The 105,075-nt window shown below is 41.4% G+C and overlaps 7 protein-coding genes and 3 non-coding genes across 11 annotated transcripts; 6 read left to right on the top strand and 4 right to left on the bottom strand.

Annotated features, from left to right (window-relative positions):
- The first annotated feature begins 681 nt into the window (after positions 1–681).
- gdpgp1 (GDP-D-glucose phosphorylase 1) lies at positions 682–3,885 on the top strand. Its single transcript, XM_030052742.1, has 2 exons — positions 682–842; positions 1,402–3,885. The coding sequence occupies exon 2, from the start codon at positions 1,528–1,530 to the stop codon at positions 2,623–2,625; it is 1,098 nt and encodes a 365-aa protein (XP_029908602.1). The 5' UTR covers positions 682–842; positions 1,402–1,527; the 3' UTR covers positions 2,626–3,885.
- A 2,192-nt stretch (positions 3,886–6,077) lies between these two features.
- rhcgb (Rh family, C glycoprotein b) lies at positions 6,078–15,947 on the top strand. Its single transcript, XM_030054469.1, has 11 exons — positions 6,078–6,380; positions 9,045–9,237; positions 10,247–10,397; positions 11,114–11,261; positions 11,461–11,627; positions 11,797–11,934; positions 12,276–12,412; positions 12,622–12,746; positions 12,965–13,038; positions 14,005–14,072; positions 14,807–15,947. Exons 1-11 carry the CDS (start codon positions 6,158–6,160, stop codon positions 14,838–14,840), a joined length of 1,458 nt encoding a protein of 485 aa, XP_029910329.1. The 5' UTR covers positions 6,078–6,157; the 3' UTR covers positions 14,841–15,947.
- A 24,402-nt stretch (positions 15,948–40,349) lies between these two features.
- On the bottom strand, positions 40,350–43,152 carry LOC115360842 (Golgi apparatus membrane protein TVP23 homolog A-like). Its single transcript, XM_030053997.1, has 7 exons — positions 43,095–43,152; positions 42,904–42,986; positions 42,198–42,342; positions 41,916–42,005; positions 41,680–41,808; positions 40,780–40,908; positions 40,350–40,646 (listed from the first exon to the last, which is right to left on the bottom strand). Exons 1-7 carry the CDS (start codon positions 43,101–43,103, stop codon positions 40,620–40,622), a joined length of 612 nt encoding a protein of 203 aa, XP_029909857.1. The 5' UTR covers positions 43,104–43,152; the 3' UTR covers positions 40,350–40,619.
- Positions 43,153–43,410: 258 nt separating this feature from the next.
- On the bottom strand, positions 43,411–43,483 carry trnar-ucg (transfer RNA arginine (anticodon UCG)). The gene has a single exon. It is a non-coding gene; the product is annotated as a tRNA-Arg (tRNA).
- A 210-nt stretch (positions 43,484–43,693) lies between these two features.
- Positions 43,694–53,140, top strand: polg (polymerase (DNA directed), gamma). Its single transcript, XM_030053858.1, has 23 exons — positions 43,694–43,787; positions 44,063–44,674; positions 44,912–45,107; positions 45,294–45,461; positions 45,615–45,761; positions 45,915–45,994; positions 46,122–46,304; positions 46,604–46,746; positions 46,883–47,006; positions 47,172–47,396; positions 47,521–47,638; positions 47,933–48,004; positions 48,280–48,372; positions 48,458–48,618; positions 48,728–48,781; positions 49,124–49,241; positions 49,387–49,522; positions 49,637–49,883; positions 50,021–50,143; positions 50,315–50,483; positions 51,591–51,799; positions 51,879–52,039; positions 52,707–53,140. The coding sequence occupies exons 2-23, from the start codon at positions 44,103–44,105 to the stop codon at positions 52,769–52,771; spliced, it is 3,564 nt and encodes a 1,187-aa protein (XP_029909718.1). The 5' UTR covers positions 43,694–43,787; positions 44,063–44,102; the 3' UTR covers positions 52,772–53,140.
- fanci (FA complementation group I) lies at positions 52,459–68,751 on the bottom strand. The gene is made up of 38 exons (XM_030053857.1): positions 68,616–68,751; positions 68,321–68,459; positions 68,150–68,222; positions 67,444–67,574; positions 64,891–65,044; positions 64,704–64,761; positions 64,464–64,505; positions 64,122–64,245; positions 63,786–63,871; positions 63,546–63,678; positions 63,359–63,436; positions 63,130–63,266; positions 62,840–63,020; positions 62,622–62,709; positions 62,076–62,206; positions 61,523–61,593; positions 61,263–61,377; positions 60,992–61,114; positions 60,709–60,777; positions 60,505–60,606; positions 60,196–60,387; positions 59,468–59,589; positions 59,192–59,350; positions 58,605–58,784; positions 57,888–58,054; positions 57,593–57,669; positions 57,157–57,273; positions 57,028–57,079; positions 56,802–56,929; positions 56,123–56,188; positions 55,884–55,980; positions 55,563–55,747; positions 55,414–55,470; positions 55,264–55,323; positions 53,955–54,032; positions 53,718–53,813; positions 53,361–53,462; positions 52,459–52,969 (listed from the first exon to the last, which is right to left on the bottom strand). The coding sequence occupies exons 2-38, from the start codon at positions 68,411–68,413 to the stop codon at positions 52,907–52,909; spliced, it is 3,987 nt and encodes a 1,328-aa protein (XP_029909717.1). The 5' UTR covers positions 68,414–68,459; positions 68,616–68,751; the 3' UTR covers positions 52,459–52,906.
- Positions 68,752–71,638: 2,887 nt separating this feature from the next.
- On the top strand, positions 71,639–71,711 carry trnar-acg (transfer RNA arginine (anticodon ACG)). The gene has a single exon. It is a non-coding gene; the product is annotated as a tRNA-Arg (tRNA).
- A 3,992-nt stretch (positions 71,712–75,703) lies between these two features.
- On the top strand, positions 75,704–84,968 carry fbxo31 (F-box protein 31). Of its 2 annotated transcripts, XM_030053759.1 has the most exons (10): positions 75,812–76,232; positions 77,057–77,128; positions 77,787–77,873; positions 78,585–78,661; positions 78,880–79,047; positions 79,297–79,371; positions 79,514–79,623; positions 79,878–80,031; positions 80,686–81,056; positions 82,971–84,968. In XM_030053759.1, exons 1-10 carry the CDS (start codon positions 75,815–75,817, stop codon positions 83,191–83,193), a joined length of 1,755 nt encoding a protein of 584 aa, XP_029909619.1. In that variant the 5' UTR covers positions 75,812–75,814; the 3' UTR covers positions 83,194–84,968. The 2 variants fall into 2 exon arrangements, with proteins under 2 accessions (XP_029909618.1, XP_029909619.1); XM_030053758.1 differs by lacking the exon at positions 77,787–77,873 and having other exon boundaries at positions 75,704–76,232.
- Positions 84,969–85,905: 937 nt separating this feature from the next.
- On the bottom strand, positions 85,906–101,038 carry ces2b (carboxylesterase 2b). Its single transcript, XM_030054315.1, has 37 exons — positions 100,800–101,038; positions 100,067–100,256; positions 99,809–99,947; positions 99,467–99,600; positions 99,209–99,362; positions 98,429–98,533; positions 98,241–98,342; positions 97,840–97,983; positions 97,008–97,088; positions 96,379–96,526; positions 95,680–95,829; positions 95,524–95,596; positions 94,038–94,208; positions 93,481–93,675; positions 93,252–93,393; positions 92,771–92,904; positions 92,526–92,679; positions 92,293–92,397; positions 92,059–92,157; positions 91,766–91,909; positions 91,572–91,649; positions 91,337–91,475; positions 91,088–91,237; positions 90,865–90,937; positions 90,616–90,786; positions 89,468–89,662; positions 89,237–89,378; positions 88,758–88,891; positions 88,513–88,666; positions 88,280–88,384; positions 88,046–88,144; positions 87,753–87,896; positions 87,559–87,636; positions 87,324–87,462; positions 87,075–87,224; positions 86,872–86,944; positions 85,906–86,789 (listed from the first exon to the last, which is right to left on the bottom strand). The coding sequence occupies exons 1-37, from the start codon at positions 100,876–100,878 to the stop codon at positions 86,606–86,608; spliced, it is 4,851 nt and encodes a 1,616-aa protein (XP_029910175.1). The 5' UTR covers positions 100,879–101,038; the 3' UTR covers positions 85,906–86,605.
- Positions 101,039–104,303: 3,265 nt separating this feature from the next.
- On the top strand, positions 104,304–104,376 carry trnar-acg (transfer RNA arginine (anticodon ACG)). The gene has a single exon. It is a non-coding gene; the product is annotated as a tRNA-Arg (tRNA).
- Positions 104,377–105,075: the final 699 nt, after the last annotated feature.

The raw sequence follows: 105,075 nt of genomic DNA, 5'->3' as shown, positions 1-105,075 counted from the left end.
CCAGTTGTCAGCGGCAAAGCAGACATACACAGCCCTGCCAGTCACTGCCTGCTTTATCCTGAGAGGCATGTGGTGACTAAAATAACCATGACACCTGATTGGCCAGCTGCTCACTCTTCCAAAGTTAGCTTATATTATACTAGGTCAGGCTGGTGAAACTAGGGGGTCACTCAACCCACTGTTGCACATTGTACTCATAGCACATCACTTAATTCACAAATGACTCATTATATGACTTAATAATCTTGTTGTCCGCTAAATAACTTTTTTGATGTATGACACAAGATCTCTCTTATAACAACAACAATAATGATAATAATAACATAGCAAAAATAGCAATAATAATAATACAAAAAAGTTGTTGAAAGGAGAAAACAATATAGTAAGTTACCCTTAAAAAAGTAGACTATTGAGAACAGTGATAAAACTGACATTCACCTCCCATAAATCCCTTATTATATTTAGAGTTGACAAATGTGTAAAAAAAGAAAGAAAGAAAGAAAGAAAGAAAGAAAGAAAGAAAAGAAAAGAAAAGAAAAGAAAAAAATGAGGTGCATCTTCAACCCACTCACTTTGTAAGGTAACATTTTAATTTGAAATTCTAGAGGCTTTAACGAGAACGTGATGGTTTTATTTTGAAATGAAGGTGAATCGGAAGTCTTTCTTTGACTTCCAGGGTGAACCGGAGATCCGGGCAGCCGGTAGAATGAATGACGATCACGTTCAATCCGCTGTTGGAAAAAAAACGAGCATGAATGGAAATCTGTTGTGCCTTTTTCTTGGAGGCGCTTATTGGTTGCAGATACCTGCTTTCTGTCAGTGATGTCGGGGTGAAGGTAAAGGTAGGTAAGCTGTCACTTGGGGTCGATGACAGGGTAAAACCCAACATGATAAAATCTAAAATCCAAAAATCTGAATTTTAGGTGTTGCACTAACTCAAGTCTCTATTTTAACTGTGTTTTGGCACATTTTGGTATTGATCATGCTGTAACCAAACTACAAAAACCCCCAACATGGAACAAAAACCCACTAATGCAAACTGTGCTGTCTGGTCAGACTTTATTAACACCTAGCTACTGTGTGATTATTTATTTATTGCCAGTATGGATGTCAAGTGACATTCAGAATGGTCTGGAAAGGGTCTTGAAAATACTTAAATTTAGTTTGTTGAAATCTGAAGAAATCTTTGGTGGTTATGTGACAAACCGCCACAAATAAAACAAATATTAGGCTAATATGATATTTTCATTAAAAAATGCAATTCCATTTTCTTTATGTGACTTGTACCAGTTTGTATGCAAGTTTCTGCCATAAACATTTGTCTGCCTAAAAATCGTGGTTTAGATATGGTGTAACCTGTGCTACACACCCTCTGATTTCAGTGCTGTTTTCTGCTCACAGGCTTCTCAGGTTACCGGTGTGGCTGCCTGGAGGCTCAGCAGGAAGACGCCACGTTGACAAGCTGCTCTGAGCTCTCCTGTCAATGCTCACGGCTCTCCACTTCACCTCCCACTGAGAAAGCCAACCATGACTCTGCAGTTTACATACAGCAACCAGGATTTTGTCACAGATTTGTGTCGGACCAGTGAGAGTGGATCCGGCTTGGCATCGGCGCCGACGAAATTTGACACGACTCTTAAAGCTGCGTGGACAGACAGGATGCGGAGAGGACTCTTCCGCTACCACCTGGGTGATTTGCAAACTCGTATCCTACCTGGCCCACATGGCTACGTTTCCCAGCTGAACATCCAAAGAGGCACAGAGCGAAGAAAGCCTCAGGAGATACTGAGCGTCCAGCAAGAGTTCAATGCCAAGCAGTTCAATTTCAGCAAAATCAACCCAGAGGAGATCATGTTTGAGATGATAAGGCGCCCCGGACGTGGTGCGGCATCACATGAAAATGAGTGCTCGCTCCAACCCTGCAGGATGATTGTGATGATCAATGTCAGCCCTCTGGAGTTTGGCCACTGCCTGTTTGTGCCGGATCCCTCACGCTGTTTTCCACAGATCCTGACCCCGTTTGCCATCCAGGTTGGGATTGAATCTGTGCTTCTGAGCTCTGACCCTGGCTTTCGTGTGGGTTTCAACAGCCTCGGAGCATTTGCATCTGTCAACCATTTACACCTACATGGATATTACCTGGACCACGAGCTAAAGATAGAGTCTATGCCGGTTAAACCGTTATTGCCTGAAAAAGGATTTTATCGCCTGATGGACTTCCCTGCAGGCTTTTTGTTTTACACAGAAGCAAAAGGTCTGGAGAAAGTTGCCCAGGCTGTTTGTCAAGTCACAGACTTTCTGGTGGATGGTAACAAAGCTCACAATGTGTTCTTGACCAGGGGATGTCTGCCCTCTGATTGCATAGATAATGGAGTGCAGCGCAGTTCAAGAAAAGGTGTGCGGATTGTGGTGTGGCCTAGAATATCCTGCTTCGGTGCCAAAGAGGAATCTGCTTTTAATGTCGCTCTTTGTGAACTAGCTGGACATTTACCTCTCAAGAACAAGCAGGACTATGATCGCATCACGGAAAAGGACGTGATGCATATCATTCAGAGGTATCTTCTGTCCGATGAGGAGTTTCTCAAGTTGGAACAGCAGCTCACTGCTCATTTAATGAATTTATAACCTTCAGCCAGCATCACAAATTGACTAGTTTGTGGTGATTCATTAGATATACACTATTTTTCATTTCAGTGATTCAATTCTGAAATGTGGTGTGGATGTTTGATGAAATGTGAATAAAAAAACAAACTGTCCAGTGGTATTAAAGCCTTCCCTCAAAGATGAAGAGACACCCAAATAAGTGTATTGATAATCAGCTTAACTGTAATAGACTGATGAATAGCGATGGGTTATGGAAAATGAAATGTGTTACCTTCAAAATGTAACTACATATTGTAACAGAAGCAGAGGGAGTCAGCAGGACTGGGGTCATCCGTCAATAGGGAAAGTGAAAGCGACCTGCGATGAGGCTTACAAAGTGAAAAACTCTGATGATGCTGACAGCAGTATATTTGAGAGTGAACAAATAAAAAAGGCCCTTGTTCTGGAAAATGTGTCATTTTTAAAGGGCAAAAGAACTTAATGTTATTTGTCATTTAGTTACAAACTCATCAAAATCTGTCAAGTGCTTTTACATGCATGTGTTTTTGCTGAGTTATTGTACTCGGCTACATTTTAAATCACATTCATAACAGTATAATTTTTTTTAGCCACTCCATAAACATCGGACACTGGACTGTCAATAGGCCAATTCTGGAGCCATTCAGATTGAACGGTCAGTCAGCGAAGAAAAAAAAAAGATTCACCTGACTTTACCTTGTGCATTTTATTTTCAAATGAATAATTAGCATTAATAAGCAATTCATAGCATAATAAGCATTGTCTGAAAAATACATAATTTGTTCAGAATGGTTGAGGATCTACTGGCCAGGAACCTGAACACAAGGGTGAGATTTTTTTTTTTTTCCCTAAGAAGTAGTCCTGCAGTATTTTCCCCAAAACCTGGTCTCTGCACACAGAGCCCACAGAGTGAATTTAAAGTTAGTTGTTTCCCCATTCACAGATCAGTTTTGGATGTTGTCAGATATTTATTATCACACTGCTGAGCAGCATGATGATGAAATCACATGTAAATCTATTGCAGCTTTAATCAGATTTGAATGTGAAAGCACAAAACGATTATTGACAAACCTGACAGTGATTGTCAGGGCACGGTCATTATTATTACACATCATCCAAGGAAATCACAGAGGAGCACATCATCTGCCACGAATGCATCACCACGGTAACAATGTTAAGCCAAGCAGTGCAAGCAATGAGCATGGCTACCTGCCCACTCGCTCTAATGAGGTTCCTTTGGGTGAGCGGACGGCAGAGCAGTGGCTTTCTGTGATCACCTGCTAACAGACTCACTCACTCGTTCTCAAATAAAACAGTAAAAAACTATTTTCTCCAGTGATTTTGATTTACCGTAGACTTGTTTGGCTTTTCTGTTTTGGAAGGTTGTGTTGAGTTTTATGGCTTTGGTTTTATTTTGTTGCTGCTCCCAGAATTGAATGCTATGGTTTTATCTCATACTGTATAAGCTTAGCACTGAACATGGCCCCACAGAGATTTGCATACTACTAGGTACATGGATACATGAAGTATTTGCATGTGTGTGTGTAAAATACTGTCTCACGTGTGGCAGGGTGTGTGTGTCAGCGATCACACAAGTTGCCCACAGTTTTTTTTTCCTCTGTTTTCCACCAAACAGAGACATGTATTTGCCTAGCCAATCACAAGAGACTTTTGAAGTAGATCACCCCCCCCACCACCCTCACCCACACACACATACACACACATGTATTTCATTAAATAAATCTTAAATACCGAAAGCACCAAAGCACACCAAAAACATAAAACCATTTTTATGATTGGTCTATATTTAAATACTTTATATTATAGTTAGCAGGAGTGGACTAATATTTACACAATATTCAGTTAGAGATATTGATGCATTTAGGTTAACATCAAACTGACTTTTTGGACAACAATAAAACTGGCACAGTGGTGGCAGTGAAAATAAAATTAAATAGAATATTTAGAAAGTTTCTGTTCCACACATCAGGTTTTTTGTGCCTTGGCCACCGCTCTCCTTCAGCAGCAGAAAAAGCATTTATGAAACAAGCGATGTTGTTGGCTGTTACTTGTTCCACAGAAGGGTGTGTGTGCCTGTGCGTGCCTGTGTGTGTGTGTGGGTGGGGATTCCTGTTGCATAGGGCTTCAAAAGGCTAGGGCTTCACATGCTCCTGCGAGTGCGTCATCTTGGCACTCTAGTTCGGGACATCACTGTTATGAGTGCTTAAAAACAACAAAAATATATACAGTATATATATAATTTTTAAATATGTCCTAAATCACTGTTTGAATTTGGTTATTCAATCTCAGCATATAGGTTAGCTACTATTATTCATTATAATTTGCTATTGAAAATGTCTGAGGAAGTATAATCCTTACTAAAATGGGACTGTTGCCGCAGCCCTGCATGTTAGAGCGGTAAATGCATGACTGAGTAAAACCTGTCATGCATCTTCCTAATGCCTTGGGAGGCCCAGCATAGATACACATTATTTACAGTTGATGCTTGACAGGATCAGCATGGCACAGATGAGATGACAGCATGTCCATCTCTCCTACTCCACATGAAAAATTAATGGGAACCAGAGTTGTAGTACTGCCTGTATTATATGTGTGTGTGTGTGTGTGTGTGTGTTTAGAGATGAGCTTCCAGCTGTGAAATGACAAGTTGCTTGTCAACGGTCTGCAAAGTTGTTTGCAGTGGGAGTCTGAGCTTCCTTCCCTCAGGACGTAGGTACAGCTCTCCTCCTCAGAAAAATGTGAAAAATCTTTTATCTGCACAGCAAATTAGTTGCCTGTATTTTCACACATGACCTTTGCACCTAAGCACTTTAAGCATTTGGCATTTAGCAGTTTCCTTCACTGTCTCCTTTGGAATTATTTCACATTTGTACTGTGATCTGTCTCGAAATGTGTTGCATTATGTCAGTATGTGATGTGTTTTTTCATGCCCTATATACAGTACACCTGTCTGCAACCTGATTTCCACCTATGGAACAATGAAGTTTGACTTGACTTGACTTCTTTTATCATGCATATCATACATTAGTGTGCATTAGTTGGTGGTTGTTTTCCACCAACTTCTGTAACCTAACCGGACTGTAATATAACCTAAAGCAGTAGTGCTGTGTGTCCTTGAGATGATTATCTTCCTCCACTTGAATCAGAATATGAGACATATTCTGTCTGTGCACCTGTCACTACAACTGTCAGTAGCTGCAGAAATACAAGTTCAGACGCATCTTCAAGTAGAATTAAAAGGAATTAAGAAACATTAATAATGAGATGGATGTTAACTGAAGATATTATCACCACCAGAGCAGATTGTGGTATGTTTTAAGTCCCATATGGGAGGAGGGAGCGACTGGGGGAGTGTCTTCATATTAATGCAAACACTCCTACATGATGAGCCTCCCCTACTCTTATAGGCTCTCATGTGCAGACAACAGTAAAGTTGAAGAGTTCAGCTCTCCCAGCTGCCATTTACTCCCTCTCGTCCTCTTTTTTTTTTTAAATATATAAAATAAATGCCACAATGGGCTGTGTTCAAAGCTTCAGGGAATTTTGTGACCGTCCAAAAAACAGCAATGTCCGGCTCAGCCTTCCAGCAGTGTGCATTGTATGGCAAACGGCCATGATCATCTTGTTTGGTGTCTTTATTCGATATGATGAGGAGTCTGATACTCACTGGATAGAGCACAGAAAAACTAAAAATATATCAAGTGACATCGAGAACGACTTCTATTTCCGATATCCAAGTAAGTGACCTGCTGTGAGCTCCTTTTTTATTTTTAAATATGTATTTTATTTTAATATGTATGTCTGTTTTAAATATATATATATATATATATATATATATATATTTATTTATTTATTTTTATTTTTTTTATTTATTTATTTTTTTTAATCTCAAATGGCACTGTAACTCAGACCACATTTTTCATTTTACTTTGTATTTGTTAGTATAGCAACCTTATGTATACCTTTTATCTCTACACTTTTATACCTTTTTCATTATACCTTTTATCATATATATGTTGTTTGAATACTATATCTGATACATATATTTGACCTGTTTCACTCTGAATTACTCGGTTGATTTTAATTCTCAAATTCTGTCCATGTAATATGTTATGTGGAGCAGGTATTATACTACTGACAAAGATCTGACACACAGATACATATTTCCCACAGGAGTTTTGAATCTATTTTCTTCTTCTTCTCTCAAACAGCTTAACTGTTTGAATAGCTTAACTATATAAACCCCACATGTCAGCCCTTATCCTACATGAACAAATTTTATGACTATTTGTTTGCAAATTTTGTCGTAATGCTTGGTGTATGTGTGAGTGCGTGCATATGTGTGTGCGTTCATGTGTGTGTGTGTGTGTGTGTGCGTGTGTGTGTGCGTGTGTGTGTGCGCACACGCACGTTTGTATGGGTGTGGTTGAACTCCACACTCCCCATCAGCACATGGTGTCAATGTCATGCTATCAGGATGCCATCTCTGACAAAGTGTTAGATGTCAGATAATGTGTTTAATGATACTGTTTGTTGTCTGGATACTACTAAATAGCTCCATCATAAGGTCATCAGATATTGCTTCTTTGGCTGCGACTGTGGCACCTCTACGAGTACATCACCGGACTTACCTCTATCTGTTTAGACGGCGGGACACTGTGAAATCAGTGCACTGTTACGTCCAAAGTGTAGTTTTGTTTGTGTGGTTATGAAACCTTAGCTGAACCTGATGCGATCTAACTCATTTATTAAAGCAGGCTGTTGTTCAAAATTCTACTACACAAGCTAGTGTTTCAGTGCACAGTGGGAACAGTACACCTATTGTGCCCTGAGAAATCAGACGGTTATACTATTATGATTGCTTCGTGTTGTTATTGATACTGGCTGACTGATGCTGGTATCCACGTACACTGTCCTTTGTGTATTTTTAGTCCTGCCTGTCTGTTTTTGATATTTTATCCTTCTCTCTCTTTCTCTCTCTTGGTTTCTCTCTTGCTCTCTCCCCATGCCATTTAGTCTTATCACCTGTGCCTTGTTGGTTTAGTTTATCCAATGTGTTTTCCCCCAGTATTTGTCCCTGCATCCTCACAAGCTGTGTCTTGTCTTCGTGATTAGTATCGTCTGTATCTATACCTGTAGTCTTGTCTTTGTTCTCTAGGTCATTGTCATCTATTACTGACCTGTTCTCCAAGTATTTGCCACTGAGTTTGCCCTGAGCCCTTTGGAGTGACTTTTTTTTATATATTATTTATTACAGATACAAATCTGTAATATATGCAAGTTTTTCTATAACTCTTTGAAGGCACAAGATCAGATGAGATGTGTACAGTATTTCCACCTGACTCCATAAAGTATTGTTGCCAGATGCTGTGCTGTCATATTATGTTGTTTGAAAATAAAACAGCAGCACTTAATCATCAAGCAATACTATTAGAGCATACAGTGCATTATTACTACATGATGTCGTTGAGTCATGTTTATGTGATTTGCTTCTTTCCATCCCTCATTCCTGCATGTTACCCAACACTGCCGCGTTATGTTGTGAGGCCAAACTTTATCCTTCCACCAGCATTTCCATTCACTGACAGTATGTTCTTTAAATTTAGTCCTTATTCACAAAGTAATTCATTTTTGTGTTTGGTTCTTGTGCCCTGATTTGATATCAAACAAAACCCCAGCCAACCAATATTTGGTGTAAGTGGCAGTTTGGTGTGGCCAAGATTTTTATGATTCACCACCTTAGTTTACTTTTAATCTATAGTTTTAAGTTCTTGTCTCTTAAGCAACAATGTCTTGATCATGCAGTAAAATCACATCATCACATCATGCCCCATTGACATCAAATGTCAACAGAATATGACGATTTTTTATGTTAAATTTTAAAAGAACTCCACAATATTGAAAGAAAGAAGACAAGAGGCTACAAGAGGTGAACATATAATGGAAGTCTTTTTATGTATCCAGTAAAACTACATTCAATATTCTGCTGACACTGAGTAACTGAGGGCCTCTTTTATATGATTTGTAATTTCTATATTCTTTAGTCACAGCTGTACATTTTATTTCTATAATTCATTGCCTCCAGTTTAATTGGACCTGAACAGACATAAGCTCCTCATCACTTTTCAGAAAACTCCTTTCTCATGACTCACTCACCTTCCCCTCTCCCACTGCTCACATTTATTGATTCATTAGTTTTATATGTTAAGATGTGGGAGAAAACACATGCGCCCTCAGGAAACACATGCAGTGAGGCAACAGGTCTGACCACTGAGCCACCATTCCCCCCTTTGCTTGCCCTTACCTCCTTTCTCTTTCCCTTTTCTACCTTATGTCCCATGTGTCTCGTCTCAATTCCTGTCACTCTCCCCCCTCCTCTCCCTCCCTCTGTTTTCTCCTAGGTTTCCAGGATGTTCATGTGATGATTTTTGTGGGATTTGGCTTCCTGATGACGTTCCTTAAACGTTACAGCTTCGGTGCTGTGGGCTTCAACTTCTTGATTGCAGCCTTTGGCCTCCAATGGGCTTTGCTGATGCAAGGCTGGTTCCACTCCCTGGACTACAGTGACGGAAAGATCAAGATTGGGGTTGAAAGGTAAATGTGTTAAAACAATCCCCTCTTATTTTTCTGCTTCATTTCATCATGAATGGTGCATAAGGTCAAAGTAACATTTGGAGGAGAGTGCTCAAATTAATACAGCATACAAAAACAGTAAAGTGAAGAAGAAGAGACATTTCACCTGTAATGTTAATGAATAAGTTACTGAAGTCCATTCATACACATTATCATGTGTAAACTATGAAAATAGACAGATTGGAATTGGAATTGATTATATGGCAACATTTTTATTGGCAGACAAGACATTTTAAAAATAATGTGTTGGTATAGACAGGAGGTGGAGAAACCAGTCTGTCTGACATTATCCTGCATAGATATTTCCAGACACGTGAGATTTACTGTCTGTGGACACGGCAATGAAAAGGTAAACAGAAACTTACCATGTGTCTGGGAAGCACTGTAATATTGTTGAAACACAGCCAAGTTATATGTCAGCAGATACATGTGTTTTATGTCTGTGCACGTGTGTATGTGTGTGTGTGTGTGTGTGTGTGTGTGTGTGTGTGTGTGTGTGTGTGTGCGTGTGTGTGCGTGTGTGCGTGCGTGTGTGTGGGTGGGTGGGCGGGTGAAGTGGGGGGTGGGGGTGGGGGGGTATGTGTGGGTGGTGACACTAGAGGGCGACACTAGACTAAAGACCAGTTAATTGGAGACAGCTTGGTCAATTGAGGACAAAAGTCGTGCCCCCATTTGGAAAAAGCAGCTTTTTTGGTCAGTGGGTTAGGTTAAGGTTAAGGTTAGGGTTAGGGTGAGGTTAGGCACGTACTTGTTATGTTTGAGGTTAGGGGTTAGGGGTTAGGGTAAGTCTCCAGTTAGGGTAAGTCTCCAGGAAATTAATGTCTACGTAATGTCTCCCAAAGTGACCTAAGTAAATGTGTGTGTGTGTGTGTGTGTGTGTGTGCATGTGTGTAGACTGTGTTAACTTTGCCTCTTGGTAATGTTGATAACATGTATATTACATCCAGGCTTGTATTTATTTTGCTTCCAGTCTGATCAATGCAGATTTCTGTGTGGCGGGCTGCTTAATTGCCTATGGGGCAGTGCTGGGTAAGGTCAGTCCAGTCCAGCTGATGGTTCTCACCCTGTTTGGGATTACCTTGTTTGCTGTGGAGGAGTATATCATCCTCAGTCTCATACATGTAAGTTAGAACAACAGTTTTGCCATTGTTTGTTGTAGTCATTGCATAGTTAAGATTTGCACAACTTATCAGACACACTCACTAGGAGGTACTAGATGGTGATAGCAACCAACTAGTACCTCTATAGCTACTATTTAGTAACCCCCTAGCAACCACCAATAATTACATTGGAACCACCCAGTAACCCCAAGCAACCACAGCAATCACTTAGCAACCACCTAATACACCCTCACAACTTCCAGTAATGATCTTGCAACCACCAAATAAGCCCCTAGCAACCACTGAGTAAGCCCCTAGCAATCACAATAATCACTTAGCAACCACCTAGTAAACCTGCACAACTTCCAGTAATGATCTTGCAACCACCAAATTAGCCCCCAGCAACCACTTGTAATCACATAGCAACCACCTGGTAAACCCCAGCAATCATTTAGTAACCCCCGTGAAAACACAGTAAGCACCTCACAACCACCTGGTAACAACCTAGCAGACACTTAAAAACCCCTTAGTCACCACCAGTAATCACTTAGCAACCACCTAGTACCTCCCTAGCAACCACTTAGTAACCACTTAGCAATTTCTAGTACTGGCACTACTACCACTATATCTACTACTTCTGCTACTACTGCTGCCTTTTCTCTTGTACTTTACAGCTGACACATGCATTTTCTACAGGAAAAAACAGCTTTCTAGTTTTGTATCTTCTCTCTTAAAAGGCCAGAGATGCAGGAGGCTCCATGGTGATTCACACATTTGGAGGTTATTATGGACTTGCCATCTCGTGGATGCTCTATCGGCCCAATCTGAACCAGAGCAGTCGTCTACAAGGCTCCGTCTACCACTCAGATGTCTTTGCTATGATTGGTGGGTGTGATTTAACAATGGTTATTCAAAGCACATGGTATTATCTTTGATAATGTCATTCTTGGTTCTCATTAAAATCCTAGTGATTCCCATTATTCCAGTGATATTCTGCTTTTACAGTCAAAACTGACATTGTGTCATTATGAAATTATGTTCACGAAGTGCTTTTCCCACTTCCTCCACCCGCCTTTCTGTTTAGGGACTCTCTTCCTGTGGATGTTCTGGCCAAGCTTCAACTCAGCCATCACAGACCACGGGGACGGGCAGCACAGGGCAGCCATCAACACCTACCTGGCTTTGGCCTCCACTGTGCTCACCACTGTGGCCGTCTCTAGCCTCTTCCAGAAACATGGCAAACTAGACATGGTACTTGACACTGTTGTTCAACTCTCTTAGCTGAGAGACAATACTGTTCATTATCTAATTGACATCAGTATACCTGAACAGATCCTTCACCAAATAGCTGTTTCAGAAATATCAAGCTGACACACTGGATTTCTTGTCTTATTAGCAAACGGTATTTTGTGTTTCTCAGGTTCACATCCAGAACTCCACTCTGGCTGGAGGTGTTGCGGTGGGAACTGCAGCAGAGTTCATGCTGATGCCATATGGCTCTCTGATTGTAGGGTTCTGCTGCGGTATTGTGTCCACGCTGGGCTATATCTACCTCACAGTACGGTAGCACTTTCCTCATCTGTAACGTTCCAGCTGATTCGTGATAACTTTCTCTTTTGTGTTAAATTGTTGCATTCAGCCATAAACTGTAATGCCTCCTCTTATCTCTAATTGTGTATTAATCAACTTGGTAACCCAGCTGTAAAAGATGTATGTTGTTAACGAACCATTCTCTGGTGGAGTGGAATTGGTTACCTATATCTTAGTAACTTATGTTACTCATTACTTTTATCCCGGTTCTATTGATTATCTGATTATGAACTAAATCAAACTGAAGTAAGCTACACAGTTAAGATTGCATTATAAGAGGAGCTCGTCCTAATGTCTCTCTTCCCTTAGCCATTCATGGAGAAGTACATGAAGATCCAGGACACTTGTGGCATCCACAACCTCCATGCAATGCCTGGAGTCATAGGTGGCATCGTGGGAGCCATCACGGCCGCAGCTGCCTCTGAATCAGTTTATGGCCGGGAGGGGTGAGTGCTCCTTGCTTAAAAAAAAATAAATAAATAAAATGTGACAACTGTTGCAGAGGTCATGAGCTGACTATTGGTAAATAATCTGCAAGCGTTCTCATTGAATTAAGCTGAAATTACTGTTAATGCTATTCCTGTGGCCAAATGTAGACTTTTATTCAACTATAATGCACTTAAAAAAAGTCAAGAGCGAAACCTTTATTTTGAAGGCTAATCAACACCTATGACTTTGAGGGTGACTTCAAAGACATGGTACCCACTCGTCAGGGTGGGCACCAGGCTGCTGGCATCTGTGTGGCTATCTGCTTTGGTGTAGGCGGAGGCATCTTTGTCGGTAAGAAACACAAAAAGCTCAGCCAGATTGATAACACACACACTCCTCAGCTTGCTCATGTACATCATCAAAATGTATATATGTAAATAAGAGTGAAAGCTGCAGTGGTTTGGGTTATAGCGGAAATGTGCTTGAATAAGATGGATGTGTTTACTTACAGTATATGTGGGACTCTATTTGTAGGGCTGAGTTTTATGACCTGTTTGTATTCTCCTCAGGTTGTATCCTAAGATTGCCTATCTGGGGAGATGTTGCTGATGACAATTGCTTTGATGATGAGCCCTACTGGGAGGTGAGAGACTAATCTTTAAAGTCAAGAGGAGGTTTTTTCATTTTTGAAAGAGGAATTTCGATAGTAATTCACTCTTCATTCAGTATTTCATTCCACAAAAATTCTGAAGCTGTATTAATGCTAGATTGGAAAAGGGTCCCGTGTTATTGTTTTCCAGATTTTATTTTCAAATATACAGTGGCTCAGGATAAGAGAAAAAAATCTTCATGATTTCTTGCAAACACATACAGTTTAGTTACTGACTGAATATAAAGACTAAATCCTCAAAAGGGTTACAATACTGGACACTGTTTAACTGACAGTGGCAGCTCCTCTAATTAAATTGAAATAAACCCTCTACGCAGAGGATTTCCAGTTCAAATGCTACAAACTGGCCTGATTGCCGCATGGTGGACATTGTTCAGTGAGTGCAGCCAATCAAGACCAAGTACAACAGTGGACTTCTAAAAATAAATTACTTTAAATGTCATAAGTGAAACAAAATCTGATTTTTAGTGTTATATATGCTGGACATCTTTGATCATATGTGTGTAAAGTGATTAGAAAATTTTGAATCTCACAATAGGACCCCTTATTTATTTTCAAATCTGGAAATACAGGCCAGAATTTGACTAATAATGCAGACATATTTTTAGGTTTATATGACAATGGTATTCTTATTCTGAAAGTGTGAGACAATGTTGTCTTGAAGTTTGGCCTCCCTTAACCTGAGGCTGTCTTTCACCCACGCCTGACTAAATGATGCACACCGCCTGCCTCCACTATTTACACAGAAACAGTTCATGGTTTTCCAGTCTTGGATGGTGGCACTTTATGGTTTACTAGGATAAATAAATGCACAAGGACACACAACCTATATACACAGTGAATTTTAACACATACTTTGTTTCCATTTTGTTGTCCATTTCTTTGTTGCTGTTTTTATTCCCTCCTGAATCAAAATGCTTGAATTTTAATTATTCACAGCTACCTGAGGATGAAGAGAGCATTCCACCTATCCTGGAGTATAATAACCACATGAGGAATAAAGACATGTAAGTGTCCATTTTGCTTTTCTGGCCGACTAACAACAGGATTTCTGGTCATGGTGATATATGCTGCTCTCATGCCATGCAGCTGATTCGAGTTCCTTTGTTGTTATGAAGTGCACTGTGTTAAATGTCCTCAAGGTGGCAGCAGATCTCAATTTGCAGTGACTGCATGGGTCTCATTGTAATTCTTGTCCTTGGTTGGGAATATGCATCCGTCGTGTTGAATACAGTGTGAACAGGCTGTGAGGATGAGGTTGTAGGCAGCATGGCACCCGTGTCACACAGGCCCGCGCTGCTGCTCTGAGCCTCTGAGTGTCGATGGTGAAACGCTGACCTGGCCGCCGTGTTCTGGGAAGCTCACCTGTGCTGTTGATAGGGGTTTTTCTGAGCTCTGCACGTGTGGCTGTTCAAAGTGACCTTGAAGTTGAGCAGCACAAGTCATGCTTAAATGGAAATGGAAATGATATTATGACAGAAAGGGAAATTCATAGCTGCACTGTGGGATTTCTTAAGATTTTTGGTAAAACAGCAAATGGTAAAATGTGTTCAGAGTCATCTGCCTATTCTTTTGATATCGCATTATCAATGAGACTGCTGTAACCCACATTTGAATGAGTAAAAAATGATTTTCTTCATGTATAGAACGAAAAATAATTTGGCCAAAAAGATATTTCACTGTATATTAAGACATATTTGATATGATAATATTTAAATGTTTATATCCTCTTGTTTTCCAGTGTGGAGTCAAACTTCACAGTGGAGCAGAATTGATGCTGGAGCTCCTGATCCTGATGGCTCTCCTTCTTTAATCCCAAGGCCCACCTGTTCTCTATTTCATCCTGCTGGACAGAAACAAATCAGAATAGCTGCTATTCATGCACTAAAATAAATATCTCTGTTTGGTCTAGTATTGAATGTTAAAAATATATATATTTTTTCTTAACCCAGGTAAAAGAATATGACAATGTAATGAGATAATTTCCATATTTCTGCTGTAATTTAGCTTTTTTTGAGGCTTAGCTTGTGTATGATGTGATACGACAGATATTTTTGCAGTGTAGAATCACAGCTATTTTATACTCCTTAGTAATAAAGGCCAATTTCAAATGTTTTGCCAGGACAGTCAGTGTGACTTTAACTCACCAGAATTAAAACAAATGACTGTGGCATTTAGGAACATAAAGGGAACATATAGTAATGATTGTTGTAATTCTCAGAAAGGTGAACAGGATTCTTTTCAGTGGTTGTCACACAAAATATTTAAATCATGGTTGTGTATTACACAGGCTTTAGACTCACTTGTGTTCATTTCATTTCAGCTTGTTCAGATGGAGCTTTCATTTGTCATCTTTTAATAGCGTAATTTGTGTCTGTCAAATAACTGTATGTGTATGTGTGTGTGTGTGTGTGTGTGTGTGTGTGTGTGTGTTTGTGTGTGTGTGTGTGTGTGTGTGTGTGTGTGTGTAAAGTAATAAAAAAAAATCTGTAAGATCTAGGCAAGTATGATAATGTGTTGACTTCATTTGTGATATGTATGTTTGCATAGTTTTATTTGATTTATCATTTTTTTTCCTGTATCACAAAACTTTCAGGGAAAAACAGCTTCGGTGAATGAAGTGCATGATTTGTGTGTCTTTGTGGAAAAACATGGTTAAATTTTACGCTAAGATGTAATTACAGCCATCTTACAGAATCTGTGGGAAAAAAGTCTCTAATGTTTGTGCGTTGTTATGTTATGCAATAATTTTTTTTTTTCCGCTACAACATTATTAATTTGAAACTATGGATGTTTGTGCATTTCCAGTTAAATGGTTTCATGCTATTCTTTTGAAAAGTGATTTTGTTAAGTTAATTAATAATGTGGCAAATGTGAAAATAAATTGTGAAAATTATTTTAAAGAATTGTATTTGTTGCATTTTTAAAAAATTATTTTTGGGGATTTTTTTTTTAATTTGGATTCAACAAGTCTTTTTTTAAAGGTAGTGATGAAATACCTAATATTATCAATCTGTAAAGAAAGAATAAGAACTTGTGGGAAAAATGGATTACAATTATAAGACAGCATTTAAAGATAAGGTATCTACATTGTAGATTGTTAGTAATGTCTGCTGCCATCTTTCATGTAAGTCACCACAATGACTTTTTGTGTCTTTCCTTGATTTTTTTTTTTTTTTTTTTTTTTACAAGTATCCTTGATTATGTATTTGTTAAGTAACTTTTTTCAACTAACCAACTACTGAAATCAAAAGACGATGCAGTACAAAAGTCCTCAGGTTTGTCTCAGCAGAGGCCGTCCGCAGCGCTGTCTCCAGAGAGGTCAGACCAAGGGGAGAGGTCACACCCGCATTCCTCTCTTGGGACACCCGGGTGGTCAAAACAAAGTAGAGCCTGGCCTCATCATGGTGACCTCGGGTCAGAGGGGAGGAAAAGAGCAAGGTCACTGTCAGGGCTGCACACGTATGCTGGAGTCAATCATTGAAAAAAAAAAGACCCCCTGAGAGAGTCCTGTATGATAAATTCCTGTGCATTCATTCATTGAGCATGGGTGCTATTCTTCTTATTTTTATGGAGGCATGGACAGACATTTTGGAGGAGTAGATTTTTTAGGGAAACTTTTAACAGATAGGGTGACTTCATGCGGTTCCTAGTTTGTCCATATATGTGTCATCATGTAGTTTATTTCTGTACATCACTCTGTCCATCATGCTCTAATGACAGGTGCACCACATGAAATTTCCATGAACTCTGTATTCAGTTCACCTGGCTGTGGCATTTCATTGGTTTAGGAGAGCAGCTCATGGTGGGAGTGTGGATGATTCCCACACATGAGTAGCAGCGAGGAATCCATCTCCTCATCTAGTCTTCTTCCCAACAAAAGCAGGCTTAGTGCTGTTTTCTTTTGTCATCAGTAACGTGTTTGAGTAAAGGAGGTAATGGTGCCACAAGTGCTCCAATTAAACGAGATGCAGCCCTGCTGGGAAGAAAGGGCCTCCCTGCCCCCGACCCTCCCACCCCCCCAACACACACACACACACATACACACATACACACACACACCGGGCCCCTTCTGAACCCAACCCAACCCCCCAGTTCCCGCCCCAACTCTTCTCATGTTTATTCATCAGCCACTTAAAGGGCATATGCAGAGGCCTGTTAAAGCTAAATCAGACTTTTTTTGTGATGCTAGGCCTTCCCCTTTGAGGTCAAGGGAGGCAAGCCGTATGGGATCATGACACCCTGGATAAGATGGGGCTCAGGGGCGAGTGTTTGAACACCAAACTTTACCCTCCTTTGGGCAGATACTGACCAGAGATATGGCTTAGAGAAAGCGAGGAAGACTGAAAGAGCAGGGGAGGGCCGTCCAGAGTCCACAGTGAACAAGGGAAGGTGCGACGGAGAACCTGAGGAGGCAAGAGGGCATGAAAGAGGGAGGGACGGACACAGAATGAGGCCTCACTTTCACTGCTGATGACTGACTGCCTGCCATCCAGGCTCAATCAAGACCTTTGATTGACAGGTCCTGGGATGGAAAGGGTGGGAAAGAGGGTTCAGCATAAGAGCTCAGAATGGAAGCTATAGAAAACATACTCCCATACAGGGGGCCAGAAAGACGCTCATTAATGATAAAGAACATACCAGAAACTGTATGTTTTCTCTGCATGCCAGTGATGTTGGCTCTGAGATAAGATTAGTTTGTAATCGGCTATACGTGGCGAGGTAGTACATACACAGCACAACAAGGCCAACTGCTATGTGGGAGGTCGTGTTATGGCCCCTTTTTGTTAATCATATTGTGGGTATATGGCTTTTCGTCTCTGCTATTTAACTCGATTTAAGATGAAACCATTGTTCATAAGAAAAAAAAACATAATACTGTGCCTGAAGGTGATTATGGTGTAAGCCTCCTTACTCGTGAAACCTTTCTAATCCTGCAGTGTGCAAGATATTTGTCAGTCACTCTCTAATAAAACGCCATTGAGTTCACTTTACAATTATCAGAGAATGCTCGAGGATCTACAGGGGTAAGAGAAGTATTCAGTGACGTTATGTTCGCTCCCTTATAAAGAGACTTGTAAAAGCCACAGCTGAAAGCATCCACAAGTCCATAAAGCTGTTCATAAACTATTCAAGCCCATGCTCTTCTCCCTCTATACTTAATCTGCACACGTTTCATGCAGCCTCAGTGTCCCCTAAAGGTTATTTCTTAGCAGGTGCATCTGACCCCTGAGACATTTCAGATGGTTCCGGTCTGAACTGTAATTTTGGGAAATTATGGTCCAAACCTCACAGCCACAAGGGCCACAAAATCCATAATAAATTTCCCGCTGTCCATCCTGTCCTTTTTCTGTTCTGTTAACAACCCACTGATGAACTTCACTGCTCTGCCCACCCCAGGAATCCACGGGCCTCCCCACGCCACTAACTGTCCACAGAGGCTGCTTAAGTGTCCTTATCGGACCACAGTGGAGAGGAACAGCAGATTAGCCATGATCCTATCCGCTCACCGCTAGCCCCTTCATACGCTCCGTTACACCAGCATTTAAAAGTAGGAGGGAGCGCCATTCAGGCCCATGATATGAATCCCAGACGCAGGGACAAGAACAGGGCTTTCACCCGGTTCACAGAAAAGGCCCTTTCTGGCACTCTCTAATTCTGGTTGCTACGGGCTCCTGGGCTCAATGGTGGACTCCTGTTGTGAGGGGACAAAGCCTCTCAGTCATCCGACCATGGTTGCTAGGGGAGGCAGAATGTATGGGGAGGGACGGGCTGCCGTTGTCCCAGACGAAATGTCTCTCTTAAGGCAGGCGGGATCTGGTGATTGACAGGTGGCTACACGCTCCAGTGCGGATCACCCGGGAGGTCTGGGGGCCTTATATCTGTGACTGTGTGTGTGTGTGTGTGTGTGTGTGTATGTGTATGTGTGTGTGGAAGTGCAGAGCAAGAGTAGAGGCAGGTTATGTCGGTTGGCAGGATGAAAAGGGGTGGGGGGCATTGGGGGCATACAGTAGGTTCAAGACTATCAGCTGTCCAAGAGTGGCACCATTTATTACCTGTAGGGGGAGCTCCTCCTTCTTAACTTTTGCAGTTACACTTTGAATCTCCCTGTAATAATCTACTGCATGTGTTGATGTGTCTGCCTGTGTGCCTGGGCCCCACCAGGACATCCATCACTGCTCTGTGCTGCCCTAAAACCCAGTGCCCTCACAGAGCTGCGCGCAAAGCTCTCTGTGGGGCATTATCAGTGACTAATTTCAGAATGTCACTTTAATGTGCAGTACTTTCAAAATAAAGTGCAGTGGAGCAAAGACGGGGTTGTACATTTTGAATTAAAATGTAATTGTGGAATTTCGATCACAACTGGCCTCTTTTTTTGTGCCATGAGAGCTGTGTTGGTTAAAGCTTTAGGGTGAGCAAACCAGAGAGTGGGACATGAATTAAAGGGAATTTAAGGCGTTGGTTTCTTGTTTAGCTGCACTATTGTGTCTAGTGGATTTTGTGGTATTTCAGATTCTTTGTCTGACTCCTGTCTAACCCTCATGTCTGGGAACCATGGCGCTGCCAGTTTCTAGACACTAGCGCTCCCCAAGTCTCCCCCCCCCGGGCCACGGAGGTGAGCGGGGACAGACATGGGACGATGTGGGGATCTGTGGGCTGCATAACACACAGCACCGTGTCCCCTCAGATAGACGTCTGGGACTGTCTGGGTTCTGCACTCCCAGACAGGGAGCCCTTACAGCCCTCAGATGCGGCCCGCACCCATCCCCCATCGCCTTGACCTTGACTCTCTGTCACAGTGGCCCTCCAGACAGTCTGGGGTCAAAGGCTAACACAGCAGCCACACATCAGACACGGTTCGAGTCCCTTGTGTCTGTGTGAGTGCTGAATGGTAAATCACCCTGATATCAGCCTGTTGGAATGTGCCTTTGAATTCCTGCAGAGATGGACTCAAGGACCTCATGGGGGTTATTAGAAGTGATTGTAACTGGATCTGAGGATTTTTAAAACAAATGTTTAGATTTAACTGTATTTGCGTCCTTTCTTGCTTTTCCTTACAGAATAGGGATATAAAATAAAAATGGATTAAAAACCAGAAACAGCATATCAGTTTTTCAGAGGTTGACCTGACATATGAACACATTTGGTAGTATTTTGGGATTGTGTACTGCGTGCAATCTGGCAACAATCAGCTTTTATGTTTTCACGTTTAAAGCACAAATGCACAACACCTTTTCTTTTTAGCCATTTGAATCAATAAATGCCACTTATGAGCAGCCATGATAAAAATTTGACCTTTTACCTTTGACTGCTGATTCATGCCATCTGCAGCCAATCACAGCAACGCTGCCAGCATGTCGTGACAGATTTGTGAGAGAGGGGACTGGCTTTAGCTTCACATGGGTTTTTGAAAAATGCCAACCCGCAGAGTGTGCAGCTCTGATGAGCCGTTCAACGCCTGGCTGTGAGCATGCGCGTAGATTTGATTGTGTGTCTCAATATGTGTTCATCACTCCCTCTCTCTCTCTCTCTCTCTCTCTCTCTCTCTATCTCTCCCCCATTACTCTCTTTCTTTATTCTGTGCCTGCTTTCTTTTAACCCCTTTGTCTTTGTATCAGTACACAGACTGGCATCTGAGTCCTCAAAATAAGCACGACAAGGTCTTCTCACTGAGAGGCTTCGTCATTCTCTCTGAACAGATATGCACAACTGCAAATCAGCAAACGTCTGAATTAGACATTTTTCACGATAACAGACCTGTTCCCTTACTGTTTGCTGTGATTTTTCTGAATCTACACGGCACCCTGGACGAGGGAGGGCAAAGTGCTGCACCGCAGGAAGGGCTGGATGGACAAAGCCAGCAGTCGCAGCAGAATTAGAGGATTATTTCATTGTGCCCATTGTGCCCAGATACAGAGATGGACAGTGATGTGCAAGAACACAGTGTAACATGTAAGCACACTGGCAAACAGCACACAAGCCAAATCTCTCTCTCTCACTCTCTCTCTCTCTCTCTCACACACACACACACACACACACACACACACACAGAAAGTGCATCACTTTGGTTTTACACTGGCCACACACAAAAGCAGGATAACGGTGCCTCTACTAGTCCAGATAACAAGGTGCCTTCCCTGTGCCAACATTAAACCCTCCTTATATAAGCTGAACCTGCAGCTTATCATCCTTCACACAGACTTTTTATGCCTTTTAGCCTTTATGCTGCAAATGAAAAATGTCCTGGGATATTGTGTTAGATTTGTGTGTCATTTGTCTTTTTTTTTCTTGCTCAGGTTTTATTTTACTTGCTCAAATTCTTACTTGAAATGTCTTATTGAAATTAAGATTTTGTTTAAACTATAGACCTATTAATTAGGGCAAATCATTATACAGTAGTGCATTGCTTCATTTTACTTAAGCTGTTAGTTGTCTTTGCTCTATTTGAGAGGCAACCTAGTCAGATTTAAAAGAAAGAAAGAAAGAAAGAAAGAAAGAAAGAAAGAAAGAAAGAAAGAAAGAAAGAAAGAAAGAAAGAAAAGGGCTCTGTTCATTTCCATCAGATGTTTTAATAGCTTATACCGTCGTCCTTAATGTCAGGGCTGCCAGCAGTTTCCAGAGGTTTAATGATTGCCACAGCGGGCTGCCTCTAAAACTCAGAGCGCTCAAGTTTGCACCAGATTTTTTCGTTCACACATTTCTTGAAAACAAATTCAAACGCCGTGAATTCATCAGGAATCCGGCTTGCTGATTTTACCCAAAAGTGTCTCAACGAAATTCACAGGGAAAGAGTCTGAATCCCGCTAAATGTTGATTTGTGTAATAGCTCTCTCACACATATATGCAGGCCTGCCTTCTACACACCAAAGTTTCTCTTCATAGATATATGTTTTTTCTTTTTTTCTTTTTCTTTTTTTAAATTTAGCACGACTATCTGGGGCAGTTCATTCTATTATAAGGTACAAATGATCAATTCTTTTAATGTTAAAGGCAAGTTGTTAATAAGGCTGGCAATGACTTTCCTGCAGATGTCAAGCCTGCAAAATGAAACCTATTAAACACTAATTTCACCGTGCTCGAACATTTAGCATTTAACATCTTTATTTTCAATTCAGACTGCATTGCCTGCCTGTTAAAAATAAGAACCGACTATAATTTATATACGCGCGGTGTAACCTATATAACAGGTGATTTATAGGTGATGCAAAGCCGGTGACGCGCTCCTCGCTCCTGGGGAGAGCGCCAAAAGGTGGGCCCTCTGAGGACCCGCATCACACTGGCTGTCCATTAACTGTATTACAGCCCGGTTATCACGCCGGGAACGAGCTGCACGCAGGAGGCGGGGCACAGGCACGATTGGCTGCCCTGTTGGCACTACTCACCAATCAAGGGGGGGCTCTTATACCCCTGGTGTAAACAGTGATGTAGTGGTAAATAAAAAGGTGAGCACACGATGACCTCGATTCGGTGTTGAGCACAATGCAAAGAACCACAGATATAAACAAAATAATATCCATTATATTTTCAGAAATTAGGTGCACATCAGAAATTAACACAGTACTCCTATAGGCCTAATTATGGGGTTAGCATACAGATATCACAACAACACCTATATAACCAGTAGCTCTACAGGACAAAATAAGAATAACATATTATACTGATACAAGAGGAGATTAAAAGTACGGCTACTGCAAAATTCAGCAGCAGAAACACACAATAATTCCCTGAAGTAATATTATAGGGATGTTATTTAAGGGGAGAACCGATTTTCGTATTATTATTATTATTATTTTTTTTTTTTCAACCCCATGCTACCTAACAATTAAAGTCATAAAAATGCATGTCCCAAAAGGAGATTAAGCCTGATTTGAAAAAATAAAAAAGGTGTTAACTGAGTTTAGGTGTGTTTTGTCTGTCTGTCCCACGTGGCGCTGTCCTTTCAGCACTCGCTTTGTCCTGCTGCACTTCATTGTTGGACCTTAACTTTGCCACAGCCTTGTATGCCCCATAATGCACGTTAAACAATTCAGTTCATGTAGTTTCTTTGTCTTCATACATTTGTCTACATTTTTTTTTCCATATGCCGCCTCGTATTTAGGGGTCGTTTCAAGTTAGACTAGACCATTTTTACAGTAGATTATTTTTTCCTTCATCAGGTTACAAATAGACTATCTCAGAAATCTTCCCAAAAACCGTTTGGATTAACCATCAGCGCCTTAGAGGAGGAACCAATTGATTATGAAGAGACCCAGACTCTTTGGGGAGAGAAAGGGGGCCCTGTTGTTTCAGAGCAGCTCCTCTAACTTCCCCGGGCGCAGGGGCCCAGCGGCAGGGCTGTGGAGTGTGTGTGCCTTCAATAAATGGCTGAAGACCGACTCTGAGGCGGTGGGTGCTGAGGAGGGGCGAGCAGGATACATTAAATCAGCCTGATTAGGAATTTAGGCAAGGGCAAGGCTCAGGTCTAAGTGAAAGGCTGCCTTGAGTGATACTATTCACATCCTGGGAGAAAGGTCAGTGTCAGAGAAGTTCACAGGCCCCATCCCCATTCTTATGCTAAAGGTTCATATACACACACTAGTTCACTCGCTAGAAAGGCGTAAACAGCTCTTACTGACTTTCCCTCCAAAACATTTATTCCTCGGCTGAGTTGAGAGGCCCTGCCTCCGCGTTTCTCTCTCGGCCGCGAAATTGGCAATTTGTGTTGATGTGACTTTTTAGAAAGTCTGCTAACGCCAAGCTTGCAAAAAACAGCAACAAAAAACTTCCAGCAGTTTATATTATTATCTGTGCCCTTGCATCAGTGTCAAATAATGTCAAAAATGTCTGTTTTTATTCATTATTTTTAATCATATTAGGGTGTTGGGTGTTTTTTTTTTTTTTTTTTTTTTTTTTATAAAATTGCCTAGTGTCAGTCAGAGCTGCATTCTGTTTTCCAATCTCATTTTTAGAATAACTTGCTCTTGTAAAAAGTGCCTGCCTTACACTTGCTGTTGTATTTTCCCGCCATATCGTCTTGCTGTTTGTGTTAAGTACCCAGTCATTAATTGTAATTCTTATGAGTAACCAGGTATTGTTAACCTGCCATTAAACGAGCTCTCTGTGTGCTGTTGCCTGTCCATTTCTGAGTCCACTAGTCACTGGGGAATAGCAGGAAATAGCCACTTAATTAGTGGCCCTTGACCTCTGGCTCTGTCTTGGATGGCCCCTGACCTCAGCATCTCTCTGGCTCTGTTTATTGTCCTCTGGGGGACTGTCCAGACCATGACCCCTGAACCCTACTGACCTAGGGGCTAAACCCAACAGGTCCCTGACCAGCTGCCCCGCCTCATAAGACACTCATCAAAAAGCGCTCCTTAACCTAACTCACTGATTCAGGCCATTACTCCTGAAGAGGGACGAGAGGATACTGAATACATAAAGCCATTGTAGGTCCACTGACTGTGAGTTTACCATAGCTGAGTGGTTATGGCCATAATAAGTGGGGCTGGCACTGACATGAGCGGGGATATTTTTCTCTGACTTTGTTTTTGGAGGGAAAAAATGTAGATCACATCATACACACATTATACATCTCACAGAATATAATACATTTTTTTTAAATGCCACCATCAAAGCAGTGTATCTTCACTTTACATGGTCAGAATTTATTTAAAAAATATAATTTAAGTGTAAACAATAAATAATAATACGTAACAATAGGGTAATAATACTTAAAAAAAAAAAAAAAAAGAATAAATCAGTGGCCATGTGTCACTGTAGCCTAATAATATCCTACCAAACACTACAAGCTGGTTTCTCTTATTGGTTCCCATTCAGCAGAAAGGGAAGTAATCACGGAAATTAGCAAATGCATGCAGTGTTTGCATGGAGTGAAAACATGCAGGCTCCTGGGCCTCCATCATGACTGAGCCACTGCTACAGAATGTTTTTTTTTTTTTTCTGTTAAACGTAAATGTACAACCACAGTGTTTTTACACTCCATTCAACCTCAACTGAGTCATTTCTCCCTCTTAACGTCAAGCCTTTGCACCTCATTCAAACAAAACTGTTGTGAATTTTAACAAAGCAACATCACATCATTACTCATATGGATATTAAGAAAAATATTCCTTTTCATCTTTTCATGTTACCTTATGTACTTAAACCTTTTTATTTTTAGCAATCATACACCTTTATGCAATTATCCAGCACGAAGTTTGATTTTTTTTTATCTTATCATCAGATTTTTTTTTTTTTTTTTTTACATAATGTTATGTCTTTAAATAGTTTTCTCTAATTAAATAAAGAATTTCACAAAACAGTGAAAAGAAAGCATGACTCATCAATAGTTTAGTCGGTGATTCATAAAAAGTAATTAATTTTAAAAAGGGAAAGCACTGCTGGAGAGGCTGGACTCTTTCAAAGGTGATGGCCATCTTTTCCTGTCACTTTAAATGTTTCGATTGTGCCACTATAAAGAGTCGGAAATAATCCCCTCTTGACCTTGCTCGTGTCCATCTGTTGTTTGACTCCGGCCACGAGATCACACGGACACTGATTGAGGTCCGGGTCTGCTCCGCTCTGAGCCCACCGAGGGCTGTAATCCTCAGCCCTGATTAAATGTCACCAGCGGGCCCTCCTGCGCACCCTTCATTTGAAGTAAACAACCCAGTTTTAAAATAATAGTTCTCTCATTTTCTGTCTTATTTCTATTGTATCGTATTTTTTAATTATTATTTTTATAGGGTTATTGTATTGCTTTATTTTTGCAAAGCACAGCAAATAATGTGCATTAACCTTATCATGCAATAAAAAGAAGCCGCAGCGTCCCGTTCTCATTTCAGTCCTAATTAAAATATGAAGGCAAGGGACGAAACCATTCAGTTTTTTTTTTTTTTTTTTTTTTTTTTTTTTTTTTTTTTTTAAGTGAGCAGGGTCATTTTATTCGTAGTTGTGTGGACGATGAACTTTCCCACACTGATTCAACACACGTCCCTCCGTCTGCTCCGCCTAATTAAAACTTAATGCAGGGTCACCGATACACTTTCTCACAGATCCACGCACATTTCCATCTGAATCTATCAAAAAACCCAGACAAGGTCTGGCCTACAGGCTATGACTTCTAAACACACCGCCGGTTTGTCTCTTTCAACCAACACAGTCTAGTTTTAATTCCCTTTTTAAGGCCAAAGACAAAACGCTGGTGAGACCACATGTCCAAAATGACAATCCAAATGATAAAAATATTTGATATCGTTATTAAAAAAGTAACCAAGGCCTAAGTCAAGGCTTTTTTAGCATGTGTCCAAGGCACTGATGCAGCCCAACATGGCCAGTGTACCTACTAATCAGATGCCTAATAATTATTAAATTAAAAACTAAAATAGCCAGTGTCTTCTATTGAAAATGGAAAACAAATAATACTGACAGAAATGAAAAAAGGTTATTTTTATTCAAATGAAAGTGAGAAATAACATGTCTTTCATTTTGATAAATTACAAAATTTTAAAAATGTTCAATAAATTACAAAATTCACCAGCAAGGTTCATGTTCGCCAAAAGCCTCTTTTAGTTTAGAGCCTTGAGGTTCTAGGATACTGTTAAAACACAACTATTACAATGAGAATTAATGAAGTAAAGTATAGCGTAAAAAAAAAAAAAAAGTAAATTAAGTAAATTAAGTCATACATTTGCTTTTATTTCAGCAGAATATCTGAAAACACACATACACACACATACAGTATTTAGTGAACGGCTAATAGAAACAATGAATCCTCATTTACAGCAATTTTTTTCAAAGCTTTCAGATAGAGCCACTTATGAATATAGATCACAATTTGGGTAAAATGGCCTTACTCTGAATGCTCATGCTTCATCAATAATACTTAAAATCTTAAAATAAAAGAGACTGTATTTTCTGTATTTTCACAGATAATGGACATATCTTTCCACATACATCTTAAAAATAAATAATATATATATACTGTCTCGTTTTGCAGTAGACAAAGCCTTCTCGATGGGTCAGCACCCTGGAGTCTCACTGGAGTTGTTTGATGGTGGCATTTTGTTGGGTTTGGTCCATGCACTCCTGGTGCCAAGGAGGCTCCTAAAGATTGTAGATGTACTTGCAGATCCTGTCCCGTCCAGACCTGAGAATAAACGATGGGAGGCAATCATTAGCATGAGAATTAGACTTGGCTCCATAAACTCTTCCAGTCAGGACAGTGGTAAAATTTAACATTTTTGAAAGGAAAAAAGAAAGAAAGAAAGAATGAAAGACCTCTAACATACGTAGACTAACATCCTTATCCTCTGTAAACTTTCATAGATCATTTACTGTTACCGCACTGGGCAGGACAAGTCGTAACAAATTTATTGTGAGGATATTTTAATAATTTTGTATGTACTGAATATTTGAATTTAATTTCTTTGAGACACAGGAGGGAGACTATCCACGGGATGGTGCAAGAGCAAATTAGTTTTGTCAAAAAGTACACAAAAACATTCCTGCAATGCCGATGAGTACAATGAGAATATTGAGTGTGGTGGTGAATGCACGAATGCACAAAAATATAGAAATAAAAAAAAATTGTGTGCATTAAGTTTCAGTATTATGCATTAAAAATTGTAGACACTGTTGCAGAAATACAAACTTCCTTTTTATGCTCAGTAGCGATAGGCCCCTATGCTCTGCATGTTGTTCTTCTCTCCCATTTTCAGGCTGTATGCATGGAGGGATCTTAAGGCTTTTATCCCCACAGGGAACCAGCCCAAACTCTTTCTCTGTCAATTTTCACCCACTCCCCAATTCAGACAACCCCTTTCTCCCACCAACCCCACAATGAAGGATTTGTCCTCGTTCTCTTTGTCCACCTCTGATATCTTTTTTTGACTGCTCCCTCTCTGCAGACAGCATGCAGCGTATGCAAATACACACTCTTTTATTCTTAAGACCCCTCCCCTGAATGAATGCAACCTTAAATGAGGCCACACTTGCACACATTTAGAGAGGGGCATGGAAACATGCACATATTACAATCAGTGGATTTGCATGCCCACTCTGACACACAATGATGCAAACATCGAACACTGACACGTATACAATGAACAGACACACACAAACACAAACTATATGGTGTAACTCCGGTGCTGGCTGCTCGATTTAACAAATTTGACAATATTTATCATTTTATGAATAGAGATTCGTGTAACAGCAGAGGAGAGCAGAATATAAAGAGAGGGTGTGGGCTGAAGAGGCTGGGGGTTCAGATGTGTAGGATGAGACTGTAGACTTGGGTTGAGAAGGAGTCTAGACATGCCCAAAAGGACAGAGGGGGTGTAGAGGGGCCGACTGAGGGAGGGGCTGTATTGAAGAGGTGGTGCAGACTAAAGTACGGCTGGGATGGAGCGGTGGAACAAGAAACAAGAGTCATAGTAAATAGTTGTCTGATGAACATAAAGCACTTTCTCACTGCTAGCATTCCCAAGCTGGCCCGTGCCATCTGCGAGTATGTGTGTGTGTGTGAGAGTGTGTGTGGTGGGGGGTTGACGTCTGTTGGACAGCTCTGACAGTTCGGCCTTTTCAATCGTACATTACTGAGCCTGCTGGCCTCCTTCCCCTAGCAACCCTAACAGAGGTCAAAGGCTACACACCCCCCCTGTACACCAGGGTGGTCACAGACACTCTCAACTCTCCGAACGGCCACAGACAGAGCGGCTGTAGCCATGAACTTGAACTTGACTGGTTCCTGACATTGACGAGGTCCATCCGATAGCAGGAGAGCAAGATGAGGATGAGCTAAAAGTAAATTCTGAACTTTAAGCTTTTTTTTTTTGTTAAACATATCTTGTACTCGCTTTCAGTTTCTGCTCTATTCACTCTTTCTCATCTTAGCCGGCTGTTGTGCAAGCACAGTAATCACAAACTGTATAGAACACTGAAACACAGAAAAAAAAGAGGTCACGCCAAGGATTCCCCCCTAATTCTCTTCACCCTAAAACCTCATCTCCTCCTGATATGATTACAAAGGACTGCTGTATTAAAGGCTCAGTCACCTAATTCTCCTCTACTTTCATTGGAGCACACAGGACCCCTACTCAGGGACGCCATAGCCAACAGACATAATCTGAAAAGCCTGGGATGTAGAAACTTCTCTCCATCTTCCTCTAAGATACTTAACGTTGGGCTTTGTACTAGATTAGTCTCGGCCAAAGTTGCATTAAAGAGCTCTGATGAGGCTTGCTTGACCCACATTGGACCTCATCCAAGACTATGGGCGGCCCGTGAGCTGGGCTTTATATATCACAGTAGAGCCGTTAAAACATTAATAGTGTCCACACAGAGTGAGGAGAATCCAAAGAGGTAACCCAGGAGCTATATTGTATTAACATTTTATCGCTACTATGGCTACGCTGCTTCACTCACACAGAATGGGAACTGAACAGAGGCGACTGTCACTTCATCATGTCACACACTGGAATTTCCGTGCACTGAAAATATCCCATTTCACTAAGCCAAAGCAATATATAGTTAATAATGAATAACAATCCTGCAAACTACTGCAGCCCAGAGGGAAGAAGCATCATGCTAATTGTCAATATTTTGCTATCTTCTTAGGAGGATGTGCATTTTTCTGTTAAAGGCGTGCACGAGTACAAGGAAGTAATGAATAAATGTTCAAGTTCATCCTTAAACAAAGTCAGCAACCCCATCAGAGGTAAATACATGGTGTGCTGAGGAGCAATCTGCACACATTAAGATCCAAAATCCACCTGACAGCGTCTCATTGTCCAGCCAGTTTCAACCCACACAATCTTGATGGAAACCTCTCTTTGTTTCGGAGCAGATTAAGCTCCTATGTTTATGACACCATATAATGTCAACATTATGATGAGCTCACTTTGATAACGCATTTTAATTCTGTGTTGAATCCCTCTCACTCGTTTGTGGTCTTATTATCTCCTCCATGTACTGCAATTAGTGAGAATGACAGCTGTAAGTCCCGGCAATCATTAGACGACGCGATATTCTGTGCGTAATTGTGTATGCATGAGTGTCGTTCATTTCTATATCTTCTAAATGCTGGCGAATGGCATTCCTCTTCCAGCAGGTATACTGAGTATGAATACATTTAGGTGCCTGATGAATTTGCTTCGGTCATCGCCTGTCTTTGACCACACCGCCTCTGTCGACTGCCGCAGCTATCACACGCAGTTGCATACTGACCTCCCCCATACTCTTTTCCAACATGCACACACATAGACACTCACACAGACACACTCACACACACACACCAGTCCTCCATCCCTGGCTCTTCACATCTGCAATTTGCGTAAGCATGGCACTACACGAGCTCACACTCGTCGGACTCCAACTTCACCAGCGATTGCAGAGGTAGCACAAGGGGCTCAAACTCAAACATGGCTGCCCATGTGCTTCTGTGTGCCACATCCCTCCTCTCCCTTTGCAGATCTGCCTCCCTTGTCTCCTCTCCATACGTGCACGTTTCCACTATCTATCTTTAACCCCTTCTTGATAACCAGCAATTTTCACTCTGGGTGTAGTTTTACTTTACTTTACTTTACAAAAGGAGTCATTATGTTTCCCTTTCCTCCTCTGTTTTCTCCAACAGAGAGACATACCATGGAGCAAGCTATCTTCAAGATTAATTCCTCGCCTTCACCTTGCTTTCTCTCTTCTATCAAATCTGCCTGAAGCAATGTGCTGTATATCACAGATGAGCAGCACAAATGCAATTATAAAGACAGCTCCAAGTCTTTTATATGAATAAAGAGAGGGAATAGTCTTTTGACATGTGGGCTGCACATGCCTTACATATCATTGTAGAGGTGCACGTACAGTATGAGGCTCATTAATAATCATTATCCGCTGGTTACATCATTCAGCTTGTTAGGCACACCCATCGCCTTAGCTGAGTCATTCACAGTGATATACTGTACTACCAACTGTCTTATAACATGGTCATGAGGTCTGTCTTTTTACAACCTACCAGCAATAGAAATGGCCAGTTTATGTTTGCACTAACAAGTCCACCAATGTGTCTAGCTGGTAAATTGAAAAAAACGGTAAAGGGGTGCATGCCAGATGACAGGCGTTCTGCAAAAGTTTAAATGTCCAGTGAAATCAGATTCTCTATGCAAAAAAAAGTTTAAATGTGCTCCATGCAGTGTTAGGGTATATTTTTATATCGCTGATACAGTATGATGCCAAACCGCAGTCGACTGCATGGCATGCTATATGCCTGAGTATACGCTTCCATATGCACATCATGTATGAATGCATCTTTAATGCCTGTAAAATCCCTCTCATTTAGCAGAAATCAGCATCTCCATGCCTTTCAGACATGCAGAGGAGGCTGAATAGACTAATGAACAGTCAGGTGGCACTCTAGGGCCTGAAGTAAACCCCCCCATCACACACACATATCAAACACACATACATTCGCACACACATTAAAACTCAGCGGCTCACCCGACCCTGGTGATCTGCGCGACAGTCTAATGTCTCAGGCATCTGCTCATGTCTAGTCTGGAGGGTCTTTCCCACCCTGCCCCCCGGCCCAGGCCCGCCGCAGCACCAGCTCCCACAATGGTGGGAAAGCAGGCTTTTTCGGAGGGCGGGGGTGGAGACTAAACAGCTATTGAGGGGGGAGAGAGAGTGGGTCTGAATGATAATGTGAAAACGCAGGGCACTGTTCATTAATACACGAGGACTGCAGCTGCACATGTTGGCCCTGAACACACATGCTCACGTGTCTCTCTTCTCTGCTTCAGGTTGCTGCTAGAGCCGCCAGGGGTACAGAGCGGCATTATGCCATACTAAAGCTTGCTCTCAATGTGTGTGTGTGTGTGTGTGTGTGTGTGTGTGTGTGTAAGGATGGAAATGAAAAGATTTGCGCCTTTGATTTTTGGCGGTCAACTTCATACTGTCTCCGTTTACCCCACTCAGGCCGTAGCTAGAGGTGACAATTTTGCGTTAGCTACATTATGTATGAAATATTTGACTGTGTGTGTCTCACATAAAGGGCCTAACCATGTGTGCTTCACTGTTCAAGCGGAGTTTGATTTGATGTCACTGGCTGGCTATTAGTGCAATTTGCAAATAGGCTACATTAAAAGCAAAGAGCTGTACTCAACGTTAATGTCGGAGACTAAAATCATGAGAGGATATTTGAAATCCAACTTGTGACAAATCCAGTTTAGCCCTGCCCCTTTTTTATATGCAATTAAGACGCTCTAGTAATTGTATATTGCAAGAAAAAATTATTACAGCACCTCCCATCCACTGCACACACACAAATAGAGAGGCATGTACACACGTGTGCACGTATACACCCAATCATCGACTGTAATCTATAACAATAAAGACAGAGACAGGGAATTACTAGCCACGCATTCAATGATAATTTACTTCAATGGCAAGAAAACCAAAACAATATTCAATTTTGACATTATTTCACAAAGCGAATCATCAAGATGGATAAAGAAAACACCTTTTGTTCATATAGACAATTAAATGTGAGATCGTAATTGTTCCAGCGGTAATAACAACATTGCCATTTCCCATATTCAAATTAGCTCTGCATCCCCTATCATCCCCCAGCAAAAATTCACCTAACCGCCTTACCGTGTTGTACTAAACGTCCCGGTCTGAATTTCATAACGAAGCTGTGTCGTGTTAATTAATCAAACGATTATGTCGAGTGGCAGCACGTTATATAGAGTGAATATGCCCACCTTACACCTCTCTGCGCTGCCCAGTGTACATTGAGGAGCAAAAGAAGCACCATGACAAGAGAGGATGGCAGGTTTCCTTCAACCAGTGCCAGCTCATTAATTTTGTTTGCTACCCAGCCCCCTCCTCGACCACCATCCCCCTCACATCACCCCTTAACTGCTAATTAGCAGAAGCAGAAGATAGAAGAGAGAAGGGAGAGGCCATGTGTGACTGGGGAGGAAATGGGAAACTCTTCTTTCCCCTTACCCTCCCGTCCCCCCTACCTTCTGCCCACTGCTCACACCTCCCCCCACCACTGGTACCCTACAGAGAACCATGATGCAACTCACCTCGTGTGCCAGCCCAGCCATCTTAGGTGCCGCGGCAACATCTCCCAAGATGGCTCCTCTCAGCGCGCCCATAGTCCAGGGATCTGGCAGGGTCTTTGTCTGCCTCCTGGCATGGGCAAAGTGTCTCCCGTTGGCGGTACAGATGGCATTAGGTGCTCCTGGGCAAAAAGGGTGGGGGTGAGGAGGAGGTGGCGATTCCGGACCGCTCCCCCCTCCCTTCTCGTTTTCTTTTAATGATGGTTCTACCCCCTTTTCAGGGATCCTTGATCACTCAATGTTGTGAATAGGAAGTCTGTAACAAGAGCAGATGGAGGAGACAAAACAGAGGAATAAAACACCAAAAGCGCATTTTTGCACGGCAGCTATCACTGCAGTTGAACCGAAATAATCAAAGTATGCTCTTCAAAACAGTGTGGTCTTTGAATCCTGGAGTTTATCAATTATACAACTGGTTCTGTTTTTGTTTTTCCACAAACAAACACAGATGCACGCGCACTTGCATAAAACAGAGCAGTGGTTGATATATTTTGATAAACCAGCTGGTAATCAGGTTTGTTCAAATCTCTGGCTCGCTTTTCTCATTCAAGAAACAATACCCTGATGATGGTGGTGAATTTTTGTCTGTGTGTGAGTGTGTGTGTGTATATGTGTGTAATGTACGATTATTTTCATTATGGAATAATGTGTGGATCATTTTTTCGATTAATTCATAAGTTGCTTGGTCCACAAAATGTGTGAAAATTGTAAAAAACATGGATCACAATTTCCCACAGCCCAAGGTGACATCCTAAAATGCCTTGTTTTGTCCCAACCAGCACTTCCACACCCGAAAAATATTTAGTTTACTGACACAGAGGACTAAAGAAACGAGAAAATATTAATATTTGAGAATCTGGAATCAGAGCATGTGGACAATTTCCTCTTAAAAATGACTTAAAAAAAATCAAAATAGTCGCCGATTAATTTAACAGTTGACAACTTGATTATGTGACTAAACAACAGCTTTATGTGTGTGTATGTGTATGTGTTTGTGTGTGTGTGTGTGTGTGTGTGTGTGTGTGTGTGTGCTACATAACAGTAATCAGGGGAAAAAAGAATCATTCACATTATAGGTGAAACAGGATGAGAAAAACAGGGATGCTTCTGACCATCCTATAAATAAACACTCTCAAATGTTTTTATTCCCATTCAATAGGAGGGCATGCCATATTCACACACCACCTATACCAGGGAAAGCTTGGGAAAGGACTGGGAGAACTGCCCTTTCACATATCCAATATCTCCCTCTGAAACGAAGCAATTAGCCCGGTTTGACAGTGAGCTCTACTGCAATAGGTAGTTAACTGAGTGAATGAAAACTCATCTCACTTTAGTGCTCTTTAGGCTTTACAATCAGGGTGGCATTCTCTAGCCGGAGCGTATGCACGGCGCTGAAGTACCAAGTTGAAAAGTTCAGATCCTGTCTTCAGGATGGCCTTGCCCTTCTCATTGAAGCAGGACACAATGTATCCCAGAGGCCCTGAGACTCGCTACAGCTTTAAATACAGTCGCCAAGTGTTTTTCTTAACCCTGTGTGTGTAGGGTACTACACCACTCAACTTCATTATCAACAGTCCTGTGGACAGTAGTGCCTGCACAAAGCAGTAGTTACGCCTTTCTTTCACTTATAAATGAGGCCTCAGTGTTATAGACTTGATTATTTTCTAAATAAAAAAGAGAGATAGATGGTTTTTCTTGCGAATAAATGGAAAAACATACTCTCAAAAGAAGAGAAAAGAAATTCCTTCATATAAAAATGAACAATAATAATCAAAAAAATGTATATAAATCTGGATGATCTACTTTAGTAGGATGTGCTGTATCTGAGAAACAGTTTTGGCTGGAGCAGCACAGCTTCAGGCCAGTGGTTTCCGAAAAGTGGGTCTGAGGACCTCCAGGGATACTTGAAGGGGTTCCTGAAGGTTCTCAGCAAAAGCAGCAGTTTAATTTCCACTGCATTTCACTCACTAGAAGTCTAGCACAACTCAAGATTGTATAATTATGTAAAAATGACTACTAATGATTACAGCCTTCATTGTTCCCACTGGTGCCTCCTAAACGTTTGGGGGCTGCTGAACTGGAAAAAGTTTGGGATTCCCTGCTTTGGGCTTTAGGCTGGGTCCCTCCGTGGTGGCCAGGCGGTGAGTTTTGGGCTCTTTCCCCCCAGTGGGTGACCTGTTTAACATTCAGCACCATGTTGTAGAGGGCCTGAATGGACAGCTCCCAGCATGGGCAGCCTCAAAGGACAACTGCCCCAAAAAAGGCAAATTGCATGTGGACTGTAGGCCTTATTGAATTATAGCACAGCTCATACACTGAGTCAGGAATGATGTGACACCTCAAAATAAACTGGAGTGAGATCAAAGAGTGGTCTGCAGGTCCAAGCAATGATACAGTGGTAAATGAAAAGGTGGGTAAAACTATTTTACTGTTTAATAGAGCATTATCTCACTATTATTATTATTTTTTAAGACACAATCTGACTTACCTGACATCAGGATGATACTACTAACTATGATGTATACCTTAATTTACTGCTTAATGATTTACCTCAGCTTGAAAAGGCTGGTTAACAGTATTTTGCAAGTAAAAAGGTCTAGCCACTGCATGCGGGTTATGTTTCAACTCATAATAACAGGCAAAATCACTTAGAATATTTGAAGTTTTATAATTTAAGCCTTTATGCAATACTGTATTTCTGAATCAACTTTGTAAGACCTCTGGGGGCGGGAACAGTAGAAAAGATGATGCAAATCAAATGTTTTTCTTACCTTTTTGGGGTTAAAGTCAAAAAGCATCCCGGTGATCTTAAATCTGGCGGAGCTCATTTGTGCACAACGTCATGGAAGTCATTTCTACTTTCGGTTATCTAGCTTTATGACAGGTATTTAACACTCATACAGCTAGATAACCAAAGACAAAAACCGACCCCCTTTTCACACTGTCACGCTGTAGCCTACTGTGCTGCTGGCGAGCCCCATCACACATCTACAAGACGTAAAAAACGGATTAGCAGATTAGTGGGCATATTTCATCAGCTCATTTTACAGCATTTTTACAGTTAGCGCTAAAAGAGAGAGAGAGAGAGAGAGAGAGAGAGAGAGAGAGAGAGAGAGAGAGAGAGAGAGAGAGAGAGAGAGGCCGTGGAGAATAACATTATTGTGGGAGGCACAACTCATGAGACAGGGCTTGCAGAATGGGTCACATGGATTATATCTTCTGTCTCACTGATTGGATGTGTTGCATTTGAATCGGGAAATATTTTGATGTTAAACGTCACCAAACACGACACAGCTTCAAACCCTCAGAAAAACATTATTATAATAACCTACAGGGCCTCACAACGTGGCTATAAGTGCCTCAGCAGGTCTGCTAAATAGCAAGTTTTTCGTGACCTTACCGCACTTTACAGGCCTAATTCCTATAATGCAATGAAATTTGCACTGTATCCTTAAAAAAAAAACTGCTGGTATATTATACAGTCCTTTGTGAGGAAGCCAATTATTTAGTTTCTCCATGCACATACGTGTATTAGGCCTACAAGCCTGCTGGAGATCAGGGCTCTGCTAAAAAGTCGAGACACATCATTTATCATTTATCATTTATCATCATCAGCCGATTATATTCTTTCTAAAGGAAAATGGGAAGTAATCTGTCATTTACAATGCTCAAAGAATAAAGCAGTTATTTATCTCAACTCCTTGGACTACTTAAAAAAAAAAAAATAGTTTTAAACTGACTATGTCCTCTTTGAAAATTATGTAAAAACCAGCAGGTTATGATAAATTATAGCCACCTGCCCACTGGAATATAACCTATTTACCACTTTAGAGAGAAATTATCATTTTTGTAGGCAATATTTTAGGACTGTATTTTGGTGTAAATATTAGGATAAAATGTTCTATCCACCGCCTGCTTTTGCAAAATAAATGGCACTTAAACGACATCTTTAGAAATGATAATGAATGATAGAAACACCGGCCTTAGATCATGTTGAGAACATTTTACATATAGCTGACAAAGCCCGTTTACAAAGCATACAAAAATAGCCTTAATACACACAGCAGAACTTGGCAATCTTAAGCAATAAAATTCTCATTTAATAGATTGATAGGCCTAAATGTTGAAGCCATTACACCCGAAAGCTGCACAGACAAACCAGAGGTGATCATGCAACGTTAAAGTCCAAGGAGTAAATTGGGATGGCCTGGAGACATGGCCATGAACCACAGGCAGCACCGAGGAGGTAAAGAAATGCTGCAGCAGGTAAATGATAACAGCCTATCCCAAGATCAACAGCTGACTCTGTTGAAAACCCACTCAAACTAGAATGAACTGGGTTTTAGGAGGCTGATTATACGCCTTTAATTTGCTTTTGGCTTTTTAATGCCCCTGGGGGCAATGTATCCCTACTTTTAATGAGAGTTGCAAATGGCCTATTTCCAAAACTAGGCTGTTTCACATCGCAAGGATAGCCCCCATTAGCTATTTCAGAATCCAATTTGTTACTGATCGAAATAAAAGGCCGAGCAGCCTGTTATATTGTTATGGCACTTCAGAGAACATGGGCTTTTGTCCGTTTGGGGACACAAGTAGCTATTCCTTCATCTTAAAATACATGCACACAGATTTCTCACCATTAAATAACCAGATCCCTCGCTTTTAATTAAAAATAAAATAAAATAAAAACTATCACTTAGCAAGCATGATCTGTCTCCCTGTATAGATTATATATCGTCATTAGACACATGGACATGGCATGGGAACAGATTTCCTGCTGGTACATTTTAATGCATTTGGTGCAAATGCTGTCCACACATTCAGTCCCTACGCCCTTACCTGCTCTGAGAGCCCGCGCACAATGTGCAGAGAAATGTCCTCAAGTGTGTGTCTCAATTAATTTTCCAGATGAAGATTTCAGCGCTCTCACCGGGCCCCTGTGCGCTGCCGCGCTGCTCCCAGTTAAGTCCGCTCCGCTCCCCAGTCTCCCAGGTTCTGCCGCTCCTCCAGCCTGCGCGGCGCGCTTCCTCTGCCGACAACTCGCTCCTGCACTGACGTCATGCCAAGAGCAGGTTGTCAGACTGACCAATCACAGCATCCGGCAGCAGCAGTGAGCATCCCGGCCAAGCAAGAGCTCTCACTCCTGCCTTTTTCCATCAATCGCTTTACGTGAACTGGACTTTTTTTTTTTTTTTTTTTTTTTAATTATAGGAGACGCTTATTTTATTGAGTGTTTACAGGTTTATCAAGATAAAATGTTTCGAGATATCGACTCAGGCAGAAAAACAGATTAGTTTCCTTTGCATATTCATATTATAGCGGCTGATGATGAATAATAGAGGTTTTTGCATTAATTAGCTGCCGAGCCTCTATAGGCCAGACGTGCGTAAAGTGATTCGCGCTCCTACGCTACTCTTGTGCTGCACGCAAAAGTTTTCCTCAAACTAGAGGAAGATGTGAGCTATCTTGATTGTTAAAGGATCTTTGACGTTTGTAAACGTGCAAATGGTAGAGTAGCAGAGGCCACACAGTCAGGAGTTTGGGGGTCTTTCTTAGAAATAACCTACAACAGTTTGAGCACTGATGTGTCGGTTTTCCTCATTTTCCCGAGTTCCCTCCAAATCTGTGAACGTGTAGGCCATCTGGAAAACTAACATGGGAAGAGGCCAGTTTTTCCTTTTTTGCAGGGTATCACGAAACTGAGTCAACAAAGATGACAAAATATTAGGATGATAGGTCTCAGTATTCTCGTCTTTAACGCAATAAGCGCAGAAGTTGATAATGATCGCAGAGTAGAAGATAAGGCGGGCTAAAGAGTTGAGATAAACCAATGCATTACATGCATATTAAAGAAAAACACACCTTTGTTGGGATGCGTTTTGAAAAATAACCAAAAAACCTGAGAGACTCCAGGTTGCAGCAGATCACACGCTGCTATCAGTCCTGCAAAAGTGGGCTCCGGTTCATCCATGTTAACATTTCTGCCAGAAAGTATTTGGAAACGTTGAATTTTGTTTATTCATTTTGAGCCAGACTTTTTTTAACCTCTGAAGATGGATTGGCTTGTGTTGACCGGTGAAAAGAGCTCATTTATTCAGGCCTATTTTATTTATTTGGTTTATCTGACAAGGACAGTACTCTTGAGAAAAAAAAATCGCATTATAAATGTACCAAAGTTAGGCAGACCCTAGTATTCGTCCAGTCCTTGGCCAAAGTCAACCAAAAAACCTTTAGATTCAGACTGCAGCCCATTTATTCACAGCTTCATTCTCATGATGCACAAGGGAAAATGGGGGGAAAAAAAGACATTCCCAGTCTTCCTGTGAATATGACCTGATGATGTGAGAATCAGTATTTTTTAACTACTGCCTCACAGATTGCACAAATATTTGATATTAAATAACTAATAATCATGTTTTCAGGTTGCAGTATATAGTGTGGTGTAATTCCCACACTTCATTTAATTAATTTTGACTTCCATAAATTATTCCCTAGATAACACCGGCTTCTTCCTCATGTCCATAAAAACATGAAAAATATACACTGCAGAATACAAATACTGACAAATTATTATGATGATAAACATGTTCAGTTATTAATAATATTTGGCAGACTCTTGAGTAATTGAGGCTCCTGGAGGTGCAGTAGACTTTGTTCAATAAAGCATCGGGCGCAGGAAGGGACACCTTTATGACTTGAATGAATCAAGTCCGGTCAGGTTTCTGCACCGACACTCGCTTTATTTTAATAACACAGTGGACGGTTACATCACATACAGTGCTGCTTATGAAGAGTCAAGTTTTAGAGCAATTACCAGGTTTGTTGCCGAAGTGCTTTACTGAAATTAAGAGATAGACCAAGTACATCACACTCTCTGAGAAAAGGGGCCAGGGCTTGTGTGTGTGTGTGTATATGTGTGTGTGTGTGTGTGTGTGTGTGTGTGTGTGAGAGAGAGAGAGAGAGAGAGAGAGAGAGAGAGAGAGAGAGAGAGAAGTGTGTGAGAGGAAATGTGCCAAAAATACAAGAAAATACTGTGTTGCGTCTTTTGTTCCTTCCTACAAAAATGCAGAAATGTGGAATGCATCAAACTACTGTGATACTACACATGAATATTCACCCACCAACTAGGAAATTATAAAATGCACTCATCTTTTATTGACATCAGAGAGAAAGGCAATGACAACAGAGGATTAATAGCTCGACCAATCCATGGGCAACATGTGAGTACAGTCAGCAGCATCAAACAAAGGCATGCACAAGGCACAAAGCAATTCAAGTAGATGCAGTATGTTGAAACTTTGGAGATGTCCCAGCCCCTCACTCTCTCTTTCTCTCTTGCTCTTATGCACACACACACACACACACACACACACACACACACACACACACACACACACACACACACACACACACACGGACGAGGGGCTGTTTAGGTACAGGAAGTCTTCCTCACAGTATTCCAAAGATGATGTCTGGCTGGAAGAAGAGAAATGATCAGTGAGTCAGTGTTACATAGCATGTAGTAATGAACACACACACACACACACACACACACACACACACACGTTATGTTATGTGCTCGTGCTAAAAGCTGCGCCCGCTCACTCACACGCTGCAGGAAGTGCTGGCCCATGAATGAGTGTGTGTCTGCAGGCTGGCCTTCCTGCCCCCCCGCCTTGCAGCGTAGGTAACCATAGAGATTAGCCACTTGAAGAGAGATGCTGGCTACCACCAGCGCCTGAGAAAGACAGGAGGAGAAACAGACAGACAGGCTGATGATGGGTACAGATGGGTACAGTGTCTAAGTAAGGTGTTGGGCAGCCAGGACAGCTTCAGCGCTCCCTCTCTGCAACTCCACTGGAGACATGGAGCTCCATTTCTCCAAAAGATATTGTACATAGGGAGGGATATTATCATAGGGCTGCAGAGTATTAAAGCCCTCATTACAAAGACAAAGATACATTTGGACCTTTGGACATGGCGTCCACTAAGAGAACGCTACAGGCCTGAATGTTGGCTCTGTTACAATATGGGGGGCATTTTAGAAGGAATTCAAATCAATACAAAGCTATTCTGAGTGATTTATGCTATGGTGAAACATTTCCCTCCTGATGGGAGTGGTCTCTTGCAGGATGACAACGCCCCCATCCACAGGGAGGATGAAAAACATGTAAATCATATGCCGTAGCCTTCACAATGCCAGATCTAAACCCAGTCGAATACCTATGGGAAATTTTGAACTGACGTCATCAAAATCCCAAATGGGACAGTATCCTTTGGAGGCCTGGTTTTCCATCATTCCAGTGGAGTTCCTGAGAATCTGTGCCAAGACACGCTGAAGCTGTTCTGGTGGCTCATGGTGCCCCAACACATCACTAAGACACTTTAGGTTATTTTTTTTTCTCTTTAATTCATCACCTATCTGTAGATATGCATGTGAAAGAGAAAGAGAGGCAGTTACAGATTGCGTATGCTGAGTTCATGCATGTACCGCAGCGTGTTTCCTCACCAGCCATTTGATCTTTAGGGAGAAGAGGGAGGTGAAGAAGAAGAAGGTCCAGATGAGAGGGCAGACGATCAGACCCAGCCAGAAAATCCTGGCCTCAGCTTCAGTGCCAATGCTGCGGCCCTGGGAGTTCTACACACACAAACACACACACACTAACTTTGGTACAACAAGGAGTAGTCTAAATTAGATTAATTTGGTAGCATCACACACAAATCAGCTATATGATGGTGCCTCACTTTCTTAGCCTCAAACACCCAGAGACTCTTTCCATCCTCGTCGATCTGATTCCACCAGCGCAGCCCCACCAGCAACCTGCCAGTCACATTCTGAAACACAGCATGAATAATGCCAATCAGGGGTGAAGAGGTGATAATAAAAAAAAGTTGATGTAATGTGTGTGAGCGCACAAATACGAGCGAGGGAGAGAAAGAGAGAAAGAGAGAGACAGTCTAACAGAGAGGAAATACAGAGGCAGGAAGGGGAGGAGAAACAGTAGTGAAGCTTTTCTGACCTCTCACCTTGACAGACCAAAAGTCAAAAGAGAGCAGAGTGATGATCAGGACAAAACACGATGCAAAGTTCTTGCTGATCCAGTCACACAGCAGATAGACTACAATGGCAACCACGCGGAAGAACAGGTGGAAAAAGGAGGCTAGGGGGTGTCTGTAAGCAAACGCACATGATTAGACATGACGAATGAGGAGCCTTTCAGCCCTGCTTGCATCTACTTTAGATATGAGGATTCAATACACCACATAAGGAATATACCACACAGGGAATTTATGGTCAGAGAAGACGACAGTTAAACAGTGTCACATAAAAATGGCTGTGAATTAGATGAGGTTAGTGCAGACAGATACCACAGTGCAGAAATACACCAGGAGGAAACTTGTGAGGATTTCCTTGGTGTCATCTTATCTTAAATTCTTTTTTTGCCTAAAACAAATGCAACCTTCTGACAACTGATGAACTGGAATTTCACTTCTTCCATGTTCAAGTTACTGTATTCTGCAGAAATAAGCCTTAACATCCTTAAACGAGGCAGAATAAGGCAGAACATGTAATTTAAGAGACAAAACGTGCTCATGTCTATCTTGACACATGTCCACTCACACTGGAAACAAGTCAAATTATTTTCCCCGGACTGACACTTGTTTTTAATCAAGATTTTAAGACCTAGAAATACAGTAAATGACATGTAACGATGTGTATTTTGCAGTGTACCGTATCACTGCGTTTCTCCGCGCTCTCTCCTCCTCATCAGCAGTAAAGTCCAACTCAACATCCTCGGTGTCATCCGCCATCGCCTGGAATAAAGCAAGGACAAAACACAGCGACCGAATGAACCAGCCGGTCCTGTGACACTCTCAACATAGCCAGTCACAATAAAAATCAAAGATGCAAAGATTTCCCACCCGTTTCATTTTTGACGATTTTAGACGTGTAAGGCAAAGCGGGGTACCATTGATGCGTCGCGGTGCTGCTACAATAAACCAGGTGTTGCAATGAAATACGCCCGACACCGACAGTGTCCCTCATATTCACTAGCTATGCACTGATTTTATGGGTACGCTTATTTTTGCGGCTACATGAACGTCTATCGTCTGGCCACAATCTAAGGCAAATTTGGTGAGAGGAAAATAAATGTGGGGGTTGCATATTCTGCTGTAATGTGGAAAGCTTGCGTTGATTGTGATACTCACATTATAGTCATTGCATTTTCAAAAGGAGCGACCGCGGCAGGACTCGAACCTGCAATCTTCTGATCCGAAGTCAGACGCCTTATCCATTAGGCCACGCGGCCCACGTTATCAAGTCATTAACTAGTGGTATTTAACATAAAATACAATGGCATATGTAGGTGGTAGTGTTGTGATATTGACTCTGTATTATCTACCATGATGTAAACTTTAAGTCATACCCTTTTAATCATTTGCTTTTAATCGTTATGCTCAAACCAAATCGGAAGCCTCCGTGCCGCCTGGGGGCGCTAACACTTTAACTTGCTGGGTCTTATGACGCCATGGCTAAGCGCAGATAACTGTCACATTGTGGCACAGAGTGCTGTATTTTGACTGAAAATGAATATTTCAGTTAAGACCAATCAGGTGAAATGTCTCTCTTTTACTCCCATTGCCTCTGTGGTCGTGCCTTAGCTTTATTTCTTATTCTGTCCTCACACCTTGGGCTTTGTTATTATCGTTAGCTTGTGCAGCCAGTATCTCTGGGTAACCGAGTCAAAGTGGTAGTAAATGCTCACTTGAAAGTGTTTAGTTGTGGCATCATGTTTAACAGTAACTTAGTTACGTTTTGCTGTGTATGCAACCACACCTGAACTACTTGATGTTTGGGTAAGCTTGTTAAATGCTGTGTTGTGTTTCAGTGAGTGCTGTCCGTGTCCTGTGACAAGTCCCTGTGAGGTGATGATGCACATGTTGCGCTGTCCCCTGCGGTGTCCTCCCACTTCAGTCCAATGGCTGCGGCTGCGCTCCCTCTACTCCACCAAGCCCCACTCCCTGCAGGGCCAGGACTCTCCAGAGACCCGCATGAACCCCCTTAACATTCAGATGCTGTCCACTAATCTGCACAAACAGATCTTTAGAGGGCAGGAGCCACACTACAAAGAGGCTGATGTGGACCGCAGCATCAGGCACCTGCAGACGCACCAGCTGTGGGGTAAAGAGACCTCACTGTTACCTGATGTGGACTTGAAGCTTCCCCGAATGTATGGCAAAAACATTGATGAACATTTCCGGGTGCTGGCCAAGACACAGAGCCTTCCTTACCTTGAGGCTGCCATTCAGCTGCAGCAGGCCTCGCTGCCTCCCATGCCTCAGGAATGGGCCTGGGAGGTTGGCTGGACACGCTATGAGCCAGATGGGCAAAGCCGGAGAGTGGACTTCCCAGACGAGTCAGCACTGGTGTTTGATGTGGAGGTGTGCATAACGGAGGGACAGAGTCCCACGCTGGCCGTTGCCATGTCTCCCACCGCTTGGTGAGCAACAAGGAAGAAACATGATGAAAGAGAGTAAAACTTCATGGTGTTGTTAATTCTGTAAGATCAGGTGTTAAGCTTAATGGATAGAGGATGGCACTATTACCACCCACTCACCCACAACATTATCTCTGCTGAAAATGTCTGCAGCGTCCGCCAAATTGCATGTAGATATTAAGTGCTCAGCAGTTTGATTTGAAGTTTCTTTCCTCCCTTGTGTTTATCTCTTCTTGCAAGGTACTCCTGGTGCAGTAAGCGTCTGATTGAAGAGAGGTACTCCTGGTCGAGCAACTTGACCCTAACTGATCTCATCCCACTGGAGACGGCTGTCAACTCTCTCCGCCCTCTAGGGGGTCAGTGGAAGGAGAGGCTCATAGTGGGCCATAATGTCAGCTATGATCGAGCACATATTAAGGAGCAGTATCTGTTAAAGGTAAGTATTTATGGGGTGAAATTTGTCCTATCTACTTTTTACCATCATTATTTACTTTCATTCATTTTAGTGGCATCCTCGTTGATGATTCACATGATTTTGAAGCATTGCACAGCGGGTGTCTGTCCATGTCTTTCATTAGAATACATGCGTGCTTAAGCGAGAATATGCTTGTCTTTCCTTAAGGGTTCCAAGGTGCGCTTTCTGGACACCATGAGCCTTCACATGGCCATCTCTGGGCTGACCGGATTCCAGCGCACATTGTGGATGGCCAGTAAGCTGGGCAGGAGGCGGGGCATCCAGGAGGTCAAGGAGCACATGAAGAAAACAAGACAGAAAAGAGAGGGCCCGATGGTTTGTGTTTATTTTCTCAGCGTTTCTCAGCTACAGCAAACATGAGCTGTGGTAATCTTTCAAGTTTCCCTTTTGCTGGAAGTGTTAGGAGCTAGAAGTCGGGCTATTGTTTCACTCAGTGTAACCAGCGTAACATGGTGTTTGTGTGTTTAGATCGGCTCTTTGAACTGGGTGGATATTAGCAGCATTAATAACTTGGCTGATGTCCATGCCCTGTATGTGGGAGGGAAGCCGCTGCAGAAGGAGGCCAGAGAGACTTTTGTAAAGGGCAGCATGATGGATGTCAGGAACAACTTCCAGGTGAGAAGTTTCTGATAAGTCCTCTGTTTTATAGTCATCGTTTGCTAAATTTATTCATACTGACCAACTAGTACTTTTTGAGTCACAGTCATCCTCTAAGCATGTCTTTAAGTAGGATTTGGCCAGTAATTATGTCTTTGCTGCCACCTACAGGATCTAATGCAGTACTGTGCCCTGGATGTTCTGGCCACTCATCAAGTCTTCACAGAGCAGCTGCCCCTCTTCATGGAAAGGTCTGGAAATCCCTCACTCACCTTCCCCCAAATCCAAACTGAATCACTAACCCAACACATTATACTCCAGTGCTCAAAATACTGCATGAGCTTAGTGATACATTTTCTCCTCTCTGTCTTGTACAAGGTGTCCTCATCCGGTGACGTTTGCAGGAATGCTGGAGATGGGTGTGAGCTACCTTCCTGTTAATCAGAACTGGGAGCGCTACCTGGAGGATTCTCAGGACACATTCGAAGAGCTGCAAAGAGAGATGAAGAAGTCCCTGATGATTCTAGCAGACGATGCCTGCCAGCTCCTGCAGGATGACAGGTGAGACAAGCACCGTTTCAACATCCCATTTCCAGGAGTAGTTGTACGATAGCAAGGAAGAAGCCCAATGGTTATGGTTAGCACAAACCAATGAATGCAGCATATTAAGCGCTTTTTGATTATTTCAGCTGTTCATGTATGTCAGTGTATGCAAAAAAATATAATTCTAATTATGTAAGCAAGTCAATGTAATTATTATAGCCTAATGGTAAATCTGTAGTTCAGTAATACTAATGGAGCAGTTCTTAAAGGGTCTCCGGAAGACAACACTGGCCAATGACATGTTCCTTTTCTGTAAGGTACAAAGAGGACCCCTGGCTTTGGGATCTTGAGTGGGATGTGCAAGAGTTCAAACAGAAAAAAGTGACAGCCAGCAAAAAGAAACGCTCCAAACAAGAAGCTGAAACACAAGCCTCTACTCCTCTTCCAGAGTGGGAAGAAGGTAAGACCTCAAACCCTGGGACAAATACCTTTTCCTTCTTGATGTTACTTTGTAGATGAACGATTTTAACCTCCATGCACAAAGATGTCAAATGAGCAACAAATGTGGCCACTCAGCTGTGATATTGTGACATTAGACCCAGGTCCACCCTCTGAAGAGGAGATGGCGGGTCCCTGTCCCAGCAGGTTGGCTGTGGAGAAGCTGAAGGAGACGGTGAGCAAGCTGCCCAAGAGAAGGCAGCATCTGCCTGGGCATCCAGGGTGAGATCCCTCACAAGCACCACAGAGCCCTCCAGTGTTTGTAATCTTTTCTCCTGTCTTTGTACCTGGTTCATCTGTTCTTTTGTCCTCTCCTTTTCTCATCTTTCCATTTCTGCTTCACTAATTTCCATTTTCATTTTATTACTCCTTTTACTCTGTCATCAGGTGGTATCGCAAGCTGTGTGAGAAGATGTCTGAGGAGGACAGCTGGTCACCTGGAGCCAGCCTGATCAGTTTACAGATGAGAGTGACTCCTAAGCTGATGGGACTAACATGGGATGGCTTCCCCCTGCATTACGCTGAGAAGCATGGATGGGGCTACCTGGTACCCGGACGAAGGGATAATCTGGATTCCCAGGAGGAAAACGCAGGGCCGGTGTGCCCACACAGGTAATAAAACCACAGCTCACAGTGCAAGGGAGACCAGCTTGACATTTGTTTTAAGTTATTTACGCTCACACATAGATGACATATTTTGTATATACTTATATTACCCTGTGTTTGTGTCCCACAGAGCTATTGAGAGTGTGTACAGAGAGTATTGTGAGCAGAACAGCAAAGAGAAGCCTGAGTTTCCGGAGTACAGTGCCGCAGATGACCTCGAGTTGACAGACAGTACAGTGTGGCAGAAGGTGCATTAACTCATGGTGAACTAAAAGACACATATTGCAGTAATATTGCATTCACTCTGTTTTGTTGAGCCCCCTAGTGGTGGAGTAATTTTATTGCAATACAGGCAGCATCAGGCGTCTCAGTGACTTATTTCCTGCATCAAGGCCACATGTATAGTTTTTAGTTGGGTAAGAAATTAATATAGTAATTTATCATTTAAATGCAGTAATATAAACATAAATCTATATTATAGCGGAGAGCAGAATGATATATCCCATGTCCTGAGAGTGATGTGTTTCTTTAACCCATTTAAGATGGAGGAGTTGAGCCACCTGGAGAGCGTGACAGAGGAAAACGGAATCAGCATGAGAAAAAAGAAAAATGAGGTGGAGACAGTTATTACTCACAGGTCCTTTTTGACTTTGTACCTACATCTCAGATTCTTTTAATAGCATTGTCTACATAGATCAGTTTATACAATCACTATTAATACTGGCACTGTTTAGTGTTGCTTGCACATCCTTTGTATTTTTTTGTCCTGCCTTTGAATTTCATTTTACCGTGCAGTCACATGAATTGGTCGAATAGTTGGAAGAAGAAAAATTTGAAATGGATAACTTTTATTTGTTGTGTGATATGCTTATATATTCTTTTCTGTCAGCAACAATCCCAAGAGCCACATTATCACCATGGAAATGGCCCTTACAATGATGTTGATATCCCTGGGTGCTGGTTTTTCAAACTGCCTCATAAGGTGGGTTAATAACAAAATGCAGCCACATTTTGACTGCATAAATCCAGATTGACCTCCAGCTAAACTGTATGTGTTTGTGCTCCAGGATGGTAATGAAAACAATGTTGGGAGTCCTTTCTCAAAGGACTTCCTGTCCAAGATGGAGGATGGTACTCTTCGAGCAGGGAGGGGAGGAACCAACGCCACACGTGCTTTGGAGATCAACAAAATGATCTCCTTCTGGAGGAATGCCCATAAACGTATAAGGTAACCATCAGTTTCACCATAAAAATCTCTTTAATCTCTTCACAGTTATAGCTGTGGTCTTGGTATAGCCAGATGGTGATGTGTGAATTCTCATTTATTCTCTCGATAGCTCTCAGAAGGTGGTGTGGCTGCGAAAGGGAGAACTTCCTCGAACTGTCAGCAGGTTTGTCTACAATAATGTCCTGTCCTCAACTCTTGAGTACACACAAGTTTGTGTTTTTTATTTTTCCAGTATTTTTTAATAAATTCCACACTTAGACAAATCAGTCAGAGCAGTGGTTCTTAGTCCTGGTCCTCAGGAGCCAGAGACCCATTTTTATTTCACTTTAACTGATATTTAATTACATTGACCATGTGTAATCATCGGCTGAATGAGACCTGTGACTCCAGTTGAGTGTAATCAGCCTCCAGGTAAAATAGAAAACCAGCTGTGCTTTGGGTCCTGAGGAGCAGAATTGAGCCACCAGATCATCAGAGTAAAAGATTACAATCTTATCTCTTAAAGGCATGAAGAGTATGATGAGGAGGGGCGGTACGGTGCCATATTACCTCAGGTCGTCACTGCTGGGACGGTAACACGTAGGGCTGTGGAGCCGACATGGCTGACTGCCAGTAATGCAAGGGTAAGAAGAGGAGGCAACAAACACACACAAGAAGAATGTATCTTAGGATATCACAGGAAGTCTAATAGAGACTACTAAATTGATTTATGGTCTCTTTTTAAGAGAGATTAAGCTGAGTTTTGTGGATGGTGTTTTGTCCCCACAGCGGGACCGGGTGGGCAGTGAGCTGAAGGCCATGGTGCAGGTGCCCCCTGGCTACCACCTGGTAGGAGCAGATGTTGACTCTCAGGAGCTGTGGATTGCAGCTGTGCTTGGAGAGGCCCACTTTGCTGGCATGCATGGTGAGATGTGCCCCCTTCTTGCTGATTATTCTATTATGTGTACCAATTTGGCACGGTCCAAAGTCCCAGGATCTCATTCTAACCTCAGCCAGTGTTTGTTTCTGCTGGGTTCAGGTTGCACAGCCTTTGGCTGGATGACCCTGCAGGGAAAGAAGAGTCAGGGCACTGACCTGCACAGTCGCACTGCAGACACAGTGGGCATCAGCCGAGAGCATGCCAAAGTGTTCAATTATGGACGCATCTATGGTGCAGGACAGCCATTCGCCGAGAGGCTGCTGATGCAGTTCAACCACCGTCTGAGTCAGCCAGAGGCTGCCAGTAAGGCCAGACAGATGTACGCCCTAACTAAAGGCATACGCAGGTATGCATAATTTTGTATAATTAGACAGTGAGTGTTTTAAGCTGAACACAGAACACTGGATACTGCAGGTTTAGCTGTTTGCTCGATGGCCACAGCAAAGTTGAACCCCATTCATGCATGTTTGTGTGTTTTGTTAGATATAAACTCTCAGAGGAGGGTGAGCAGCTGGTCGATAACTTGGGTGTGGAGGTGCAGATGGAGGAAGATGAAAGTATCTCCCTACAGGAGTTACGCAGGGTCAGCAGGCTGGTTTCACAGAGGTGAGGGAGCAAGTGAAGCTTACATGAACGCCACACTTCCCAAATACCATCCACAACCTTATCAGTCCCATGTTTTGTATTTCAAGAACATAGTGATATTCTCCCACATCTTCTTCCTCTCAGTTACTGTTACCCTGAGATGTCGCCCATCCTTGTTTGTTTTTCCTACAGCTTTTCCCGGAAGAAATGGGATCTTGTTGGCCATCGTCTGTGGTCCGGAGGTACGGAGTCGGAGATGTTCAACAAGCTGGAGAGTATAGCCCATTCTGCTCAACCAGCCACTCCTGTTTTAGGCTGCAGGATTAGCAGAGCACTGGAGCCCTTGGCAGTTAAAGATGAGGTGAGATTGTTGACCACAAACTGCTTTCATTTAAGAGGCTTTGAAAATGCAACATCTTGATATTCTACTCGCAGTGGAACAAAGTCCACATCAAACAGGGCTTTGTTTTTCAAAAACCTAACATGCTGCATTAGTAGCACTGTTGGAGATCCATTGTTGTAAGAGCTGTTCCTGAAAATTACTCATAAGTGGCTTTTAGGAATGCTGATAAAGGCTCAGTAACGGGCAGCACTGACCATGAAACATTAACCACCATTTGTTAAATGGATTTCATGCTGTGCAGAATGGCCATTGTACTTGAAATCAGCTGTAGCCCCTTATTCCAGATGCCAGCTTTATGACTATAACTGTAAGCGCCAAACCAAAGAGGGATTTTCTACAATACCAAAAGAAGTGCACATAATATTCAATTTCCATGAGAAAACTATTAGGATATAAAATGTCTGTGTTGATATAAATAATGAATAACAAATGCTCCCTCTGTTTAGACCATATACCCTAATGTGCTGAGGATCTTATCAAACCTTAAACAAATCATTATACAGGCTATATTATGACCTGGGGGGGTGTCATCTCTAACACTGCCACCAACATTATCATCATCTTCATATGGTAATGTGCATATCAATTCAGTAACGAGATACATCCCCAACATGGGACTTGCTACTCATGTCACTCTTTCAGTTTAATGGGAATCAAAACAGTATAGGCCACATATGCATTGATAATGAGTTCTGGTATCTCTGCTTGCACAAAATACAACATCTACTGCCAGCATTAGATTTTCTCGGTTATAGTTGCATTTTTTATTTTTCAAGGCAAGCTGAACAAGCCTAAGAATCACAGCCAAAAAAGAGAGATTATAGCTTCAGTTTATTATAATTTTAAGGTCCAAATATAGTCTGCCATGGATGCAAACTAGCTGTGTATGGCAGGATCTTCTTGTACAGTGGATGACAGCACATATTTTGACAGCCATAACTGGACATGGTCTATTATTACTGAAAATCATGGCTCTGAAACACAGAATGACTACACTACATTCTCCATTTCATAACCAGTTTAAATCCAGATAAACAATTGAAGTTGCCATGTTATGTGCATTAGTTCATTACCAGCCGAGTGAACTGGGTGGTCCAGAGCTCAGCAGTGGACTACCTACACCTGATGCTGGTGGCCATGAGGTGGCTCTTTGAGGAGCACAATATCGATGGACGCTTCTGTATCAGCATCCACGATGAGGTGCGCTACCTGGTGCGCAGTGAAGACCGATACCGTGCAGCTCTGGCCCTTCAGATCACAAACCTGTTGACCAGGTCTGTATGCAGCGACTCAGTTATCCCACCCCCCTGCCAGAAATTGTACTGTGTAACCCTGTGCTCCTGTCTCCTGCAGATGTATGTTTGCTCATGCGTTAGACATGCAGGACCTCCCTCAGTCAGTCGCCTTCTTCAGTGCAGTTGACATTGACCAATGTCTGAGGAAGGAGGTCACCATGGACTGTGTAACTCCCTCTAACCCCACAGGCTTGGAGCGCAGATACAGCCTGCCACAGGGTAAGTCCTGTGCACCGTCAATCTTTAGTTATAGAGCAGGTTTTGTGCAATGAAATGCAATATGTCACATAAGAGAGATAGGGAAAAAAGCAAAGTGCATAAAGCAGACATAAAAATCAATAAAAAGATTTTTAAAAAAGCATAGGATAGTGCAGTTTCGATGATGAAGAAATGCTAAAAGGTTGGTCTTTAATTTGTGTCTCTGTGGTTTCAGCTACCCTCAGATCTATTACCTCTCATAGTGTAGACTGGGACTGATGTCAGTTTTCTCAACAGCTATACTTACTGCTTTGCTAAACCTTCTCATCCCACTGACTTATTTTATCAGTGGGTGACAGAGCAACAATTATAATGTCAGGAAAAGAATTTTCACTGTTGTATTATGAAAGATTTACTGCTTGACATAACATCTCACAGAGGGCAGAATATAAATTCAATTTGTGCTGCACATCATGAACAACTGAGCAACTTAACTGTACAATTCTAAACACAAGTGACAGCTGACACGTCCAAATACAACATAAATATTTATTACACTAACATGCTAAAAACAGAGTGTACAATTGGAACACATACATCCAGACTGTTTTGCATGCCTTTTCCTTCTAACAGATGTAGACAGAATTATGTTGAATTATATTAAACAAAGTTTCCAAACTTTCCACAGGTGAGGCCTTGGACATATACCAGATCATTGACATCACTAAAGGCTCTCTAGCTAAAGGACGATAGCATGGTATGGACCAAGCTACTATAACTCAAAGCAGCATTACATGCACACCATCATCAGGAGGCCATTCAGCAGCTGGTCAAGCTGAAGGTCAGAGAGGAACTTAAAGGATTTGATTCCTTTCCTTTCCTTTCCTTTCACTGTTTCCTCCTCTTGTGCTTGGGCTCCTGGGTCTCCTCTGCTTCCTGTGTCACTGGGGTCTGAAAGGACAAGTGGAAGGAGACACGGCACTGAGACCTCACCCTGCCAAACCCCACCAGTGTGGAGACTGTTCAGAGGAAATAAATGTTCCATCATTCCAGACCAAAGTGCCTTCAAACGTGAAATACTTATCTATACATGTTCTGAAACTCTCTGCTTTAAAAAAAAAATCTGTGGTGCAAATGCATACACCAACAAGGAAAAGTTAACATTAACACAACATGGACACATTTTTAACTGTTTAACATTATGGTAATATGTGACAAGTTGGTTTGACTAAAGTGGGAACACAAAAGACAAGCAAAGGCACCATTAACATGCGAGGTGAGAAGATGGTGAAATATGTGGGAGAGCCACATAGTCTGGAGCTGCAAGTTACAAGATGTTTACCTGCTGACTGCCATCCTGCTCCTGCAGGGCCGCGTCCAGAGAGGCAGCGTTGATGCGGAAATCTCTCGAGGTGCTGAGCTTCATGTACTGCATGAGATTCACCTGGACAATGAACACACACACACACACACACACACACACACACACACACACACACACACACACACACACACACACACACACACACACACACACACACACACAGAAATGTCTGTTTAAATATTTGTGACATAATGTATGACACCAATGACAGTGTCCAGGGAGCCTATTTTATTTTGCACAGTGTTACATATGTCTTGTTTGGAATTATGAAACCCATGTTTTATTGATGACCTCAAGCAGTGAGCTCATGCATACCTTTGATTTCTTGGAGAGCGTGATGAGGAACTTCTCATATTGTTCAATGCTGAAGATCAAGTTAGGAATAGCCTTTGTCTCACGAAGAAGTTTGGCCTTCAGTGAGGAACAAGCATAAAAGCATATTGTATTGGTTTACTTTCCCTGTCATAAAAACAAAAAAATGTAAATGTGTTCTTACATTTTAATCGGTCCTGTCACATGAATTATGCATTTACAGGAGGTAAATGTACTTACAGAGACTGCAGGGTTCACATCATCCCTTTTCTTTTTCTTCTTCTTGTCATCTGCACCTCCACCACTGAACTCTCCACTCTGGGAAAAAAACCCATCCATTGAAAACATTAGTACCGTAGGCGTTGTTTTCACAACTTGAGTGGTTTTTGAGACGTCCGGAACTGACAGCTTGTGATGAAGGCGGTAATGTCACTTGTGTCCAACCAATACAGTCGTAACTGGAGAATCTGACACACAGTAGTGTAAACAGAGTGGTGTTGAGATAATGTGTCCTTGGTTCAGTCTTCTGTGGCAAAGTCTTTATTATATATATGGAGGACAACATGTAAAGTGAACATCAAGGAAACATAATATTTAAGTTTTATCCAAAAAGAAAGACAAGGGTGGACATGTGGGTTAGGAAGGAACAGGAGGATAAGCCATAAAAACTAGTCAGTGTGTTTGTCTTTAAGTGTGTGTATGTGTGTGTACCAAATTAGGGTTGGACAGACAACTAATAAATGGGAACAGGGGCACTTTGAAAGCCACTTGAACACCGCACTCCATATACTGTCCTGCTTATTAACTTTAGATTGGTAGAAAGGCACTGAAGAACTGGAGAATTACTGAAACTACAATGAGTGTGCACAAAAGCTTTTTCTTTGTTATTCCTGTACACAAGGCCAGATCTCTGCTCCAAAAAATGCATTTAACTTTGCTTCACATAAGCATCTCAATTCCATGTTCCCAAACTATAATTTTGGACTGGAAAGCTGGAAAAGGATTTTGGTAGTTATTTGGTATGATGTATACGAGCTATTTTGGTCTTAATCACTTGGGTAGCCAAAGATTACTCTGTGTTGACATATCACTATTTAAGATAACAACAGCGCTACAGTCACTGAAATACTGGAATGAAATATAATTTTTCCAGAGCTGTAAGTTGTCCATATTTTCATTACACCATCTTATTCCTGTGCTGATGTGTGTTCTGAACATCCCATCCACCGCTACTCAAGATGAACACAAGGCAGGCACCTGAAATTCAACCAACCCTATGTGATACAAGTTGAGGCCACTCTTTCTTTTAAATAGACACATTTATCTATGACAGTAACTCAGTATTGTTTCAATGCATTATGATCCTACTGAAAGATGGTGAGGCTGACATGAGCAGACAGTTAAAAGTGGGTCTACATTTGAAGCATCTCCTTTAGTTTTAATCAAATCACAGGGCAACAGCTCCTTTTTTGACCTCCGAAAACATGAAGCTAAAATGTAGATTTCGTGATGTTCCTCATAGATGGCAGAGTTTGAAACTGAGCAGTACCTGGGCATATGTGATGAAGGAGTAGCACTGCGGTGTCAGGTGGGAGCCAGATAGTTTGACCTGAACAGATGACACAAGAAACAGTCAAATGAAAATGATCATGCCAAACATACAGGAAAATTCAACCAAGTAACCATCCCTCAGACTCACCAGCTTCTCAAAGCGTGCTGGAAGAACCCCTTGCTGGCCAGAACACAACTGAATACACTGAAATAAGGGGGGGAAAAATACATCACACCAGGGAAATTATATGAACTATCCATTTACTTAGAGACAGCAAACAGTTTATTAATACGTACATATTTGACCAGCGTGGTGAGGATGGTGTACGTGCGGGTTAATTCTCTCAGCAGTGTGTCAGTGCAGGTGCCGGGCAGCAGCGCTGTCTGGACCAGCTCGTTAAGTGCTGTCAGAAGGGTCCCAAGCTGCAGGGTCACGGCCTTCTCTACTGGATCCTGCTGGTCTGCTGTCTGGGTGGCCTCACCTACACACAAAAAAGCACAGAGTACCAAAAATAACAGTAATACCAACAACTGACAAAGGCTTTTCACATGTCTCCTCTCCACTCCCAGCAAAATCTATTAATCCAAGTTCTACCATTAGAGGCAATGGCTCCTTACCAGCGCTAGATTTCTCAAGGGCCTGTTGGGTTTTCTTTTTGGCAATCAGCCAGTCCACCTCATCAAGCACTCTGTCAACCTGAGACAGGACCAGCAGCTGGGAAAACAGATCAAAAGTGATGTAGATGGTGATGATACCGAGCAGGAAGGTTCAAAGGTATCTGTGCCATCACCATAAGACTGTATTGGTATTGCTTGACAATTCAGAAGCTTCTGTTTTTGGTAAAAGCAACACTCACTGCTGTTGTTGTCGCAGTCTTCATGTTGACAATGGCAAAGTGAGACTGTTTTTCCACCTCAACATCCTGTCCACACAGAGAGGGAAGGCAACAGAAAGTTAGTCTGTTGATTAAGTGACATGTTAACACTAGTAGTTCAATTAATCCTGGAGAGTTGTACTTAGCTCCTGAATTCAACAGTTCAAGCTCGTTAATATTTAATAATACTCATAGAGAAATAATTAAATTCCAACACAAGGGGGCGCAAAGTAACTGATGAAATAGGAGAAACTATGATGCACAAAGACAGCAATTATGGCAAAAGGAAAAAGGCGAGATGCTTTAAGTGATTCATTTTTATTTTAGTATGCTTTGTGTAAAAAGGCTGGAGTTTCAAGTGTTTACAGAATTTGTATTTTCAATTGTGTGTCATAAGATACATTTTCTGTTTGTTTTCTTGTTTTTGTTTTTTTCTTGGAAAAAGATTATTTCGATGATCAAGCAAATTTCTCAAATTACACACCCCTATTAGTAAGATGACATACAGAAATAACTGTCCAAGTCTTCTTGTTATCATGTTATCATTCCGGTTTGTGCAGGTCTTCTGCCAAGTACTGTAATGTAATCTGTTTTTAATGTCCTGTGCTAGACTACTGGTATGTTTTGCTCTGAATATTGTAAACTCAGTAACTGTGTGTACCTGATCAATATCTCCCAGCTGGCTGTGGATGTCTTGGCAGAGTTCTAGCAGCAGGCCAGCAGGGCTTTTATAGAGGACTTGCAGGCTGAAGAGAAGGGAGAGCAGGCCTTTGCAGAAAGCAGAGTCCTCTGGCAGAGAGAGAGAGAAAGAAAGAAACCTCAAAACTCACCTCTTCTTGATTTGGTATCAGGATCAATTAAACTGTGACTAAGAGAGTGTAACTCACCAAAACTGGTCTCCTTACAAATTTTCACGGTCCAGGTTATCATCTGAACAAACTGATAAGATGGAGACACGTTAGCAGGGCACCTTGACCTTCTTTGTACTATGAAACACAACACACCTAGACACCGACCTGTTGGGAGGAGGGCTTTAGCTGGCGTGACAACACGCTCAAGATGCTGACCAACAGCTGAGCCTCTTTGCTGTTGAATTCCTCCTCTCCTCCACTCAGCTGTGTGAACAGTGCCCTCTGGACGGGGTACAGATATATGTGGAGTAGAGAGACAATTGAGCTAAGTTTCAAGCAAAGAAACTAGATTTTCACATAGATGCCCAAATGCAATAATTAATGCTTGACCACTAGAAGTCACTCCTGTTACAACAAAAATCAGGTTTATTGTGACTGATATGTCTTACATGGGCGTTGACAAAGAGTTTTATTATTGGGGAAATAATATTTTAACCTGTCTCTGACCCAGTGGATGAATATACATAACTGACACTTAAAGGGTAGAAGAAAAAAAAAAAAATCAACAAACTAACCACAAATACATTTCACAGAGACACACCTGAAACTGTCGAATGTAAAAGAAGGTTATCTCTGTGACATTTCCATTGTCTGGCTCAGTATCATCGTCTGAGATGTCTGGAAGAAAAACACAAAATTGAATGGATTTAACACAATGTATCCATTTATAAAACCTCATGACTGCACAGATTTATTTTACTGCTTTTACAGGCCAAAATCCAGAACTTAGGTATGAGTATTTTATGAATGGAAACTAATAGGTAAGTTGAGCTGGCACAGTTAAAGTGTTCTGAAACTTTATATTTTTAGCGTGTGTGTGTGTGTGTGTGTCTAACCCATAGCAGAGAGCAGCTGGGCCATCTTGTCTGGGTAGCGCTGTTGGCAGGTTGTGAATATCCTGAGCAGGCCCTCCAGACACAGCAGTGACAGGCTGGAGCGCTTCTCCTTCCGCCCTGCCTCCTCGACCACACTGGGTATGTTGGTGTAACGCCACATCAGCACACTGGGGAAAACAGTGGAAAAAGAAGCAATCAATCACAAGGTAACATGCTAAATCTGATTTATTATAAAAGTACAATGCGACTGAGAACTGCTTTCTTTATGTTTATGGGATGCCTATTGTACTAGACACCAGGAAATGAAGAACAAGTCTAATGTCTTTTGTGAGCTCACACAATGATGTATATTATGATTGTTATTCCACAATTCCACATTGTTGAGTCACAATGTAGTGGAAAATCAATGATGTGATAAGAAAAAGAACACTGGAGTGTCAACCTGACAAGGCCATAATGCCCATATACATTGAGAGGTACAAGTCCCCCCCAATGTTCAGGCACTCCAAAAATGTCCCCTCCCAAAATATTGCTGGAATATATTAGCAATTCAATGTTCAGGATATCTGTCCCCCCAATGCTGAAATGGTGGTTTCGGAACCTGAATTTGTCAATGATGTCACAGAGAATCTGTGAAAACAATCTCATAAGTGTCTATTTAAATACTGCCGAATACATATGACATTATGATATCACAGACAGTAGAGTGATTCCAACCTCGTCATGTCACAGAGGAAGCGGAAAGTCTTCTCTGCGTTTTGTCCGTCTGGGCCGTCTGTGTGTCCGGTCTCCTCCAGCTGCTGGATCTTCTGCAGGGCCACGCTAACTGAGTAGCGCAGGAACTCTCCACTGGAGCGCAGCACTGAGAGAGCCTCCTCTCTGCTCAGAGTACTGTCTCTGGAAAAAAAGATGACCATGTAGAATGATCACCGTTCAGTTCATATGCATGCCATAATTGCATCTGAGGCAAAAAAAATTATGTTCTATTTTATGTTTTATTGATGATGATGCTATAGGGCTGCTATAGCCGGTGATTCGTGTTTCGGTGCAAATTTAATTATCAAATCATCAGCATGCATTAGGATGCAACAGCTCTGGGGACATACAAGCCATGTTAACACATGGAGAGGGAGAATAGATGCAAGTAATGTAAACAAATTTTAATTCACTGTTACATCCAAAATGTGGATATAAAAGTGTGAAACTTGATTAAAACTCAAACTTCCGATGGAAATGGTAAATTTAACAGTATAATTAGCAGTATATGCATAACCTATATAAACAGAGCTGTCCATAGCATGTACCTGAAGAGCATGGTGAGTAGTGTTGATACGAAGCCCATGGTGAGCAGACTGCGAGGAGTCTTTGAAAGCACTCGACCCTTTCCGCTTTTCTCCTTCAGGATGTCAGCCAGCTTATGGTAGCGGTTAAACAGTTCCATGAGCTCTTCAAACCGGCTTTTACTGAAAATACCACATGAAAATGCACAAACTGTAATATTCTTAAATGGTCAAATACACCGCTGTATTAAGATTTATAATGCACAACAACCTTATCAGTGAAGGACAGGTGGCTGTTACCTGTAGTTGCCTTTCATGAAGTTATACTCAATGAGCACCTCATACACTCCCATGACCAACACAGCATAGATGTTATTCTTCACCCCAACACTGGATCCCAAGGAGAACTCTGCCGATTTGTCCTGATTGACACACACAGATAACTTATTCAAAGCTAGGCTTAGGCAACATCCAAAATGTAACATCATGACACTCTCATGTCAAAATATTGTGATATTTGTTATTTTTAAGATTCTAACATTTTTTTTAAACTGCCTATGGCTTCAAATATCATTATATTTGATATTGTTGTTGGATATCTGCCCAGGCCTATTTAAGACCATTACTACAAAAATAATAATTAGCAAGAAGGACAAGCATGGTGGGAAACACTGGCAGTTTACATTTGATTCAGCTCAACCAGAAAACATTCTCAAGTGCATTTTTTGTGGAAACACAATCAGCTATAACTACTGTGCTTTGCATTTGCACATTTCATAAGGAATCACACATTTCCCATTTCTCCCAGCCACCACAAATGACTCTTTTTGAGAAAATTAAGATTTTTCTGGTGTTTCTCCACTTTATAGCCTCATACAGCCCACTACTACATATGTTACTAAGGCTGTTCCATGGGTGGACACAAAGCTACTAATGTTAGTCTATGGGAAGACAAATCCAGAGAGTGGGGGGATTAAAGGCAGACTACATTACAAAGCCACTGAGTGTGCCTGTCCACTGAGGCATACCAATTCAAAATCCTCAAGTTCACTCTTGATCATCCGTCTTGTCATGCTCTCTAGGATAGTTTGTAGTTCAGACTGGTAGCCCTCCTCCTCTTCATCTTGATCATCATCACTGTCATCAGTGTTTCGTAGCGCTGATGGCCGTGAGCTCTGAAGCCACAACAGGCAATGTACAGTGCAGCTCACCAGGTGGGCCTGACAGGGAACAGACGTTACTTAAAGCAGACATCGCTACAGTAAAATTTGCATGTTCACAACTGGATAAGCAGGCACGCACACACTTGCATAACTGCTGCAATGCAGACAAAGTACCAGGGGCTCCTGTAGAAAGACTTGGTCTCCCTGAGCAGTGATGCATGGCTCCAACTTAACTGGGGGCAGGAGGTCTTGTTCAGGCTCGTAGTACCGCTTCAGCTAGGGAACACACAGATATGACAGACAGCTCTTCATGCATGTGGTTAACATGGTAAGCAGGTCATTATTAAAAACTGATGCATGCACAGTACACACACTTACTTGTGAGAGGAGGGTCTGCATGATGGAGCTTGCAAGTTGCGAGTTGCGACGGAGAACATCATGGAAGCCCTAAAACAATCAATCAACAATTTGCTTAATCAACATGAATATTGCCTTTCCATGCACCCAATAAAATAATTAAGATATAACTAAGGCATTGGAATAAAAAAAAAAAAAAGTTCCTCATTTGTGGTTAATAATTGTGATCACAATATACCACTAAATGATTCTTTTAGCCATAATGATGTAGTCCTGTGAATGTCACAGTCACCAGCGGTCTGACCTCGTAGAGCATGAGGCGAACATCAGCCTGCTGGCCCAGGCAGCGACGAAGGCTGCTGAGAATCTCCAGACAGAAGGCCTCATTGGCAGCAGAGTTGTAACGGGAGTGAACGTCCACTTGGATCTGTTCAGGGGTACATAAGGATAGTTAATGCAACACAGAACATCCACAATTGCACATATTGTCACAGACATTAATATCTCGTGAGCACCCACAAAGCAAATGCACAGATGCACACTCATCTATGGACAGACCACACATATACATTTACCTGACTGGATGAGATGGTCTGGCTACACTGGCTTGACGCCAAGCTGCCCAACACTTTGAAGTTCTTCAGCAGTAGCAGGAAGCCAGTCACTGCAGACTTCCTTCCATCCAGTTGGCTAGTAGAGCGTGTTGTTAGGGGCAGACAGGTGCAAGAATTGGTCATTATTTTGAAGGGTAAATAACCTTTTATTTTGCCTAACTATAATACAACTGTGTATAAACAATAATTAGAGTAGAAGTGATGCAAAAGAGAGTTCACACCTGGAGAACATGGCCTTACGCAGAACTAGAATCAAAGCATCTTTCAAGGACATGCTGACCTTCAGAAGGGGCTGGAGATCAAAGACAGAGGAAAGGTTAAGACTACAATAGGTAACTTTTACATACAAATAAACATTCATTATGTTTAACCTATTGCCAAATGAGCCTACACAATGATGATGAAGCATATCACCCACCAATAAAACTCCATCATTTTGCATTATTGCCAACACTGCAGAACTGGTGCACAGTTGACATTTGGTGACATATTTTAGGTCACCCACACTAAACCATTTCTACTGGAGTTGTACGTACAGCTTGGCTAATTACCTCTTCTGACGATTCCTTGACTTGCACAAATTCTTGTTTTGTTTTTTTGTTTTGTTTTTTTGCACATGAAGACTGAAAGCAACCCAGATGTGTATTTTTCAAGCAGCATTTAATTTATTGGCACAAGAGGGATACTGATACAGAACTGTGCAGTTTAGTATTGCAGATTTAAAAAGCAAAAATAGAAAAGCTTCTATATTGTGCATGTCTGTGTGCTGGGTACCTGGACAGCTTTCAGCAGGCCTTGCACAGTAGCCAAAGGCAGGTATGACAGATGGTCAAATGTCTCTGTCACCTTGGAGGATGACTCCAGAAGGATCATGGGAGCTGAGACCACAATATCTGAGAACAGCTCTAAAAACACAGAAGATGCAGGAAAAAAAAATTAGTCAAGTTGAAAACATTGTCTGCTTTCCAGCTAAGATGATTATAAACATGAAGCTTCTATACACCTTGTTGGGGGAAACATGTGTATAGAAGAAAACTACAGTCCTGAAAAGAATAAAGCTTCTGTACATTGTCTTCTAAGCTTGTATAGGGAACTTTATTATACATGCTTTGGTCCCCAAGACCTTCATCACGTTATTCCTAACCTCATGAACCCGACAAAGGTCTTGTGGACTGACACATAGTTTCTAATAGAGTTCATTGTGTGCAATCTCAAGTGTAGAAGACAGAGTGCACAAGCTTTTTTCTTCTTTAATGACTAAAATTATAAGAAACTGCAGCACACTTGGAAACTGTCATGAATCTGTAGAGGTTGTATTACCAATGAAATGGTTGACAGGTGAAGCTGTCTTGGTGACTAATCGATTCAGGACTTGCTCCAGTATCTCTCCTCTGATAGGCTCATGCACCTGTGTTTAATAAACAAGCACTGGTAAGCACATCCTCCATTGACAGAACAGGATATGTACACTAGAAATCAATATTGGTAATTTTAGGTTATAATCATTTTGTGAAGTAAAAAAAACTAATCTGCTTTACCTTGAAGCCCTCCAGCAGGATCCGGCCACCCAGCTTACATGCCTGCTGAGTGGGGCTCTTGGCTATGGTAGCAGACCCTTCTGATGCCTTGCCAAATGGCCCAGGTCGGGGCCCGAACGTGTCCAACAAGAAGAAGCCCAACTGAACCAGCCCCTGGGTCACATGATCCCAACCAAACACACTGCATGGGTAGAAGTGTAGCCTTCATTAACAAACTGTTAACTGTGTGGAAGATTTCCTAAAAACTCTAGATGTTGGATATTTGAAAAAGGCAAATTTAACGCTCTGACCTGTTCTTGACTGTGTCCAGGATCATATGTGCCACACTGCAGTGCTCGGGCAGGAGGTCCTGAAGGAACTTTGACCCCTGCTGAAGCTGCTCATCTTTGTAGCTCTTAATGATCGCCCCCTTCAAAAGGTCAAACACCTGCCCAAACCAGGGAAACGAAATGTGTGAATATAGTAGGACAGTAAAACTCCCAAGAAAGTAGGACTACAGGATGTAGACAGAGTTTTCACCTGCTCCTCGTAGCGCTGGATACGTGCCACAGAGAGCAACAGGGCAATGCTGAAAGGACACAGTTCCCCATAAGATGTCTGCAGAAAAACAATTTGAGATTTAGTGTGCCGTATGTCATGCTGTGTATAGACGTTTCTGTGGAATTACGTAGCTCCATGTCAGTGATGGAGGTAAATCATCAGTAACCTTGAAACTTTTAAGGAATTCTCTCCCGAGCTCATGATCCAGTCGAATAGCAAAGACTATGTGCAGGATGGTAGTGCCCTCCACATGCCTTAACTGGTCCTGTGGAATGGACTGAACCTCTAGATCCATGCTTCTGAGGGAGAAACCATGAAAAATATGAAGAAATAAATAAGAGACAGAGACAACGTGCATGTGTAATACATGGCACCATCCCTAAAACGCAATTTATGTGTCACTTACTCTCCATCTTTCCGTTCTTCCTCCTGACGAAGGTCTTGCTCCTTAAAATAACTGATGATTCCATCCAGGATCTGTTTCTTACAGCCCTAACACACACACAATGCATTAGGCTGTTAGTTCACACAGCAAACTATAGCTCCATGTTGTGGACTACGTGACAAACCAATGAAAAACATGAACTGGATTTGCACCATCATTTGAAATGTTCCATATGCATTTGGTGACATAGCAAGTGTAAAAATTTACAACAACCTCTGTATCATCTGCCTAACACACACACACACACACACACACACACACACACACACACACACACACACACACACACACACACACCTTTGCTGATAGAAGCAGCAGCTGGTAGACCAGTGGTGGAATCTCCTGCAGCTCCAGTTTGAGGAACATCCTCAGCACCTTTTCCACCACAAACTGCAACTCCTCTGGTGCCAAGGGTACATCTCTGAAATGAGGCAGATGTAGTATCACCTTTATTTATAGAAGCTGTGATTTTAATGGAAACTGATGACAAATTTTGGGGGCAGCACACAAAACACACAATTGGGGTGATAACAACATGAAGCAATTTAAAAACTGTAATTGAGAAGATTTAGGCAAAGAAACTCTGAGGGGAACTGAATACTGTTTGAAACATGATGCTCTGACAGTCAAAGATCTTACCTGAACATGGTTGTCAGGTGGATCACACACTGTGGATCCCATCTGCATGAAAACATAAAATAATACAACCATAATTCACAAACAATTGCTCAAACCTCTGCTGAAGATCTGGGCTCAGGGAGTAATGTTTTAAGTATACATGTTTCATCTCAGAGTAGACAGCTGATGTGCTGTGATGACTAAAGAGGTTTCTGTGTAGTACAGTCAAGTCAAAACTCCCCGTGCATATGACGTCCTCACCTGCTAGAGCAGAGGCTGTTGATCAGCTGTTTTTTGTATTCTTCACCGCTGAGTTCGCCTGAATTTATGATGACAAAATCAGGAAGATGACACACTGATGACACACAAAGTCGTTTGCACTTTATGGATAATACCAGGAGATTGAGCATAAATTAACAAGGCACCAAAGCTAAGTATTTGTTGATACCTTTGCCATAAGACACGGCTTCACAGGCGGCAAGTGCTGTAAGGACAGTGGGAAAAAGTTCCAGGGATTTTCCACTGCCCATCATTCCACCTTTAATGGCTTCAACAAAAAGAGATGCCAGTTGTGCAAGAGATGGTCCAGGCAAATTGTGAGTCTACAACAAAAAAAATAAAAAGGTATAATGGGACAATTTTAGTTTTGTCCCACCATCTTCAAACATAAGAACAAGGTCTTAAAGGAACAAAGGCTCAGACATCATGCACACAAAAATGCTATGGCCCCACTTTTACTATTAGAACATGGAAAAATGCCTGTGGAATAATTGTGCATGTGGATTTCCAGGATTAACTTTTATCTTCATCCCCCATAGATCAGACAGACATTCAGAAGGTTTTGGGAGTCAACAAACTAACAGCTAACAAGAGCAGAGCAATGTCTTAAAAAATGTCCAAAGTGTTCCTGGTAACACATGTGAGTAGGTCTGTTAACAGCTCATCCAAATAGGACCCAGACACTGGGATTTGAAAAAGCAGACTGAGGAGTCATATTTACAAAAAATATTCGATGTTATATTGCTGTAATAGGTGCAAAAAATGCAAATGCAGGAGGTGCAAACATTTTAGTCCATGTAGACTATCCTCAGTGCAAAGTGTTTTAATTAAACATCAAGTACTTTTATGAATAAGTATGCTCGGTCTGCATTTTCAGATTCCAGTGTGTGGGTCCTACCTGGCTGAACCTCAAACAGCTGAAAAGATTGATTTTTTTCCCACACTGAATCTTAAATTCTTTCCTGTAATGTTCCTACCACTCAACCGATTTCTGCAATGTATTCTGTGACCTGCTGTTCAAACCCATGGTTGATATCCAGGGCCACTGGTCAGTGACATGTGAGCCAAATTACAGGACAGGGCCATATGCTGTTTCCCACTCACAGCCTTTAGAAGAAGAGCAAGTCTGCACACACTCACACATAACTGTGACGCAAAAATGTGTATTTTTTTTTAGATATTAACATTTTGGCACATATTGCCTTCTTCAGGACCTCATTAATTAAGGTACACTATATTACCAAAAGTTTTCGCTCACCCATTCAAATGATCAGAATCAGGTGTCCTAATCACTTGGCCTGGCCACAGGTGTATAAAATCAAGCACTCAGGCATGCAGACTGTGAAACAAGACATTTGTGAAAGAATGGGCCGCTCTCAGGAGCTCAGTGAATTCCAGCGTGGAACTGTCATAGGATGCCACCTGTGCAACAAATCCAGTCGTGAAATTTCCTCGCTCCTAAATATTCCACAGTCAACTGTCAGCTCTATTATAACAAAATGGAGGCGTTTGGGAACACCAGCAACTCAGCCACGAAGTGGTAGGCCACGTAAAGTGACGGAGAGGGGTCAGCGGATGCTGAAGCGCATAGTGCAAAGAGGTCGCCGACTTTCTGCACAGTCAATTGCTACAGAGCTACAAACTTCATGTGACCTTCAGATTAGCCCAAGTACAGTACGCAGAGAGCTTCATGGAATGGGTTTCCATGGCCGAGCAGCTGCAGCCAAGCCACACATCACCAAGTGCAATGCAAAGCGTCGGATGCAATGGTGTAAAGCACGCCGCCACTGGCCTCTAGAGCAGTGGAGACGCGTTCTCTGGAGTGATGAATCACGCTTTTCCATCTGGCAATCTGATGGACGAGTCTGGGTTTGGAGGTTGCCAGGAGAACGGTACATTTCAGACTGCATTGTGCCGACTGTGAAATTTGGTGGAGGAGGAATTATGGTGTGGGGTTGTTTTTCAGGAGCTGGGCTTGGCCCCTTAGTTCCACTGAAAGGAACTTTGAATGCTTCAGGATACCAAAACATTTTGGACAATTCCATGCTCCCAACCTTGTGGGAACAGTTTGGAGCGGGCCCCTTCCTCTTCCAACATGACTGTGCACCAGTGCACAAAGCAAGGTCCATAAAGACATGGATGACAGAGTCTGGTGTGGATGAACTTGACTGGCCTGCACAGAGTCCTGACCTGAACCCGATAGAACACCTTTGGGATGAATTAGAGCGGAGACTGAGAGCCAGGCCTTCTCGACCAACATCAGTGTGTGACCTCACCAATGCGCTTTTGGAAGAATGGTCAAAAATTCCTATAAACACTCTCCTCAACCTTGTGGACAGTCTTCCCAGAAGAGTTGAAGCTGTAATAGCTGCAAAAGGTGGACCGACATCATATTGAACTCTATGGGTTAGGAATGGGATGGCACTTCAGTTCATAGTATGAGTAAAGGCAGGTGAGCGAATACTTTTGGTAATATAGTGTATATGTTTCTCCTTTTCTCCATTCACAGGCTAGCAGATGCACCGTGATGCCTGCAAAACACATCCCCAACAGGGACAGCAACTGACTGGTTTATTCGCCTGATATAACGGGTTACTGTCCACTGGATGGTGAGCCATCATTATCATTGAAAGCCACTTCGATTAGTCTCCTCTGCAGAAGACATTAGAAACAATCTTGATAGACATGATGAAACCTATGTAGTTTAATCAAGCTTTTTCACCTCGAGCATCAGCAGTCCGATGATATCTGCTGCCACGTCAGCCTGGAGGTCGCCAGACTCACACAGGGGGATGCAGTGCTGATACAGGAGCAGTCTGCGGCTGCAGCCCTCAGGAGCGCTGGGCGGAGAGCCTGAGAGATACCACACTTTTAATATACAGCTCCTCCGCCTCCTGTTTCCTTCAAATTTACTGACATTTTTTATCAACTGTGGTAAATTTTACCTCAGTGATTTAAACCTCCATGAAATATTATAATAAAATTATTACCCAAATTTATGTGTCAGGTACTTCATGTGTCTTGCTGACTGTCTTAATAGCCCTTTAAATACAACTTAACCTCCCCCACTTTTCTTGTGGGAATCATGTTCTCCCTCCCAAATGTCACATGAACTATCAGTGGCTGTGGCACAGTGTGGTTATGTTAGGTGAGGGCCCAAAAGCAGAGGGAAGTTTTTTTGAAAATGATAAATGGAATGCTATAGTTCCTCAGTGCCATCCACAACAACTAAAACAAGTTGGTGTACAATTTTTATATTTCCTATATGTTTTATACATCTAAAAAAACTGTTCTCAAATCAATTTTATGTTTACCGAGTTGTTAAGAGATCATGTTAACTTTTGCAAACCTGGCTAGTAACACAGTGAGAGGACGAGGACATGAGCCCACAATATGTAAAAACCAATTACTAAAATACCTCAACATACCTTTAAAAATGCCTTTGATCACTGTACCGATCTTTTTACGCTTCAGTGCGCTGGTAGTGATCACAGTTATTAACTAAGGGGACAGAAAACAAACTGATTAGCCATCAAACTGGAAATTCAAACAGCGAAAATATGCTAACGTTAGATATTTAAGCTGAGTTTATAAAGTACCTGATCATCTGTCAGCGAGGAGAGGTACTCCTGAAGCTCGGCTGTACTGTCTCCATCTGACAGCGACACAATTTTCTCCATCTCAGCCTTCATTTTCAACCAAATACAGGCTGTAGGCGCAACTGTGCCGACGTATTAGCTAGAAATTAACAAGAGTACAACCACATTTGCTGTTAGCCCTGGCAAGCTGCCTGCAAAATGTTCTATCTTTGTTTATATTTATTACGTTTCGCTATTGTGAGCCATCTTTTTGAGAAGCTACCAAACTAAAACTACAACAAAAACACCATTTTACCTGTGTTGGTGGATTGTTTAGCTAAGTTTAAAGTTAGTCATCCAGTTTGACGATGACAACAGCCACGGAGAAAAAACATGTCATAACACTTCACCCAGGCAGGCTTCACACTTCCCGCCAGTGAGCGCTTCCGCTTATGTCATGGTTGCCAAGTCCTGCACACAGCATCCCGCAATCGCAGTATTTCAATAAATAACTTTGCCATTTTAAATATCAAAAATATTATGTTGTATGTAGCCAGATCGACAAAATAACATCATTTTAATGGTCGGATCTGAAAATACTGACGCAATATCTATGTCAATGTCAGTCAGAGTCTGGCTTTTAAAAGCGGCTTTTCTATAAACCTGTCAACCCTCTTTTTTTGAGAGAGAGAGAGAGAGAGAGAGAGAGAGAGAGAGAGAGAGAGAGAGAGAGAGAGAGAGAGAGAGAGAGAGAGAGAGAGAGAGAGAGAGAGAGAGAAACGCTGTGAACACTTTTCCATGTAATGCGCCTTTCAGCCGCGGGGGCGCTGTAACCTCTTCAACTCTGTCTCTCCGCCTCTGCTCCTTTCTCCCTCATTCACTGACGGGCGCACAGCAACGGCACAGGGAGGTTGCGGGTTCGATTCCCAGCACACAGCATCCCGCAATCGCAGTATTTCAATAAATAACTTTGCCATTTTAAATATCAAAAATATTATGTTGTATGTAGCCAGATCGACAAAATAACATCATTTTAATGGTCGGATCTGAAAATACTGACGCAATATCTATGTCAATGTCAGTCAGAGTCTGGCTTTTAAAAGCGGCTTTTCTATAAACCTGTCAACCCTCTTTTTTTGAGAGAGAGAGAGAGAGAGAGAGAGAGAGAGACGCCGTGAACACTTTTCCATGTAATGCGCCTTTCAGCCGCGGGGGCGCTGTAACCTCGGGCGACGGGCGCACAGAAACGGCACAGGGAGGTTGCGGGTTCGATTCCCGGCCAGGGCGTCAAGTTTTTCCTTTGCCATAAGACCCTCTTTCCTTTCACAGGCTGCAGGTGAAGTGAGGACAGGAGGAGACAGTTCCAGGGATCTGTCCATCTTTCCACCTTTGATGGCTTCAACAAAAACAGTTGCCAGCTGTGCAAGACATTGTCCAGGCAAATGATGAGTCTACAACAAAAACAATGAAAAGGCATAATGGGACAATTTTAGTTTTGTGTCATCTTAAAACATAAGAACAAGGTCTTTAAATGAACAAGGGCTCAGACATTATGTACACAAAAATCCTATGGCACAACTTTTACAAGTCCAGTTACCTGAAGAACATGTAAAAATGTCTGTGGAACTGAGGAATTGTGCATTTTGATTTCCAGGATTAACTTTTATCTTCATTCACCATAGATCACACAGACCATATGAAGGTTTGCATGTCAACAGACACCAAAATAGACCAGCGCCTTGACAAAAATGTCAGAAGTATCAATTGGAATATAAGGAACATGGACAAGGACCAAACAGAAGCTTGTCTAAGAGCTCAAACAGGTTGTATTCAGGGATGAATGACTGTACAACGGTGCCACAAATTAGTTTTCTGTGAGACTGGCATTCCACTAATGATGTGTTTGCATGCTGGTGTTCCTACTAACCAATAGGATTCATTAATTTATTCCCTCACCAATGAGGGTAAGTATATTTTTTCTTCTTCTGTTTTTTTTTTAATGTAAAATGGAAAAATCACACATTGCTTCCCATTTATCTGACAACTCTGTGTTATCAGACCCTGGGGCTTTGTCTGTTTTGTTTTGTCTCTTGTGGTGTGAGTGTTTTTTTGGGTTATTGTCAGTGATGATGGGTGTTTGTGCTGGCATGTATTGTCCTGGTTTCTCCCTCAATCTCCTTCCTGCTCACTCTCTTTATCCTTTCTCTCACTTGACCTCTTGCTTGGCATTTACATGTGAGGCAACAGCCAAGAGCAGTCCAGCCTAGCGTCAATGTCCACAGCTCACAGCCCGGGTCACCGTATCTGCAGGTGTTGAACATCAACTTGAGTGCAGAGAGCGGGACAGAGCCTCACATGCAGGCAAGACTCTACTTTTGGTGTCACATGGAGCCTCTCCTTATACAAAGATAGAGTTATGGCGAAAGAGTTGAAGTTCATTTCATAAGCCTCCTCCAATGACACTGAGAAGGAGAGGAGGGCAGAAGAAAGATCAGTCTTGAGTTATGCATACACTTGTTACACCTATTTTCGTGTCACCTTTGTTACATAATCATACTTCAATCAGCATTGTTCTCATGACTTTAACATTATAATATAAATTATTTTGTTTCTTTTCTATAAGATCTGCATACTAGAGCTGACAGATATTACTTCATATTATAAACTTTTTTTTATTATTCCTGTTTGTTGTCACATTTGTCCTGCTGTTGTTCTATTATGTATATGCATAAACTGAGATTTAATAAAACACTGAATTTAAGTCAGGAGCTTGATTTCACTTGACATCATCTTGAAAGCTTTGGCCAACTTATTTTTAATGAGCACAGTGTTAGTTTGAATATGTTTAATTTGATTACTGTTTGTGTTTAATGCCATTAAATGTCGATATCACAGATGTGCTTTGCATATTACACACTTGTAGTCTAATACTGCACATTGCATTGATTATCACAACCTATACTTTTTCCTTTTCTCTTTATACATTTAATCTTTTGCCATTGTGAAAGATTTGACCGACATTAGGTATAATTTTATCAAAGAAATACAACACTTTGCAGGAAGGCGGAGGCTACACGTGTCGGCTAGCTAGGCGTCAGGCAGGTGTAGCTGCGGTGCGGACCGCTAGCAGCTAGCTAACAAAGTACTGTTATCGTTGAGCTAATCGTAAAAAGATAGCTAGCGTTCACAGATAAAAGCAATGGTTTGCCAAAGATAGCAGGAATGAGTCGGAAGTGATAACGAACAAAATATACACATTTAATATCCCAAATTTGAGGGGTGACAATTTTTTCATAACTATCACGGACTTATAGGAGCCGTGTACATTAGCTTAGCACAGGGCCAGTGGCGCAATGGATAACGCGTCTGACTACGGATCAGAAGATTCTAGGTTCGACTCCTGGCTGGCTCGATTCCTTTTCCGCTTTTTCAACTTAAATTTCGGAGATACTGAATTGATTAGCCCAAACCGATTCCAATCACTCAAGAGTCGATTCTTTATGACTCAGCGAATAAACACGCACGTTTTTTGTTTTGGTTGCGTGCCCCTGGGAATATGACGCTGTTAGTTGACTTTTATCGGTGAGGTAGAAACTTTGTTGTAAATTTGGAGCTCTGACGACACACAAATGTAAATGGGGCTGTGTGAAATGTTTAATGTGTGAATTATTTAACTTAATAGAGTCGCTCATGTTTTTATGACGTATTTCTTATTAGATTTTCCTCTTTATTTTGCCGTGTTTTATCATACTGGTGATTCCGTTTACACCAGTAACTTAATAATAATTATAAAAATTGTGATTATAAAAACTAATGTTAACTTAGTTAGGCCTAACCTATTTCAGTTGTTCTGTAGTTAGGCATGAATTTGTGTAATTTGTAACTTTGGTCTAAATGCCAGTTACTGTTTAGCTCTGTCCTGTGGTGAGCTTTTTTTAGAATGCAAATTCAAAGCAATTTGACAGCGCAGCCGTAAAATTTAAATGGCCGTTTCTTTCATGTGATTTCCATTAAAAAAGACACTTTTGTAAGATTTTAAAAAACTACTTTAATTAATTAATTAATTAGTTTCTTGCTTTTTTTTTTTTTTTTTTTTTTTATACACCTGATCACGTAGAGGGTGTCTATTAACTGCATCCAAGTAAATTCCTATGAAATCTTGGCAATGTATAGCCTATTTTGGTTTTCATCATTTTTTTTTTCACAAGTAGTTAGACCAGATAACCACTGTGGAGGCTGAGATAAATGCAACGATTACATATCATTTATCAGCAAGACTTGATAAGACTAGTTTGCTTTTGCTGCAGCCCTAGTCTCTTCCAAACCACTGCTCAGGAACAGTTTTGTAACCCCATGTATTGTTCTGCTGCTATTGTGCTGAAATTTATCACCTTGTTAAGCACTTTGTTCTTATTGCTTGAAAAGTGCTCTTTAAATAAGATGTATTATTATGATTATATTATTATTGTATGCACTGACAGTCAGGCAGCCAGTAAAAAGTGGCCTAGATGTGATTTTTTCCTCAAATGTGACACAGATCTGATTTATTATGCCAGTGTGGTTAGTTAAAAAATAAATAAATAAATAAAAATCACACTGAATCTCTCATTTTCAACTCCAATTTGGTTCCCTTTGGTCCTAAATCATATGCATATGTGATTCCTGTGGATGTGACGGCTGTGAGAATACTGAGATCAGAATTCATGTGTTTTTTTCGCAGAGCATGTGCACATCAAAGTCAAATTGTCATTATTCATTCAGTGGTGGGAGAAAAAATACTGAGGATCGCATCAACAACGACGGAGAGACAGGAGGTTACAGTTTTAATAGATATAGGAGGATACTTCAGTCCAACAATGTTTTTGCCCTCTTGCTCTCAGCCTGAATAGCTGACAGTCTTACCACAGCAAACAATTCAAGAAAATGAATGTCAGCACCACAGTTTAATTCACTGTAATGATGGACTGTCATGCAAATGATCTTTTTGGTTGTTCAGCAGCCTGCTTGTTGTAAATGTGGAGTCATGATACATGTGTGCGCACTGGTGTGAGATACAGGTCACATACAAAGATGAATGTGAACAGTCAAGGCAAAAAGATCAGATCTGAGGGGAAAAAAAGAGAATTGGGTCACTCTCAGCTGCTGTGTGAATCTCTGTTTATTCTCTCATGTGAGGGATGAGATCATTTGAAGGATAACAGGAAATGAAGTGTGTGATCTCTGCCAGATTCATTAAGTCTCTGTTACATTAAATGCCTTCACACACTTTTTTCCCCCTCAGATCTGATGCTTTTGCCTTGACTGTTCACATTCATCTTTGTACGTGACATCAGTGTGAATAGATCTGTACCATGACCCCACATTTACAAGAAGCACGCTGCTGAACAACAAAAAAAGACATGTGGATTTTATTAACCGTGATAATGGACAATAGTCCATTATCACGGTTAATAAAATTGCTGTGAAGGCATTCATTTCTTGAATTGTTTGCTGTGAGAACAGTGGTGTGGTGGCAGTGCAGCTGTTCAGATTGAGGGCAAGAAGCTACAAAAAGGAGCTTTGATTGAAGCATCTTCATATATATCTACTAAATTTGTAACATCCTGTCTCCCTGTCATTGTTGCTGCAATCCTCCATATTTGGCTGTTCATTACATTTTCAGTCCAGAGATTAATTAGCTGCCCCTCCTCCGTCACTGTGGCCACAGTCACAAGCCTTGATTTACGTCTGCCTGTCTAGGAGCAAAGTTTCACATCCAACTCAAACAGAACTGTCATTATGCACATTTAACATCATACTCAAGGCTGAGATTTAAAACATATAATTTTGTGGAGACTATATGACAAAAAATAGGCTACTTAACTGTGAATTTTATCTGGTTATTTCTTCTACATATTTCTGCTTATTACATAGGCCTATAGGCACATTAATTATCTTCACTCATTATTTACACAATAAACAGCAGTGAGTAGCCTATACAAGACCTCAGGTGCAACAGTGCACTGATGAGACCAATGGAACCAGAGTTTATATCGGTAAATTTATATTTGTGATTGTGAAATATGGGTATCAATAAAACTAAGCTGATTCATAATTGTGTATCTAAATCTGTTCGGTAAACTCAAACAGCAGTTTCCACAAAAATTAAAAAGTGCTGGTAAAGATGATCAGTGACAAATTTCTAGATATCTCCTAAGTGTCTGTTGACATAAATCATACTTAATGTCCATCTTTTTGGAGCTTTTACAAGTAACTTATGAATTATTCAAAGTTGTACTTAACTTTAATTGTTCCAATACAAAAGCTATATTTGAAAGGGCATGTGAATAGTGTCACTCAGTCCAGAAGAAAAAAAACTCTGCACTGCCATTAGCCACCCAAAACTACTGAGAATTTTTGGGGGGTAATATAGGCAATTATTTTACAAATTCAAAGGTAAATATCTTCTTTCCTCACAAAAAAAAAAAGAAAAAAAAATCCACTGAAAAAGCTTGAGTAGATGGTTTCTGCAAGGTAAAGATTTGTCCTCATACAATGTTTTATTGCCCCAGATTCAGAATTTGTCAGTGTCAGCCATGTTTATAGATTATAATAACCAAGTTAGAAATATTTATTTTCATGAAAACTGAACATGGAATTTTGTCAGTGTTGTCACATGATAAACCACATTTTCGACTACCACAGTCACTTAGGAAGAAATATATTAAGTCTGGTTGGAAAATTCGAAAATGAGGCTGGACATTTGAGAAAATACACTCAGTGGCCAATTCATTAGGTCCACCTGCACAATCCAATCCAATCCAATCCAATCCAATCCAACTGTTCTGCATTGTAGTTTACTGCCTATAATGCTCAGATTTTCTTTTTGTCACTGCAATAGTGGTGTTCATTCAATTCTGTTTGGCATTGAGCTCATAGTGCTGCTGTTGTACTGGACTGCATTTTATTGAGAGCTGTTTCTACTATTCTGTCCCCCTCGTGGTATATAAATAGGGAGGACAAAAAAACAGAAACAGCTCTCATTATAATGTAGTCCAGTACACGACCTCTGCAATCTACAGCCTCAGTTATACACATTTAATTACATTCACACATTCTCCACAATGTCAACAAAAACTGAATATTCTAAACTTTCTTCAAAGGTAGGTTTCATGGCAGAGCGGTTGCATTGAGCTGCATTAGACTGCACGGGTGGACCTGATAAAGTGGTCACTCAGTTTATATAGTCCAGCCATTTTAAGATGCACTATTCAATATTGTAAAATCCAGAAAATTAAGACCACGATTCTCATGCGTGTTCACTGCCGCTGGTATAATGTGTTCGCTTTTCCGCTAGAAATTGTAAAGCTTTCCCTCTTGAAGATTTCGCGGCTGCGCCTTTCTGCGCTACGTAACGACTGCGGCGTCACCGGAGACGTTTCCGCCCATGCGCGCAGAAAGGCAGGAGGAGACCTGCCAGACTGCAGCTGATGCATTTGTTGTGGTGATGTAATGTTGCCTCTTTGGTGACTACGGATGGCGGTGTGTGCCAGGCTCTGCGGAGTGGGTCAGTCGCGGAGGTGCCGGAGGCGACAGCGACATAACCAAGAGGACCAGGGAAGCGATTCCGACATGGACGAGGAAGAGGAGGAGCGGATCGTGGGCCACAAGCAAGCCGAGGTCGGCAGCGTAGGCCTGGACAGCACCGCCGCCGCTGCAGGGCCGAGTGACGCTCTTGACTATGGCAGCGCTACAGTCAACAGACTAGAGTTTGTCGATCGTGCAAACACAGGACCTCCAAACCCTCAGTCCCTGTTGGATTTGCCCCCGGAGCTACTGGTGGAGATATTCTCCCTGCTGCCCGGCACGGCGCTGCCAAATGTCGCTCTCGTCTGCAAGAAATTTAAGCAAATCCTCAACACGGAAACCATTTGGAGAAGGCGATGCATGGAGGGTAAATAATGCAGCAGTCACTCCGCGTGGAGATCATTTGTAGGGTATTTAGCAACCACGTGACATGTGCATGAACGTGTCACTTGACATGCGATAAATTTACCAAAACAAAACCAAAATAACTAGATGTGTTTTTTTCTGATTGGGTACGATATTGCGCTTGGAGCTAAGTCGAGAGAGCAATTTCTGCCTGGTCGACAGGTTGCTTGCATCGCCTCTGTGCTCTGGCTCATCAGGAATGAATTACCCTAAAAGCTTTCATATTGATCTGTACGGGAACCCGGAAGGAAATTACCGCTAATCCCTGCCAGTGCGCCTCACGGTCACTGCTGCAGAAAATAGACCAGGCCTGACACTGTTGGGCCCATTTCATCCACAGGCACATAGGCATGTTGCTGAAACGGTGTGAGGGCATTAACTTAATCTTGTCCTCCCCACCTCTGTTGACTGGAGATTATGTTTGGGCTGCCAGGCTCCCTGGCTGCTATGAAAATGTCTTGGCCGGCTGTTCCCAGATAATGACTAACAAGGTGGTCAGTGTGATAGCCTGAATTACCCAAAGCAGATCTGAATAGAATATGTGGCATGGTGTTATGTTGGATGTTTTAATCTCTCTTAACTGCAGAACTGCAGTAATGTTTTGCACCATTATACATTATTGGAAAATTGGGTCTGTAGCCAATTGGATACACTGTTTATGGGTTTGATTTTAAATCACATCAAAGCCTGCTGTTTGTTTCTGCAACACCTATGTATAATTTGGGTTGTGTACTTCTGTTGTGTGTTGCATCATGTCAATCCTCCTGTTTGTGTTTCCTTTCACAGAGTTTGGCATGAGGGAGGATCTGCGGAAGATGGAGGTGGGAGGCGTATCCAGCCGGGACCTCTACGTAAAACGTGAGCTTGACTGCCAGTAAAAAAAAAAAAAAAAAAAAAAAAAAAGATGTCAAGTGACCCATGAAGTGTTTCACAAATCTCTACTTCACCATTTCATCCTAGTTCAGTAGAGCACTTAATCACCTTTACAGGCACAAAGTATCTACAGGACTGCATCCCCTGATCTAAATCCTGTGGAGATGGAGATGTGGACAATAAATGAATGTTGACATTTATTTATTGTTTACATCTCCATTTCCATGCAAGTTTGTGCCTGCCACATAAGGATGGAGGTTCAGCTGTGTTGGTCACTGTACTGTGACCATTTTTATATCTCCTTACTGTTCCCTGTTAATCACTAACTGCAGCAGACCGGAGGAATTTTGGGAAATTTATCTTTGAACATGATTTACTTGCTTTGCACTGCTGTAACTCAGACAGTTGTTGCTACAGCTCCATTTTTTGATGTGATTTTTTTTTTTTGCAACATAAATTTTGAGCTCTTTTGTATTTGTGAATCCCAGCTTTAATAAGACGTACCGTGTTTAATGGTGTCACCTGTTGGATCTTTGAATTTTTTTTTTGACACACTGCAACGTTCATTACAGTACTGTAGTCAGATGAACCTGTTACCCGTTATCTTGAGTGCTCTACACATACCTGTGTTGTAACTGTCCAGGTGTCAACCCTCGGGTCAAGTCTGGGCGCTTTATGAAGCTCCTTCCTGACTACGAGCACATGGACTATAGGGACGTGTACATGTATTGTATGTACTGTCTCAACTTGGATGGCGTTAATTGCTCGAAGCATGTGGGGTTGTGTGTGAGATTCTGTTAATTTAACTGAAATGCAGACAAAGAGAGGTGCCGGTCTTACACACTGTCGAAAAATTGTCTTCTTTTATTATAGGCCACATATTAAAACACATGACATTTCTGCCCATCTGTTCACCAGGGCTGAAACGTCATCAGATGAGCTGTGTTTTAATATGTAGCCCATATTAAAAGAAACCAATTGTATTTTTCCATTGTGAATAAGAGTGATGCCTCTCTTCATCTATAGTTTGCTGTCCCCCTTGGGTTGCACCCTCTCACAGCCAGTTGAAGCACTGGTTTTTCCATCAATTTAATTTGTATGCAAATAGATGTAACACCACTGTGCATCCTGCGTGTGAAAAAGGATTTGTGGTGATTCTCCTCAGTGGGATTTGCTTTCACAGTTAGTCTAAAATGGGAGGTCAGGTAACTTGATGTCCTGTGTGTGTGTGTGTGTGTGTGTGTGTGTGTGTGTGTGTGTGTGTGTGCGCGGAGATGTGGTGATTTTACACTTTGTTCTCTTTGGGTTTGAAAGAGATCGTCCCCTTAATGGAACTGTAAATGATCACCTCATCTCACATCAAAAAACATTACATATGGGTAGTAACATTTGGGCTTGTGTTATAACTGGTGTGGTATGGTTTTGTGCACTTGTGTTGCAGTGCTTCACCCATACAGACATATCTTGGGCCTGTGGCAACCTGACATAGGACCGTATGGTGGGCTGCTCAATGTTGTGGTAAGTACGAACAAAACATTTTCACAAGTTTATCAAGATTTTTTTCATATGTCAGAAAAAGTAATAACAGAGAAATGAGAGATGAGCAGCATCCTCCTGACGAATGCATTGTGGTTTTGTTGTGACAGTAAGTGGCCACTTTGGCAGGCAACCAGGCATAATCTTTAGGATGATTTATCTTTTAAGCTGGGGAAATACTGAAAGCATTTTCATTTCAGGTGGATGGGCTGTTCATCATTGGCTGGATGTACTTGCCACCTCATGACCCTCGTGTGGAGGATCCCATGAGAAGACGGCCGCTCTTCCGCATCCACATGTGGGAGAGCAAAAAGGCCACTGTGGAGTGTATGTATGGACACAAAGGTCCTCACAAAGGAGATATACAGGTGAGTCCTCACATTGCACTCTCTTGTTGACAAGAGCCGATTAAGATTAGCCTGTATATGGGACAAAGCATTTTGTGGAATTAATATGTTAATATTAAGGATGATACCTGTGCATGAGAGTGTGAAGGTCTACAGAATTTAGGAAATATTTCTTGACAGGAATAACTGATGCCACTCTTGAGGCTCTAAAAGTAGGTCATTTTGTAATATGTCTCATTAAGCCTGTAATGTTTTTTTTTTTTTTTTTAGACAGTGAAAAAGGACGAGTTCTCTACCAAATGTAACCAGACTGATCATCACCGCATGCCAGGGGGCAGGCAGGAGGTGAGAGGACAAGTCTGGTGTCGTTATTAGGTCTTGCTTTATCATATTTTAAAGTCCTTGCACTGTGGTAATTTCGAAATCTAGGCAATGTTATCAGTTCTGTGGTGTGTGTGTGTGTGTGTGTTTGCATTTGTGTGTGTAGGAGTTTAGGACATGGTTGGAGGAAGAATGGGGGCGGACACTGGAGGATATCTTCCATGAGCACATGCAGGAGCTCATCCTCATGAAGTTCATTTACACTAGCCAATATGAGTATGTCTCTTTCTTATACACTTTATCTATACGAGCTGCTATCAAGAGTGTCAGTGGAGTTTATGTTAACAGGCTTCAGTGGCTTTAATTAATCTTTAGAGGTGGCAAAATGACTTCTTGAAAAGTTAAGAGTGAGGATAAATCTATAAGCTATTCATGTAGATGCTATATATGTGTAGGTTATGGACGTAGCAGCATAGATGAGGCTTTGGCTTTGATATGCTTGTTAATTTCTGAAAAATGTTTCTTCCTAGTAACTGCTTGACGTACCGGCGGATCTACCTGCCTCCTCAGCTGCCCTCTGACTTGCTGCAGCCAGGCCTTTTCAAGGGCACCTATGGCAGCCATGGCTTGGAGATTGTTATGCTCAGTTTCCATGGAACAGCTGCAAGAGCCACTAAACTCACTGTGAGTCCCACTACCTACCAACTCATGAAATTGCAGTTTGGACAATTCTGCAGCCTTTTTTTTTGTTGTTGTTGCAGGACTGGTGAATAACCAGCAACAGAGAGCGTCCTGTCTCAAAAAGAAACTTTGCTAACCAATGGAAAATATCTCTATGCATGCCAGTCCTGCAAAATTATTTTGTCATAGGCACAGGTGGAAAGTAATAATGTACATTTGCAATTTTTAGAAAACACTGTTCTTTTTACTGCATTACATTTATCCGATCACTGTAGTAAACAGTATGCAAACAATATACACATCATTGTTAGGGTTAAAAGTAGCCAACAGTATATTGAGCACTTAGACTTGTACTTTTCATACCTGTTCTGATAATACTGATTGCACTAGTAATACTGCGATGATTACGGAACATTTTGTAGGCAGGCCTTTCACTTTTAATGACATATCTTTTCCATTATGGTATTGCCATTTTGACTTAAATAAAGAATTGAGGTGATTTTTCCACTACTGGTCATATGTATATTATATTAATATAAACCCGTACATTTATATTTATCAGGAAGTTAGCTGTGATAGTTTGATTTTTGATATGATACTGCTTCACCCCATCAAACTATTTGTGATGTCGACTGTAATTTTACCCATGTCCAATAGGGAGACCCCAACGTTCCTGCAGGGCAGCTAACTCTGGATGTGGACTTGAGCCGGCCTGTGGTCCTTCCAGACTTGGAGAGCCAGCGCAGTATAGAGGAACTGTCCCGTCTGGTACTGGGGGTACATGAGGAAGTACAGAGGGAGGCACAACAACAAGCCAAGGAATCCTCCACCACCCCCGAAGGGGCAGCAGAAGGGGCCTGTGGTGATGCCAGTGGAGCAGAGGGGGTGGATACAGGCTCCGGAGCCTGTTCAGAGAGCTGCCAGCCCGGCCCCAGCTGCAGCACCAGCCCCCCCGAGGCCCAGCCCTTCATCTTGCCACTAGGGGTTATGGCTCGCAACGAGGTATATCCCCGCACCTGCAGGAAATGGTGAGTAATAAAAGCTAAATGACCAGGAAATGGGGGGCACTCAAGGGCTCATCGTGTAGAGCACATAGCACATACTGTTGAGGCTAATTTAGCTGCAGCTGCCTGTGCTTGAATCTGACACAGAGCCTTTGCTGCCCCCCCTCCAATAAAATAACCTTTAACAAAAAAAAGTCAACACAATAGGAGAATTCCTCTTTTGCACTATGGCTTTATAGCCTAATCATGGCCTGTCTAAGACTATTATGTGTTCCACTTGCTAACAATGGTGGAGTTTGACTCCACATCTTCTGTTCCTGTGTTTTATGCTTCTGCTGCAATATGTTGACAATTATTTTTTTAGGGCTGCACAATATATATCGTTTCAGCATCAATATTGCGATGTGCACATCCGCAGTAGTAACATTTCGGGATGTGTGAAGTCAGGCGAGGCAAATTAACTCAAATGTGCCATGGTATGACTTTTTTTGTTGCTTTACACAAAAGTAAAACTGACAAGGTTCTCATTTTCCATGTTTAATGTACAATAAAATTCTGTCTGATATAACAGTTTTATCCGATTTAAGGGGTCTTGGTTGCTCAGAGTTTGTTGCTAGTGACACACAGGCTCTGCATGCACAGTGATCAGTTTTCTGTGTATTCTTGTGAGGGGGTGCACTTGATCTCTTTATAAAACAACCAAAGCTCCACTACTCACTGACTGACCAATGAGCGCTGCCTGGTTTGGTTGATAAACTGATCAAGTTCACTCCTTCACCAGAGCACATAGTGAACTGATCACTGTGCATGCAGAGTCTGCTTGTCACCTGCCTGCGGCCACTGTCACATATTAAGTCACCTTGTGTATGTAGAGGCAGGTGCTCAGTGGTGCGAGGTGGCTTTTGAGTGTGTGTATTCCCGTTATCAGCGGCACCTCATTGTGGCACTGGTTGAATGTTAATAAGTTACTGTCCAGACAGTTAGGCAAAGGCTGGACATGCTTAACAAACGCACACACACATACACACACATGCACAAAACTTGCAGTATCCAGATCTGCCTGTACGAGTGTTATGTCATATAGATAAGTCTGTTGCTTGAGTTTGACAGTTTTACCATCCACAGCCGCACCGGGACCCCTGTTTATCTTCCACCACACAGATTAAAGATACATTTGGACATCATCAGAAATGGCAGATTACATTGAAATAACTCAACTGTGACACATAAGGGTGGCAGAGGGCTGACCCATGGAGAACTGCCCATGGGTGCAAAGGCCCCAATGATAGACCTAAAAATGTCCACTCTGTATATTTGATTAAGCTTCAGCAGGGGTCTCCTCAGGTTAAGGGTAAACAGGGGTGGGTGAATTTTTCGCCAGGGATGCAAAACTTGGCATAACACCGGCAGTCACTGAACTCCAACAGCTTCAGAGTATGTCTTTTCTAGGAAAACCATGTGTAGATGTGTAGATGAGTAACACACTGCATGTATCTGTGTAGATGAGTAACACACTGCATGTATCTGGTGACATTTCCTGTATTTTTCATATTGAAGCTGATATATATTGTAGAAAAAAAGATATTGTTGTGTCATTTTTTCCAATATCGTGCAGCCCTTAAAATCTAGGTTACTGATAAGACGTTTGTTGAATCCGTGTGTGTACATGATAGTGGCTGTGTGCTCTCAACACATCCATCGTATTGGGCTTTGGAATCCTAAAGTTCTATCACTGACACAGTTGTTCTCCATAAATCCATAAAAAGCGTCATGGAACTAGATGATCCATTTTTTTTTTTGTATTGTAAATTCATAGCCCTGACAGAAATATTACACATAATTTTAAGCTATGATGATTTGTTAGATGAGTAGTTACACATCATGCTTAAGCCGACCATGTACTAATTTGACTGATCTGTTGATGTTCCTCCATTTCAGTTTCTATGGGACAGGCCTGATTGCTGGGCATGGGTTCACCAGTCCAGAGCGTACCCCGGGGCTGTTTGTCTTGTTTGATGAGGACCGTTTTGGCTTCATCTGGCTCGAGTTGAAGTCGTTCAGCTTATACAGTCGCCTGACGGACCACCTTGCCCACGCTCACGCCCCAAACATGGAGCGTTTCGAGGCCATGCTGCGCAACATGCAGTCCTGGACATCCTGATGCACCATGCTTAAATTCTCCTCCCACAATACAATGCATAATACATTCATTATACACAAATCACCTCTGTCCTTCCTTGTGATAACCTTTACTACCAAGTTAGCTGATGACCATAATCTTCCAGCTCCCACCTATATAGGCTTATTGAACATGTGGTTTTACTGTCTGATAAAGGTAGCTTTGTCACCCTGACAGCACACTCGCACTGGTATTCCCATACATGCACTTTGAACGGCCTCCTCAGTCACTCTTTATCACCTCAACTCACTATGACCTCAGTATCTCTGGTGCAGCATGATAACAGGTCACATGATATCAGATTTCTCCTTGACAGCTTTTTATTTATTTATTTATTCCCAGAAGGAGAAAAGGAATATTTCATACCACTTGTTAATGATTCAAACTGTATGTGCCTCTGAATCTGAAATGTACACCATGTCTGTACTGCATAGTGCTTGAAGAAGAAAGAGGTGTCCTATATATTCTGCTCTACGGTACTATCATGATTTTAATGCCCAACACACTGAACTGCATGCTGCATTTTATTTAGATCGAACTGCATTATACCTATAACCATTATCACGACATGATGTCACGATTTTATTTTTGTAAAGCAGCATGCCTTGCTCTGGATTTAGTTTGCTTTAGGGACATCACAGAATTGAAAAAAAAAAAAATACTGCATCTCAGGTGTTTTTCTGTCAGTCACTGTCAATGAAAGTAAACCAGAAACAACCCTTTTTTTGGCATCATAAAACGGGCCAGGTGCATAGTAATGTCACATTCATTTTCATTACTTGTACATCTGAAATACTGAATAACCTGTAACAGCTCGACACTTTTCCAGCCATTGACAAGTAAGCTTATGCTGTCTTATCTGACACTGTAGCCACATCAGCCAGCTTTTGGTAGACTGGTAGCTTACTGCCCTTTGAACAGGAACTTGAAAGTTTTCTTTGTTCATGGTGTGTGTCGGCTCATGGTACTACATGTAAAATGTAAAATTCATGTCCCCACACCACATACAGTACTATATAAGTTTGAAAAATGTTGTGATGCAATAGAGTAACCTAACTAATACACGAAGCTGGTTTTAAACAAAGTATGAAAATAATGAAGTTTCTGTGCTTGTATACTTATGGTTAAGCCAGAAGCTACCCTTATCTTTGAAATGTATCCCATTTGTTGTCTATTTAAAATGGCTGACATGAAGTTTGCCTGGCTTTATACCTGCAAAGCTAATCCCTCCAGTTTTCCAGCTCATTTGGAACTTCTGGCTAGATAAACATCCAACCAAGCAGCTCAAGGTGCAACTCAAAGTACCAAGTAAGTGTCTGTATGTCTCATCATGGCCTGATGGTGGTGCCCAGTAGCTCTCTTACTCCAAGTGCACTTTTCTGGGCAGTATTGTGAATCATTCAAAACCACTGGCCAGCACTTTTGTATCAGACTGCAGCTTTACTAGCATTTGCAAAAACTGTGTGGATAGATAACATAATAAATGTTAACCAATGTCTATTAAGGCGTCACAGACTTAATTTTTTGTCACATTTGATTCATTTCTGCTTACCATTGTTTATTATACGTCTACCTTTCGATCTGTCAGCCCTCTGTTCTCAGCTGTTTGAATGATTTGCCTTTGAAAAGTTGTGCTTTGTACTACTTTCAATCCCATAAGGCCTAATTTTGTGGGAAACTAAGATAGTTTGACCTGTTGAACTGCTCACATCTGACTTCAGGGAGCTTTTCAGCTTAAGCGCTCTTCTCAGTAATAATAAAGAAACAAAAAAAAAAACAAAACCAACCAAAAACTTATTGTCAAATCTGTATTTTTCTTTAATGGTGTATGTGTTATGCATACTGTGGTCATACACACAAAAAAGCATTTCTAGAAGGGCTATAAGAATCACCTTGTCACCCAAAAAATATTCCCCTCTATCAGTACTACACTTGAATTTTGGTAAAACCTTTTGGCAACGCACATTTTAATAACATGAACCATATTTATTGACCTTTCCACATACACTGATGCAGCTAGGCCTGTCTGATTCCTCTACAGTAGGATATGGGAAAAATGCAATTTTAATTCATGATTTGGTTTTATTCAGTGTGCTAGATTCTGGTATGGGTGTGTATTTAGGACTAAACACTCTTCTGGTTCATTTAGCATTAAAGTTCTTAAGGCAAGCTTTCAGGAAATTCCTTACACCACCATATCACCTTTGCTTCTTCTATTTTACTCCAAAATTGATGTGAAATCACGATTCCAGTGTTTGATAATATTTTTTCATGTTCTGTACATCCCCAATTGATATCTCCACAAGTAATACACTTCAATTACAACCACCAGCTACATCATTGGTGTCTTTTGTGAGGAAAAACTTTGATGAAGTCTTTATGGCCACTGTGTGTCTCCTACAATTGGATATCGGGTTCTTTTCACTTGATAAAAAAGTTGTCACACCTTAGTTTTCCTGACATTATGAAAGCAGAAACAAAATCGAGGCTAATTACAAATACTGCTGTAATTGTAGTAATTTCATCCAGCCCTGGAATTCACTTGTTTAAACTGTGGGCCAAGCATTAAAATCAAAAACCTAGTTTGAACATGTACAGTAGATGTATATGTGTCTATATGTATCCATCCATATTCTATAATGTTTGATACTGATAATCTGTATGAGTAAATAATCACTATTTGCTACATTAGAACTTAGTATATTTATTATTTGTGGTAAGCCTTATTTTCAAATTACACAAATTGCAAAATTTAAAAGTTGACAGTTTTACCACACCACTACAGTAAGAAATCACAGTATTTATTCATTTAAAAAAATGTCAACTCTTTTCACAGTTAATGCTTTTTGTGATAAATCTTAAGACACACACCACATTTTCTAAACAACATCCTAAGAATATTACAAACATTTTCTGTGTCACAACCCTGAGTAGACAACATCTTTATCTTGTATTCAGATTTCACCATATATTCATATGAGATTTTGAAAATCTTTCAGCAGCAGTTATCCATGGGTTTGGCCAGTATGCATGAGTGTTATTTTAAGTGTTTTAAGTGATTTGTTCAGTTTCCTTGTCGGTGCATGCAGGCATGGGGGACTTCTATCAAACGAACAGCAAAACACGACATTGCTACATTTTTTAAAAAATTGACAAGCACCTCCTTATCTTTCCTGTGTGTGTTTGTTCTGAATCTGTGGGTAAACCTTTAAGGGACTTTGCATTCCATGTTCAGCTCCGTGTGTGATGTTTTTTGTTGAATTGTTCCTCGCTGCTGTTATGTCTCTACTTGGCGACATAAGTATATTACAAGATGAGATTGACATGACTGTGATTATGGGCTAATGATGGACTGAAAAATGCAGATGGAATGGAAAGAAGAGTATTACCCATCCTACAGTTCACTGTGGTCTATCTTCCCTTGGTGTTGTTTGATCTTCTCTGGGAGGGTTTGAGTAAAGAAGGTGAAGCGGTCCTTCTTTAGGTGCTGACCAGGTACCTGCTCCGTTCCGATGACCAGGTAGTCTCCTTCTGCTCCATACTGTGGCCACTGGACCAGGCCGTCCCCATTAGGAGAGCTATAAAAACAGGTTTTAAAGTACTTTTATCTTTTTTTTTTTCTTATGTGGACTATTAACTAAACTGAGAATTAATTCCTACCCTGTGCGGGCAAAATTGCCCCAGTAGCTCATCATGATGTTGCTTAGCTGTTTGTCCTCTTTTGTACACAGACCTAAAAAGGTAGCAGTTCAGTCAAGCTTCAGCTGGTAACAAGCAGGCATCCTTTTGCATCCTAGGAAAACCTCAGAAACAAATCCAGAACCTGGTAATTTTTTTTTTCTTTTTTCTTGAGTTGTACTCACCGCCTAAGTTGACATGGGTAGTGGTGAAGCAAAATCCTAATACTGAAAATATTTCATCTCCGTGGTCAGACCTGACAAAGCTTGGCCTTCTCTCCTGCATGGCTTTAGGAGCATGCTGGTACTCATACAGGTATACAGGGGCGCCTGCATCTAAAAGAGCACAAATGGTGGTGATGAGTTTCATTAAGAGACACAGGAGCAAACTGATAACCCCTGCTTGCACCTTGTGCAGTGCAGGTATAAGAATACCTCTGTGGGCATTGGCAGTCTTGATGGCTGGGATGGTAAAGACCAGGTCTCCAAGCAGTTCAGTGAATCCATCTCTATTTTTCACACGATCTTCAGAAGTTCCCAGATATTCATCTGCTGCCAGCTCTTTCATCAGTTCCTGTTTGGGTTTGAATAAGGACGATGACAATTAAGACTGACAGCAGAAAAGCTCAAGCAGTGAAATACTGCATACGTTATAAAGTGTTTGTCTTACAAAAGGACAGAACACGGCCAGGGTGTTCAGGACCTCTTCCCGATCCATTCCTTCTGTCCAGTTTGGAGGAGCAAGGAACTAAAAGAACAGGTAGCTGATTCACCAGTTATGTATTGCTAAATGTTTGAGACAAGTACAAGGTTGAAACAATTCACTTCTATCAGGGATAAAGGTAGAAAAGACTGAAGTCTTACACTAGGAAGTAGCCAGCCCCCTTCATCGTTATTAACACCAGTTATAAAAGGTATTTTGAGAAGTTCAGCATTTCGAAACAGCTCATCCACAGGTTTTGTAATGAACTGTCCATCAACAGCGACAGGAAAATGCAACATTTGGTTCTTGAAGGGAAAAAATGGTATAAAAGAGAAAGTGGAGCATTTAGTTAAAAGGCAAATACATTTAGACAGTATCTTATATAAGACATGACAATTGCTCAAGTAATTTTTGTCAGTGCATAATCTACTCATATCAGTTTTGATCATCTCACATGGACAAGGGTCATCAGGGCATCATGGTCCATGTGTTTCAGGCAAACCGAGATCTTTTCTGTGCTCGTGAGGTCACAGCCAGATGCATTCGCTGCCAACTGAGAACAAATATTTGTGATGTATCTCAAGAAATTTAAGAGAAAAACAACAAACAATATGGTGATGTGATGTTTGCTATATTATGTTTGATAATATATCATTTACAGAATACATTAAACACACTGATAGGTAACCTGGGCAAATGACAGAGGATCATTTGTGAGAAGTGCATCCATTGCAGCAGTGCCACTCTCAGCTATTGCACGGTGAAACAGGCCATCAGACAATGGTGAGAGAAGCTGGTAATTCAAGCAACAGAAAATATAGAAACATCCATGTAGTAGATGTACACTGACATCAGCGTGATGTTGTCTGGAATGGTTTTCATTTTGTGTCAAAAACGGTTAATCTGTAAATTGATTCTTACCAAGAGTGATACACTCACTCCACCAGCAGATTCCCCAAATATGGTGACTGAACCTGGGTCTCCTCCAAAGTTGTGAATGTGCTGCTGGACCCACCGCAGGGCTTCCACTTGATCCAGCAGGCCAAAGTTCCCTGGAATGTGCTCATCACCCGTGCTGGAGAGATCATAGATTTAGAGATAACCAGTGGAAACCTGGATTCTGTCTCAAAACTGTGCACTCTACCTGGACTAATGAGCATTTTTACCTCAAAAACCCCAGTAGTCCCAAGCGGTACTGGATCAAAACTACAACCATGTCCTGGTAAGCAGCCAGGGCAGAGCCATCGTATATTGAGGCTGACCCACTCATAAGCCCCCCACCATGGATCCAGACCATGACCTAGAGACAGAAACATGACTGTTTTTCAAGAAGCATATTTACTGGATACATTTGCTACTATTCAAAATGAACTTGCATCACAAGAATTTCACACCAACTAGATGGATCTTACTAACACTGAAAACTAACACACTAACCTGACACCTCCAGCTGAGGTGTTAACCAGAGTGCAGCCAGCTTATAAATACAAACAACATTATTCTTATTGTCAAAAGGCACAAGCCTGAAAGCAATAGATTGGTGTGCAGTGAACTTGTCCTGGAACACTGTAAACAACAAACTTACCCAAAAGTTGAATCTAAGTTACTGGGCAACATGACCACAAATGCAGCAAAGGGCTCTTACCGGGAGCTTTGCATCCTGAGCCATGTTTGCAGGTGTATAAATGTTGAGGTAAAGGCAGTCCTCTGAAACCTCAGGGATATCTACATTGATGCCGCCAAGCTTGTTCATGAGCTCAGCAAGTTGGTCTCTATTCTGAGGACATCTGTGAAAGAAATGATTGTTTGATAACCAATAAAGGGGATACAAATACACAGCCAGATACACAGCCACTGGAAAGCATGAAAGCCTTACATGGGTGGTTGCTTGGTGGCATCTCTCACTCCTTCCCATCCTTCTGTAGGCTGGGGTGCAGCCAGTCTCAGTGGGCCAATAGGTGGCTTGGCAAATGGCAAACCCAGGAAGGCATGGACCCCCTCCCTCCCCTTAACACTCACAAACTCGCCTTTCACAGCTCCAAGCTTTGTATCAACAGTTTTGGTTTTCAGCCTGTGGAGAAAGCAATTTTAATGCAACTCAAGTAGTTAATCAATGTAATGCAGTGTTATACTTGCTGTAAAACAGTAAGTAATTACTTATTGATTGATTGATTGATTGATCTAAGTCATCAGAAAACACACTGAGGGAGAATATTACCGAGGTACAGACATACAATAGGACCAGACACAACTAAGTGGTATTCATGAGGTCATCTTGGAAGGCTTTTTTGAAGCATATTTCAAGTATGTGTAGCATCGCAACAGAAAACAGAGCTTGCAAATTCTGTATGAATTGTTGGGATCTGCAAGATAAGCCATGTCTGTGTGCATACAGTGGCTACCAATATTCCAGCAATGTAGGGCTGAGATTTGAGAGATATTAGGGGAGCTTTCAGCTTTATAAATAAATTAAAACCAATGCTCATCCCTCCTTGTGGACAGAGCAGTCAAGTATTTTTGTTTGGTAAAGCAGACGTCTCATAACTATCTCCAGTAATGAATCTTAATGTTAAGTGATATCCTTCATCTAAAAGTTTGAGAGAGGAACTGACAGCCCACCAATAAACCGCACTCTCGTGATGCAATACTGAGAGGAAGTCTGCTTCGACAATCCTTTTCTTGAATCCTTCAAAAATAGAGGAATTAAATATTTATTTCTGACAAGGAAGCCAACTTTCAGTCTCAGCTGTGACAACAATATGTCAACATGGACTTTTCATTGATCCGAGTATCTATTATCTCTCTATCAAGGTGTTATCAACAGTGAATTTCAAAAGTACCATAGTCCATTTGTCTTGCGTTTGAAAAACAACATCCATTTCATCTTCGCACAGTTTGGGACTTGTTTCAGATGAAGATGGTGTTTTTGAAGGATAGCTGTAGATTCTGAGTGGTGACATGAACAGAATCTGCACAAGAATAAAGGACAGAGTGGATGAACACTAGAAAACAGCGGTAACTTACAGCTCCATCTTCTCTTGGTGTTGTTTGATCTTCTCTGGGAGGGTTTGAGTAAAGAAGGTGAAGCGGTCCTTCTTTAGGTGCTGACCAGGTACCTGCTCTGTTCCAATGACCAGGTAGTCTCCTTCTGCTCCATACTGTGGCCACTGGACCAGGCCGTCCCCATTAGGAGAGCTATAAAAACAGGTTTTAAAGAACTTTTATCTTTTTTTCTTATGTGGATTATTAACTAAACTGAGAATTAATTCTTACCCTGTGCGGGCAAAATTGCCCCAGTAGCTCATCATGATGTTGCTTAGCTGTCTGTCCTCTTTTGTACACAGACCTAAAAGGGTAGCAGTTCAGTCAAGCTTCAGCTGCAGACAAGCAGGCATCCTTTTGCATCCTAGAAAAACTTCAGAAACAAATCCAGAACCTGGTAATTTTATTAAAGGTTTTTTTTTTTTTTTTTTTTTTTTTTTTGAGTCGTACTCACCGCCTAAGTTGACATGGGTAGTGGTGAAGCAAAATCCTAATACTGAAAATATTTCATCTCCGTGGTCAGACTTGACAAAGCTTGGCCTTCTCTCCTGCCTGACATTAGGAGCATGCTGGTACTCATACAGGTATACAGGGGCGCCTGCATCTAAAAGAGCACAAATGGTGGTGATGTGTTTCATTAAGAGACACAGGAGCAAACTGATAACCCCTGCTTGCACCTTGTGCAGTGCAGGTATAAGAATACCTCTGTGGGCATTGGCAGTCTTGATGGCTGGGATGGTAAATAACAGGTCTCCAAGCAGTTCAGTGAATCCATCTCTATTTTTCACACGATCTTCAGAGCTTCCCAGATATTCATCTGCTGCCAGCTCTTTCATCAGTTCCTGTTTGGGTTTGAATAAGGACGATGACAATTAAGACTGACAGCAGAAATGCTCAAGCAGTGAAATACTGCATACGTTATAAAGTGTTTGTCTTACAAAAGGACAGAACATGGCCAGGGTGTTCAGGACCTCTTCCCGATCCATTCCTTCTGTCCAGTTTGGAGGACCAAGGAACTAAAAGAACAGGTAGCTGATTCACCAGTTATGTATTGCTAAATGTTTGAGACAAGTACTAGTCTGAAACAATTCACTTCTATTAGGGATAAAGGTAGAAAAGACTGAAGTCTTACAGTAGGAAGTAGCCAGCCCCCTTCATCGTTATTAACACCAGTTATAAAAGGTATTTTGAGAAGTTCAGCGTTTCGAAACATCTCATCCACAGGTTTTGTAATGAACTGTCCATCAACAGGGACAGGAAATCGCAACATTTGGTTCTTGAAGGGAAAAAATGGTATAAAAGAGAAAGTGGAGCATTTAGTTAAAAGGCAAATACATTTAGACAGTATCTTATATAAGACATGACAATTGCTCAAGTAATTTTTGTCAGTGCATAATCTACTCATATCAGTTTTGATCATCTCACATGGACAAGGGTCATCAGGGCATCATGGTCCATGTGTTTCAGGCAAACCGAGATCTTTTCTGTGCTCGTGAGGTCACAGCCAGATGCATTCGCTGCCAACTGAGAACAAATATTTGTGATGTATCTCAAGAAATTTAAGAGAAAAACAACAAACAATATGGTGATGTGATGTTTGCTATATTATGTTTGATAATATATCATTTACAGAATACATTAAACACACTGATAGGTAACCTGGGCAAATGACAGAGGATCATTTGTGAGAAGTGCATCCATTGCAGCAGTGCCACTCTCAGCTATTGCACGGTGAAACAGGCCATCAGACAATGGTGAGAGAAGCTGGTAATTCAAGCAACAGAAAGTATGAAAACATCCATGTAATAGATGTACACTGACATCAGCGTGATGTTGTCTGGAACTGTTTTCATTTTGTGTCAAAAATGGTTAATCTGTAAATTGATTCTTACCAAGAGTGATACACTCACTCCACCAGCAGATTCCCCAAATATGGTGACTGAACCTGGGTCTCCTCCAAAGTTGTGAATGTGCTGCTGGACCCACCGCAGGGCTTCCACTTGATCCAGCAGGCCAAAGTTCCCTGGAATGTGCTCATCACCCGTGCTGGAGAGATCATACATTTAGAGACAACCTATGGAAACCTGGATTCTGTCTCAAAACTGTGCACTCTACCTGGACTAACAAGCATTTTTACCTCAAAAACCCCAGTAGTCCCAAGCGGTACTGGATCAAAACTACAACCATGTCCTGGTAAGCAGCCAGGGCAGAGCCATCGTATATTGAGACTGACCCACTCATAAACCCCCCACCATGGATCCAGACCATGACCTAGAGACAGAAACATGACTGTTTTTCAAGAAGCATATTTACTGGATACATCTGCTATTTTTCAAAATGAACTTGCATCACAAGAATTTCACATCAACTTGATGGATCTTAAACTAACACTGAAAACTAACACACTAACCTGACACCTCCAGCTGAGGTGTTAACCAGAGTGCTGCCAGCTTATGAATACAAACAACATTATTCTTACTGTCAAAAGGCACAAGCCTGAAAGCAATAGATTGGTGTGCAGTGAACTTGTCCTGGAACACTGTAAACAACAAACTTACCCAAAAGTTGAATCTAAGTTACTGGGCAACATGACCACAAATGCAGCAAAGGGCTCTTACCGGGAGCTTTGCATCCTGAGCCATGTTTGCAGGTGTATAAATGTTGAGGTAAAGGCAGTCCTCTGAAACCTCAGGGATATCTACATTGATGCTGGAAATCATCTTTATGAACTCAGCAAGTTGGTCTCTATTTTGAGGACATCTGTGGAAGAAATGATTATGTTTGATAACCAATAAAGGGGATACAAATACACAGCCAGATACACAGCCACTGGCATGAAAGCCTTACATGGGTGGTTGCTTGGTGGCTTCTCTCACTCCTTCCCATCCTTCTGTAGGCTGGGGTGCAGCCAGTCTCAGTGGGCCGATAGGTGGCTTGGCAAATGGCACACCCAGGAAGGCATGGACCCCCTCCCTCCCCTTAACACTCACAAACTCGCCTTTCACAGCTCCAAGCTTTGTATGAACAGTTTTGGTTTTCAGCCTGTAGAGAAAGTAGTTTTAATGCAACTCAAGTAGTTAATCATTGTAATTCTGTATGAATTGTTGGCACCTGCAAGGTAAGCCATATCTGTGTGAATATACAGTGGCTACCAATATTCCAGCAAAGAAGGCCTGAGATTTGAGAGATATGAGGGGAACCTTCAGCTTTATATCAACTTCTGAGTGGTGACATGAATAGAATCTGCACAGGAATGAAACGCATCAGATTCACCGCATTATCTGATGCAGTGAATATGATGTTGTTCTATTGTCTATTGTTCATCCACTCTGTGGATGAACAATAGAATCTGCACAAGAATAAAGGACAGAGTGGATGAACACTAGAAAGCAGCGGTAACTTACAGCTCCATCTTCTCTTGGTGTTGTTTGATCTTCTCTGGGAGGGTTTGAGTAAAGAAGGTGAAGCGGTCCTTCTTTAGGTGCTGACCACGAACCTGCTCCATTCCGATGGCCAGGTAGTCTCCTTCTGCTCCATACTGTGGCCACTGGACCAGGCCATCCCCATTAGGAGACCTGGGCGTGCACACACAAACGCACACATACAAACACACACCATAATAGATTGAGAAGCAGATGCCACAGGTTAAACTAATTTTCAACTTTTTTGGAACTCTCTTTTGTCAGTGGAATGCTAGAGTTTTTAATGTACAATAGTTCATCACCTTCTTTGTAAAACAGGGGGTCATCTTCTCTTTAAATTGTAGGCTAGGCTCTTTATCTTTTCATTTGCTGAAATGTGTTTTTTTGTAAGTTCCCTATATTAATCCTGTCCCTATTTTAAATGCTTCCAACAGTATGTATCATACATCTTGTCTTTTAAAAAATGATAATACTGCAGTTGCAAGGCCCTCTGCTACCGGCAGTCAAGACATAATTAAATTAAATAGTGCCCTTAGACAAGATAAATGATACAGTGGAGAAAATGAAAATTTATCTAAGTACTGAAAGCAAATAATGGTGTGACATACACCTGGTCTGTACACACTTAAACATTATTTCTACTGGGAGTAGATTGGTAATGAAATCATTTGAATAACATAGAAAGAGCTTCAGATATTACTTAAGTGACCTGCTTCAACTCTAAAAATAAACAAATTAGAGGACGTTGAACCACTATACAGAAAAGAAAAAAAAGCATTTTGCTTCATACTATTAGTTGATTGTCTCTTGGCAGCATTGTGTCATTTGCACTCATTAAGTGACCTCAATGAGCAAATCTGTTGGCTGAGTTCTCTTTTTTCCTTGCCAAGCCGTAGCCAGTGACTAATTAAGTTGTATCAGTAACACTATGAAACAGACACATAAAACACAGCTATCACTTATTTTATAGTCTTTTAAAAGCTGCTAGTCAGATATGGATTAGTTATAAGGAAATAAGTGGCCTTTGGTAATAACCTCATAATTGCCTTCTGCTCTGTACAGAATAAAAAGCTGCAAAGAGGCTTTTATTGTGGAAAAAGGGCTGAAGGTAATAAGACCGACTCACTGTCCTCTGGTCTCTTGAGTTGCTCCACTGAATTTGAGCAGGAAAGTGCACTTGTTAATACTCCCAGTGATATATACAAGTCTCTTCAATGGCATGACTGAATATTGCCTCTGATAGCTCTGTATTTCCTTGACCACTTGTTTTTTGCCCTCACCCTCTCCCTAGGGAAATATGTTCTGCTGGGTAGGAGGGAGGGAAAACGGAAACTTAAAAATTCTCTTCATCCGGTAAAACTGAAGTCAAAGGAAATAAGGGATATTCAGTGAGGCTACTTCATAAAAGCTTACGAAGGCCATACTTGAAGATCACCCACATTTTCTTCTCATTTCATTAGATTCCTACCTCGTACGAGCAAAGTTGCCCCAATATCTCATCACGGTTTTACAGAGCTGAATGTCTTCCTCCGTGCATGATTCTGGAAGAGAAGGAATTTTGCTGGTGCTAAAACACATTAAATACAAAGTGTTCAGATCAATTGTGTGTCACTATGAATTTTACCATCTGGTGTCACTTGATCTTCTGTGAAACATGACCCGAAAACAAAAAAGAGCTCATCTGTGTGGTCAGAGCCAACAAAGCTAGGTCTCTTCTTCTTGAGCATGCTGGGAGATTCCTGGAACAGATAGAGGTACACAGGAACTCCCACATCTGTTTGGAGGATAAAAGTCTTTCATTAGCACTGGGCATGTGTGTGTGTGTGTGTGTGTGTGTCTGTGTGTGTGTGTGTGTGTGTGTGTGTGTGTGTGTGTGTGTGTGTGTATCTTAGTGTAAAACTGATTTTAATGTACAGTGTTTTTTATTTAGTGATTTAATTTACAGGACAGTCTTTGAACTTGGGTACCAAGTTTCAAGATCCACTCAATTTTTTGTGTATATCTAATGTCAGCAGATACACATAGACACTATAGTATTGTTTGATGGCAGGGCTTTGAATGGACGGGATTTTTGCAACTCCTTAATTGAGAGTGAAAAAGAAAAGAAAAGAAACAAAAAAACATATTCCCATATTTTGCTTTCTGTGGTGTAAAACTGTTGTTCACCTTTAGATTAGTGGCTGGTCCTCTATGCATAAACACACTGACGACACATACATTCGTTTGTTACTGGGAGTTCCAATCAATTTCAGTAAAATGACAATCAATAACAGTAAAAACATCTAAGCTGTGCGATGACGGATGCATGCAATGCAATTCTTACCTCTGTGGGAGTTTGCGGTCTTCAGAGCAGGAATGGTAAATAGCACATCTCCTATCACCTCACTGAATCCCTCTCTAATTTTCTGACGATCACTTGAGGTTCCCATGTACTCTTCAGCCAGCAGGTCAGTCTTCCATCTGTCTTTAGCCTAGATTCAAGATGTATGATTCAAGATTAATTTCATTATCTAAAAGCCATATGAGAAAAGACATACAAGTATTCATATTAATCATATTATTCACATTAAAACAAAATTTAAGACATTAGCTAAAATACTGGTGCCAAGAGAAAGTGCTTCAGAGCCTTGAGGCTACAATACTGCATTGTGGAGCCTAATAATGGCTGGCATGTGAGGCACCGTACCGCTTAGTGCGTATCCTGTGCTGGAATATGTGCCCACTGCCTGTCTTACTAAACCCACATAGGTTTCTGTGTAGAGAGTGGCTTTTGTCATAGATGTGCAACAACTGAACATTTGGCATGGTCTTGCATCAAAACACCAGGCAAATTGCTGACACAATTCTCTTGTCACCGTTCTTTGTCACCTTTTCAGGAGCATAAACTCTGTTTTGATTTCTTAATGTTCTGAAATCTCACCAGATAGCCTCATGATTGACAGTGTCACTTACATCACGGTACAGGAACATTGTTAACATGGTTATGCTCTCTTCCCGGTCCATTCCATCCTCCCACCCAGGGGGGGCTATCTCCTAAGAGAGGAGAACAAAACACAAAATTACAAGAGATAATAGCTGGACTATTCTCTAGTCATCAGTTGGGCCCGTTTGATTAATTTACTGAGTGAAAAGAACTCTATTTTATCACTTCCTGACTTCAAAGGCCATGTTTTGCATATGCACATTGTTAACCTCTCAACTTGAATGGTGTAATCATGAATAAATAATCAATCACAGTATGAATCAATTAATCATATGCAAATTCAACAGTAATACATAAACAGGGATACTAGGTTAAATCAATCAAGTAAGTGTGTATGGCAGTTATGAAGGACATAGGAAATGCCTCTATCTTTTTTCAAGCTCATCTGTACAACTAAATTTCCAAATCAAATGTTTGAATAAGGTGGCACGGTGGTGCAGTGGTTAGCACTGTTGCATCACAGGGAGAAGGTCCTGGGTTTGATTCCCACCCGAGGTCCTTTCTGTGTGGAGTTTGCATGTTGTCTGCGTGGGTTTCCTCCGGGCACTCCGGTTTCCTCCCACCGTCCAAAGACATGCAGGTGAATTGGAGAAGCTAAATTGCCCCTAGCTATGACTGTGTGTGTGAATGTCAGTGTTTGTCTTTCTGCCCTGCAATGGACTGGCGACCTGTCCAGGGTGTTTCCTTGCCTTCGCCCAATGTGCGCTGGGATAGGCTCCAGCACCCCCCCGCGACCCTAGTGAGGATAAGCGGTTTAGAAGATGAATGAATGAATGTTTGAATAATTCAGTCTAAACTTACGTGTAGAAAAAGCCACCCGGCTTCGTCAGTATTGCAACCAATCATGACAGGCAGTCTATGCATCTCGTGATTTTTGAGAGACTCCGCTGCCAACTTCAGCAGGAACGTCCCATCAACAGCCGGTCCAAGCAACATCCTCCCATCCTATATTGTGAACAACACAAACATCTCAAAAAATGTGGCACTGTAACTGTTGATTGACACTGAGAAGATGTAATATATAATTTTTCTTAAAATAAAATACCAATATGAAGTCTGCCATTTCAATTATGCCCAACGTGAGGCAAGCCAACTGGACAAGCACAAGTCACCCACATAGTGCTACATGCAAAAAATCCTGAACGGGTTATCGCTGTGCACCTATGGTCAATATTTTATAACCAAGATTATGTAAATGTCACCTCTTTGTGAATCTTGACTATGTCATCAACTGGCACCTTCTTCATACAATCAGCAATCTTCTCTGTCGTGGAACTATTGCAGCCCAACAAGTTTGCTATTATCTAGAATACAAATAAAGGAATCTACTTATTACACATGGCAGCAGAAGTGTGTCCATTTGCTTTTCTACTCTCACTTCTTAACTCACCCGGGCTGATTTCAAATGGTTGAACTCAAACATTGTGTCCATTGCTGCTGTACCACTCTCAGCTATCGCACCATGAAATAGACCGGCAGACAGCGGAGAGAGGAGCTGCCGATGAAATGAAAAAAAAAATGTCAAAATTACTTTTGTTTAACAGGGAATATGTATGATAAAAAATGAAACCTCCAATTAGGTGCTATGAAATATACAGAGTTACACAGTGGCAGGTAAGTTTATTTTCATCTCCAGTCCCTGGGTGGGTGAAAACATATACAATACACACTCAAACACACAAAACAAATCTAACAAAACCAAATGAAATGTACATACACTAACATTACATAGAATTACAAGCCAGGATGTTGATACCTTGTGCTTTTGTAAGACTGCAGCAATAATATTTGCATGGAATTAAATATAAATCCTATGTGTTGACAAGATGAGGTGTGGAAAAATACTTTAATAACTGTGTCACTGGTGAAAGGAAATTCAGGTGTAATTCACAGGCAATAATGAGAAGTAAGCTGCTGTCAAGTCAAGCTTTCAGATTCTTGTGTAATCTAAGTTGCACAATGAGCCCTCCGTCAGCATTGAAAAACAACTGCTTTATTTTGTCACAAAACACTTCTGCTAATACACTTCTCCAAAAAAAAAAAAAAAAAAAAAAATCAGTATCTGTTTCTGTTAGCCCACACTACCCTATAATCTGATAGCCAAACAGGTGAGCTTGAAATTTGTCTCATGTAAATCATTACACCATGGTGCATGTGTGTGTATCCTTACCAATAGGGATACACTAACTCCACCAGCAGACTCCCCAAATATGGTGACTGAACCTGGGTCTCCTCCAAAGTGGTGAATGTGCTGCTGGACCCACCGAAGGGCCTCAACCTGGTCCAGCAGGCCAAAGTTCCCTGGCATGTGCTCATCTTCTGTGCTGTGTAGGAGACGTTTTTGGTTAAGAGACAATTAAAGTAGCCAGTGTCTCTCTCAGACACACACAAACCCACAAAGTTGGTCGAGTGCAAAATATAGACTTACCTCATGAATCCCAGTATTCCTAGGCGGTACTGGATCAGCACCACAACCACGTCCTCATAAGCAGCCAAAGCAGAACCATCATATGACGAAGCAGAGCCTATGGTCAGACCTCCCCCATGGATCCAGACCATGACCTTGATGAAAAATAAATAAATTAATATAAAAAATAACATGACATCATTATTATCTTGCAAACATGCAGCATTTAACCTCTCTCAGCAAATGCACAGATGAGATCTATCTATCTATCTATCTATCTATCTATCTATCTATCTATCTATCCCATGTTTGACAAATAACTGATGAGAGTAAAGGATGTTTTTTGTCTGCTCAAACACTTACAGGCAGTTTATGCTTCTCAGAGGGCTTGACAGGGGTGTAAATGTTGAGATAAAGGCAATCCTCCGATATGTCTGGGAGCTCAATGTGCATTGAGATTTTTTTGATAAACTCAACATTAATCTTTCGGTCTTGAGCACACCTGAAAAAAAAAAAGTATGTAATTTCCATTATTCAGTGAAGATGTCTGAGGGTTCACCTGCTTGCTATAGACATTGTTTAAGCTGTATTAGTGGATGTGTAGTCTGCTCCGTCTCTTACATGGGTGGTTGTTGGGTGGCATCCCTCTCTCCCTCCCATCCCTCTGCAGGCTGGGGTGGGCTCAGTCTCAAGGGACCAACAGGTGGCTTAGCAAACGGCACACCCAGGTAGGCATGGACTCCTGTCTCCTTCCCCTTTACACTTACATATTTTCCTCTCAAAGGCCCCAACTTTGTATGGACTAACGGACCTGTTTGAACATTAAGGCTGAGTCAGAATCACAGGCAACTAGACGAAACGGGAAGCTACTCTGAATAACACTTTATGCAATTTTAACCAGTACAATCAAAACACTGCAACACAAATGATTTGTTTTTATATTACTATTGCTTCTTTACAGTTGCAGTCATGCAAACAGCTACTGTGTCACAGGTCAAGCCTCTTTACACTCACTCGGGTGTAAACCAGTTTCCCAAAGGAGTGTATTCCTTGCAACGTGGGAGCGCCTCTGCAATGACTGGGTCAAAGTGCATATGCTTAACAAAATGTGATCGGCTGCATTGGCAGGGGTCATCAACTCATTCAACCCTATCAACAGCATTTTCCATTTTATATTAATAGAATCTATTTCCCCAATATTGTCTTTTATTAAAATTTGTTTTAAATTTTGACTCATACTCTTGTTTCTTTGCAAAGCATTATGTTGAGCTAGATCTAAAATCGATATAAGCAAAATTTTGATTGTCGGTGCATACGACTCCAGGCGTCCAGGCGTTGCCCCCCCCTTACTTACCCTTGTCTGCAGTGGTACACAGCAAAAGTAAGAATATTGTTGCGAGGAAGAGGTCTGCTTTGCATGCAGAGAACTTCATGACGGACGGCGCCTCTCTGGGTGCAGGTCAGGCTGCAGCCTCGGTGAAGCAGTGCCGACTGAGGACTGGGGTAACAAACAAGGCACTTCAACTACCTTTGACCTTACTTGGCGAGCTGTGGCTGCCCGTCGGAGTTAATGTCCAAAGGCTAAAGACACCAAGGTGCGGTCCATGTGGGGCCAAGGAGATCTACCTGAGCACTCAGCAGGACACACCCCCTGAGAAAACTTTGCAGTTTTTTTTTTTTTTTTTTTTTTTTTTTAAAAATTATTTATTATTGAATTTGAATACAAACAGGCATTTGCATACATTGGTTATGTTTACACAAGGCGATCATGTCATATCCGTTTTTTTTTTTTTTTTTAAAGCAACGGCATACTGTACAGGCGGGTCGTTTTTTCCCTAGGATGGCGAAGCCATGACCTAATTGACTTGCATTCATTCTCTACAGCCTTTCCCCTAATCTTAGCCATAACCAACCTAACCCTAACCCTTATTTTAAAATCCATAATTTATCATCCAAAGTATATTTTCAAAATAAAAGCGATTCTGTGTGATCATATTAATCAAAATACATAACCAGTGAGTTCAAATGACAGTGTAACTATACATGAGCAGAGTAGAGGTTTACTTATTGTGGAGATGGCGTTATGGATTAATAACATAACAGTTGGAAGGTACACTTAGTTCAGTCAAAGACAGGATTATGTTATCAGAATAGCCAGGAGGGTGCCAGTTATGTGCAAATAATTATGCAGGATGATAAAAGACTGTTTATCTATTTTATGTGAGACTCATGGACAGTACTGAAGAAAACAAAAGAGAAGTGAGCTTGTAAACAATAGCTCTGTGATTAATGTTGAGTGTTATTCATTTTACGAATGATATAATCATTGAACCAGTAAATGAAGTATTTAAGTTTTTGTGGGAAACTTAATGGTGCCATTAGTATTATGTCAAAAGGGGGAATTGTTACAATTGGCCTTATAGTTCAATGTTTCTTGCATTATCCAATGTATTACATAGTTCAGGACAGCTTGACTGCTAAGCAGAGGACAGACAAAGCAAAAGCCAGATGTACTTTCTCTATCTTGTTATTTAGATCTGTTGCATTAGATACACGCCCAGTCAACATTCACACACTAGCATCACACATTCCGGGAACAAGGCATCGACAGTGGTTGGGCTGTCCATGTCCAGGTAACTGGCCAATTATTCTCGGTTGCGTTTAAGTCCAACCTATGTACGGGGCAGGCCCAGCCCAAGAAGATAAATGTGTATCATTTCCTGATATCGGGGCTCTTTTCTGACTGAGATCCTGCGGGAGCTCTGTCACTCTGAGACCAGCGCTGCCTTGCTTTATATATGACCATAATAAATATTGCATCAGAAAATTGAAGACTGACTCCGGTCTGTTCCTGTGCTTTCAACAAAAGAATCGGGTGCTAACAGAAGTGTTAGGTAGTTAACTAAGAGACCGATATTTTCAGGAAAAACCATACTGTAATACACTACTGTGTTGAAAATAATGGTATCTGAGAAACAAATAGAGTAATGAAGGGCAGGGCCACAGGAGGAGGAGGAGGAGGAGTTACAAAGGGTGTAAAAACAGATGTGCTCTTTGACTCTAATTCAGTTTGCTCCCATGGACCAGCTTGGCTTTGTTGTATTCTTTCAGAGTTTACAATAAACCTGCATCAGCTTTCCTATCGTCATTTGAATTATTGCTTCAGTGTTATTTGCTGTAAGCCTAATCCAGCAGCAAAGCGAATTTTAAACACCCTCTTCATTGTGTCATTGCTCCATTATTTCAACCCTGTCTGTCCAGTGCCTTTATTTGGGGGAACAAAGACCACACTTCATCTCTCAAGACAATTTCACATCCAAGCCCACATAGTTGTGTCTAAGCCTCTCTCCTCTGTGTATTTCTCCCTCCCTCTCTCTTTCAGCACAAAACCCACACAGGGATTCAATGGAGCCTGAAGCTTGAAGACTCCCTGCAATGAGACAGGACCCTCACCCTTTATCCTGGAGTCTCAGCCCCCGGGGATTTTGCAAACCTTTCCCATTGCTTATTTTCAATTAGCCAATGGTGTGGTCTCTGTGAAAAAAAAAAAAAAGATATTGTTTGAACATGATTACCTCACATATTTGTTTGTTGTTGTAATCTTTATCAGTAGTAAGATTGCCCCTGCTCACTTTTTTTTTTTTCTTGTCAGTGGGGAAACCATACGTTTGTACTCCTTTCTCTGAGTGAGCAGAGCATCCCCATGCAGCACAGCGAACTGTGGTGGAGACTATATCCAAGGATAACATAGAGGAAAACTGCTTGACATGCTATAAATGCCTCTGAGTTTATTAGAGATTTATTTCATGAATTAATTGTGGTAAATAAATGCATAGTAAAATGACACAAGATACAGGAAATATAAACTATGTATAAATTTGTATATTAATAACTACATAGTTTATTTTGTCACAGAATTAGATCAATTAGATCATAGAGTTACTCAATATACATGCCAACAATTATTGACTTATATGGTGTCAAACCACATCATGTAATGTGTATCACTGTAATCAAGATAGAACATGTAGGTGGTTATTCTGTCCAGTCATTAGACTATTAATTATCTATGATTATCTAGCCACTAATGAACTTTAAACTAACTGATGTCATTATGCTTCACTGTTCTTTGTCTACTGTACATATATAATGCACATATAACAGGGCTGCACAAAATGGTAAAACATTAACTGTGATTATGTTGCTGAACACAGCAATTGCTGCTGAAACTGATTTGGTCAAGGAGGGTTACTTGAATTTTCACTTTTAAAAACTTAATAATTTGTTAACAGAAAACTCAGCTGACAAATTAGTTGCTTTTACAAAAAAAAAAGTTTTTGTTACAATGAAAATAATTTTTAGACATATCAGTATTCCATTTTTCAGAAATCAGTCAACATCAAAATCTTGTAAAGTACACACAATAATCCTCCTTTTTATTTATTGTGCATGTTGAATACATAGGCTACATACATACATACATACATATTAAATAAACAGGCACATCCATGCATGCATAAAAAACAAATACAGCAGTATCCAGTCCAAACAAGTTACATTAAACAAATAAACAAACAAATAACTTATTAGGCCGCAGAATATTATATTCGCAAAGTAAAATGCATGTTTACGAAATAATATACTGGACGTAACTCATATAATACTCAAAGACTCTGGTATTTATTAATATAAAATTACTTGGAACAGATAAAAATAACCATTTAAAGGAAGAGGGGGCAAAAGTTAGAAGCTTGCATAAAAATAATAACACAAATACGTGTTAAATAGACAATTAAAATTAAAATCTGCGGTTCGGATTTTAAATGAAAAGTTCCCGACATGCTTAGCGGCCTGTACCGGGCCAGTGGCGCAATGGATAACGCGTCTGACTACGGATCAGAAGATTCTAGGTTCGACTCCTGGCTGGCTCGATTCCTTTTCCGCTTTTTCAACTTAAGTTTCGAAAATACCGATCCATCTGGGGAATGGATTAGCCCGAACCGATTCCAATCACTAAAGAGTCGATTCCTAATGACTCAGCGAAACAAACACGCACTTTTTTTGTCACAGCTTACGTGCCCCTGGGAATATGACGCAGTTAGCTGACTTTTATCGGTGAGGTAGAAACTTTGTTGTAACTTTGACGACACATAAATGTAAATGGGGCTGTGAAATATTTAATGTGCGAATTGCATTACATGAAACACACACGTTTCCTTTTATGCGGTCAATGCTACATGCCAAACAAATGAATTTAAGTGCTTAACTATTTTTGAGGGAATTTAAATTTCAAATCCCTAAACGCTATTTTTTTTTTTTTTTTTTTTAAACCAGTTGACTTCCAAAAACCTTTATTGCTGTTGCATACTAATAACGATAAGGTTTTAACCTATGACTCCACGAATTATTACACTAAGGGTCTCTCGCATAGCCTATAAACACGGCAAATTTGATCTGTCTCATTAAGGTTAAGACAGACGGTAACGATGTAAATGCACACATGAAACAATTAATTGCCAACATCAACAGGGCATCAGGCACTTCCACATGGGCATTATATGAATGAATTATGAGTATACATCAGTTTTATACATATTATATCGTATAGACATTTTACAGATCTATTCATT

This window comes from Myripristis murdjan, chromosome 6, assembly GCF_902150065.1.
Source record: "Myripristis murdjan chromosome 6, fMyrMur1.1, whole genome shotgun sequence".
NCBI lineage: Eukaryota > Metazoa > Chordata > Actinopteri > Holocentriformes > Holocentridae > Myripristis > Myripristis murdjan.
This window is presented reverse-complemented; position numbering and strand designations above follow the sequence as displayed.

Excerpts from the sequence above, each read along its gene's own strand:
- gdpgp1 (XM_030052742.1), top strand. The coding sequence starts at position 1,528 with ATGACTCTGCAGTTTACATACAGCAACCAGGATTTTGTCACAGATTTG.
- rhcgb (XM_030054469.1), top strand. The coding sequence starts at position 6,158 with ATGGGCTGTGTTCAAAGCTTCAGGGAATTTTGTGACCGTCCAAAAAAC. Across the intron at positions 10,398-11,113 it reads TCATCCTCAGTCTCATACAT|GCCAGAGATGCAGGAGGCTC; the intron begins GTAAGTTAGAAC and ends CTCTCTTAAAAG. Across the intron at positions 11,935-12,275 it reads TGGGCTATATCTACCTCACA|CCATTCATGGAGAAGTACAT; the intron begins GTACGGTAGCAC and ends CTCTTCCCTTAG.
- LOC115360842 (XM_030053997.1), bottom strand. Across the intron at positions 42,006-42,197 it reads TTGACTTTTGGTCTGTCAAG|AATGTGACTGGCAGGTTGCT; the intron begins GTGAGAGGTCAG and ends GCTGTGTTTCAG. Across the intron at positions 40,647-40,779 it reads GCCAGCACTTCCTGCAGCGT|CCAGACATCATCTTTGGAAT; the intron begins GTGAGTGAGCGG and ends CTCTTCTTCCAG.
- polg (XM_030053858.1), top strand. The coding sequence starts at position 44,103 with ATGATGCACATGTTGCGCTGTCCCCTGCGGTGTCCTCCCACTTCAGTC. Across the intron at positions 46,747-46,882 it reads TCTTCCAGAGTGGGAAGAAG|ACCCAGGTCCACCCTCTGAA; the intron begins GTAAGACCTCAA and ends TTGTGACATTAG. Across the intron at positions 48,373-48,457 it reads TTTTCAAACTGCCTCATAAG|GATGGTAATGAAAACAATGT; the intron begins GTGGGTTAATAA and ends TTTGTGCTCCAG.
- fanci (XM_030053857.1), bottom strand. The coding sequence starts at position 68,413 with ATGAAGGCTGAGATGGAGAAAATTGTGTCGCTGTCAGATGGAGACAGT. Across the intron at positions 68,223-68,320 it reads CCTCGCTGACAGATGATCAG|TTAATAACTGTGATCACTAC; the intron begins GTACTTTATAAA and ends CTGTCCCCTTAG. Across the intron at positions 54,033-55,263 it reads CCTTCATCACATATGCCCAG|AGTGGAGAGTTCAGTGGTGG; the intron begins GTACTGCTCAGT and ends TTTTTTTCCCAG.
- fbxo31 (XM_030053759.1), top strand. The coding sequence starts at position 75,815 with ATGGCGGTGTGTGCCAGGCTCTGCGGAGTGGGTCAGTCGCGGAGGTGC. Across the intron at positions 77,874-78,584 it reads TAGGGACGTGTACATGTATT|TGCTTCACCCATACAGACAT; the intron begins GTATGTACTGTC and ends CTTGTGTTGCAG. Across the intron at positions 81,057-82,970 it reads CCCCGCACCTGCAGGAAATG|TTTCTATGGGACAGGCCTGA; the intron begins GTGAGTAATAAA and ends CCTCCATTTCAG.
- ces2b (XM_030054315.1), bottom strand. The coding sequence starts at position 100,878 with ATGAAGTTCTCTGCATGCAAAGCAGACCTCTTCCTCGCAACAATATTC. Across the intron at positions 99,363-99,466 it reads GGAATACTGGGATTCATGAG|CACAGAAGATGAGCACATGC; the intron begins GTAAGTCTATAT and ends TCTCCTACACAG. Across the intron at positions 86,790-86,871 it reads GGCAATTTTGCCCGCACAGG|CTCTCCTAATGGGGACGGCC; the intron begins GTAGGAATTAAT and ends CTGTTTTTATAG.